This window comes from Homalodisca vitripennis, chromosome 8 (genome assembly GCF_021130785.1).
Source record: "Homalodisca vitripennis isolate AUS2020 chromosome 8, UT_GWSS_2.1, whole genome shotgun sequence".
NCBI lineage: Eukaryota > Metazoa > Arthropoda > Insecta > Hemiptera > Cicadellidae > Homalodisca > Homalodisca vitripennis.
In genome coordinates, this window is record NC_060214.1 from 95,197,450 (window position 1) to 95,324,625 (window position 127,176).

The 127,176-nt window shown below is 34.5% G+C and overlaps 2 protein-coding genes across 5 annotated transcripts; one reads left to right on the forward strand and one right to left on the reverse strand.

Annotated features, from left to right (window-relative positions):
- Nucleotides 1-1,319: 1,319 nt before the first annotated feature.
- On the forward strand, nt 1,320-45,471 carry LOC124367772 (exportin-6-A). Of its 2 annotated transcripts, none has more exons than XM_046824876.1 (16): nt 1,320-1,501; nt 11,463-11,666; nt 12,438-12,635; nt 14,746-14,905; nt 15,872-16,026; nt 17,014-17,174; nt 18,105-18,320; nt 19,406-19,496; nt 21,189-21,281; nt 25,789-26,045; nt 27,036-27,261; nt 28,282-28,664; nt 31,585-31,779; nt 37,463-37,658; nt 41,136-41,366; nt 43,281-45,471. In XM_046824876.1, the coding sequence occupies exons 1-16, from the start codon at nt 1,499-1,501 to the stop codon at nt 43,371-43,373; spliced, it is 2,862 nt and encodes a 953-aa protein (XP_046680832.1). In that variant the 5' UTR covers nt 1,320-1,498; the 3' UTR covers nt 43,374-45,471. The 2 variants fall into 2 exon arrangements, with proteins under 2 accessions (XP_046680832.1, XP_046680831.1); XM_046824875.1 differs by lacking the exon at nt 1,320-1,501 and adding an exon at nt 1,593-1,852.
- A 6,062-nt stretch (nt 45,472-51,533) lies between these two features.
- On the reverse strand, nt 51,534-81,674 carry LOC124367773 (target of rapamycin complex subunit lst8). Of its 3 annotated transcripts, none has more exons than XM_046824879.1 (8): nt 81,652-81,674; nt 75,510-75,633; nt 71,810-71,861; nt 66,732-66,894; nt 66,425-66,575; nt 56,074-56,276; nt 52,125-52,270; nt 51,534-51,747 (listed from the first exon to the last, which is right to left on the reverse strand). In XM_046824879.1, exons 2-8 carry the CDS (start codon nt 75,630-75,632, stop codon nt 51,614-51,616), a joined length of 972 nt encoding a protein of 323 aa, XP_046680835.1. In that variant the 5' UTR covers nt 75,633; nt 81,652-81,674; the 3' UTR covers nt 51,534-51,613. The 3 variants fall into 3 exon arrangements, with proteins under 3 accessions (XP_046680835.1, XP_046680834.1, XP_046680833.1); XM_046824878.1 differs by lacking the exon at nt 81,652-81,674 and adding an exon at nt 81,251-81,382; XM_046824877.1 differs by lacking the exon at nt 81,652-81,674 and adding an exon at nt 81,210-81,368.
- Nucleotides 81,675-127,176: the final 45,502 nt, after the last annotated feature.

Sequence of the window (127,176 nt, forward strand, 5' to 3'; positions counted from 1 at the left end):
TCTTATAAAACAGAATAAGAGGAAGAGCTCCCCAAAATAATAGGGGGAGTATGAGGGTGTATGTGTGTTTTTGTCTACTATATGTTCACAAGACAGTATATTTGTGTGTTTCACAGTTATTTTTAAACATAGAAACAAATTCAAACAATAAAAATTATATGGATCTTAAAACATTTTGTACTAAATTCGAAATTTTCATCGTTTTATTAAATGGTTGGAATGCAAAAGTGAATTTTGTGTAAATTGTTCATAGTGCTACTTCAAAAGTAAGATTTTTCTCGTCTTTTTACTTTCCAGCAGTATCGTCATTTTCAATAATAATTAACCCAAAGAGTACCTCTATACAGGTAATTACTTTATCTGGCTAGCATTAATCAACTGACAAATAACATCAAGATACTACAAAAACTTCATGACTGGATAGCTCGACACGCTTTTAGAGTGTAGGTACAGTACAGTGAACAAGACAAAACGTAAATAATTGTAATACAATGTAGAATAGTACATGGCAATTTATAATCCAAATATTTTTAGTAAATGCAACATTCCCTTTTTAATTTTAAGTACCTGGTTTCCCCTTACTTTTCTTTGTAGACATTACTAATAATTAGGAATAAACGAAAGTAGAATCTTACTAAGCTATTTGCAGCAAAGTCTACATGATAAGATAAAATGTAGTGAATATAAAGAAGAAAAAATCCGACACAATCAGCACAAGAAGAAGAGCTTCTGAATATTTTATGTAGTATTGATTCTTTTATTTATTATAAATCCATCTTTAGCGTTTCCAATGGGCTTATTATACGTTTACGGTTGAAATAAAAAGTTAAAGAAATAAATACAGGGAAACAAATCCTATATTTGTAAACATAAGTCTATTTAACACGGTTTAAACTGTGGAAATAAATCAGACATAATGAAGATCAATTTGTGTAAATTGAATTTGTCTGTGAAATGGATATTACTTAAAAGCGTATGAATTGCTTAGAAATGTATTAACTAATGCAATGCATTTTTATTTATCGTCGAAGTATCTATACACGATAACAATGAAATACACACTTATTACAGTATATAACTCTTTCTAGACAATTTTAATCATACTCTTGAATTTAAAACCAAAAAAATAATAAAACAAGAAATATCTATTTTATTTAAGGATGTTTTCATTAAGAACAAATTTTGGCAGATGTAATATAAATATATATACATAAATATACGTAAAAGTAAAACATTTCGTATGCTAAAAATCGGTTTTTATTTTTATTTGATGTTGGTAGCAGTGGCTTATTGTTGATCAGCTATCAGCTTACAGCACAGCTCCTCCATATGTGAAGATTGTTCGAATGTTTTGGTAGTTCTTTTCTAACACTATTTCCCGTAATATTTACCTTTATTTCGTATATTTTATCGCAATCTGTAGCTAATTTAACGGAGAATTGAATTATTTAAGGGTTTCAAGTTAAAATATTAGTTTAGAAGAGGATGCGTTATTAATATGGTTAGTATAATCCAGTGGATATTGAGGTTATAAAAATCTTTTTCTGTGTTTTTCTTCTTGCCTTAAACAATGTTTTTATACGCATTTGAATGGGAAATAAACACAACAATTAACACTATTGTTTATATAAATTAAATACTTGTCTTTAGGCCTTATTTTTTGTATAATTAGAGGCAAATACTAATTATCATTGGAAATAAATTTGTGGTGGGCATCATGGATCAATATGAAGACAGTAGGAGGGTTAATCCTTGACAGTAGTATACTGCTATTGCTTTCACTTCATTTTCAAGTTACTTATGATTATCTGAAGTCATGATAACACTTTGGAGTGAAGTTTTCCCATCTAAGGTATTCTTTTTATAGTTTATAATAATTATTATGGTCTGGAATATTACTGATAAATCTCAAGAATCCTTGATGTACTAATCATTTGTTTGTCTTACACAGCCTAATAGTTACTAATAGATTGCTGAATTTAGATCCTAAAAGTTGGTTCAAAGGTATATTTAATTAAATTTATTCAATTATTGGTTATCAATAAAAATATACTATAAAGGCTTTAAGTGTTTGTGTGTTTTTAGAAATGAGCTTATGTTTAAAAACAATGTAACGCATTGAATTATTTTTTTAGACAGTGGACTGTAAGTCACATTTAAATCTTTTCTATATAACGTTGTTCTATATCTTTGTGTTTACAGTCTACTTATTTAAAAATGTAGAGATGCAGTATAATAAGCGGCCTTCACCACAATTGAATTATTGATAGTCATGCTTATCTAAACTACCAAAATAATAGTATTGAACGAATTATGTTATGGGTAGACTATTTCAAATTACAGTATAGTTCAGCTGTTTTTATATCCAAAAAAAGTAATAATTTAATGATTAATAAAAAACTATCCAGGCTACCTAGATGTGTATTTATAAAATGTGACAGAAAAAACAGTGTAACATTATAGTGACTTACTATTTGTAAGAATAAACAAGTCTGACAGCTTGTGACACAAATAAAAAGTTTGCATCACTATTGTATTTGCTGTCATTACTCAAATACCATACAAATGATTTTTACTTTGTTTGAATTAATTTGGAACAATAATGCCATTCAATACATTAAATAAAGCAGTCAATGAATTGCTGGTAACTAATTATAATTAAAATGTTTTTGTATTCAATAGTTTAGGTATCAAATTTGGTTGAACAATCAAATCATAGTACCAAATTGTCAGTTACAACTTATCGATAATTTTGTACCCTAATTTAATGGTGGTGGAGACCACTTACTATACCGCAGCCGATCATATCCACAGAATATTATGTTATTCAGAAAATGAAAGGTGTCTTAAACATTAGCCTACTGTAAGTATTTTTCTGTTTTCCAAATATTTACTGTCCAAAAACTAACTAAAAAGTATTTTAATAATTGTACTAAACAAATTCTCTTACTTTTTGAAGCTTAAAACTCCACATGTTAACCATACTTTATGTCCTGTTTCCATTTATTGTGTAAACTTTCCAAAATAAAAAGACAAAAATAATCAGCCTTTAAAAATAACGTGGCAAAATTAAAGTAAATGCTATTATGTAATGACTGACCTTTGCAAATTAATGTCAATAAAGCATAAGTAATCTACTTCACTGTGCTACTTTTAAATATGACTTGAATACTAAACTCATAGTAAGAGTAACTTTTTGGTAGCCCATTTATGTTATAATAAATTTACTCAAATTTCAATGCTATATCAAATCTAATAAAAAAGCTTTAGATGCACGAGTATTCGCTATCTCCTTGCCAAAAAGTAGTCTTGTAAACGTTTTAAGTAAGTTAGGCCAAAAATAAATTGTTTGGAAATAACTAACTTATATATATTGGCTTAGAAGGACCTCCCACTTATTTTCAAAATTAAATTTAAATTACCAAAATAATATATGATTTTTAGGTATACCTGTCATGTACAATTCTTTGATACTTTAATGTTTATTTCATCACTTTAATTTTTTTTTATCTCAAGCGAAGGCTCATCTGCTGTTTGGTTGAATCTTCTGTTTTTAAGTGGGAATTTCTCCATGTTCATTCACACATTAATAGTCTAATGGATTGCAATACAGCATTAAAATTTTACAGATTTTCTTCGCACAAGGAGCACCCCAATCAATTTAGTAAGTAGTATGTATTAGTTCGAAGGAAATGATACTTGTTAAAGGAAAAAGGGTTCCATGACAAGATTGGTTGGTTATATTTTATAGTATTACAAGATTAGTAACCCACCTCTTTTCTTATGTTTTTTAACATTAGAGTTAGAACATTGAAAACTTTGTACAACATTAAACAAAACAAAAAGTTTGCCATTTAATGAAAGATTACCTGTAACACACTGTTGTAATAAAATATCAGATAGGTTTAATTGACAGAGGGCAGTATATTACTTCAAACAATATTCAGTTTTATATTTTTATTATTGATCGACACAAGGGCTATCCAGAAAGTAGATTATGTTTTGATATAAACAAAACACAAAGTACAAGTAAATATTGTATTATATACATTTGAAATTGATATTAAATGCTATTTTTCAACAGAGCCACCATAAAAATTTAGGCAATTATCATAGCGGTGAACTAGTTTTTATATTCCAGCGTTATAAAATTCTGCCATCTGAGACTTCAACCAGGTAGTCACACCCTCCTGCAGTTCCATATTGTCATCAAAGCGCTGTGTTGCAGGCCAGGTCTTCATTATTGGAAACAGTGGTTGTCATGGGTGCAAGGTCTGGACTGTGCGGATGTGGAAACACTTCCTTCTTAAAACCATCCTGGACTTCTCGAGTCTGATTTGCCGTGTGTGGTCGGTACCCATCTTGCACCAAATGTTTGGTAACCTAACTTTGTGTTTAACAATTTCGGGTAACAAACTCCTTGAAATTTGAGAAAAACTAAGTGAGAGTTCTGTTATTGTAAATTGACGGTCTTCTTCAATCTTTTCATCGACTTTAGAGAGAATTTCATCAGTCACAATGCGTGGCAGTCTACTTCGTTCATCATCATGCACATTAGTTCGGCCATTTTAAAATCTAATGCACCACTGACGCACTCCACGTTCAGTAATCACATCGTTCCCATAAACTTGACAGAGTTGGCGATAAATCTCAATTGGTTTATTGTGCTTATCTAACAAAAAATGTTATTACTGACCGCAATTCACAACTAGTGGGATATATAGTTACGTCACACATTTTAAACTGCTATTGTAAAACAACAAGGAGCGACAGTAACCTCAGCACGGCTGGGTAGCCACTGAATGGAAAAACACCCTGACATAAAAATTCTGTGATAGTCCCGTCCTTAGCGGCTACAGAGCGAAACGTAATCTACTTTCTGGATAGCCCTCGTAAAATTTAAAAGTCCAAACCCAATTTTGTTAATCAACACAGAGGCCCATAAACCCTTCAGATGTGGCCAAAATTACTATTTACTGAGGAAACTTAAAAAAAAACTATTTGCTGATTATAGGTATATAATAAAATTATTTATATTAGAAAGCTAAAATCAATAATTTAAATTTAACACAATATGTGCAAAATTATATGATTTATACTCTTATATTTACAAAATGAGACTTATTTGAAATCACTCAATCTCATACTCACATAACTCTTCACTTACAGAGTCATTCTTTCAATATCCCACGGCTTCCTTTACCTCAGGTTATTTTAATAGGTCCATTACTTCAGTTGGGATGCCTTACTACAAGTTTTCAGTCCAGTGATGACATGATATGAAGATACAAGAAGAACATGAAGATGTTCTTCAATAGTTTTAATTCCAAACGTCTTCCTCATATGGGAGCTCTTGTTCATTTTCAAGTCTTTATTACGGCATTCCTGAGCCTCTTCAGAGAGATAGTCAATTAGTAAAAGAGCATGCGTGGTTAATGATATCTGCCCTGTGGATAAGCAACTTGTGTACGGTCACTGGTTGAAGAATATTTGTGAACATATATCAAGAAAAAATTCACAAAGTGTTGATATGACAAAATATTTCATGACGGTATTGCACTAATACTATGTCATTGAAAGACATTAAAATGTCGCTCTCTAGACACTTGCATTTATATTTTGATGTTTTATCATGGCTTAAGAAAAGCTGACTTCGCTTTTTTTTTGCATGTATGACCTGAAAAAAAAACAAGATATTTGTGGAATTTTTTTTTAGTGCAGTATATTTAAAATTTAAACATATATTATAGCCATTCAATTGAACCAAGTTAATAGTGATACTGGAAAGAAGCTTTACTCCAATGTCTACCAAAATTCATTTTATCATTACTAAATTTCTGATAAAATAAATTTTGTATTAAGGCTTTTTGAAATATAAGCTTTTGGGTCATTTTAGTTTTTTAAATTAATAATTAAGCACCTAGCAGCCACTGGCTAGAATTTTAATTAATTTATATAATAAAGCTGTGAACATTCCATTATCTGAAATGTAGGTGTACTGTAAAACATACACATATACAGTGTAAACAAACACAAAGATACGGAACTGATGATGCATGTGGTAGTTCTTAACTTTACTTGTATGGTCCATTATACTATTGGTAAAAAAATATACAAAACTCCAATAAAAATGTAAAAGAAAAGGCATGGCAAATGGACACATACTGTCTCCACCTTTGACAGAACTGGAATGATCAACTTTATATGTCTATAGATAATAGATAAAAATACAATTAGTAGTTTATCTCATTACTAATTTTTATCTAATGTTTGCCGTACAATTGGCTCTCTCATCGTATCTTAAAGATAGAGAACAATGCATACGGATTGCAAATGCTCTGTCTAACAGGGTCAATATGCCCTATGGTGTCCCTCAGGGATTAATATTAGGGCCAGTTATCTTCCTTATTTATGTCAACAAGTTGAATACATCAATCCAGAATGGAAAGGTGATTAAATATGCCGATGACATGACTCTGTATTAAATCGAAATCTAAAAATGATCTTGAAGTGAAATCATGTATCGATTTAAATTCATGCACCAAATACAATTCAATTTGAAAACAAACAGCTCAAAATCAAACTCAATAAATTTTTGCCTTCGGCATGGACAAGAACTGTATGTATGTATCGTCACGCAGTAATGATGAACGATGTTCTCTTGGAAGAGGTCGAATCCGTTAAGTTCCTTGGAATGTACCTTGATCGAGGGCTGACATTGACAGCATCTGTTCCAAGGTTGCTTCTGGCATTTATGTTTTGTGTAACCTTGCAAAATTCTGTTCTATTTATGTATTAAAAATGGCCTACTTTGGCCTGATACATCCATATTTGTCTTACAGTTCGAGACTGTGGGGCAGCTGTTCAAAATACAAACTCGAAAGAGTATTTAGAGGTCAAAAGAAAGCTGTCAGAATTCTTTACAAATTGAACTTCAGAGAGTCGTATAAAGATGTCTTAAGGGATATTGGATTGTTAACTTTACCCTGTCTCTATATTCTCGACATCGTTCTATACTGCGACTCAAATGCGAGTTGGTCCAAGGCAGTGACGTCCACCAATATGAGACAAGATGCAGGGACAACTTTCGGATTGTACATCATGAACAACAGCATTTGAGCACTTGCCGTCCCAAGTTGGTGTGAAACTGATAAACAAGCTGCCTGAAGGAATTAAACATCTCAGTGATTCTAAACTATTCAAATCTCGATTAAAACACCTCCTGGTGTTAAAGGCGTTTTACTCCGTTGAAGAGTTCATGTTGAATTGCTCGGATGAAAATTATTTAAAAAATATTGAAAAACAAGATTAAAATAAAAACCTCAGTTCTGTTATACAATTGAATTACTATAACTGCAATAGAATCAATGCAAATGTATATAATGATGAATGTACCTGACGCATGCATGCAATCTTGTAATTGTTGTCGCAATAAAGATTATTATTATCTTCTCAGTATTCTTTAAACCTTTGCCTATCACATTCTACATGCATCTCAGGCCTTATTTATGCCAGACAATGGTACTTTAATACTCTCCCGAGGCCACTTTTTTGGAAGAGTTTTTCCTATCGTGGACATAAAAAACCTACGTAGTCAGAAAGGAATGAACTGTATTTGACTTACTGTGAAAATGTAATGACATTATGACGATTGTTTTTTCTTGTTTTCTACTTCCCAAAAGGAAGCAATGTTGGTGAGAAAGGCGAGAAGGACAGGTCACTCTGTCCTTATCTACTATTTATTGTTAGGCTATAATAAATAGGTACATATGTACTTATTATAAATATAAAAAGTTAAAGTTAACATATACGAGCCCTTGTGATCTGAGCTTGAATATAGGTACTATTAAACTTTCCGACATTAGATCACATTGGGGCAATCTGGCACGTGATCTGAGGTTGGAAAAGTACCGATCGGATATTTTCCTGGACATAAGTGTGGGCTTCAGTGGCACCACCTCGCTCTTGTGGCGGAAAAAGAAAACACTCCTCGAGGTAGTACACAAATTCAACAAGTACAGATCACTTGAGCACTCGTAAAGGTTTTCTTTAACTTTTGTAACATGTTTATGATAACGCAATCCAAACCTACTTATATCATCACGTAATAACAAATATGTACAGATTGGCCATACTGGTATACTTCCAGCTTTTGCAATCTTTTTTCCATATAAAATATTTCTAGTGCCGTAGTGTAGTTTGCCTTATTGTCCCGATGATCAATACACATGTAAGACTGAGAAGCCTACTACGATAAAAAAACATCTACTACTGATATAAGGTGGAAATACATACTAAGTTTATGTAGCGTTTCAAAATAATCGTATATAAGTGGGTGTGATTTGGAGAACCCCGACCGCCGCCACTCCGCGCTTCTGTCAGGTATAAAGTAACTGGGTAGGGAGTATCACACAAAATTATGTAATTGTGAATAAAATTAATTCAAACCCAATTACAAACTTGTATTTAGCAATTTTATAGTCATGAAAAGTAATCACTGGATCCTCTAGGCAGTGCTTTAGCGAGTAAAATGATATTAAAATCGTACACACTGATTAAAAAAGGTCAGAACGACTGTTTGAAATTAACATTGCATGGGACTAAACTCTTGACCGTCAGGAGGTACTGCACTCTCTTAAGGGCAGTATAGATAGATATTTCAATGCCATCAAGTGTCCTTCCATTTAGAAGCAGATCGACATAGAGCAAGGGTGTGCAATATTCATCTAGATACTGATATCGTTGGTGAATAAGATGAAAAGAACTGGCCCCATTACAGATCCCTGTGGCACTCTTCTGTCTGAAGGTAAAGAGTCATATCTGGCTTCTGACGTAACATCCTGACTTGTATGTCTAATTTCCTCTACTTGTCTTCTTCCTTGCATATAACTCTCAAACCATTATTTGCAGTGGTGTTTACACCCAGACTTTCCAGTTGTTCTATAATAAGACTGTGACTTAGGCAGCCAAAAGCTTTTCTGAAGTCCAGAAGTATTGGTGTTTGAAGCTCGCCTTCCTCAAGATTATCAATAACAGTCTCTATCGGCTTGATTATTGCAGTAGTTGTTGATTTCCCAGTTTGAAAACCATGTTAGCTGTTTGTTGTTAGCAAGTTGTACTAGAAACAGAGATTTAGAAACCTTTTGAGGACAATCTTTTCATTTTTTTTTTTTAAAGTTGAGAGAAGTGAAATTGGCCTGTAGTTAGTAAGTATTGTTTATCACCACCTTTATATTTTGGATAGACTTTTGACACATTCATTCCGGATGGAAACTTTCTTTCTCAAATGATTTGTTAAAAATTAAAACTAAGGGAGGTGTTAGTTCATTCATAAACAGTTTTAAAATTTTAGAGGACATTTCATCAATTCCAGCAAAATTTTTGTTCTTTAATTTTGATATCACAGATATTACTCCTCTTTTAGTTGTTTTTGAAACAAAGGAACAATGTTGCTTGATATTTATTGGAAATGGCAAAATGGTAATTGAAGCAGTTTGCCACTTTTCATGGATTGTTTATTAGTTCCTCCCCCCACCTTTAATGTAAACACAGGGTAACCTTTCTTTTTATTCCATACAGAATTTATAATTTGCTATACAGTTTGCAACTTGTTTTCGGTCCTTTCAATGGAATCGGAAGATGTCTTCTTTCTTAAAGCCTTCAGCCTCTGGTCATAGTTTTTCTTAAATTGAACTGTGTTTTCTTTATTCCTGAGGTTTCCTGTTTGCCCGTATTTGTTCTGTGTAGTTATAGAGGAATTTTTTAATGTACAAGCTTCTTGGTCTGCAATGTTCATTGGTTTTTGTTTATTTTTAAACTTTTGAGCTTTTAAGGGACATGTTGAATTGCTAGCTTGGGTAACAATATTAACGAAGGAGCATTATTGTAGGTTTGGCAGTATTGTTGTAGTCCTCTTCTGCAGATGAAGCACAAGTAACATTTTCCCATTCTTCTCCTGAAAGAAGCATTTTAAGATCCTTGAGGTTTTGTGGTTGAAGGTCACGGTGCAGTGTTTGGTCTTTGAGTTAAGCTTCCTAGGTTAAAAGTCCATATCTGAGCCGTGGGGTCCGTAAATTTTGCAGTTAAAACATAAGTATTTACTTCATTTGTAGAGATGTTTGTGCAGATGGAGTCTATGGAGGATTCAGATTCCTGTGTTATTTGTGTGGGTGGTAGGTTGATGCGCTGGATTGCATGAGATGCCAGAGTTTCGTTAAGTTTAGTTTTTTTATCTGGTTTTAGTATGTCTAAATTTATATCTTATACATAAGTCTTTTGCCAAAATAGAAACTCGCCAAACTATGTTGTAAAATAAAAATCCGTATCTTGAATAAAGCAGCAGCAGTCATGAACAGATGACTAGATTGTAGCTGAAGAGATGTGGAAGACAGTGGTACTGACATCAAACTTAATAAAAATATTCAACTTCAATAATGGAGCCAGAAAATTACGTATTATATGAAATGTTCATCATTTGTGCTGCTATGATAAATGATTTTGGATTTTTTAACCATAGGTTTATACTTTATTATAAAGCTGTCCATTGTGTATCTCAAGTATCTTATATCAAATACTCGATATGGTACTGAATTCAAAGAATATTTATTGCATCATAATCTATATTTGGATGGGAATAAAAAAATCTTTCAAAAGATTCCCCATGAGTCTTTTACCAATGGGGAACATATACAAAGGACTTGCCACCAGTCTTTAGCGTTAAGTCCGTAGGCGGAAAGTTCAAGTATAATAGAATTTTTACCCATGCCTATGCCTTGTTAACACATTGTGGCAGCCACCTTATGGTGCAGAGGCTTAGTTCTACGTTCATTGTTACTCAGTACAGACTAGTAATGAAGGTGTTATACAGATATGATACAGACATGTATTATAGCTAGATATGTATTTTACAGTAATTTAATACGTTCTCTGCAGCAGGCACCTTACAGCCCAGAGACGTAGTACTATGTTTGGTGTCACTCAGTATAGATTAGCAGTGAAGGTGTTAAGACATTAATATGCAGAAACTAATATTGGAATAGCCGCACAATAAAGAAATACGTATTATCAAATTCTAAAACCATGAAACGGTGTCTGGTAGAGACGTGTACTTGGGGTTTTTAAAAACTGTAAATGAATTGTTTTAGCCTAAAAATTTGTATATGAGAAAGAAACCTCATAAGAATTGTCATTATTATATATGAATAAATTGAAAAAAAATTTAATTTGGTAAGAAGTGGTCTACCTACAAAGTAAGAATGAGAATATAAGAATAGGAATACATTTATTTTTCTGAGTTTTCAACTAACTTTAAAGTAAATATTAAAAAATGTTTTTAATTTATTGGCCATTGTCATAATCTGCTAGGCTGGCTTAAAGACATTATACCACAAAAAGTAGCCTACTTTCATATCTCTTCTCCAATAATGCGAGCAATGTTTCCAACATTTGTTATCTGTTTCTAGGACGATTGTAGAAGCTCGTTGGAGGCACTAGAGAAGCTGTTGAACGAGTTTTTCAGTCCTGGGACATCTAACGACAGGCAGCGAGAGCTAGAAAATGTCCTAAGTACATTCTCTGGCCGACCTGAGTCATGGCGGCTGTGTCTCCAGTTTCTCACGCTGACAAGCAACCAGTATGTGGCTATGTACTGTCTCGCCACCATTGAGGTACAGTCAAGTTTTAGTGTATGGAGTGTTCATACATATGTACTAACTGTAAATACATTGATCACTGGTATTCCATGTGTCGCTTTGTAGGTATAAGTACTGTTGTACTGCTTGAAAACTGGCTCAAAATTTACAGCCCTCAAGGAAATGGCTTATTCAAATTTGGTTGTTATTATTTGCTCAAAATTATTTCATATTGAGTAGTGTACTGTTTAATAGCATAATTATGCCACTGTGAAACATTTATAATACTTTTAAAACATTACAGATGTTAAAGAATACTATTTCTTAACTATTTGTACCTTAGTGAGCATTTGGTGAAAATTTGACTAAAATAATTTAAACCCTATTTGAACTAGCTGCACAAAAGTATTATCAAACTGTACTCTTTTAAAAGTTTTTTTTAATTGAATATTTTTTTTATTTTTAAATATAAAGTTCTACCTTAATAAGGTAGTAAAGTATAAGATGTTAATAAATATTGATTACAATCTTAAAACACATTTTTAATAAATGTTGTTATGCTTAAAAGCATAAAAAATGCAATAATAATGCTACCATAGTATAATATTTCTCAAAGACATGTTTAGCTTACAAATCACAAAATGACTACGTAATCTCGCAGTATTCTCGCTAGTCATTTTGAGAAAGACGGAGAGAAATCAACAAACGAAACTGTCCAGATAGTTATAGTAGTAGTCCAATAAAATTATAATGTAGTTTTTGACCTTTGGAAATATCACAATTTGGTGTATTAACTATTGCCCACAGTCTGTGATCACCAAGCGATGGCTGGTGCTGATGACGGAGGAAAAATCCGAGCTGACAACGTTGTTGTACAAACACCTCTTGGCACGGCACGCAGAGTTCCCGCACTTCATACGCAACAAACTACTGAAGCTGATTGTTGACATTGCGCGGTACGACTGGCCTCACTTCTACCCGGACTTCTTCATGAATATTTGCAAAGTGAGTGGAATTATACTTGGACATTTTCATGTCAGTCAGTCTTTGTTTATCAAAATTATATATATATATATATATATATGTGTGTGTGTGTGTGTGTGTGTGTGTGCGCGTGCGCACGCGTACGTGCGTGTGTGTATTTACCTAACTGTGGTAATCAAAATGTGTTCCTTGAATATATTTTAATTTTTGTGAGTTAAAGGAAACATATAGAAAATCTGAGTATGCATATATGTATATGTTACTGAATACATTAGAAATAACTCTAAATAAATCCAATCTACAGTTAATAAGTGAAAATTTAAACATTATAACATAATTTATTACGTTTTAACAGTCAACAAGACAATCGCTATTCTGTATTAAAAATGTAATCAAATGTTACAGATTCAAATAAATAGTAAAACTATGAAGCAATAAAACATTTCTTATTAATAAATTGTATTTAATTACTGATTTCAATCTGGTCTGGATTTTTGTTGTGTTATTATTGTGACAAGATGGTCACCAGTTTTTTGTATGAAAAATGCCATTGTGGGCAGTCTTTTCCCACCATCTATTCTAACACTGAAAGCATCTATCAGAAATTCTAAAAAGTGCATTGACTTTTTTAGGTCTTACAGGGTGGCTTAGTAAATTATATAAAATGTCTTATATGTAGTATAGTACACTCTCAGAAATTCGGATCGCACTAATCCGAAATTCATAAAGTTCAATAAATTATCATTATCGGTCCGATTATCAAATAAAAAATTCTTTTTGAAATATGAAAGAGATCAGAGTAGGCCTAGGCCTGACCCTAACATTAGCAATGTGAAGATTCATCTGATATTGTTTAGGGTACTGCACACCAGTCAAGTCCACAACTTCTAGTCAGGCCTATTGGGTCACAATGGCTTGAAGTTTACCCACAAGGATATCCAATTAGCCTAGCTGATAGTAGTCTAAATGTCCCAATAATTGCAGCTTTAGTTATAACACACAGATTAATTTTTAAAAAATACAGAAAAAGTTTAAAATATTTATAAATAATTAAAAAGAAACATCTTTAAACTATGGAACTGCAACAATAATAATATATTTCAGAAATCAACAATACATTAGCAACAATAATTTAAATAAATACACAAAACAATCCAAATAAATACATAAAATAATATGTTGCAGTTGTATAAAAAACTCAGCTCCACCTAGAATTAGAAAACTCATCAAATGAATATAAAGAAAGAAATTAAGTATGACTTCAATTTTTTCTTCAATATTTCATTATTTTTCTTTTGCAGTTAATTGTATTTTCATTAAAATACATTTTTCATGTAATTAGTGTTTTTCTCATAAAACTGTAGTCTATATTTGTCCAGTGCAGTGCAATACCACATCCTGTACGGTACTTATGGCTCACTCTTAACATGGAAGGGCTGTTATTGCTTTTTACATATTTTATACTTTCATATATATACATATAATCAATATACTGTAAAAATCTGGAGCTCTTTAAAAACATTATCATTATGATTTCAAATTATTTTTGTTGTCTCCAAATTACAACTAAAAGACATTCTTTGTAAGGCATATAGTCCAGAGGAAACCCTTTTTTTTAATGTGCAAGATATGATCATCCCAGCTTAGATTTTTGTCAATAATAAGTCGCAGAAAACTTGTTTTCTCCATCTTTTGTATTTTTATATTGTTAATTTGTAAGTTATATTCCTCATTGGGTTTTACAATGCTTTGTGCAAAATGAGACGTAATTTGTTTTTGAGCCATTTAGAAGAAGGTTTTTTTGGAATAAAGAATCTGTTAAACGATAATAGATTTTCCTGTGCTGAGCTCTCTATATAGTCTTTATTTCCTCTGGTTACTATTAGGTTAGCATCATCAGCATAAAGATATTATGCCAGTGCTTTCAATATTTAGACCAGTGGTTACTTGTGGTAGTCATGTAATATAGCACAAAAAAGTAAAGGTCCTAAAATGTCAGCTGCTAACTGAAGATGGCTCTGTACCGTGAGACCAAATTTTCAAGAGCTGGAAAACTTAGATGTTGTTTAAATCTATTGTACCATTGCTAGGGTATTACTGAACAGAAACATTATGATTATACATGTTTCAGATAATACAAGATCCACAGACCACAATCCTGGGTCTCAGCTTCCTGCAGACAGCCTCCGAGGAGCTGATATGTCCACGGGAAGATCTCAGTGTCTGTAGGAAAGATGAGCTCAAACGTTTGTTCACTGCTCACATTCCTAATGTCTTTAAAATTATTTGTGGTAAGTTCATCATGATCATGATCTCAACATGCAGGAATACACCAAAGTGGTGACCATACAAATGTTCATAATCCATATTTGATTTATGCCAACAAAAAAGTCTTAATATTCTTTAAATTATTTAAACTTTAGTAAGAGATAAAAGTTTTTATGTGAATTTTTATTACTCCTCTTAAGAGATTTCTATAACTAATGAAAGAGTCAGCAAAAACCAATACCTTCAATAATGGAATATAGTTGTGACTGGGTCTCAAATAGCATTCACCACATAATTGTAGAAAATGGATTAAAAGTATTTCTAGCAGTTGTTTAGTCATTTAGACCCAACAGACTTAGAAATGGAATTTAAAATGTTAGAGTGATGTCCAAATTTAAAAATTAAAGCAGAGTCTTGGTGGAGAATGTACCAGATGGAATGAAGAAGCGTAGAGTTCTTTTACAGGTAATACATTATTCACAAACTGTCCCCATCATTGAGTGCATTGATGGGGAAACATATTATTCTGATGACATGAGTTAGATCTGAAAGTGAGATGGAGATTAATTGTGATGAAGTATTACTAACATTATTTATAGCATTGAAATTATACATGAATTTTGATCCTGCTATATTTATAAAATATAGACTATCCTAAAAAATAAAGATATCATCAACTATCACAAAACCCTGAGGAACACCAGAAAGAGAAGAACACCATGTAGCTATTATGACAATATTATATTGATATTAACTGCCTAAACATGGTACATCAGACTTCCTAAATTATATTTAATGCTGACAGATTAAATTTACAAAACAAAAGTAATTCATGAGAATATCATTTATCTAAAAAAGTCAGTTAATAATTATCAGACTGTTAATAGTGACTTGAGAAAGATAGAGAATGATGCTAGTAGACCTATAGTTTGCACAATCATCCTTAAACTGTTGTGTCTTGACCTCCTGCAATGTCTTGTATTGTGCAGATGTGCTAGAGGGAGTGAAAGATGGCCGCAGTAGTCAGGCGGTAGGTGCTGCAGCTCTACAAGCTGTCTGTCATCTGTTCTCCTGGGTACCATTGCAGTCGCAGGCTAGCCATTCAGCTCTGTTGGCGCTCGTCTTTCACTTCACGTGCACTCCAGTTAGTATCTATATGTGTATTACCACTTCTATTCAATTCCTGGAATTTTTGTTTCTCATAACAAGTGACTCTTATTCAACTCCTTGAAAATCAGCCAATAATTAATCGCCAGTGGTAAAAAATGTAAATATTATAAAGAAATTGAGAGTTAATAAATTGTTGATAAGTAATTATATGAAAAATTCCAGATGTCTATAAATCTCTGATAATAACGCATGACAAATAACGTGTACTGTGCGTTTTAGGTCATGGTTGTACTGTAAATCAATAACATTTATTAATTGTATTGTGGATTAAAAATACAGTGGAATTAATAAAAACTATTGATTATGTGTGCTATCTAGTTGACCTTGACTATAGTTAAAGTAGTGTTTCTTTATCGTGTTGGAGATATCTAACATTTTCTTTGTAGTTTGTTGAAGTTGACGTTTTTGTAATTTTTGTTTTCTGTGTGTTCACTGCTTTATAACCTTACCTTTCTTTTAGTTGTGCATGCAATGAGATAACTTCATAAGAGTTTCTGTAAATAATCATTTGATGGGGTTAAATAGTTATAATTTTTGTTTGTTATATCTGGTTAGGAGAATGTTGCTTGGACATATTGATGTATCCCTCTTTCACTACATAGAAGGCCTAATTGTAATATTAATAATTTACTATAGTCTCATGTAAATACTAGTTTTCTACTTGATTCAAACGATGAATCACATAGCCCAGTGGTCTAAGATGTAGACTTTAGATCTGAGTTCTAGATAACCCTGGTTCCAATACTGTCTGTGCACCTTTGCACTTTTTATCAGTAGCATCAACCTTGTACTGTATCAACTCTCCTCCTTATTCTGTTTGATAAGATCCTCACACAGGCCAGTGGGCCATGACAGAAGGCAGAATAATGTGTAAAAGGGGATCAGGATCTCCCTTTTTTTTTTTTTTTAAAAAAAAAAAAGTATAATAAGTGTCTACAAATGATGACCATTGTTGACACAGGACAATCTTGGTATCTGTGCGCTCGCTGTGCTCAATGAAGTGCTCTACAAGAACTGTGTGCCGCACTCACTGCTCCCCTCCGTGTTTGTCGTGTGCACCCAGAACCACCAACTGTTGCACCTGGTGCTGCAGCAAAGCGATCTCTCCAACATCGACGAGAAGTCAGTCTTATTTTCTCTGTTACCGTTTCGTACTTATGTATTCTTTTAGGTTGTTATACCTTTTCACACTTTACATAGAAAAACACTTTGATAATATTACCAAAATTGTTACAGAAGTGTTGATAATAAAAGATACACTAATCAAACAAGGTATGCAGAGTTATGAATGATGTTACATCAGTAATTTTTACAGGGTAGTTAATAGTGATAAGCAAATTTTGAATCTTGAATCCGATTACGAATCTTTAAAAAAAATCGGTTTCGGATCCTCCAATTTCAAATCCTAATTGTTTTTTCTTTAAAGTAAGTACAGTTTGGTAAAATCCAGCACCAATCCAATTTCTGCCAGTTTCAAATCTTTGGAGACTGTTTGTCAATAATATTATAAAGTATACCAAACTCTATTTTAAAGGCATTAGCAAAGGTTCAGAGAAATAGCAATATTTTAAGTATTAAGTCATATTCCAACGAAAACATGTTTTAGCGATTAGTAATTTGCATATTGCTTATCAGCGGTCGTCCGTGAAGAGACGTAGCTAATGCATGAACATAAATATAGAAAATACTAACTGCAAGCACAATATTATTTACAAAAGTACGATCAGTTGTTAATTAGGTTATCTATTTACGCCTTTTCAAACACAAATATGCTAAGAACACATTTTAGCGATCAGTAATTTGTTACTTGATCCCTCACCCCACAGAGGGCGGCAGTCTGAGCACTCAATTTTGTCTTGCCTCAATTTATAGTATCTTGTGTTACTTATACAATAAAAAATAGAAAACAACTAGAACTGCCCTCTTGTTCTCAGATCATTTCCATATCAGTGTATTTAAATTATTAAGGTTCCATCCTACTATCAACATTTTGTATTATAAGGATTTCACTGTATGAACATTGTGTTACATTTTTTTAATACTCTGTGGCAGCTACCTGAACAAACTGACGGAGATGTCTCATCTGTGCCTGTCCAAGCACTGGCACCGAATTGAACAGAACCATCTATTCCCTGTCAACGACTTTCTTTACGCACTGTATCAGTACACATTCCGCCAGCCGACTGTGGCTAGCTACTACGCCTGCCTGGATGTCTGGAACTCCCTCCTCGACTACTTGGCTGATAAGGACGCAGTTCACATCCAGAAGTAAGTTTGAGTTATAAGTAGAAGCTCGGTGTTGCAATTCAAAATCCCAGTTCATTTCTATAATCATAAGATAATTCAGAGATGGACTCCAACAAAATAAAGGAATTTTAGTAAACATTCTGAAAAACAGCATTTACCTGAAAAGTATCCCTTGTATATAATTATTTTTCCAGTACGTAGGATATCATTCAAAAGTCCGCCTCGAATATGTTATAATTGGTTTCAATCATGCACATGTTTTACTGAATACTATTGTGTGTAAAGTACATAATTTTAGTTTTATCTACTTAATTGTTAAGAACTTTAATTATAAAACAATATTAATCTGAGCCAAGGAAATTTTTGTCTGGGCTGGTGGAAATTTCCATGGTTTTTATCCTATTTCTGATACTCATTGTTGTGAGATCTTCCTATGGAAAATCGCTTTATTTTAGTAATCAACCGTTATCCGCGTAGTGAACATGTGCTTAGTGTTGTTTTTTGAATATTTTGAAATATAAACTTATCAACTTAATTGAAAAAGCATTGGAAATGTGAGAATAAGCCATCATTATTCTCTCCTTTGCTGTTGTTGGCATTCATGCCATGTCATCATCGACTGTTGAAGTCCAATTTTTTCATATTAATGTAACATAATTTGTTTAGTTGTTAGTAAATATTTGTGTATTATTGTATTTATTTTTTATTAGTTATTATATTGTGCAATTATTTAGTGTAGCAATTTCATTTTTAAATGTGCCAAAGCACTCATGAGTGCAGTTTGAACAATGGAAATACACTAAACATCTGTTTTATTCAGTTTTAATGTGCCTTATCACATTTTTATTTGTAACTTTGTAAAGTGGGTGGTGCCCAGGATTGTTGTGACGAAACAGTTTTACTTTTCAGGAAGTATTAAATAAATCAAAATATTTCAAAACTGACAACAATTCACTCTGAAATTCTTGAATTGGAAAATATTCCAGAAATGAAACGACAAAAATAAAATAGTTCCGGAATTGTAGTTTCAAGGCACTTTAAAAACATTCAGAAGCAAGTTTATATATGCCTGCTTATTTCCATCACTGAATCCAGTTTTATTTCAGGTATGAGGAGTTTTCAACAGCACTAATTGAAGCCATCATCAAAAAAATGAGGACAGAACAAAACTTGGATGACGAGAAAACGGATGACGATGTAAGTTATTGTAATTGGATTTTTGAACTTTCAGTCTATGTTTTAAACCTTTTTACATCTTAACCCTTTGAGTGCCACAGCGTCGCTAATTTTGAGGTACGAAAAGTGCATAAAGTGCCAGCGTCGCCAATTTTAACGTTTCGTATTTCGATAATATTTTATATAGTACAAGATTATTTTGGCCAAATAATCAGACGGCTGTATTCAATAGGATCCAAACTATCAATAAATACGAGTTTTATGTTGTTTCTCTACTATTTTATCTGTGAAAACGTATGTTGTTTGGGTACTTATCAAGAAGCCACTATTTTTGGACGAGTTTTCCTTATCGGGGACAAAATAAATTACAGTATTAAAAACAACTGACTTTATTTAACCTATTTTGGAATTTACAAGTTATTACGACAATCAATTAAATCAAAAACTATAAGAACAACGTTTTATTATTCGAAAATGTCAGGTCATTCGTGTGTCTATTTGGAGACGATTGGAGATAGGAAGTATGACTCATCGAGTATTTTTAGATTCATTATGGAAGAAGGAACGTATAATGAAGTTTATTTTGATCTCTGATAAGGAAAACTCGTCCAAAAATAGTGGGCTGTGATAAGTACCTGTACGATGATTCTGCCTTCTAGTCACGTGACGTAGCGGACGAGTAGCCTACCGTGTTGCATAACGGCATTTCTTGTTGTTTATGTACCGATAACCAAGCATTTGAGTAAATACAAAATAAAATAGTAACTTATACAATATTTTACTGTATTTCTTTACAAAAGTAATGTTTGATTTGAGTTGTGTTCAAGCGAAAAACGTGAATTTTCAGTGTAAATATTATTAGGGTTATTGTTTAGTAAATGTAAAACTTTTATGTAAATATGTTAGCAAGTATTCGTTTCTAAATTTACTAATCATATTTATTTGTGTTGTATTAATGTTTTATTAGATTTATTGGGAAAACTACATCATTACTAAGTAATTTCTAAACTCTGACAAATGAAGTACAGTTTATAAAATGTCGTTACCGGGCAGCATTTTGTTAATACATATAATGCCATGTTTTTTAAATTCTAGAATAAGATATTACACATGGGTTTTATTTATAATCATATGGCCTTTATCATGGTATAAAGAAAAAAAAAATCTTAATAATACCGTATACACACAAATTAGGTCGAAACTTAACTTTTTATACAAAAGTAAAAAACTTTTTTTATAAATACTGAAATTTTTATATTTTTATAAATCAAATTTTATTTGTAACGATATGTATCACATTCTGCATTTAATAAGAAAAAAAAACAACAACAAAATGATAGAAATCTGTTTGGTAGTTATTTTACAACAGCTTTTTTCCCAAAAGCTTACAAATATGCGAAAAACAGCGTGGCACTTTATGCATATGCCTTCGGAAAATACCCGTGGCACTCAAAGGGTTAACCAGGGCTTATCTTTATTTGTTATATTTTCATAAACAATGATAATGAATTTTGATAGAAAATCATATTATTTAATTGTCACTTATATTTAAATTTTGAAAACAATCACTATCTTTAAGTATTGATTATTTTGTAGTAATAGTAATGCTGTAATAGGTTTGAAAATAAATTAATGTTGGTAGCCAATGTTTGGTTACAGCAATACAGATTGTTTATGACTTATATGAAAATAAGGATTCTTACACTGTTTTAGGAGGAGACAGAACGTCAAGTCTTCATCAGGCACAATATAGAAGTTATCGGGAAGATTGGTGACATTGTTCCAATGACTACTTGTTCTAGAGTTGTGAGTAGATTTTGTCAGTTTAATAATATATTTGTTTGGTGTAAGTATTTAACAAATAGTTAAATTGGAGGACCAAAATGTTCAATAACTAGACGAATCCAACTCATTGAAAACTATTGTTTGACTATTAAAACTATTGTTAAAGAGTATTATGCAATAAAATCAGTATGACATAGAATTATAGTATGTTGACTGATAGACTAAACCATGAAACGTCCTGGTCTGAATAAAAGAAAACTAAACTAAATTGAAAACCATTTGTGAGTAGGAGGGGAGAAGGCATACATAGGATAGGTTTAACGATTTACGTATTACAGGGAAGGTGAATAAAAATTTTCCAACATTAATTTTATTATTGCAAGGCCTTTCGGAATCAATGATTCCATCATCAGCACTTCACAAATGATGATGCCTTGGTGAAGTGCCTAATCGTTGATTCCGAAAGGCCTTGCTATAATAAAATTAATGTTGGAAAATTTGTATTCATTTACCAGTGATACTAAAATAAATTTGTTGTTAAAAATTTTTTAATGTGGATGTTTACATTTCTAATTGCAATTTATTTACGTAATTTCAGAACACGCAAAAATTACCGAACGTTTGTCAAAATTCCCCGTTGAAGTTTACGTTCTACATGATCGTGAGTGTCATTATTGAAAAGGGTGTATTAATGGCTTTCAGAAACATCGTTACAATAGCCTATAAGCAAATAAATGTTTACATAATAGTTGTTTGAATAGGTTATATTTTGTAAAATCCCAAAATGCCTATTACGTCGAAAATAGCTTTATTAATTTTTTTTTTTAACTTTATTGTTGTATCCCATAGTATATTATGTACAAAACTAGACTATTATGGCATTAAGAATGTGGAGTTGAATTTGTTAGTTACCTAACCAATAGAAAGCAAGTTGTTACAGTCAATAATTCTCAATCTGACTATTAAAATATCATAGCTGGTGTCCCTCAAGGGTCTGTATTGAGACAATTTTTATTCTTAATTCTATGTAAATGACTTTAGTGTAAAAATATACCTTCTCTAACTGTACTGTACACAGATGACACACACTGGTTACTGCAGATTGGGATATTGCCAGTTTAATGTTACAGTTCAATACATCCCTAGGAATCAGCTAAAGCTTGGTATTCTGTAAATAGCTTTCTAACAGATTGGAAACAAAACTGAAAATATAATATTCACTCTTAAAACCATTGGATTAATGGTAGTTTATTCAAACCTGAAAAACTATGTGGTTTCTACATAAATGGAAAATTGTGCTGGAATGTACATATTGATAATCTCTGTAAAAGATTATCTAGGTTAATTTTCCTGCTGAGAAAACTGAAGTACTTTGTAACCTTAGAAACATTTATAATGATGTACAACAGCTTATTTCATAGCCATTTGTGTTATGGCATTCGACTATGGGGTAATTTAAATTCCAGTACAGCAAAAAACTTTTTTGTTTAGCAGAAAAAACTATTAGATTATTAGCTGGATTATCTTACCAAGAGTCTTGCAGACAACATTTTCTAGGCTTAAAATTATAACCTGGGTGTGTACATATATTTTCTATAACCTAATATATGTAAAAAGAAAATGAAGATCGATTTTTAACACAATGTACACTTCACGAGTATGATACCAGATCAAAATATAATCTAAGAACTCCTAATATAAGGCTAGATTATGAAGGCCATAAATTTAAATAAAGTAAGATTACTTCCATAAAATGTTAAATAAAGGTCACTTTTTTCTTAAACAGATTTGTGTAGAACATTTAATTCTGAAAAGATTCATGTGAATTACTTAGGAAAAAATTAATAATAGGTATTGAAATTTAGCTTTATTTAAAAATAAAGCAGACGCACAAAAATGCATATTCTTATCTGCATAAAATATTAACTAATGTTTAGGGTTGTGAGTAACAGCTGATCATTTATTCAACACTTTTTATCGTCATATTTTCTTTGCAAAGGTTGGCAATATCAGCTGAATCAACACATTAAGTTCATGAAGTAATATTTGAATAACCTTTATGGAGGTTTTTGTTATTGTGGCGGCTGTGAAGATTGTATTTTGTGAGATCCTGTGATTATTTGGAAATATTTTATCAAGTGTATATAAAATATTTTATTAAATATTTATTTTTTTAAATATTTTATTAAATATTTTTATAAAAGTGTATGTAATTATCTTAGTAAATAATGGCAGATAATGTAAATGGTATGTATTCGTTTGAAGAGTATACGGACATGATACTGATTTACGGCAAAGTTAACAAGAATGGTTTAGCTGCAGTTCAGGAATATCGTGATACTTTTCCACATCGAAGAACACCTGATCGCAAAACATTTGAAGCTGTGGAGAGACGACTTAGAGAAACTGGTAGCTTTTAAACCGAAGCGAATAGATACTGGTCGTCAACGTAGCGCAAGGAACTATAATAATGAACAAGCAATAATAAATGCTGTAGAATTATCACCAACCACAAGCACCAGACGATTATCACGTCAGTTAAATATTTGCCAGTCAAAGCGTATGGCGGACACTTCATGAAGCACAGTTGTACCCATTCCATATAACACGTGTTCAAGACTTATTACGCAAGATCTTAATGAACGGAAGATGTTCTGCCGCTGGTTAAGAAGAAATTGTTTAACGACATCAGTATTTTCTTCGGCGTATTCTCGTTACTGATGAATCCTGTTTTACTAGAAATGGGAATTGTAAATTTTTTCGTAATACCCATACTTGGGCGTACGACAACCCACATGAAACTGCGACGAGGCATTTTCAACATACATTTTCAGTCAATGTATGGCTTGGTGTTCTGGGTGATAATTTGATTGGTCCATTTTTTCCTCCCTAATCGACTTAATGGAGTAGCGTACTTAAATTTTTTAAGAACAAACCTGCCTACCCTATTGGAAGATATTCCTGTTCAAAACAGAATAAATGCATGGTTTATGCACGACGGAGCACCTCCACATTTTCTAATGATGTGAAAAACTATTTAAATGATACATACGGTAGACAATGGATTGGTCGAAATGGACCAGTAAAATGGCCACCACGTTCTCCTGACCTCACGCCAGCAGACTTTTTCTTATGGGGTTTGGATGAAGTCAATTGTTTATTCAAAACGGATTAACACCATAGAGGAGTTACGTAATCGCATTACAGAGGCGGCAGAAGAAAACTATCAAGAATGCTCCAAACGTTATGAAACGCGCTAGAAAAGAGTGGATTCGTCGTGCGAAAACGTGCATTGCTAACAACGGAGGACACTTTGAGCAACTATTATAGGTGATTACTACAGTTTTATAAAGGTAAATACATTTTATGTTAATGTTCAGTCTAGAATAAATGATCAGCTGTTACTCACAACCTAAACATTAGTTAATATTTTATGCAGATAAGAATATGCATTTTTGTGCGTCTGTTTTATTTTTAAATAAAGCTAAATTTCAATACCTATTATTAATTTTTTCCTAAGTAATTCACATGAATCTTTTCAGAATTAAATGTTCTACAAATCTGTTTAAGAAAAAAATGACCTTTATTTAACATTTATGGAAGTAATCTTACGTTAAACACAAAAATGTGTTATTTCTTTTGCACCAATTCTTGTGTTTTACGTAAGATATCTCTGAAAGTATTGTATTTACAGCTCTGGGACGAATTTTAATAAATTTTTTCAGATATAAAAACATAAAAAAACAATCGTATTTGTATCTTTGTAACTACCTTTACCATTTTTATACGGCCTGACTTCACCAAGGGTTCTGAAATCCGGGCGAAATCTTTCGCTAGGCGTAACTCGCTAACGAAGCGTTTCCGGGCATATGGTTATATGAACTTTTTTACTTGTTTTTAGCTATAGAATAAGCTCCCGAGAGATTGCCGTTTAGTTTTGAATCACCCTGTATATAAAAGAAAATGAAGATCGATTTTTAACACAATGTACACTTCACGAGTATGATACCAGATCAAAATATAATCTAAGAACTCCTAATATAAGGCTACGTTATGAAGGCCATAAATACTAGCAATTAAAACTATTTTAATAAGCTTCCCCTTCAGTAGGTCTTTATCTTGAAAACGATTTAAATAAAAATATGTCAGAGTGGATTAAGCTTAAGGAATTTTACAGTGCTGAAGAGTATATAGTATATAAAATCTGATATGTTGTAAATAATAAATTAAGGATAATCCATAATTTATTATATTTATTTAAAATTTTAGATTTTAATTCCGTGTCTCAGTGTATTCTTGATGTTTTATTTATTTGAGTAGATGTAAGTATTTATTATATTAGATATGAGTGGAAACTAATATATGTATATATACATAGTCACTTGAATCAAGTTAAACAACTATTATTTTGAAAAAGCCTACTGTAATCTTTGTACTACTTAATGGCCAATAAAACGTCTGATTTCTGATTGCTTGTAAAATCTAGAAAGACCTTAAGAATTATTGACATTAAACTGTATGTTACAAGGTGGATGCTTGGCAGAAGTCGTGCGCAGTGTACTCCAAGTTGTTGTTCGCTACTGAGGTGCCGCAGCCTAGCCCCGAGCTGCGCCAGGGGCTCCTCGAGTGTGCCGCCCTCACCCAGACAGTCGGACACCTCCACAGCCACCTGGTCGGCACCATGAACCTGTCCATGAGCCTCAGCAGTCTGGCGGTGGCGGCCAGTCGAGCCAGTCTCCACAACAAGGTCACAGACCCAGAGCTTGTCCGGCTGTTCATCGCTGTGTAAGTTACCAGTAGTGGCTACCCACTCCATACCTGTCATCGATTTAATCCCATAATGGGCTATGTTTAATTCATTAAACAATTTATATTACTACAAACATCTGTATTGAAAAATGTAAAATAATTTTAATACTTGTGCTACAATAAATGCATTTTAGTTATCCTTAAATCAACTCTCAATGTAGGTTTGAAGTAATGGCCTAAAAGCCAAAGAGTACTACTAATGGATAGGAAATTCAGCAGGCTTACCTTGAAAACTTCCCTTTAGGGTCCTCTGATTTTAAAGAAACACATACAATACACATTCTTTACACATATTTAGAAATTTGTGATTACACTGCAATCTTTCTCCGCCAGTAGAGAACACCAGAGTTGTTGTCTTTTCACTTTGGGTTGCAGAGTCATTGTGGGAAGCAGGATTGCCAATTGGCTGCTTCTACCACTGATTTTGCAACCCAAAGTGTACAGACAAATATAATTCTTTTTCTTGGTTGAGAAAGATTGCAGTGCAGAATAGAAAATTTCTAAATATGCGTATTTTATGTCTTTATGTGTTACTTTTAAATCATTTGACCCTAAAAAGTACTTTTCAAGGTAAGCCTGCAGATTTTTCTGTTAACTACCAATAATCGTCAACTGTCAAAATCAATTTTACTATAGCCTACTAAGTTTTATTTCTGTATTTTGTCTTTAAATCATTCGTATGTGGAGTTCACATTGTAATATATCACTTCCTTTGTTAGTCACTTTGTACTGGATTTTATTTACAATCGTGCAGGCTATGTAAAAATTGTCATTCTTTATTTTTCGGTGTATTTTCTTTGATTGTTGTGTTTGCTACTATGATCTACGCAATGGACACCTATAATTCTTGATACCAATATTTATATCAAAATTGTATTTTCAATGGTTGGGGAACTACCCATCTCAAACTTTCTCACAGTTTGTGAGAGCTTGCACACACGTGCTAACTAGACAGGACTTGTTTAGACACGCAGAGGTGATAGCCACTGTTCCCACCTGGCTGAGTCCAGAACACCTGAACAACGCAGTGGAGGCGAGTCTCTTGCTACTGCAAGGCTCACACCCGGCCAAGCTGCAGTACTCGGCAGCAGCCCACCTCCTCGCTGCCCTCGCTAACAAGAAGTTCTCCCCACACCCCCTACCCAGCCTGCTGCCACTGTTCCAGGCCAACCTGTCCCATCTCAGTGCTGAAGTATGCAATCACAGTGTGTTGATAGTATTTTTTGTAATTATGAAAAAAAAAATAGATTAACACTGATTGATGTGCAAAAATATACTTGTTGTGAATGTATTTTACCGGAAGTAATTCAATATATTGTTGCTGATGGTCCGGCTGAAAATCGATATACAACGATATATCATTCTTGTGTAATAAATTTCTACTACTGCATTTTTTTTGTTAAATAAGTCTTACTATATGTTAATAAATAAACAAATATATCTGCGTCAAAATAAAAAATAAAAATATGATGTTCAACAAATTTATTTACTCTCATTCATGTAATGAAATTTTTATTATATTACCTATAAGTTAGGCATTTATTATCTGATATGCTTTACATTTTCTGGATTTGTTGACAATAATATGTACTTTTTAGAATAAAGTACTGCCAATAAACAAAAAATATATATATTACTAGTTTATTTGTGACAAAATAAAAAAAATGTTTTTGGGAATATAAAAATAAACTAAAAAGATTTTTTTGTAAATCATTTTCTAGTCTGTTTTATGTTTTTCCCTAATAGGAAATTTTAAGATCTAAAAAATAAGACTAATTTTAAGTCTTCATGTTACTATTTAATAAAGATACAAATTTTTCAGTGGAATACTACAAAATGCTAATAAGGGCATATTCAGTTTAGAGATCACACATGTATAAAAGCATATCAATTTTGAAGATTAGAAAATTGTATATAGATCATATAAAGGTTAATAATACCTTTTATACAATTTTATGGAGATGAGAAGCTTCACTTATGAAGGCTGGTCATTTGGCAAGAGCTAGTAATATTAAGTAATGGAAGTTGGACCAGAATGAAGAAGCTTATATTTATGTACATTTTCTTTTCTGGAGAGTTACAAATTAATGTAATAATAAGTATTAGTAGCTCAAGTTAATGTGTTTAGTAAAGTCTTCTGGATAATTAAATTACAATTTTGATCTGCCTGCATGCTTTACCCACATTTTTTAGACATAAACACTCTGTGCAGACTCAGACGGTGGTGCAAAGCGCTCTCTGCAGTATTCTGATGACCTGCCCGCCCGACGTGCAGACTGATGATCAACGCCTGGAGCTCATGCAAGGTCTCGTCAAGTCCATGATGCCGTCAGGAATACAAGACCTTAAGCAAATCACTACACTGCTGCTACACTGTAAGCCGGAGAACAAGAACGCAAAGAAGATCCTCTACTCGGCCCTGCAACCTGTGCTGGAGAACGTGATTTCGGAGTTTCCGCGCAGAATGTCAACTGAGCCGCCACTGTGTGACTCCATGCTCGGCTTCTTCCTGGAGGCTTTCCGTGCACTGCAGGAACACATTGGAGCTGACATGACTCAGCGGGCTGTTGAAACATTCATCAACGCCTTCCGCAGGTATGAGACTTTTGGTGTACAGTTTTTCTAGTAGCCAGTTTTAACTATACGTTTTCATTCAAATGGGGTGAATTTTGAACTACTCCAATATTTTACTACAACAGATGGATTGTGTAGAACAGACTTCTCAGACATAACAATTTTAGGGTCTGGATCTTAAACAATATATGGACATTGTAGACAATTGCAGCCACACCATCTTTTGAAATAAACTTTCTGATTGTTCCATGTTTATTTCTAGAATATCTGAAATATGGTATGGTAACCACAGCTTGTAACGGATCAGCAACAAAGAAAAGAATTCAGGCACAAAATATTGGGAGTTTTCATGAACTAAATTACCGATTAATAGTGAAGATTTAGTGAACACGTGTTGCAACGTGTATGAACCTAACTAGATTCATATGTAAGTGTATAAATTAAAATTCAGTGGTGTGAAGTTTATCTTGGTTTAAAGAAAACTAAATTATAAATAAAGAATTGTTTTTTTTTTAGTGTATGAATAGAGGGAGTTATTTAGTGCTTCTGCTATTTTAATTTGAATTTTTAAATAAGGAAAAAGTATTGATTGAGAATAAAACAGGAATTCTTTAACCCTTCCCGCGCTACGGCAATTTGAGACGCACCATACCCAAACGCTACATATACCTCAAAATCTTTTTTTTCCATAAAGTCAACGCTAATGTTGTTTTTGAGTTTGTTACCATATAAAAAGAATTTTGGGGACGAAAAAAGTATAATTTTTTTTAATACGTTTATTTAACTTTATAAAACAATATAAATACACAAAATTTAACAATATGTTGAACGAAATTTTACTATCGTGTATAATATTATATTATAGTATATTATATGTATAGTATGTATATTATAGTTAAAATAAAACATTAATGGATATAGAAAGATCTAAAATTAGCCATCACGGTGTTCAAGATAACGTCAACGTGTGGTACGTCTTGAAACACGTATCCGGGTGCAGGTTCGGCCGGGCGGTGCATGTATCGCACACGTAAATGGTCTCCTTGCGTAAACCGTTGCGTGTACACACAAAACATCTTCCCAATATGTCAAAAACCAATTTGACAACGTACACAGCACAGTTCCACTCACAGTCCGCGAACGAACTATACCGGCGAGTTAGTTCGTCAGTAGCGCTAGTGTCTGGCAAAACAGGCAGTGGCATGAGTAGTGCGCCGCCATTTTGCAGCTTGGAGAACAACCGGGAGGCGGGGACAACACTATTACTGTGTTTTTCTATTGAGGGATTTATGTTCCAGCAGCTGCTGCACTCCACCGGCAAAACTGAGAACTACATACTCCCAATAATAAACTCAATATATTTGTCAACAGCGTTTTAAGCAAAGTAAAAATTGGCGGTTATATTTTTCAACAGCGCTTGAAGGGTTAACTTTATCATTTGACACTACCTTTTGGCACATACTTAACAAACCGGAACCTTTGCATTTAACATCCTCAACGTGAATTTCTTACATTTGGCACCATCAGCGTGGTGCACACATCCAGTAACACGAACATTTTGCAGGCTGTACTATTAATTATTTGTAACTAGTTGTTGCCTGTGGCTTCTCATGCAATTTTCAAAATTAGTCTGTAACCTAATTATTATTAAAAGCACTTATGATGTAATGAAGCTGTATGATATTTTTCAAACATAAGACATCATACGTCAGGTACATATTATTTCAGGTTTTGCAGTTGAAGCATTTCTGGTTTGAATGAATTGTATTTCTGACATCACAGCTGCACTTGCCTTGTTGGACCAATCAAGAAAATATGCATAGTGGTCTAGGAAACCTACTTTGGTCAAAAAATGTTAATGACCCTCTTAATCTATTTCTGGTCTAAAATATTTCCAGTTACATAGCCTTGTTGTCTTAATTATGAAAATATATATTCATATGTAGTACTGAGAAGCTTATTACTTTCAAAATCTACTTATTTACACATCTACTATAAGGGATAAATGCTTACCAAGTTCATGTAATACAGGATCACACAGGAGTGTGGTGTGGTCAGGTTACTGCAACTGTTGGTGCTCATTGTTCAGCAGACCTAACAGAAGTTGGCTTGTACATGTTTCAGTGTGGACCTGATCACACAGGAGTGTGGTGTGGACAAGTTACTGCAACTGTTGGTGCTCATTGTTCAGCAGACCTAACAGAAGTTGGATTGTACATGTTTCAGTGTGGACCTGATCACACAGGAGTGTGGTGTGGTCAGGTTACTGCAACTGTTGGTGCTCATTGTTCAGCAGACCTAACAGAAGTTGGGCTTGTACATGTTTCAGTGTGGACCTGATCACACAGGAATGTGGTGTGGACAAGTTACTGCAACTGTTGGTGCTCATTGTTCAGCAGACCTAACAAAAGTTGTCTTGTACATGTTTCAGTGTGAACCTGATCACACAGGAATGTGGTGTGGACAAGTTACTGCAACTGTTGGTGCTCATTGTTCAGCAGACCTAACAGAAGTTGGCTTGTACATGTTTCAGTGTGGAGCTGATCACACAGGAGTGTGGTGTGGACAAGTTACTGCAACTGTTGGTGCTCATTGTTCAGCAGACCTAACAGAAGTTGGCTTGTACATGTTTCAGTGTGAACCTGATCACACAGGAATGTGGTGTGGACAAGTTACTGCAACTGTTGGTGCTCATTGTTCAGCAGACCTAACAGAAGTTGTCTTGTACATGTTTCAGTGTGAACCTGATCACACAGGAATGTGGTGTGGACAAGTTACTGCAACTGTTGGTGCTCATTGTTCAGCAGACCTAACAGAAGTTGGCTTGTACATGTTTCAGTGTGGACCTGATCACACAGGAGTGTGGTGTGGACAAGTTACTGCAACTGTTGGTGCTCATTGTTCAGCAGACCTAACAGAAGTTGGCTTGTACATGTTTCAGTGTGGACCTGATCACACAGGAGTGTGGTGTGGACAAGTTACTGCAACTGTTGGTGCTCATTGTGCAGCAGGCCTCAGGGGTGTTCAAGCAGTTCATCCCCTCCTGTGTAACCCTCTGCCTGGACCACATCTACCCAGCAATATACAACAGCCCCAATTCCAACATCAAGCCATGCCTCTTCCACTTGCTCTCCAGGTAAATATTCTCCAATTTAAACTATTACGAGGGCTATTCAGAAAGTAAGGAATGTTTCCACCCGACAACGCCAGGCAAGTGCCAATCGCATTTATATTGGTGTGCTCGTTCTCGGCACCTGAGTTAGCGTCTAGCTTTGACAGCGGAAACAACTCCACGCTGCCTTTTTTTTTTTTCTTTTATATATATTCAAATTTGAAATTTGTGCTGCAATTGAAAATCCCACCAGTTTTGAAGTGCGGTCTGGTTTGCATCTTTTTTCTGTAAAGACTTGTTTAGTACATTTATTTTCTCGAATATATAAATGATTTTATTCCTTCCACAAACAACAAAGTTAATATTGAAAATTGTATATATATATATGACATGTACGCTAATCACAGAAAAAAATCTGAGTCAGTGAAAAACGTTGAGTTTAGGTGATTTTTTTCAAGCAAACGTGCAAGGACTAAATGTGTATGGTCCAATATTTTGGTCAAAGATTTCTCTCTCAATAATCAGCGAGCTTCAGTATGAAACAGTAAAGCTGTGTGTTTTGAGACCATATCTTCACAGAGAATCTTAAAAAATCGAGACTATAAAGGCTGCCCTTTAATGACATGGATTGTTTTAACGACCACGTGTAAAATTTCATCAAGTTCCGAGGTCTCATTATTAATTTTTTTTTACGATCTCCTTTTATGCCTTTTTTGCCCGTCCTCATGGGCCACTGGCCTGTGCGAGAATCTTATCAAACATAATAAGGGGGAGAGTCGATACAGTACAAGGTCGATGGTACTGATAAAAAGTGCAACGGTCACAGACAGGATTTGAACCTGCGCTATCTCTAACTCAGACCCAATGTCCAACGTCTTAGACCACTCGGCCATCGGCACTCCCAATATCTTTTGCATACCTTTTGCTGCTAAAGCCTCTCTGTGAATTATGCAGTGTGTCCATCTAGCTTCTGGAGGTACCTCTCTGATCAACCCTCGAAGTCCAGTGTACTTTCCTAAAACATCCCGAGCTCCAATTGTGCAAATTCCGGTGTATTTGATCCAAGATATTTCAATGTCCTGCCAAAATGTATCAATCATTCGGAAAATGGTTTCACCAGTGGTATCGGCTGAAAACGTCTCATAAAATAGCAACCCTTCCCGCATCACATCACCATGGACGAATCTTAACATATTAAATAAGCAACTCTATGAAGATCGGTAGCTTCATCGACTTGCATGGCAAAATGAGAATTTTTTCACCTTTTCTATCAATTGCAAGTGAATATTTTCCGAAATGTCAGCTACACGTCTTTATACCGTATCATTTGACATTGGTATGGCCTTCAACTGTTGACCTATGGATTCTCTAAACATAGTTGAAACCATATCAATTGCTGCTGGTAATATCATGTCATCTCTAACTGTGTACGGTTTGTTCTTTTGAGTGATTCTGTGAGAAATCTGATAAGATGCCAACAAAGCCTTTGAAGGTACACTTGTAATGTTGGGAAAAACGTTTTTTGTAGATTTAACACTGTTAAGTTTTTGTTAAAAAAACTATGTTTGTTTGCGATATTTCCATGTTTAGTGTCGAGATGTCTTTTTATTTTGTTAGGTTTCATGCTGTCAGAGGCCAGGACGGCTAAACAGATTACACTCTGGGATCTTTATTGGCCATTTATGATTGTTTTTGTTAAGCCCTAGTGATAAATAACTCTCGAAATACTCTGGCTACACTTGGCCAACTTGGACTTAGAGAACGAGTGACTACACTTGCTGTGTCGGCCGTGTTCTCATTTTGACCTTGACTGTTCCTGATGACTCTACTCTTACCTGAGTTCACAGATGCGTCTCCACTTCCACCACTTGTTACAGTTACAAAAAATCTTTTCATTTCGATGTAAATATATACACTTGTATTCAAAAAGCTTACGCAAAACCAAAGTATCTACGAAAATAACCGTAAAACATGGAGAGGTGCTACGTTCAAAACCTGGAACTGCACTAACAGCACAAGACGTTTTGCATTGGTGGTAGGGGTAGGAGTAATGAGAGTTCATGCGTTCTACTGAAAACATGTCGGTGTACACTCACAGTATTTTGCTGCCGATAAATTAAGATAAATAAAATATTCGGCACTATTACGACGATGACTAAAAGTTATGTGTAAACTTAATAATATGTAAACTTATACGTAAATTGAAAAATAAAGTTTGCTTTATTATTTTGTAAATTAAATTTATTCATTTTTCAAACAATCATGGGCCCCCTTGAATCTTCATTGCGCCCCCCTTGGGCGCACCCCACACTCTGCATTATATAATATACAAGGCATGTTTTAAAAGTAAGTATCATTTAGCCAAAATGATTCTCCTGATATTTGTAGTTCTTTTAACAATAGATTTGACTACACTTTGTTGCACCATTAAAATAACTGTTTAGTAAGCTTCTCCTGAATACTTTTACAATAGTAGTTGAAAAATTGTTTTTAGTCCAAATATTTTAATATTATAATTGGAAGATTCTCTTGATCTATATTGTATACTCCGTGTGTTTGTACAATCAGTTCAGTTTGATCACTTGAACATAGCTATGATACAATATACAAGCATCATGTAAAAATCTGAGGTAAAATCTTATATTAGAAAGAACGCATTTTGTCTGTAGACTAATGCTTCTTGAAATTTTATTAGAGATGTTAAAGTTCAGTTTAATAAGGCAAATCAATATATTACCATGCAGAGGCAGATTCATGATTATTATAGATTATTAATTCTGTAGAGACAGATCATACTACACACTGCATAATTAAATAAATTGGAATTTTAAATTTACCATCCAATTAAACTCTTTTCTTTATGTACTTTTGTTAATCGTTGTAAAGTCCCCAGTATTATGTGTACTAACGATATGCTGACAAGTTTGTTTCGTTTACAAGCTTTTGGTTGATAGCAATGCGTATCATGAAAAGTTAAGATGAATTTATCTTTGAATCAGTTATAACTGTCGTTTAATTACTGACTATAAAAATGTTATGTTTTGGTATACGTTGTGATAGTTATCAGATGAAGCTGTGAGAAATGTTTTGTTTTAATAAAGTTCTTCTTAGCAACTATTCGGATAGTTAACCATATCGTCAATGGTTGTTTTTTACAATCCTTCGAATTTGTTTAGAAGCTTTTCATTGGCTCAAGGCGTTGGACTTAGCTTTGTGAAGTGAAATCTTTTTTCTTATTACATTTGTATTGTATTGAAACTTTTTTATCTAGTATACATTAGTTTTTGATGTAGCTGACATTACATTATACAATATGCAAGATATGTTTTAAAACTAAGTATAATTTTAAATTTACGCCACCGCAGCACTGCAGTCACCATTTAATGTGTGCGTGCCATGTAGCTACGTCTGTTGGGAAGCCACACACACCATTACGGAACCATCCGATCAAGTCTTCATCTGTTTGTGTGATTTTAAAATGCCGCCACCGATTGAGAATCTCGCCAATTTGCAAAGTGTGTGCTGTAATACGTTTCTCAGTGCAAAAGACTTTAACACATTAACTGCCACCATAAAGAATTCTAGAGTTCCCTGTATTGCCAAAATTTTCTGTAGTTGTTTTCTATGTGATATTGTTTTTGTGGTGAATATAACGGTAAATGAAAACGATTTATGCAAATTATATGATATGGGGTGTGGGGCTTAACTTTGGACCGATCGGGTCGGCAGATTAATTTTTCATCCGAAATTGCCTGAAAAAATTTCTTGCCGACCCGATCGGGCCGACATAGAAATTTCAGTACACTTTGGGTTATTTAGTTTAAATGGCTGTGAAGACAGCGTTTGTTCCTTTTTTATTACTTTATGGTGCGTGCGCAATGAACGGATGACTGAACAAACATTCCCAATTGCTTCCCGCTCACAGCCGATACGTCGCGTAGTTCACACCAATTTATGTAACCTCACTTGCACTCGCTGCTTTCATTGTGGATATTCGTTAAATAGTTGTATGATTGTTTATGTTAGTTCAAGCTTTATTAAATATCAGAGATGAATGGAAACCTGGATGAAAGTGATATAGAGATGTTTTTGGACGAACCGATGAGTAGTGAACGCGATAGATATGGAGGTAATTATGGTGAATTGGAAAATTATAGTGGATCTGAGTTTTCTGATTTGGAAGACATTGTCGATGCGCTGGTACCACAAGATTGCAGAAGAACTGCTTCTTGGAACAGCTGTTATCAATGCATGGCTAGCGTACAAGAATGATGTAGAAGTTACTGCTCAACGTAGAAGAAGTCATGTGTATTCCATCAAAACGTTCAGAGAAACGTTAGTGTATTCACTCTTGGGTCTAGAAGGCGAAATTCTGTCTGCAGTGCCATCACTACATTTCTGAGTCAACAACTTTCGTTGGCGAGGGATAAAACAAACGGAGATCAAGGAAAAACTGCAAGATTTGCTACAACGAGGCTATGCGTGAGGGAGATTGTCAAACATAAAAAAATCTGAACAGTGAAAACTTTCTGTGAGTTGTGCCCAGGAAAGCCCTACCTCTGCAAAGACTGTTTTAAGAAAGTCCACAAGTAGACCTTAATCTGTATTACAGAAGTATTAATCCTCTTTTATGCATCCAATTAAAAATAAACTTTGTTTTTATAAGTATTGAAATATTAAATATTATTTTATATCCAATAATTCCAATATAAACGCTCCCAAAATTGTTTTTCTAATTTCATTCACAACGATAATGAGGTAAATGAAACAAGAATAACTAATAAAACAATATAATCACATAATAAAATCAATTAACGAGAGTAAAGAAGAAAAATATATCAACAATTGGTAAAAAATAAATGTGCCTACCCGATCAGGAGATAGAAGTTCATAATATTCCGCGTTGTTTTAGTGAACCTAAAAATAACGAAACAACTTCAACAAAAATAACTTCAAACAGCTTATTACATTTAAACAAAAAAACTAATATTTAATACTTTTATTTTTGTGAGGCCTTTCGATAGCAAGGCTATCTTCGTCAGATACATCACAGTTAACTGTAGCCAATATATAAGCTCCATCTTCAACAACTTCAAACAGCATTCTCTTTTCATTCTTGTATCTATTTAGAACATTTAGTCCACTGGTTTGCCACCAGAGCCAAACGCAATGCTCGTAGCTGCAATAAAGTAAAACTATGTTATCGTCATGTTGAGGCCCGATCGGGTCAGCAGTGCATAGTACCAACAAAATATTCGTCGACCCGATTGGATCAGCATAGCAGTTAACGTATTAAAGCAGCTGACATTCATCATCAAGTCAGTACCGATGACTTGATTCAAAAAGTGAAAGAGAACAGACGATTCAAGATTTCTTCCTTATCTGAAGAGTTTCCTGCTGTCTCAAGACGAGATCTTTATGAAATTGTGTCCGAATGTTTGAATTATCGGAAATTGTGTCACGCGGGGTGCAACCTTCTTTGACAATGGAATACAAAAGCTGGTCCTACGATACGATAGTGGTCCCTTAATATTAGTGGGAATTATGTAGAAAAGTCCAGTTAAGTATGGTTTTTTAAAGTGAATAAGTTATTTTAGAAAAATACTGACTTGTTTTTTTATTTCAAAAACATAATTGCTTTTTAAACTCGCCTCGTACATACCATACAACTGATCGTGGTAACTGACTTGTATGTTGTGTCCAACAGTATTCTACTCCACAAGTGGCAGTACTTCTACATGGGCACGGTGGCGGACGGGGAGCCCGAGCTGCAGAACGGACACCAGTTGGCTGCGATCCTGCAGGCATTCGGCGAGTCTCTCATGCAGAACGACATCACACTGTTCTCGCAGAACTTGCAGGCACTGGAAATACTGAACCTGCAATGGAAATTGTACCAGAGGGTATGTGTCAAGTGCTTTTTCAGTGGCAGTACACATGTTTGATGGAGGGGTTCGATATATATGCTCTTAATTTTCTTTCTTAACCCTGAAAACAACTGATCCATTTGGTGTTGATTTTATAACTTCCAAGTGTGATCGACACCAAAGCGACTGGTCAAAGCCCTTCAAATTGTATATGAATGAAAGAGCCTTTGAGTGTTTTTAATGTTTAGTGGCCTTTGATTTTCTTATGTTTCTAGTTGAATCATTATGTTTCTAGTTTGTAGAATCATGTTTCTAGTTGATAATCTGTGTGGTTTTTCCTATGTGTGATTTTATTTGCGTAGTGGAGATTGTTATTCATAAACAAATAAGTTTGTTTTTTGTTCGGAAGTTTTGTATTCAAATTGACAAAATTTTTATCATTACACAGTTGTGTGACCCTTGTAGATGAAGTATTATCTGTGACTATAAAATTTTGTGTTCACAACCAAATTTTCTACAATTTGGCTATTTTGTACTTTTGAAACATCTTATATTTACTTATAATATGTGTACTTTTATGTAATATATTTTTTATTTTTATTTGAAAATTATGTAGTTTTATTCTTTGATTCTTAACAAGAAAAATTATATATAACACTTTATACATGTATTATATATAAGATTTTTTAATGAAATTTATAAATGGACTCTGTAAAACCTAAAAAAATCTGCGCATACTGTACAATTTCTGATATAATTAATTTTCATGTATCTTTTAACAATTGGAGAGCTAAATAATTTGAACAAGTTGTGGATCATGACACACAACAAAGTTTTAAGTGTTGCCTCATTAAAAGATAGTGGTTTAAGGCTTCCTAATGAAAGAATGTGTTTTTAACTTTATTGAATTTTTAATTTGGCCCACAATTTGAATTCCTTCAAAAACAATTAATTATACATAACAGTGAAGTTATAGATCCTTGATTTGTTCCTGCCTTTTAATTCCAGTATGTCTCCTGCACATTACGACATATGTATGTTGATATATTTAGACAAATATATTATACAATAAGAAATTACTAGTTATTTGTAGATTAAAAAAAAGTTTATGACTTTTTTATTATTAGGTTTGAATTTTTAGGGCTGAAAGTCAAGGATTGTTACATGGTGATAGGAAGATCAGCAGGCTTACACCGAAAAGTACCTTTTAGGGTCAACTGATTTGAAAGAAACACATAAAGACATAAAATACACATATTTAGAAATTTCCGATTGCACTGCAGTAGAGAACATTCTAGTTGTTTATTCTCTTTTGGTTGCAAAATCAATGTGGGAAGCTTTGTTGCCAATTCAATTTTTATAGACACTGTTATCACTGTATAACTGTTGACACTGTATTCAGTACTATATTAAATATCTATGAAAACTGTTAGTCTGCTGAAGGGAGCGGAGGGAGGGACTTAACTCAGGTTTAGGTTTGGAGGATTTCTTGATTTCGTTACCCATTGGTATTCTAGTTCCCACCTTCTTAAACTTTGGGGGATTACAGTCTTTTGGTAATGATTTTAATACTGTGGATTTAAAGCAGTTATTGAAGTTTGTGATGTTGTGGCTTGCAGCATCTTGGGGGACTGGTTTGTCTTTATAGCCTACTTTGACATCTTGTCTGTGCCCATTTATTCTTGTTCTTACACTATTGGTTGTGAGGACTATATATTGAGCAGGAGAGTGTTGTATCGTTTTATCTTAAATACCTCCTTTGTTGATGAGCTTATGAAGGTAGGTATGGGTAGGTTGGTATAATGATGCATCTTTAGCACTTTTGATTTTGGGATCATGGGAATGAATCTTGGGTTGTGTTGGGGTCAAGGATTTTAGGATGGACAAGCAGATTTTCAAATTAGGTGGTTGTTGAAAGTGACAGTGGGAACAAATGTTAAGAAATCTTTTGTGTGATAAGAGGCTTGTAAAATGTTGAAGCCACCTTTTAATATGGAATTCAGTTGTAGGCTATGGTTGAATGTTGTGAGGGATAGGAACTTATCAGACTTGGTTTTAGTGGGAGTCTATTGTTAGATTGGGCAAGGCGGATTTGATTCCGGACCAAGTTTTGTGGATATCCCCGTTGTGCAAAAGCTTCCGTGATGGTGTTATTGAAAGTGTTTAATTCATGGAGCATATGCGCTGTCCTCTTATCGCTTGGCTAAATGGGATAGATCTTTTAGTGTTGTTGGGGTGGCAACTGTTGAAGTGAAGGTATTGTAGATTGTTTGTTGATTTAAAATGAACTCCAGTCTGTAGTAGGCCATTTTCAAGTTTATAGGTATGTTCAGAAACACTATGTATGTGTTGGAGTCGAAACGAAACAGAACCAACATGTTGGAAGGATGAGTTGTTTGTTTAGAAAGTCCTGTTCAAGCTTGCCCATATAAATATTGGTGTAAGATGATGCTAATCTAGTGCCCATTGTGGTTCCTCTCACCTGCAAGAAATTCTTTCCTTCAAACTGGAGATTGTTTTTCCAAAGTAAGAACCCTGCCAGGTTTACAAGGAAAGCTATTGATGGTTCTTTAGTGGGGCGTTTATCCAGAAAATATTCCAATGTTGTGATGCCATGGATGTGTGGGATATTAGTATAAAGAGAAGTGACATCTATGGTTACAAGAATTGTGTTTAGGGGTAATGGGAATGATATGATGCTGAGGTATTTCAGGAAAAGGTTAGTGTCCTTGATATACGAAGGCAGTTCAGTGACAATTGATTTTAATTTGGAATCTATATGCTGAAATTTTTCAGTGACAGAGTTACAACTTGCTGCAACTATAGGTCTTCCAGGAGGGGGGACTAGGTTCTTGTGAATTTTTGGTAAGATGGAAAACTGTGGTGCGGTTGGGTTTGGGTCATGAGTTTCAGGTTTTTTTCATATGTTCTGGTGGGGGGTCTACCGTTCAAGCCAAGTTTGAAGTTCTGTGTTGAATTTGTCAGTGGGGTTATGGTTCAATAACTTGTAAGTGGAGGTAAGCCCAAGTTGTCTACAGGCCTCATCTACGTAGTCAGTTGTGTTCATCACTAAAGTGGTAGATCCTTTGTTTGCAGGTAGAATTTTGATATGTGATTTTTATTATAACTGTGATTTTTCACTTCAATTAACAATTGAATTAGTTGCTTGTAAAATGTTAGACAACCATAAAACAGTGAATTTTGCAACACTTGTAAAGCTTGCCTTAGTTTACTGGTCAGTATCATAATGGCTTTTGAAAAATATTTAGTTTGTTGGAAAAGTTTTTATTCCTTAACATTTGACAGGTATCACTCGGAAAGTTCCTATAACAACAAATTTTTATTATTAAATCAGTGTGAGATCTGATTTAATGGTAAGAGAACAAGAGTGGGCTCCATATATTTGCTAATGCCTGAATCAAGTGAAGGTCAACAATTACACAGGTTGAGTCTGCCAACAACTCAGGTTTCCTAAGCTACCAAAATATTGACTATCAATGTAACAATTCCCAGGAGCTGTTCCGGACCCAGTTCCTGCCGGAATACTTGACTCTCCTCCTGAACACTCTTATCCTGAAGACGCATGCTCTCAGGGCTGACGAGATAGCCACAGCCATATTCAATATGGCCTCTGTGGACTTTGAAACCTTCTACTTGTTCTTCCTGCCCCACTTCCTGGACCATACCACAGGATTGGACAGCAACCAGCGGATGGTACTGCGGCGCAACATGAAAGCAGATCAGGTGGGTGGTGTGTTATTATACTTGTTCTTCTTTAATACTTTGGGTACCAGACCAAAATTTTTCTTTGTGTCTGTAAATCACCGGATATTTACCCAGGGATCACTGAAGCATACCAGACTCTTTTTATGTTGTACTGCACTATTTTACATTTTTTCCAGTAACTTCCTTGTTTTTTTAATAAAAATTAATGATTCTCTTTTTAAAGTGTACATAAATAGATTTTGCAGCAGGAAACATAGTTCAAAATTCAAATTCCTTTAGCCAAATACTGCCCGAGTCAGGTACTGATTGCGGCTTGATTTATCCCCATCTGACCTATGGAATGGTCCTTTGAGGAGCAAATACTCAGTTTCAAAGAGCATTCAGACTCCAAAAAAAAAACTATTTGAGTAATCGCCAAAATCAAATTGTACGAATAAATGTGCCTTAACACTTTGAGTGCTGGCCCTAAATGACATGTAACTCTGTAGAATGCTGGGCGTTTTTTGGTGGTTTTCAAAAATGAATTAAAAAAAAAGTATTTAAGGTATGAGAAAAATACTTACATACCTTAATTCAGCTTACTTTCGTCTTTCTTTTAACGTGAGATTTTTTGTGGTTTTTTAAAAACTACACATAAAAAATGTTTTTTAAAAACATATATTTTTGGAAAAAAAAATTATTTTTTGAGACAGTTTTTTTTATCTAACTTACTAAACTAAGCATACATACAATTATTTACAATGACCCATTTACAAATATAAACTGTCCTTTGAATAATACAAATCATGTTTTTATGTTTTGTAGTTTTTTGACAAAAAAACTATGCCGTCATATTGATGCGTCGGCATCACTTTCGCTGTCAGCACTGTTTTCAGCATCTGTAACATAATAATATACTATGTAAAATATGAATATATTTTTATTTTATTCATAAGAATAAAATATTAGTTGTATAAAGTTAATTTATTATAATACAAATTATAGTTTGATTCACGAAAACAATAACATAACCAAAACTTTTAGACTGATGTTTATATGATAAATAGACTTACTTATTCTTACCTGAAGTATGTGTCTAATCTTCTTCCATTAAATCAGGATCAATGTCAGAATCGTCAAAAATACTATCTACTCCAATAAAACTATCTTTATCTAATACATCACTGATCGCAACGTCGTTCAAGCTGCGAGAAGCCATGATTGCGACATCGACTGCAGGCTGCAACGAACGTCACGTTAGCGGCACGTAAACAACGCGACCGAAGTTGCTTTGTCATTAAGCTCATACAATACATCTGACGCTTTCTAGCGGTGAATTGTGTTACTAAAAACCCAAATAACATTGTAGAGTAGGCAAAACCCGTTTAAATACGGACAATATAATATAATACCAATTGAAATGACAACCACGTAAAACTACGGGATTAGCATTCTAAGTGTTAACCAAAGGCTGAGACATACACATGTATAGACACGTGATAGAGTAAACTACCGAACTGGGAGACACAGAACGGTGGTTTATGAATGCCTACTCTCGCAAGCAGATGGTGTGCATTTCCTCAACAGACTGCCCATTTCAATTAAAGATGCTCCAACGCCTAAGGCGTTAAAGACTCGCATCAAACACTTCTTGGTGTCTCAAGCATTCTATAATGCGGGTGAGATTTTGGCATTCGACTGGGAGACCACCCAATTAGAAGACTGACTCTGCTGTACTAAGTGGGTTGCATTGACGATGAATGAAATGAAAGATTGTAAAATTGTATGTATGAATGTTTATTGTTTGTATAACTGTCTGGAGTTTTAGAACACCCAGACCCAGGTTGTCAACCTTTAACCATTTTTGTTTTTATTGTTGAGCTAAATACATTTGTGTGTTTTATCAATACAATCCAGTTAAGACATGAACTAAAAGAGGATTTTGTGTTACAGGATTTACCAACGTTTATTCAGAATGTCCACCGCCTGGCCAACGACATCCGCTGCTATCGACTCTGCAATGGTACCAACCCGCAAGCATCGTGATCTTCTGTGATATCTCAGTAAATGTGCCATCTCAATGCGTTTTATTTTTTAAATATATTTTGTTTAGTTTAAGGTACTTAGATGTAATTTAAGTTTTTTAATGCTGTATTTTCTATAATTGTTTTCTGATATAGGTACTTTGTTCCGTACAATGTTATTTATATTTTATAAATTTATATTTATTATTGTTTTATGCTTTTGTGCATTTCCTGTTTGAACATTTTTATTTCCTGTTAAAATTTGTATCAGTTGTTTTCATTTTTTTAAATTAGACTTACAATTTATTGGTCTATTGTTTCAGAGCGTACTCAAAAGGTTATCTAGAATAAATATGAAAAATAAAAGTATTTATTGTAAGTAATAGTTAAATCAAGAGTGTAATCAAATCAAACATTTTTGTCTTGATTCAATATGTAAATTATTGCTTGTGGTTGTTTTGTATTTGTGTATTTTTAAATTATAAAATCAAGACAAAATATTATATTTACAGTGTAAAGTAAGACATTGTTTAAAAAATTTTATAAAAAGAAACAACCACATGTATTAGTTATTAAAGGTTCTTGAGCTAGCATTTAAAAATGTTTTAATTTCACCCTGATGGTGCAGTGTAGAATCTTGATAGTATTGAAATTATTGTTTACTTAATTATATTTATTACATAATTTTCTATCTTCTTATCGTACTAAATTAAGCGTCAACACAATGATGAATTCCAAAATTGCAACTTCACTGCCGTATGTTTATTTAATGTTGTAATTTCATGACTCAATTTTCCTTAGTTATGATAGAAGTATAATCTTGTAATTAATTGTTATTAGTTTAATTGCATTCAATAAAGTATTAGTCATTTAGGCACATGGATTGTTTTAGACTGATTAACACATTCATTGCTCAGCGAGTTAGTATGGCCGTTCCTTCAGAGCTGATGGTGTTCTTTGCACGGATATATCAGCGCACCTTGTGCATAAAGGATTGTACTACCTACAAAAATTTTAATTATTATTTTACACTTAGGATTTAAAAGTTACGTACAAATGTTCAGGTGGGATGAGTCAGGATAATCAAACATAATGCTACTGAGAAATCATGCAAAGAGTAAATATGCAGAAATGCATCAACAGCATCCTTGTCAACCAAAATGAAATAAAAAGATTACTTTGCGGTTTGGAGTATCAAATCAATCTAGACATCGAAAATAACTATTATTTAGAGTCTAAAACCTAATGTACATGCATTAAAATTTATCAACCTAGCATAAGAACACGGCTTAATGAAAGGGGCTACTTGAAAACTGGACAACGCACAAAGTTATACTGCATCCAATACTGTGTAATCACATCAAGTTCTCATCAGTGCTACGAGTAATAAAAAAGTTCATCAATGATGCTTAAAAAATTGAAATGCGACATTGGATCAGGAGTGTTGGGTATCTGACTCGTTGCAGTGAGTGTGTTAAGATAATATTGTGAAACACTATTTTGTTAGAGTTTTCGCAATAGTGAGTCAAAATTTTGTGTTTTATATTATGATTCCTAGGAGGATGCTTTAGTTACTGGACGTGAGATAAGTAAAGAAACTGATAGACAGATTCACCAGTCCATAATCAAGATTATAATGAAATTTCTGCTACACTCGGTTGTTACAGCAGATGTTAGTTTAGTCTATATAAGTTTTTCCAAGAACATTTCTTTCAATATCTCAAGCTATATGTATATTGTGAAAAAGTAATGTTAGAATTTTAACCGTTTAAAGTAACAATCAATGATAAAGTGAGTTTGCCAAAACAAACTACAGTTTGAGTGATGATAGGTTTAAAATTTTCATTTTAAACTTGTGGCTGGTATCTCTCTGAGAGATCGCTGCAAGAGGGGAATCTCCTTCCACAACCGATTACTTCCCCCTCATCCTCATATTCGGTTTCTTCACTTACCTCAAGTCCAGTACAAAAATATTGTATTTTTTATGTAAGTTAATTGAGTTAAAGTGTGAATAATTTTGGTATAATTATCTAACATGTATTATTAGAAGCTCTGATTTAATTATCTGAAATCAGTTTAAGCATTCACAACTAGCAAACTTGATTAAACAAAAGAATTAAATAATTGAGAATATTTCTTTTCCATTTTTTATAGTAACACTTGGATGTTGATCTGGGTGGTATTGAAAGTAGTTTAATCTTAAACTGTCCTAAACCTACAATTAATAAGAAAAGCACATTGTTTGTAATATTAAATTTTCAAGAGACTCAATAAAACTTGATTTAAATAATTTATTTGGTTTTCTTATGAATGAAATTGTTTGGTTTGCTACGTCAGAGTATAGCTATATAAATATAAGTGTAAATTAAAGTTGTTAATATAACTGCTATAAATGGCTGAGATGACTGTGTAACCAGAGGGTTTTGTACATGAAAGAATTATACCGGCCTCGCTGATAAAGGTACTTAACATTTATTCACTTGCCTACATCTTGATGTTATATTTTACTGTATCACTGCTTTCTGTTTTCCGCTTGCACGTTCAATTATAATATTGTAGACAAAATTATTTACCTCAGAGGTTCATTTTCTGGCTATAGTTTACAATATATGGAGCTCTTGCATGGGCGATTAATCCAACAGATCACTACATGATTTACAAGTATAGTAAAATTAATAATGAAAAATATTGCGGAGGGCAAGATTTGAAACTTAGCAGATGAAATCACTGAAGTGGTGAAGTGTTTTTCCTGTTTGTTGTCATATTCCTATTAAAAAGTTTCTACGAGCTAGTGAGCCACAATAAAATACAAATTGTATAAACAGTTTTACACACTATTATAAGATTTAAATACGTTGTATATCTTATTATTTCATATTAATATCACACAATAAAAAAAAAAATAAAATAAAATCTCCTTTAGATAATTGGTTGAATGTATTTTTATTGTTTAATAATTTTTTATATGTAACTGAAAACGAAATAATTCTATTCTGATAAATTTATTATTGTAAAATTTTCTAATGTAATTATCAAAATAGGGTTACAAAGGTTTACTAAATAATAGTATTTTAAATTGAAAAAAGCATAATTTTTTCATTTCAGAGAGAACTTAAAAATTTTTCTCAATTGGTGAGAATTTCTGTGTTTTAAAACAGAAATACATAAAATACTATCCTATAGGATAAGTTTAAACCTTTCTTAGAATTTGTGGATTCAAATGATTTATTTGAATCTGAGATTTTCAATATAATTTACTTCCTTAACATGTGTTATACTTCTTAGTAGTATGTAAGCGTATAATTTGCGAATATTTGTTATTGGTAGATTGTTTAGTAATTGGTACAGAATTTATACTCATAAAAAATAAACAATCTTTTATAAATAAACAATATATTCTACAGAATGATACTATGAAACACTAATGGTACAGTGTACTTGACAAGTACTTACCAGGTGTAAATTTCATCACGCAAGTTGTAAAGAAAAAGTTGGTGGTTGTATAACTCCTTCAGATGTTGTTGAAGCTGTTGGATTAAGCGTCCCGTAACCGAGTATTTTAAATGTTTCTCAACTGTGTGTAACATCTTGTACGCTTAGCTTTGCAGTCTTATCACTTTATTGTCAGTGTGCATGCAATGTGTTTTATCTACGCCAAGTAATCAATCCATAGAATCATTTTACCAGTCAAAATGAATAATCACAATCAGCCTTTACTAATTTTGTTGAAGAACATTCCCAGTCGTTTAGTCTGTTAAACAAATGCTGCATTATGAACTATTTTGCATTAATGTTTGTTTCATATTTAGGTATCAAAAGTGCGCACGAATTTCAACAAATGCTTTCTTTAAGTAGAAAATATAAATATTGAAAAACGAGTACTTAAGTATTTAGAGGTTATTTAAAAAAATTGTAAATAAGGTTAATGATTGTTGATGTATTAGATTTGAGAATGTAGCCTTTTAACAGTCGAGTGCGAAGTGTCCGTGGTATGGCAGAAACGACAATCAGTGCACTGTATACATAATTTTAGCAAATATAAATTAAACTTTTGTATTGCTTGAAAAAATTGCCATTGTGAAGGAAAAATTCCAAAACTAAAGTACTGATTTTAAAATTTACCTTTATAACTGAAAAAAAAATTATGGCACTATTTATTTAAGGAGAAGACTGTTAAAAGGCTGATAATTGTACTAATTAGTTTTGTATTGAAGCTTTTAATGTATTATATTATTACGAATAAGTTATAACATAGCATAAATTAATGTATAGTAAATGATTTTATTTTGAAACTCACTCCTGTTTAAATGATTTTGTGAAAGCATTTAATGCACTTTCTACATCTAAAGTGGTTATGTTATTATTTTGTATTACCATTGTTTAAAAGGTATTACCAAAATAAATTATAATCGAAAAGTTCTTAAACATTACTTGGTGTTTTATGCCTTGAACATTTTGTACTATTAATGTATGATTTAATATTTGTACAAATATATCAAAGTAAATGAAAGCAAGTATTTTTGTTTTAATTTATGCAAAACCTCATATCACATGCAACCAACCATTCATTTTAGGTAGGCTTTGAACAAAATTCTACCAATGCAGTCGGGACAATGACTTGGTGGACGAAACTCTACTATATACATTGAGAGATCCCTTAGTATTGAAGTCCTCTGTCTAAAGTTTTGTAAACCATGTGTCCCACTCAATCTTAACTTTTAAAATTTGAAAATTTTCAAACCTCCTTATTCAAAAATAACCTTCCTACAAAATGTAACAAATTGTAGCCCCCCCCCCATTTATACAAATAGTCATATACGAGGGGGTACCCAAAAAAAAACCGGAATTGTATTGCTGGCAGCCGGCAGCGTGTAGTACACATTCCTGCCGCTAGGCGTGTGTGTCGCGCAACCCATTGCGAGCTCAGTGACCCCAGTTCCGTTGTCCTAGTGCATTCGGTTCGTTCGTAATGACTGTTTTCGCTAACCCTGTTTTGTTCTTGTTTCGTTTTTTTGTCATGGCAAGTTTAAGTGAACAACGTGCAGCTGTGAAATTTTGTTTTTTACTTGGTAAAAATGCTGCAGAAACTATTTTAATGTTGAATACAGCTTACAAAGATGATGCTATGGGGAAAACTCAGGTCTACGAGTGGTTCGCTCGATTTAAAAATGGCGACATGTCGATTGAAGACAAACCTCGTTCTGGACGTCCATCAACCTCTCGAACGGACGAAAATGTTGAGAAAATGCGTGAACTTGTGCTCACCGACCGTCGACAGACAATTGAGGAACTATCAGAGAGTAGTGGGTTAACTTGGAGCTCGGTTCAGCGAATTTTAACAGGAAGATTTAGGACTGAAAATGTTTGCTGCCAAATTTGTTCCTCGACTTCTGACTGACCATCAAAAGGCACATCGAGTTGAAACTTGCCGCCTTCTGAAAGAACATCTCGAAAATGATCCCGATTTTCTGGAAAAGGTAATTACTGGTGATGAGTCATGGTGCTATGGTTATGACCCAGAAACGAAGCAACAGTCAAGCCAATGGAAGTCGCCATCTTCACCTCGTCCAAAAAAAATGTCGGCAAGTCAAATCAAACATCAAAACCATGTTGATTTGCTTTTTTGATGCTAAAGGCATTGTTCATTCTGAGTTTGTTCCTCCAGGTCAGACTGTCAACCAAACATTTTATTTGGAGATTTTAAGAAGATTGCGCAACAGTGTTCGCCAGAAAAGACCCGATTTGTGGCAGACTGGAGACTGGTTCTTCCACCACGACAACGCACCGGCACACACAGCCATCTCAGTTAGGCAGTTTTTAGCCAAAAACGGCATGGTTCCGCTGCCCCACGCACCTTACTCGCCTGACCTCGCTCCATGCGACTTTTTTTTATTTCCACACATGAAAAGAGGCTTGAAAGGTCAACGATTTGACAGCGTTGAAGAGGTTAAGAAAAAAACAAAGCTCGAGCTTGCAGCCATTTCTAAAGATGACTACAAAAAATGTTTTGATCAATGGAAATACCGTTGGGACAAGTGTATTAGTTGTAATGGAGATTATTTTGAAGGAGATAAGGTCGTATTTTAAAAAAATTTGATAATATATAATTTTTATAAAATAATTCCGGTTTTTTTTGGGTACCCCTCGTACTTTAAATTGAAAAACAATACAATACAAGACATGCCCTTGGTAATTTTTTATGAATGACGAGTCCATCTACAACCTGCATGGGTCGATGAATACAATACAGCTACTGTCCCTTCCGCATTTCCTGTGCTTTGAGTGAAAAATCCAACAGTAATGACAATGTACACCTACCGATCATCTTTTTGAAGGGCTAATTTGTGTTAACATATCTTACGTTGTTGTCGATAGTTGTATATTAATACCTATTTTTTAATAATGAATGCCAACAGTGGTAACAGTAACGAAAAAAATAAAGTATAATGCCATTAATTTGCTGATTGTACTACTTTAAAATCTTTCTTTTCTTAAAAGTGATTAAATATCACTCTTGTTATTACTATTACACTTCTTGGTATTGTCTCTACAAAAATGTTCTGTTATATAAAAATTTGATGTTTATCAAAATGTATTTTTATTGTTGACCAACCTATAAAAGTAAAATAATTAACTTACAACCCATTGTCAGCAAACTTCTGATAGATAGGAAGTTTTGCAGTAATCCATTTAGATAATTTAAAAAAATCAAATGTCAAAGATTCAGAATTGGATTCAAAAATTCTGGATTTGCCCATCACTAAATTGAATTCACCTGGCTCTGGGAGATCTTGGACACTGGAAATGAACTTCTAGATTCAGGAAACTTCTCACCTCAAAGGCTTTTTGGTGTCGTACAGATCTAGGAACTCTATGCTTAGAAATTTTCATGTTCTGGGAGTTAGCGACGTCTAAGAAATCCAAACCTCTAGAAACTCCCAACCTCTAAAAACTTCAAGTTTTTATGAACTTGTGGCTCCTGGTATTGTTCACTTATGGGAGCTCTGGAAGCCAGATGGACTGATGCTTCTAGGTTTCGAACAAGGCGACTCAAACCCATGTCTCATGTGAATTACTGTATTTTCACCTAAAAATGTTGTTAAATAAATGATTATGACAATGATATCTAGAAACTTCTCGACTTTAAGAGGTTACTTTACAGCCGCTAAAAATTCCAGACTCTGTAAAAATTTGGCAATTATGGAAACCTATAGTCTCAAGAAGCCTCAGCCTCTATCTAGAGTGTCCTAGCCTCTGGAAATCTCAGACAACTAGAAACTCCTGAAATCTTAAGCGACTCAGCTTCTAAGAGTATTCAGACTGGAATTTTCTGCTTTTTGCTTACTACCGGTCTAGAAGCTTTCAGTCTCTGGGAATTACCAGCTTCGTGTAATCTCTAGAATGTCTCTGGAAACTTTGGCCTCTTGGAGCTCCCTTCCTTTGGGATCTCCTTTTCTATGATAGATCCTGATGTATTGAAGCTCCAATTATCTTACAGCCTCTAAATATTCTGGTACTGTGAGCAATTTTGGCCAATGAAAGCTTCACATCTTCATCTTTCCATAGGTATGCAGTAGTTCTCAGATCTATAGAATACAATTTCCGGATTATAATTAAATCGCTCATAATATTAAATGCCCATTTTAATGGGGCATAGAACTGAATATAATTTTTAGTTGTGCAAAATAAATATAATTATTTAAAACTTTTACTTTAGTGCTACTTTTAATTACTTGGATTTATTTTAAATGTATTGAATTATAACAATTAATATAAATGGGCTAAACGTTTTAATTACATTTTCTTTAATTTTGAAATAGAATTATTATCAGCAGTAATATTTAAATAAGTTTTTATATCACACACTAACACAAAGTTCAAGAGTACATACATATATATATATATATATTATATATATATAGATTTATATATTTTTTCAAAGAATCTAATCTGTTCACATGAAAAAAAGAAAGTTGTTCCCAAAATGGCAGGCAAATAATACCATGTGAAAATGTGGTATCTTCTTTACCAACTAAATGGCAATAGTAAAAATTTTGTTTCCTCACATTTTGGGCAATAAATAGGTATGAGGAATTTTAAATTAATGTAGCCAAAACTTCAAATGTGATATAAAGGTAAATAAAATACTGTTATCCATTTATTACTGTAATAAATGAAACCATTTGATTAATAATTAACTCTTTAATTATTCTTATTTTGTACAAAACATGAGTTTAGGTGATACAGAGGTAGCATCTAAGCTCAAGATGAGGACTCAGTGGAGTTGACCTGGTCGGAGAACGCCAGCGCAGTGACGGCCTTCTGGTGACCTGTGTACTCTCTCTGGACCGTTCCCGTCTCCACACTCCATAGTCGAGCAATGTTGTCTGAAGATGCTGCCACATGAACACAGTGAGTTGTTAGTATTGACTGAAGTAACTATTGTCTGAATATGAAAATTATTCATTATTTCACATTTAATGAGATAAGCCGTACCATGGTTGGTTCATTTACTATTAGATCTGAAAAATAAATAATTTTTAAAGAATAAAAAAATAGATTGGGGAATTCATATTCCAAATAACGCTTTTTCGGGTTTACTGAAAAACTTTATTTAGTTTTTTAACACAATATTTTGGTTTTACAAATATCTGGTAGTTAGCCACAACTAGCTGCCAGATTGATAGCTGAATTTGGTCTATGGCTGAAAATCAGTTTATGGTGCTGGTTTTATACCTGTACAACTCTGCTGTTGATAGGTAGCCTGACTTACCTGTGATGATGTATTGTGAGTCTGCACTGAAAGCCACGTCCCACACCCATCTCTGGCCGTTATCCACCTTCAACTCCTGTACCAGGGAGAAGTCGGCAGTCTTCCACACACGGGCAGACTGGTCAGCTGACGTTGTGACCAATAACCTGAGTAAAGCGGAATGTATCATCACAAATTAGTCAACACGTCATACAACATTTGGGATCTTGTGAACTATGAAAAATAGAAATCATTTTGAGAAACGATCAGAACTTCATGTCTGCCGATGACGACCTTGTAATTGTAATCGTAAATCTTTCCAGTTTAGACTAATTGGTAACAATGAACATGTATTAACCATTGAGTGTTTATTGTTATGTTTTTTTTTTTTTAATTTTAATTTGCTTTGCATTTTTTTGTCTTTGTTTACTTCTAACAAGTTTACTTTTAAGAACTAAAAGAATGTTATTGTTGGGAAACAAAATTTTTCATTTTCTTACTTTATTTTGTATAAGAATACAAAATTAAGTAATTAATTAATTTCTGTTTTATTGTTCATTAGTTTTTTTTTCCTTCCTAAAGGAAAAGGACAGTTTGTCCCCGCGCTTATTCCTAAAAGGACCTTTGCGCCTCCCTTACTTTAATTTTGTGCCCTCAAAGTCCGAGGCTTTTGCAAAAACCAATCAGATTTAAGGAGAAACAAGAGTTGGAAGAGAACCAACCTGTTCTCTAATGTCCTTGTGGCTGAGAAGATATGCTCCCAGGTATCTTTTCCGAGTCTCTACGATGGCAGAACAATCTAACCAAATGTGCTCCGTGGACTACTCCACCTCTCCACAGAGTCTACATTCGTTACTCTGACTAAGGCCTACCTTCATAAGGTGCTTCCTTAGAGGGCCATGTGCTGTCAACATTCCTAATATCAGTCTTATATCCTCCTTATTCTGGTCTAGGAGAGCTGTCCATCCTTTAACGTAAGGAGAGATAAACAATTTGGAAAGTCTTAATCCTGAGGCTCTACTCCAATTATTGTGTCTTGTCCTCTTTTCCCAATCTTTAACCAGAGCTTTAATGTTGGAGAAGGCTATCCCACAACCTGGCTCAGACCCCACTATTGTGGATTCCGCTCCCTTTTTGGCGAGGATGTGTGCTTTTTCATTCCCATGAATATCTTCATGACCCGGTACCCTACCGAGTGTTACTCTGTTATTCTTTGCCAGCTCTGCTAAAGCATTCCTGCATTCCCAGACCGCTTTTGAATCAAACGAACAGGTATCCAGTGCCTTCAGTGCAGTCTGACTATCAGAAAGTATTAGGTATGATAATCCTTTTGTCCTCATTTGTATGAGTCTTCTGGAACATGAGTCTATTGCCATGACCTCCACCTGAAAAACTGTGGCATGTCTTCCTAGGGGCACAGCCATGTCAACTCCAGGTCCGTGTATTCCGTATCCTGCCCTAGAGTCAAGGTGTGAACCATCAGTGTAAAACTTCAGGACCCCTTTTGTAGGGTAGGCCTCCTTTTTAATCCATTTCTCCCTACTTCCGATGGAGACCATATATGGTTTGTCAAAGGAGTATTTCTTAACCATTGCATCTGACACTTTGGTTAGCATTTCAGCCTCAGGAAATTTTTACAATACTTTCATGTGGCCTTCTAAGGAGGTAGCATTTATTACCTTTGTTCCTAGAAGCTTCATTGCACTTATAGCGGCTGTTCTCATCACCTCCTGCCCCAGAGGAGTGTAACCCAGGACCGCTTCAATTGCTAGTGTTGAGCAGGAGCTCATCACTCCCGTGATGCTTAAGCAAGCTAGCCTTTGAGGACTCTGTAGCCTTTTAGCAGCTGTTGTTTGTTCTACTTTCGGCCACCACACTAAGGCAGCATATGTGACCATTGGTTTTATTATGGTTTCGTAAATCCAATATATCATTTTGGGTTTAAGTCACCATTTAAATCCAAAAAGTCTCTTACAGGCCCCAAGGGCCATTGTTGCTTTGGATATCCTGTTTCCAATATGGGAGTTCCAAGTGAGCTTTTCATCCAGGATTAAACCCAGGTATTTCACTTCTTTTGTTTGGTTGATGCTGATTCCCTCCAGAACAGGTTGTATTAGCTGGAATTTTCTTTTCCTGGTAAAGGTAATCATATTTGTTTTAGATGGGTTGATCGTTAGACCTTCCCCATGACACCAGTTGCTTATGAAGTTTAGTTCTGTTTGTATTAGGCGTTCCAGCATGCCTTTGTTTTTTCCTTTAATCATAAGCACTAGCTCGTCCGCATAACTAGTAGCCTCTTCTCTGCTTTTCTTAGGAGATCATCCACTACCATCGCCCACAGGAGAGGAGACAAAACTCCCCCCTGGGGGTAGCCTTTCTGGGCCGTGATTGCGGCAGATTCGTCTCCGTACTTTGCTTTTACTTGTCTGCTTTTTACGAGGGCTGCTATCCATTTGACTACATCTGGGGAAACTCCAAAACGTTCCATCGCAGTCTCCATGGATTGATATGCTACTCGGTCGAAAGCTCCTTCAATGTCCATAAAGACGCTGACTAGGGCTTCCTTTTTTTCGAAGGTGTTCTCCACCTCTCCCACTAAGCTGTGGAGAGCGGTGGTGGTTGATTTACCTTCTATCTAGGCGTGTTGTGTGGCACTAAGTGGGTGATCTGGTAATATTGCGTCCCTTATGTGTCTGTTTATTATTTTTTCCATAGTTTCCACCATGAAGGAGGTTAGGCTTATGGGTCTGTACGAGTTGGATTTTGTCGGATCCCTGTCGTTTTTCCGTACAAACACCACTAGTGCTGTCCTCCAGTTCTTTGGTATGTATCCTAAGGCGAAACTGCTTCTAAACAGAATGCTAAGAGTATTTAAAAGTATGTCCAGCCCCTCTTGAAGAAGGGCTGGAAAAATTCCATCTGCCCCAGGAGATTTAAATGGCTTAAACGATCTTATAGCCCATTTAATTCTTTCATGTGTAAATAGTCTGTTAGACTGCTGTCTGGCTTTAGCAACCTCCCGGCTGGATCCCCCCCCCCCCCCGATTAGAGAATAAGTATCCTCATTTCGAGTCAGGTGACCCCCCGGAAAGTGCGTCTCCAGAAGTAGTTCTAAGGTCTCCTTCCTGTTCACTGTTAGGTCACCATTGTCCTTTACTAGGGTCCCCAAAGGGTTAGTGTGCTCCTTTTGGAGAGTTTTTTTAAGCCTGGTTGCCTCAGGGAGGCTGTTAATGTTTTTACAAAAATTTCTCCAGGTTCTTCTTTTATTCATTCTAAGTTCTTTTTTATACTCATTTTGGGCATGTAGATAAGGGAGCCAATCGTCTGTCCTTTTTGCCCATTTTAATAGTTTCCTAGTTTTATTTCTTAATGTCTCCAACCTCCCAGTCCACCACGGCACGTCCTTCTTCAACCTGTTTTGCCTGGGAGGGCAGTTTTTCTCGTAGGCGTTAATTATAGCTTGCTCTACTATTTGTGCAGACCTTTCTAATTCAAATTCATTCTTCTGGAAGGGTTCTATTTCTTCCAACTCTTCTACTAGGGACACTCGGTATCCCTTCCAGTTGGTAGATTTAGGAACCCTGAATTGTTGTTGATTAGTTGGAAAATAAGGATAAAAACACAATTACACAACACAATCTCCTGTATGGCAACACAGGTGGAGTGACATGATGCGAAAAAGCGATGTAAAAAGATGTAGATGACTTACTAACAACATGACTGCGTAAAATATTTATAGAAAAATCAAAGTACACACGCTACCAAAAAAAAAAACCATGATTTTATGTTACATGACTCATAAACATAAAATGAAAAAGCCAGTTTGTCTTTTACGGCAAGACTAGCACAGACTATAGCCTGCATCGTCCCCTTGGCCTACATACTTTGCAAGCTATATTTATAGCCTGTTTGTCCTAAATCTTAAAAACTTTGTGAGCTTGTATAACATATCATGTCCGTTAATACTAACGTGGAGTCCGGACTGAACTTGCACTTGAGAGCGTATCGTTGATGAGCGTCAATCCTCTGCTTGGGGTTTAGTTTGGTGGGTTCATCGCCGACCCCGCCGGTCAGACCCCAGATGTAACAGTGACCCTTGTTGTTCACAGCGGCCATGTAGGAAGCCTCAGGGTCAATGGCAATCGATTGAATCGATGCATCCGCCTCTGGAATCTAAAACATAACATCGTCGAACATTGGTGTTGTCTTAATGAAGAGTTAGAGGCATCTGGACACGGAGTTCCAGCTTAAATATTGCTAAAAGTTATGGAACTGTACTAAAAGACATAAACTAATTTGACCTGAACCTTTGTAGATTTCCTTTATTGTTTTTATGGTTATACACCATAATTATAGTAAACAGCCCATAATTTTTAAATTTATAAATTTTGCAAGCTTTCAAATGTCCATTGTAATGATATTAATTCCAAATAAATCATGATATAAGTTGTATTTTCTGCAATTCTGAGTATTAAAGATTTTAGTACATTACTTTCTTGGTAATCCAACAGGTATTGGACCAGAGTACTGTCAGATTACTGAACATAATTTGGCTGAATTACTGGAATATCAATAATAATGATGCATTTAGGCACAAAATACATTCATTATTGTACAACATAAAATTTACAACATACAAAAATAAAGAGGGAAACACATGAAATAACTGCAATTATATTCTCTCTTAAAATATATCCAGAACTAGTTGGATGCCTACTTATTTTTTGTTAAAACAAAAAAAAACTATATTTAACTTGAGGTAACTCACTCACTTTCTATATTTATTGTGCAATTTTCATATTTTTGTTGTTTTCAAAGAAATATTTCGTCTTGCGAAGTTTCTCCCAGACTGTATTTTAGCACGACCAACTAATGTTTTGTGTTATTTAAAATCTTATTTTTATCCACAAGAGAAAAAATTTGTTTTCATTTACATTGTGCAGATATGTTTCCAAAACATAGCATTACACAAGAAAATTAGCTTGAATAAATTGCAGAAATTAAAGAACGAATACAAGTGTGTATACAGTCACTACACGAATACAGACATGAATGAACAGGCTGAATGAGAGCAGAGAGGGTGTACTGTACGTAAAAAACTGTTTTTGAACAATTAGTTCTATAACAATAATTATAACATAGGTAGCAGTTTAAATTGTATACAAATTTAAATTACATTTATTATAGTTTCACTTATTCAACTATGAGTTTATCAATGCTGACATTGTTACTAGTGCTGCAGGAAAGCAATAAAGTTATAAATATTTGAAGGGTCAATCATCATCATGAGTTTTGGTTAACATCTGTTGATTGATGTTGGCTCTACACATCAAGAACGAACTATTTCAAGAAGTTAATTTGTACAGGGTGCGGGAAAGACATTAGGCTTTAGCTGCTTGACAATAGCCCGTATCATATTAGTGGAAATGATAAGATCAAAATGCAATATTCATTTTACCGAGTGGTCAGATCTGCACAAAACAGCAGCTTGTTTACGGGTCGGCCATCTAGGATTGGCTTACACAGCCCCTCTTACTCATTCAATATTCTTTGGTGTCCAGACTGACCTTGAACATGCTGTCAACTTCTGTTTTAACGTTGAACCGGTAGATCTGAAATTACTCACCCAGAGCATAATGCTATTACGGTGGGGAACCCGGCCCCTTAGAGCCACTAAAACCTCTACGGAACTGCCACCGTACAGCAACGCAGGAATTGCCACTTTATAAAAAACGCCTCAACAACAAACCCATGGTGCTCGGCTCAGCCAACCACTGCTCCATGCCTATAAATAATGTCCATGTATGGGCTCTAGAACACGCCTACTTGCCACACAGAATGGCGAAAACAATCATATCATTTTGCCACTACCTGTATAAACATTGTTTCCAACAGAGTGAACCGGAATACTTTGATGTTAGTTAATACTGGCCTCATAAGAATCTTATTTATTGGCGAGATTTATATTGAAAACTAACTATTCTTTAAAAAGCAAGAGAAATTAGTTTATGAAGACAATTTTTCTTGCAACTACAGCAGACGAAAAATACTTTTTCAATTATATATATAAATATATTATATATATATATATATATATATATATATATATATATATATATATATATATATATATATATATGGATTATTTACATATTATTATTGTTTACTTAATTGAAAAAGTTTTAAATACACTAAACTATATATATATATATATATATATATATACAGGGTGCGCCAGTGAAACGGGCGATTTGTAGACGAGTCCGGCTGCGTGATGGGAGGGGGGAGAAGTGAAGGTCACCGCTATTCTTGTCCTCCCTACTGGGAAGTTTAGTCGCCATGCAGCGTTGGTCCGGTGAAGAGCGTGCGTTCGCTGTTAAAGCCTTTTACACTGGCGGTGAAAGTTACGTCGGTGCTCAACGTGCTTTTCGCTGTCATTTCCGCCTGCCTCCTCATGCTCCTGTGCCATCAGCCCACGCTATTAAAGGCTGGATTCAGAATTTTGAATCGTCAGGTTCAACAACCAAAAAAAAGGCGGATCAATGAAAACAGTGCGAACACCTGAGAATGTGAATGCAGTGCGCACAGCAGTGGAAAGAAGTCCACGTCGATCTGCCCGACGCCATAGCACAGCATTAGGGATTTCCTTCACTTCGGTAAGAAGAATTTTGCATAAAGATTTGAATTATCATCCCTACAAATTACAAATTGTGCAAGCTCTAAACGTACAAGATTATGGTGTTCGGTTGCATTTTTGTGAGCAAATGTTACAATTGATTGAGGATGAACCAGAGCTCATCCATAATCTTTGGATGAGTGATGAAGCGCACTTTAATCTGAGCGGGTTTGTAAATAAACAAAATTTTCGGTATTGGGCACCAGAAAATCCTCAGTCCATGCATGAAAGGCCTCTCCACTCAGCTAAGGTCACTGTGTGGTGTGCGATATCGTCAAGAGGAATAATTGGCCCATATTTCTTTGAGGACGATAATGGGAATGCAATTACAGTTAACTCACAGCGTTATCTTTATATGCTGCAACACTTTTTTGTTCCTACACTTCAAAACTTTCCAGTGAATGAACAAACGTTTTTACAACAAGATGGAGCTACCAGTCATACGGCAAGAGTGGTTATGAATGAACTGTCAGCTTTGTTCCCGAATCGTGTTATCAGCAGGAATGGGGACATTTCTTGGCCACCACGATCGCCAGATCTCTCCGCATGCGATTATTTCCTGTGGGGTTATTTAAAAGCAAAAGTTTTTTGAAACCCGACCAGCATCTGTAATGGATCTGAAGCAACGAATTCGTGATGAAGAGAATGCTATTCCTTTGAGAATGCTCCGAGACACTATGGATAACTTTCGTTCAAGACTGGATCAATGTCTAAATTCTAATGGGCATCACTTAAGTGACACAATTTTTAAAAAGTAAACTGTAAATCACGTTTGGGTGAGTTTAAACTAAATTTCCAGTTGTGTACTTTAGATTTTTAGTATTAAATGATTTTTTCCAATATGCAGGTCAAGTCATTAGACCTCATTAAAAATCGCCGGTTTCACTGGCTCACCCTGTATATATATATATAAATTAGGCTTTTGCCACTTATACAAATTTAATAAATGTAAAGAAAAGTCATTTGACAGGTACTTGGTCTTCCGATCATATGTTAGTTTGGTTAATTAAACGTATATGTGACAGGTGACAGATACGGCCAAATACAATATAATTGAATCGTAAAAAGTAAGGGCTCTGTGGTGTAATGGTAACACATTCACCCGACAAGTGAGAGATCTGGGTTCAAATCCCGGCGGAGCAAGTACTTTTTGTGATTCAATGTTTATTGAAATTAAATTTTATATATATATATATATATATATATATATATATATATTAATGTTCGTCTATATGTCCTTTATAGACTCAGAAACTAGTTGACCGATCATTATGAAAATTTTTATGTATATGTATTTTTTCATTTAGAAAGTTTATAAGCTATGCCCATTGATATAACTCATCACCAGGCGGTGCTGTAAAATATAAAAGTTATAAATAAAAGCACCTGCACATTATAAACTGCAATTATGAGACAGTTACTTATATTAAATAGCCAACACTATTTGAAGGTGCTAAGTTTTGATGTATATTTATCTTTAAAATAAATTTCTGGCTGAACTTAAAGCTTCAGTGTTAGACCACTTTATAATAAAAGTACATGTACAATGGCTATAAACATACATTTTTGACAGATTTTCTTGATTGTGGCAACAAGGTAAACTCTATATCGACGTTGGAAATATAATTCACTTGAACCAGAAGTGCTCATATACGGGCAAAGCTTACGAAAAGCGTGTGAAGCCATGGGAAACAGCTAGTCTCAAATAAAATACATGTGTATTCAAACTACTGTAAGTCTGTAATTTTCATGAATAAACATGTACATTGTGATCAAAAGAAATCAGACGACATCAGAAGTGATTATCTGTTCATATTGTTATCATGATTTTTAGTTCTCTCAATTTATTATTTTCAATAAAAATCACTAATATTTTTTATTGCAGGAAACAATTAACGATAATTGTATTGCAAGCGTCATATAAAAATGAAAGTCCTAATCTAATAACTAACACAAGTAAAAAAATAGTAGATAGATATAAAATTTAAATTACAATAATTTTATAATTAAAATATGAAATTAATGGGATCAGCACCCGTGAGGACTCACTGCCGGGACCGGTCTCGTCCATGGTCCTGTCTCCTGTGAGCGAGGTGGAGTTGGTCCGTATAGTGCGGGAGCTGAAGTCGAAAAAGTCTGGTGACATCAACGGGATGTCTGTGTGGTTACTTAAGCGCTGCTTTAAGCACATTTCAGTACCACTCACAAAATTGATTAACCTGTCGTTCACCCAAGGCGTCTTCCCATCCACTTTGAAGACAGCAAAGGTCATTCCAATTTTTATAAAGGACAAATCCTTATGTCGCAAGTAACTATTTGTCTTATTTCCATTCTTCTGGTTCTCAGCAAAATTTCCAAAAAAACCTTCCTTCGACGATTAGAAGATTTCTTCAATCGCTTTGAAGTTATTTGTCATGAACAATTTGGATTAAGAAAAAACAAATCGACCATTGATGCTGTCACGAGTCTCATTGATTCTGTTGTCGATGGTTTGGAGAGGCGGGAACATGCGCTTAGCATATTTCTCGACCTCTCAAAGGCCTTGTGTGCATCATGAAACACTGTTGCACCTCTGCCTCACAAATGGCTTTCGTCATACCTAAATGATAGAGAGCAGATCACGAATACCCCCTCAGGCAAAGTTAAAATGCCCTATGGAATCCCACAGGGATCGATTCTAGGGCCAGTCCTATTTCTTGTCAACGTCAACACACTGAGTTCATCAATCCATAATGGAAAGATGATTCAGTATGCTGACGATACAACTCTCTGCATTAGATCAAAAACTAAACCAGATCTTTAAATCAAAACTTTTGAAGAACTCATGCATTGAACATTTGTCAAAAATAAATTTGAAAACAAATTGTTCAAAAACAAGCGTGATCAATTTCTGTTTTTGTCAACATGAAAACGAAATCCGACCAATTGTGATGCTGGATGAAACCATAATAGAAGAAGCAGAATCCACCAAGTTTCTTGGGATGCACCTTGATCGAAGGCTGACATGGAACGATCACATTGATAGTGTCTGTTCAAAGGTCGCTTCAGGCATTTATATCTTACGCAATTTGGCAAAATTCTGTTCATTGGACATTCTGAAGATAGCTTACTTTGGCCTAATACATCCACATTTAGATTGTGGGGTGGCTGTTCTAAATACAAATTTAATAGAGTGTTTAGAATGCAAAAGAAAGCTGTCAGAATTATTTACAAACTAACCCAAAGAGAGTCGTGTAAAGTGGCCTTCAGGGAGCTTGGATTGCTGACTTTGCCTAGCCTCTATATTCTCGACGTCGTGCTATACTGCCGATTCAAGTGCGTCTCACTTCGGGGTAGTGACGTACACCAATACGGAACTAGAGGCCGGGCCAACTTTCGTATGGCACAGCACAGAACTGCTGTTTTTGAATGCTTGCCATCTCAGGTTGGTGTGTAAGGTTAATCGATAGGCTCCCTGAAGAGATCAAAAGCGTCAATAACCACAAACAATTTAAATCTCGATTAAAACACTTCTTAGTGTCTAGGGCATTTTACTCAGTTGACGAGTTTGCGATGGGCCGCTGGGATAGTCTTCAGTAACAATTAAAAAATAATTTTTCAAACTCCCCTTCTGATATACAAGAAAATTCGGCACAATCGAGGAACCGGCAATAGGTGTCACGTACCCAAAAACATAATTTTAATTTCATATCTATCTATTATTTTTTAATTGTGTTATTTATTAGATTAGGACTTTCATTTTTATGTGACGCTTGCAATACAATTATTGTTAATTGTTTCCTGCAATAAAGAATATTATTATTATTATTGTAAATATGTTGTATACCATGTGTAATAAAAAATGTTAATGGAGTAAAAATATTTTGTTCTTAAAAGTAAAACTCAGCACACATACATGTGACCTACCATAAAACTAGGCTATTTTGCTGTAATTGCAGGCAACAACACCAAGGCCCATTACTTCTCAAGGTGATCTATCAGGATTTGTTTGATAAATTTAAACTAAACCATACATCAAGTTGCATATCATTTTTCAGGTCTGAAACAAGAATAATTAAACAATAAAAACAACATTTCAATAAACCTGTTGTTATTGTCACTTGTTCATTTATGAAAAATATTGACTGTCATTTGTTATTCATAAGATGTTATTACCGGTTCACTCATGAGATTTATTATTGATAATGGTTTTTGAGATAGTTATTTCTGTTGTTATCTTAGTAACCATTTAATTTTAGTTAAGGATATAACGTCATAGGTTCACTTATTGCAGATAATCTATTCTTTAATTAGTGCATTAACATATTTAACATTTTGCTATTGAAAAAAGTCTTAAGAGTATTCTAAAAATTGTTAATGAATAAATTTAAATTTTTGGTAATACAATAAAAATATGTGATTGTAAGTTAATTTTCCATGGTAAATACAAGAGCATGCAAATTTAACAAATTGAGTTGAATACACGTGAATTTCAGTTAACAAAATGAAAACTATAACATGATCATGTATAAAAAATACATTTAAATAAAATATAAATTAATTTTTAGCTATTTTTACCCATAAAGATGAACTTGAAAAATAATTTTTAGTTACAATCTAGGATCTAGGAATATTTGTTTATCATCTGCAACTGTTCACATCTTCAGAAAAAGATACCATGGAAGTATTTAATGGAAAATATTTAATATGAATGTATTTGATAAGTTGCATACCCATTTTAAAGACTTAAATTTAGACCTAACCGTACTAATATCGGCAATTTAAAATTATATAAAATTGAATACTAAATAGGTCATATAATATAATTATTTACATAAATTTTGTGTTAAAATACAGAAGTTAACAATGAATCCAGAAAAAATAATGTCACAAGTGGGATTTTATAACCCTTTGAGGCCACTTGGAATGCTTTACTTCCCTATAATGCTTGTGTGTGGACAAAATGTCTCTACTTTTTTATAACCTAAACATGTGATTTATAATAAAAAGCACAAAAACAACTGCAAAAATACAACCTGGGGACCATCATAAACATTCTTTTGACCATCTTTGAAAGCTCTTACTTATTTTCATACTATTCAATCATTTATAATGTTCTCTCCACACTTCAAAAATCTGACGGTGAATTTCAATTGCTTTCTCACCCACTACTTCAAATTTGACAGGATTGGAGACATTTTAAATATGCCTCACAAAAAATATGTTAACACAATCAATTGCCTTAATGGTGTCTGAGGCTTGACAACAGGTAAGTCACAGTGCACATGCATGGACACAACCGCAGTGCTGCAGCTGCAGAATTACAAAACAAACTTACTTAAAGAAACATGTTATGTGTACAAAAAAACTTTTTAAACTCTTCTAACTAGGATGTATAATTTTTGTACATTAGACTTTTAAAAAAGTGTTAAGAAATTAAGGTAAGACAAAAGACCCAAAATGTAATACCCTAAGACCATAAAAATATTTGTAAAATTTTTGAGGATTTTATACAAAATGTGAGGATAACAACATGTTAGTCCATTAGATCCTATTAAAAAAACATGTTTATGTTTCAGTTATTTTCCTGATTTTTATGAATGACATGTTTAGGTTATAAAAAAGTAGAGACATTTTGTCTGCACACAAGCATTACAGGGAAGTAATGCATTTTATACTAATGTATTCAGGCAGTTCTAAACTACACACACACACACACACGCACGCACGCACGCACGCACACACACACACACACATTATTTATATATATATATAGGTTTCATATATATATATATATTAGGTTTTCATCTGTAATGTAACGAGTTTGGTACATTATAAATATAATTTCTAAAGCTCACGCCAGCAGTCTGAGGAAAATACTAAATACGTCATTTCTAACCAACTAATCATAGGACTGATACGACGTGACTGACACACCATTGCCAAATGTCACCAAATGCAGAAATTAATTATCTTTTCAGCACTGTGACTGCCTTTTCACTTCCCCTTTTCAAACCTTTACATCGGGCCTGGTAAATTGCATAAAAAATACTTTGTCAGGAAAATATAATAAACTCCTTTACAATTTAATGGATCTAAATTTAAAACATAATATCTTTCTGAAGATCAAGATCTAATGCATTGAAAGAATTGTCAAGAAGGTATTTTGTGCTACAGGGTTGGCAACAGTTTCAAAATGAAGTTGGAGACAATTTCTCTCTCTCAAAACAGGTGTCCCCATCAGTTTGCTGTTTTTATGATCCTGGTATTATTTTTTCAAAGAGAAATAATGAATAGCATATAGGCCAGTAAAAACATATTATATGTAATTATTTTAATTAGCTATAAACAGCTTTTTATCTTTCAAAAAAGCTATGTTTAGGTTTAATATTAGACCTATATATTTTTTTATTTATTTTTAGCCATATAACAAATAATTTATATGTATTTACTAACTGAAATGTGTTCTAATAAAATATGCTATAGAAAAAATAATACATTTTTTTATATGAAATTTTATAAAATTTTCTTAGCCAAAATATATCACAGAGTATCCAATTACATATGTTATATTTAGTTTATTACTGATAGTTATTTTGATTGTATACTTATTTTCCATTACTTAATTAATTTCCCATGTAGAATACATCCTCGATTAAAATATAAAAATTCAGTTTAGCCCCTATTTGTAGTTTGTTTTTGGGGTTTTCACTAGAAATTTTCGTTTCCATGGTATTTTAAAATTCTTTTTTCTATAAAAAATTCTAACTATAGGTACTGTAGTAATTTTACACAAAAAATAGCCTGCTGTTTACAATTTTTACAACTTATGCATTTGTTTACCAAACATAGTGCAGAAATTTCAATGTTATTTATACTACAACACTAAGCACATTTTCTTTTTCTGCAAAGTATTCTACAAAATTTTGCTGCTTTGAATTTTCTTACAAGCTTTTTTTACTGCTAAAATGTGGTTAAGTTAAAATTTTGGTACAAACATTTTTCCAGATTCTCATTCTTCTCATAACAAGTAGTAAAACATAAAATTTATAAATTATAGTAAATGTTTCTAAAACTAAATTGCATGAGAAAAACAATGATGTGCTACAATGTAAATATTTAACAGATTTTGGAATTTTTACGGATTATTTACAAAAGGCTTGCTACACGCACAAAACCGGAGTCATCTAAGAAATTTAGCAAGGGTGCAGTACTAGTATTAACACTAAGGGTGTCACACACATTCCAACAATGATCCTCATAGTAAATTAGAATTGTAGTTTGAGTAGTCATCTCTTTACTCCAATCATGGAAATTTGTTGAAAGAGAATTGGGATTGGGTTGCCAAGATGTGGCGCCCAGTGTAGGTTTACTAGCAGGTGTAAACCAGCTAGATGTGTCTTTCTGGGGAATTTTTATAAATTATACCATTAAAAATTACTATGTTGTTTCAATAAAACGTTTCTGTAGAGAAGTCTTTTCCTTAAAATTGATTCTCTAGAAAAGAATTTCAGTGTATAAAAGGCTCCTTCCTCTGTTGTGTGGTTGTTAAAGTGAACCACTGGAAAAACTATTGTGGATCTCTGCCGAGATCATGCACAACTTGCAGTTTGAAAATGATTTCACCGACCCTGAAACAGTTGAGGTACAGGACTGTTAGGCCTACCAGCTGTTCGTTATGATCAGTCTTGAGGTCCCAGAGGTGGATCACACCGGTCTGATCTCCCACCACCAACTCTGACTGGTTGGGATGGAGGCATACGCAGTTCACAGGGGCAGTCACCTGGAATATTCTTTGACACTGCAAGTTCCGAGACCTGTCGGACAAGACAACAGTGGTAACAACTACACTTGCATCTCAGTTACTTTTAATTATTTCTGCATATTAAACTACTAACTTAAGAGTTTCGACATGAATAAATCTTTATCCAAACACGGATGTCCTTTTTCTCCAGAGCCAAGAGAAACCTAACCTGAGGTCCCAGATACGCGCACTGTTGTCTTCTCCAGCCGTGTACATCCACTTGCCCTCCTCCTGGAATCCGACCCCGGTCACATTTTTGTTGACTCCATCGTAGTTAATTACTGGGTTGGGGTTGGCCGAGTTCAGATCATACATGCGAATGTGCTGGTGACCTTAGAACACAGAATAATGTCACTGGCAAAGAGTTCTTACCGGTTTTGGAAAATTGTCACAATTATATGTAAAAATATTTTTTTCAGATTCTATAGATTTAAACAAACCTCAAAGCACAATGATACATTAAATTGAACAGGGTGCCTTGTAAACTGCCTTGAAGAAATTTCCTGACTTTTCCATAACAAAAAGAATTTTAATATCCTAATACTGATAATTTTTTAAAAGTTAGTTTTATTTACAAATACTGTAAGGTCACAAATATTGATCAAAATATAATAGTAAGTGTAACAAATTTTTATAAAAGTAGATCAGTTAGTTAAAATAACAATAGGTCTGTATTGCAGTATATGGGTGTTTATGAAATTTAAAACTCAACCCCAGAAGTTCCAGTACCCACGTTTTGTCCACAAAAAAACTTGTCTTGCATCTTCTGGATACTGTAATGTAAAGTTTTTACGTTTACAAGACCATCAACATTGGAACTGTAGACAAACATTGTCTACTGATATGGGTTGATTTTTGGTGACTTTGAAGTCCAAAATCAGTGACCTTATTAGACAACCATTGCGAAAGTAATATACAAAAAGCGTGTAATAATAAATAGTGTTGTTGTTAATGTACTTTTAACTGTACATTTTTAGCAAATATTAAGAAATAGATGTAAAAGCCAAAGTTACTATCAATAAAGTTACTGTAATATTTTACTATAAATTTAAAGACTGTTATAAAACTCATCTTAGCTGTCTTGCTAGAAGTGGGCTTCTCTGATCTGTGATATACATTTTCTTGATTGGAAAACAAGGTAAAGCCAACTATGGGGAAAAAATACTAGGGACAAAGTAAATTAAAATGGCCATAAATATACACTTTGTGACGTATTTTTTTGATTATGGCAAGCAACTAGGCTAACTCAACATTGGCATCGGAAATATACAACCAGCATCACTCAAACCAGATGGTCATACACCTGCAGCAACACCTGCAAATTGCGTGCAAAGCAGTGAGTAACTGCTAGCAGTGCAGATATAAAGACAAAGTAGTCCAACTTATACTATACATTTAAAGAATGTTATGAAACCTATCTTGGTTGTCTTTTGGCAGAGTAGGCTTCTCAGAGCTGTGTATGTATATATTTCTCTATCGGGAAAAGGGCAAAGTCAACTATGGAACAAAAAATACTAAGACCAGATATATACATAAATCTGTAAATATAAATATACACTGTTTAACATATTTCCTTGATAGTGGCAGAAAGCAAACTCAACATTGGCATCAGAAATATAAATCACTCGAACCAGAAGTGCTCATAAAGGTCAAAAACTATGAAATTGCGTGTGAAGCAACAAGTAACTGCTAGTAATGCTATAAAACTGATATTTTAAACAGAAAATTTAAGTGAAATAGTCATAATACGTGAGTTTTTGGTGATTTCCATGAACCTTCATTAAAATTTATGACTTTTCTGGGACTTCTGTGACAGCTGCATTAAGAGGAAGGTGAACTGGAGCTAAACTAAACATTAACATTGAATCACCTCTTCCCACCATAACTATGTTATGTGATTCATGTTAGTTTAGTAATGATCGTAAGACAATTTTCCAATATCCCCTATCAATAATTGCAACATCACAATGTTGGATTTAAGAAAGGGTTATTTCACCCAACTTATCCCTTGGTCAAATAGTAAATTGTACTTTATGGCCAAATAAAGAAACAAAATTTTGTATCACTCTTCATTTTAATATTTGTAATTATCCTCTTAAGTGTTAGGATCACATAATTTTTAATTGTAATAATCATACTAGACACAATTATGAGTGAGTAGTACTGGATGGATAGTTGGTTTGGATATATGACTTCTCTCAACAATGTATAGCCAAAACAAGAGTATTTTAACAATTTATTTAATCTATTCACTTACTTTAATGGGGGCTTTTCCGCTGATTGTACGTAATTCTTATTTAGATTATTATGAATTTTCCTCAAAATATACAACAAAATATGCATGATTATTAAAAGAACATTTCTGCAGTTTATTTCATTGATGTTGCGTACAAATGTTTAGTCCACAATAACTAAGGCAATGTTCATGAATGCTAATGACGATACATTTGTTAATGTGAAGTCATCTTGGTTATACATTAATTTATTATATTGTGATGTACTATTTTACGGTTTTGCTATCAGTGTTTTAACTGTGATAACTTATTGAAAAAGTAAATGCTGAATTTTGGTTAGCTTTAAACTAGTGCTTGATTTCTTTAGACCTAAAGGGGACTGGACGTCTACAAGACCTGCCTTTGTAGGGGTCTCGTAGACATGGAATATCTCTTTAGGCATTGATATTCATCAAGTATAATGCTACAGGTTGGAGTGTTAAACTATAATATAACATTCCTCACAGATCTGGCTAAAACTGGTATGACCCCTGCTTTCAAACTAAAACTTTATTCTTTTTTTTTAGGGATGTCCTGAGCGAGAGTGCAAAATACGAGGGCTGTTCAGGAAAGGTAACCTACGGTCGTTTGAAAAAAATTACACCAAGTTAAGTAAAAAAATTATTTTAATTTATTACATCTTACAACTACTTCTTTGCATCTATTTTTTCGACATAGTCTCCATCACGATTGAGGCAATTATCGTTATCTCTTCACAAGCTGTTGAAATTCCTTCTGCATAAAAATCACCCGCCTGTGCCTTGAGCCGCTGTGACCGCTATCTTTGAGGCTCTTCGTCGTCATCAAAACCGCTGGGGACCCGGAAGCCATTTCTTCATATAGCATGAAGAGGTGATAGTCGCTTGGCGCCAGAATCTGGGGCTTGTAATGGTGGATGGTTGAAAATCGTTCCCCACTTGAAGGACTTAAGATAGGGCCCTGTTGTTCTGCAAGGGCAAGAGTGAGGGGACGGGGCTGTTAATCGCTGCAAAATAAACACGATACCGGAAGTCAGCATTTAACCACGGCGTTTGTTCTGTATAGGCCCGTTCGTATTGTTTTTAGTGGTTTCACAGTAAACGTCTTGATTAATGGGTCCTCCCACGGTTCCATGAATTCAACCATCAACAACTCCCTCTTTGGCATCCCAAAAACATCCGTTTGCCATCAGTTTTTCTTGGCAGAAAAATCTTTTGCCGGGCTTTTTTTGGTTTGGTTAAGGCGAATCTGAATGTGCCCACATCTTTGATTGTTCTTTTGTCTTCAGGGGTTTACGTACTTAATCCAGGTTTCGTCACCGGTCTCGATGCTGTTTTAACAATTGGTTCTCCTTCGTCCGCCATTACGGTGACAGAAAGTCTAATGCTAGAGGCCATTCTTTGAGTTTTGTGGTGGTCGTGTATAGAATTTTGGGCACACATCGTTGCACATAAACTTAACTCGGTAACCCAATCTTGCTGTCCACTATTTCGTACAAAAGAGTCTTTAGAAATCTGTGGAAAATCAGTAGACAACTTCCGCCATTTGGTGAAAACGTCGATTTTCACCGAGAACTTTTGCATCAAACTGGCTGAACGAAGGTTCGTCAGTCACCAAGGCATGGTCTAACCACTCCTCTCTTCTATCATGAAACGTTTTTTCTCGTCCACTTTTAAAATATTAAACGTGACCATTCACGGACAACTCCTTCACTCATAACTTGTGGTCCGTTACACGGCACAAAGCTCACGATGAATTGTGCTGCAGAGTATCCTTTGGCTGTAAAAAACCGTTATTTTTATAACTAGCACGCACTTTCACATATTTGGCGGTTATTTTTCTATTGCAGCACACATTTCAAAACTGCTCCACAATAACTAAACTTAGCGCAGGTTACGATGTTCACTCGACTTACAGCTTAGATGCCGATGCTGACCGTGCTTAGTGCGTGGAAATGCACAGGGATGGCGCGCTACTCCCCTCCACTACCCGCAACTGTGGACCTACCGGAGGTAGAGGTTAACTTTATGAACAGCCTCGTATGTTTAGCTTGAAACTACTTCAAAACACCTTGTATATATATTATATATATGTATATATTTATATATATTTATTTATATATAATTAACAAACGTTATATATATTCATGAGGGTTTATAATAAAACTAAAAAAAAATCGGTATTTATTGTGTTATAAAATTTATGACATAATTTGCTAATTAAAAAAAAGTCAGTGAACAAACACATTGGTTTAGTAGAGTTAAAACACCGCCTACCGCATCACGGAATACGACGATCCAGGTCAGAAATATGGGGACAGCGCCCATAATGTTTGTTGTGTCACAATGTGTACCTAAAACTAATCCCGCCATTTCTGATTGGATAAACCTTTTGGGATGCGGTTTGCGGAAATTCAACTTACTTAAGTGAGCTCTTTCATCGAGGTATCACTCGACCCATGCTTCAATTTAAGGATGTTTCCATGTGTCCTCTGTGGGCACGTCCCCCTCCCATGGTTGGGCATGTAATGGTGAATATTTCAAGGGAGAATAGTTTACATTAGCCATACGACACTGTGCTAAAAGTTTATAGATATTATCTCCTATGGTTTTTAAAATATTAAGCCGTACCCCATACTTTTCAAACACCCTGTATTGTTGATATACTAATTTTTTATGGTTTTGCTATCAGTGTTTTAACTGTGATAAATATTGAAAAAGTAAATGCTGATATTTTGGTTAGCTTTAACTGGTGCTTGATATCTACCTAGAGGGACTGGAGTCTATAAGACCTGCCTTTGGTGGTCTCGTAGGCATAGAATATCTCTTTTAAGAGAGGATGATTTCCTACAAATTCTAAAAATATGAAATCTCCAGCCTGTATTGTTATACATTTTTTAGGTCCAGGGAAAAGTTTTGATTTTCCAGAGAGAGGTAATGAAACGTAATTTTGGCAAATTAAGCACTGGCTTTAACTTTTCTATTCAGATACTTACCGGCAGCTGCTACCATCTGTTTGTCGGGAGTTATCGCCAGAGCATTCACTTGCTGTTCTGTGTCAAGGAATATATTTGTCCCCATTTAGAGCATGTAAACATATCTAACTTATACCTAATAACTTCACAACTTTATTATCAATGATAGTTTTATTACAATTAAAGAAAAAAAACATATATTTATCTTCAACACTTTAAGTTAGTTACTGGTGTGGGGAGTTACTAACATAGCCACCCTGTTTTTAATATTGGCTGAATTTTTTATTTATGTATACATAACGTATTATTTTGTTCATATCTGCAATAAAAGTATGGTAATTAAAATGATAATTGGTTATGGTAATTAGGTATAAATAAAATATAATTGATTTATTTTCTGGCTTTTATTTATATACATATTAATGCAAAATGGTATTAACCAGTTATTTCCAGTGATATTTTTGGTTGCATCTTCTTTGTTTCAAGGTTTGTACAACTTGAGAACATATTGAGTTGGCAGGAGTAGCCTTTGTTCTCATTGTGTAAAAACTTTCCCATTCTTTGCCTAAGCATATATGTGCATTCATAAGATTAAAAGTTTTCTAATCAGTTAGACGCCCCAGGAGGGTAGGACATACCTTCCAGTTGAACCTACAGAAAAAACCGGCCACAAAAATCTGGACATCCTTATAGAGGTATATCACTAACTGCAAATGTCAAGATTCTGGAGTGCAATGGTAGATTGATAGGCCTAGTTTATAATGGGAGTAGGTGGGGGGGGGAGTGTTAAGTGCTGTTGATAGCCTAAACATAAGGGCATACCATCCCTTGCCTGCTTTGACTGGATACAAGACTGAGATTAATGTCCAAAAACCTTCCTCATAGATCTTGACAAGAGGCAGCCTCCACTCCCAACCTTATCTATCCAGAATATCCTGTCACTCCAGAAGCAGTGCAAAAGTCCTTTTAGGGCTGTGTGCAATTTCTAGGTTTCTTGTTCTAAGAGAACAATGTCGGTTCTCTTGTTGGTTAGACACATCACTTTTATGCAGTCTTTTTTAGTTTTTTGGGCATATAAACCCAAAATGGGCACCTTCCACAAAATGGAATTAGCATTTTGACAACTGTAACTGTGATCAACACACAATACTGATTTTTTTAATTATCAATGAACTTTGTAAAAAAGTTTTCTTTGATCTCTTGTTCTTGACTTATGAGCTATGAGCATCATATATCTTCTTTTTGTCAGTATTTATTGAAAAATGGGATTGGAATAAGCATCTGACAAAAGAGTGAATTAATATCCTCATTATTTGACTTTAACACCAATGCTAATAATAATTATTATATAAAATTTATTTTCCAAAATATCCGTGTCTCTGTATTTACTTTTATTTGTATTTACCTGTAAATTTTCTCTGATCAACCATATTTTGATATTAGTGTTTATCACCACAATGTTCAACATTTTACTATCAAATCAATGATCCCAAACATCCAATGTTTCTGGACTATTGGCTAATGCCCTTGCAGGTCCTCTTACACCTGACAGGCCACCTCTTAAAATGTTGTGGACCACTGTTCTTACATTTCTCAGAGATTCTTGGCTGGACATTTCAAACCAGGCTCAATACTTACATTATTCCTTTTTCTAGGTTTGCCATAATATATATAGTTGGTTCCTGTAAATTATGTTCCGCATCATTACTGAAATCACTTTGTTCGTTCAGCAATACTTTGCCTGGGTTGGCATCAGAATAATATATTTCACCTTCAGTATGCGACCCATCCACGGTAGATTCGTCATGAAACATCGTACGTACGTGGGACTCAAAACCATCAGATATCACATTCATGGATCTGCTAGTTGGAGGACATTTTACTAGTCAATTCAATAACAAGCTATCTGGTATATGGGACCTACAATGCGCCACTCCATAAATGAGCGATCCGTTACAGGAAACGGGTAGGTTTTAGATAAGAGGTGTGGAAATTGAGTAAGCTATTGCGCATTTTGGGAAGGAAGGTGGTAGAAGTTATTAAAACAGAGAATGACATTGACCAAATAGATGGAAATGACAAACAGAAATGAACTTTTTCTAGCATCTCGAGTGATAGGCTTTACTAATGCTCTGCCAAAATGTTGACCGTTTCTAGTAAATATATTAAAAAAAAGAACTTAATTATCACAGCTCATATAAAAAATATTTATTCATCTCATCTACTTTTAGTTCAGGAGTAAGACTAAAATGCTTTATTTATTAACTTTGTAAAATTCTCTCAGAGATGATCATATTCTTTCGGTCGATCAAATAATTACTATTTTTGATCAAAGAATTATTTTCTCGCTTCCCAAATCAGTCTGTTTATAATATTTCTAATATTTTTGAATTCATTTCAGTCAATTGTCTTCTATTCCAATGTTTATTTCTAGGCTTGTTCTTTTCTTTAGCGATTCTACAAATTTCATCACCTCTCCGCTGGTGCTTTCCGTTTACTCACTACTGTTTTACAAATAATTGAGGAATGCTCGTCAAAGATCTTTTGTGTGTTATTTTCATAAATATTTCAATGTTGTTAACACCCTCAATATTTTTACATACTTCCAGTCAACCATAATTCCTGCAATGGCTCTCTCTGAGTCAAATTTTTAAAAGTCACTATATCTTGTTTTGCCCTCTCACTTTCTTTCTTGTATATAATACTACAATAAACAAATTTATGGTTTTCATCCATGTTCCTTGCTGATTATTTTTACAGTAAAAGCATTAATAATGCTGATCCACTCAATTTCGGTGGATTTTCAACTATTATAAGGTGTATCAAAGTAGCGGAATCGTCTATCACTTTAGTCAGTTCTTTGGTCAAAGTTTGTGTCTCTGAGCATCTTCAATAGCTAGATCCACATAGAATGAAACCGAGTTGAAACACAGATATACTTCACCTTAAGTGGCTTGTACACAAAACGAACTCCCAGTCTAATTCCTTTCACCTTTAGTATCACACAAAGATACCCAATACCAGGGACCACACAAGTACTGCTCAAATACAATGCTGTCCCTGACACGAGCGGGTCACAAAAAAGCATTGTGTACTCTGGGTTTTGATATTCTAGAAGGTATATCTGGTGAAAGCCAGGTTTTGATAACACGAAACACGTCCAGATCAAAATCACGGACAAGTGGACAAATCTCATCAAAATCTATGCTCATAGATCTCATGTTCAAATGTGGATCATACCTTATACATGAAGAGGGTATAAGACATGTCTTTATCTGTGATTTTAAAGTTAACAGCACAACTTCTTCTGATTAAAAAAGTTAAGGTTATAATAAGAGACATATCGATGCAAGCCTGGGTTGTGGCAGTGTTGCCAGCCGTAGAGGAAGAATCACTAATGACTGGATAATCGATAGAATTCAACAATCGAGTGATCATTGCTGCTCATCTTTACTTCTCATCTATATTCCTGAATATTTTACTTTCACGATTTAAATTAATACGTGTTTACACTATGCCACAGAACGTGAGCAAAAATAATAATAAAATAAAAACATGTAGAACAATCGAACGCAAAACGTCGTCACATCGCCTAATACTGAGAATCAGCTGATATGACAATGTGGCAACGCCGCCAGGTGAATGAGCAAGTAGGGTGTAGTAACTGCCCTAACGCAATATATCTCTTACTATAATCGGAAATGTTACTCAAAAAGGATACAGAATCCGCATGTTGCAATGTCCTGGTACACATGCCGGTATGAGCCTGCCATAGTTTGATCGTGTGATCATAGCCTCCAGTTGCCAGAATCATGTGGTTACTTCTACTCCCGCCTTCTGACATACTGTAACAACATTTTTCAAAGTTAATCCAAGTATTAAATCAGCCTACAAAAAATATAATGTAGTAAAACTTGTAGTTTGAAATCTTTTAGTGACCACCAATGTTTCAGTTAGCTAAAACTGCCAATACATATTTCACCCAAAATACAAAGCTAAAATTATCCAATTTTGTGAATGTAAAACTGTAATATTTTATAGATAATTAAATAGGCTTTCTAACAAAACCAGCATATGAAGCAATTTAACACACTGGATTATATGCTTGGGTCCCCTTAAGCATGAGATTGTTTAGTTTCACAACCAGCGCTCAAAACGTTCCTCGAGCATTGGTTTTTCTCACCAATTTATCTATTTTCACCATTGACAGCCAAGTGGTGTCTGGCTCATAATATAACAGCATATGTTTGTTAGTATCAACACTGGGAGCTACAACACACTAGATGTTTTGGAGCCATTCTTGGTTGACTGTTGTCTGGTCACTTCCAGTAACACAGATGGAGTGTTTTTCTCGTGAAACATTACAAGAAAGTGAGATTATGACTGCTTTAGACTTTAATGTGGTTTTAGATTCTTATACAATTTTGAGTTCACAACTGATAACATGGGAGGTTATCAATTCATCTATAAGTTTTTCATTGAAGACATTGAACAAAACCTTGTATTGAACAGTTTAGTTTCCTAGATGTCACTTATCTATTTTATCAATAGTTTTTTGTAAAGATTTGCGTGAACTGTGTTGTAAATTTGTGTAAATATTTCAATACGCTAGTTAAATAATACAATAAGAGTATGAAGAAATCATGTTTTATTGATGATAAATTTTGTTTTATATGCATTGAATAAAGTGATTTATTTAAAGGGATACACATGAATTTTTTTTGCTTGAAAATAGGTAAGTTTAGAAAATTATTTACTTGTTAACAATATTATTAAAGAATTAAGTGATAGGCCTATATATAATTTAAAGAGGATAATGTAAGGTTTTCAGTAAATATGATACTTTTAAGGTAATATTTAATACTCATATTAAGAAAAATCCATACAATTTGTAAAATTGCATTCTAAAGTTTTATACTAGATTCCTAAATAGGTAAATAATTATGACCTTATATAAATTTGTTATTTAGAAATAAATTTGTAAGACGTGTAACAATTCTGAAGCTTACCTTAAAATTGAATATGAATAAGATATTTGGCTTATTTAACAAGCTGCAATATAGTACGTGGCTACCACCACAATCAAATCAGGATACCAAAATTACCTATTAGAAATACCTACACTATCAAATACAAAATAATTCTAATTATAGCTATTTACAATAAATTATTGCCAGCTCTCTTTAATGTATCGATCGAATAACAATATTGTTCCAAATTCACTCAGGATTAATTAGGCCTAAGCTAATTAGAAGTAAAATTTATTGTAAAAGTAGTCTTAAAAATATGACATGGTATTAGTAAAGGTAACGGCCAGAGCAGCTAATAAAAATATCAACGTTATTAATGTATTTTGCTCATCTTCCTGAACAAAAATATATATTGTATTAGGAAGTGCAAATCACAAATCACTATGTTTTTTAATAATTGAAATGTAAAGGTCAATTTGTGGTTATATTTGTGTGCTGTGCTTCTTGTTATCTATGATTTTCAGTGTTATCTGCTCCCGATTGCTGATCTGAATGTTGTGGTCAGAACAGCTTAGTACAGCATCAACAAGCGTCCCGTACCCCTGTTCGTTGTCTCACAGATAGCCATGGTAGTCATTACTCGCATTACTTTAATACCGTCAATTAGTTATTAAAATTATTTATATGTTTGTTTGTGGATTACGTGAACAGATACAATATTAGGAAAATTATTGATTCCTTTTTAAAATTGGTCATTATGTTTTTTCAGAATGAGAGTATGAGCTCATCATGTGTTATTTTTAAAAAGAGAAAAGCTTTTTTCATGTGATCGGAATTTACCATATGGTATATAAATATAAATGTTACATACATATTAAATAAGAAAGTTATGGTTACGTTAGTTTTGCTTATTTATTAAACCTGTGTTTGTTTTTTATACTATTTATTCGTTTGTAGAAAGTTTTGGTTCAATCTGTTCTCATTATTTTCAAATTTATTTTTATCCACACCGGTAACGTGATTCCATTATTAAACCTATTGCGATCGTCCTCCTAAACAAAACAACATAAGGTTTTATAGGATAAAAATGACAAATATGGAATTTTAGAGCGTTACAAGTGGAACTACCGTTTGGTACAAGATAATTGGTTATTGGTAGTTATGGTTATGGAAATTCACAGTATTATTATTTTGTTTTGTCAAGTTTCGTTTCCAAGCTAGCAGTAATGGCCGAAGATATTCATGATCAGACCATCTAGAATTTGATGATGAAAGATGATGCTGTAGCCAGAGGCACTTGTGTCAGGCTGATATGAACATGTATTCTTAGAAGGTCTAAATTAACATAAAACGTGTTTTATTATATTATTATGTGTTGTATTTATAATTTCCCTTATTTCAGCATTATTGTTAATTTACATTTCATGAAGGACCATGAAATTAAGTGTAATTGGCATACCAACCGACCTGCTGTAGGTAATCTCAGTCAGTATTTGTACAGAAGAGAGGTATAGTTTTTTGGAAAGGATGCTTTCAACCACTTCTTGAAAACAGTTAATCATTGCTACTCAGAAAAAAACATATAGTTTCACAACTTTCCTATTATTTTTGTTATCGTTATGGTTCCTTAATTTATTTATGATATTGTTACTGTGTGTATTAAACTAATTATTTTAGTATCAAACACGATTGTTATTATGTCTATAGATCTATAAATTACTATACGTTGATATCAATTGATAGTATTTGATATACATTATTGTGTATTGATGATTATACAAATTAATCAATATAAAAACTGGTTCCGCTTATCATACTCTGCCCCAATGAAATATTATGTAGTCTTGTGCCACTCCAGCCATTACGTTCACAATTATCCATTACATAATTATTATAAGGTCTTAGGTGGGCTACAGTATAATAAGCGGTCACCAACATAATTGGATGTTGATTATTGATTTTAAATATCGATACTATCGAATACAACATTTGACCTATTGATATCCATAATTTTATCAGTGCAAGCTTTCTTTATTTAGATTAGTGAGGTCATTACCAGCTGTTGTTATTTCGTTTATGTAGTAGGTTAGTGACGACAAGAACAATGGCGATGAATATGCAAATATTGGTTCAACATGTTTTTATAAACAAAGAAATCTTTAAAAACTGGTCTCAGAAGTATCTTGCAGAATATATGGATCGATGAGAAATTATGATTAATGGTGGCGATACATTCGAGCATTTTCTAAATGCTACCAGAAGACTCATACAAATGTGGACAAAAGGATTAAAATACTTAATACTTTCTGATAGTCAGGCTGCACTAAAGGCACTTGATACCTGTTTGTTGGACTCGAAAGCAGCCTGGGAATGTAAGAATGCTCTATCTGAGCTGGCAAAGAATAACAGAGTAACAATCGGTTGGGTGCCGGGTCATGAGGGCATTCATGGAAATGAAAAAGCAGACATCCTCACCAAAAAGGGAGCGGAGTCCATAATGGTGGGGCCTGAGCCAGGTTGCGGGATAGCCTTCTCCAACAGCAAAGCTCTGGTCAAAGATTGGAGAAAAGAGGATAAGAAACATTAACTGGAGTAGAGCCTCAGGATTAAGACTATCCAAAATGTTTATCTCTCCTTAAAGGATGGGCAGCTCTCTTGGATCAGAATAAGGAGGATATAAGACTGATATTAGGGATGTTGACAGGACATGGCCCCCTAAGCAAACATCTTATGAGGGTGGGCCTTAGCCAGACTGACGAATGTAGACTCTGTGAAGAGGAGGAATCAGCAGAGCATATTTGGTTAGATTGTCCTGCCATCTTAGAAACTCGGAAAAGATTCCTGGGAGCATATCTCCTCAGCCCCAAGGACATCAGAGAACAGGAGCCTTCAAATCTGATTGGTTTTTGCAAAAGTCTCGGACTTTCAGGACACAGAATGAAAGTAAGGGAGGCACAAAGGTCCTTTTAGGACTAAGCGTGGGGACAAACTGACCTTTTCCCTCAGGAAAACAAAATGCTATTAAACATGTCTACCCTGTGAAGTAATAATTAGTACTACGCAGCTCAAGAGTACTTTAAATAAAACTTAGTTATTTTATACAAATAAAAAAAAAAATTAATTTCTTTTACATATAAAAATATAGCTTCTCTATATTAACATTTTTAAAGCCTAAACCTTTATTGAATTTGACATCATTGTTCAAAATTTATTCAAAGTATAAACGTGTTTAGAAATAAATTCAAAACTAAAATCATATGTTTTAGTTATTGGCAGCAAGAACAGTGACGTACATGTCTTCTTTGTTTCACAAGCAGTTACGTTTATCCTAGAAAATAAATAAGGTAAGTAAATGTAATTTTTTTTTGTAATTATATATTATATTATAATATGTAAATTAAATTAATACTGAAAACTAGCCAAACCATATTGCTCTTTCAAATATCTATTAGCCTTCATTATTTGGTTCGACATTTTGCTTTCACCTTTAAATGGTCATGAATATCAATGATTCTATATAATTCGATAACCATCATCCGTTGTGTTGGTGGCCCCTTATTATACTGCAGCCCTAAAACGTATTAAAAGCTATACTACACAACTTCCCTCCAAGCATGCTTTCCTTGCTAATGATATATATGGTAATTTATTGTTTGGGTAATTGTCACATTAACGGCCGGAGCGGCAAAATACAAATTTCGCGTTATTAACTTATTGGAATCGTCCTACAGAACAAAACAATATAAGGTTTGACGGAGTGGAAATGAGAAATCAAAAATGGAAAAGTTCTAGAACATCAAAAATGGAACAACTTTTCAAGCGCGGAGCAATATTTCCATGTTCTACATCCACATCGGGCATCACGTGACCTTTTGTGACCATGATTCAACCTCGTGATGACGTTATCGGATGTGGCGCTATCTCTGCAAACGTAAATGAAAAACAATACTGAATGAGCAGAATTTTGATCCAAATGAACAATGTTTTTCATAAAATTTTGAGCTACAAATTAATTAGTTGTTATCGAGTTGAGACAAGTGCCTCCGGCCATCAGTGTGGGCTTCAGGAGCACCTTTCGTTTTATTGAAAAAAAAATATATTTTTTGTAATTATTTGTGAAGTGCCTGATAATGGAATCTTTGGTTCACAGAGACCTTGCACAAAATAAAAATTATATTGGAAAATGTTGTATTCGTTTATACTAGTGATAGTACAATAAACCTTTTTTCCAATGCTCCAAGATTCTACATACCATGTTATTGGTTTAAAAACTGGGTTATCAAGTTAACTTATCATGTGATTAATGCTGGACACCAGAGTTTGCTTGTGATACAGTGAATAAATTAGATAAAGAACTACTACACTTTAGAAACAAATAATAAACATGTATTTACACTTATCTAGAGGTTAATCTAAAATAATTTCATAGAAATCCAGCTTTATATACAAACCTGTAATTATAGTATAAAACAAACACAACCTATTTGTTTACCTTTTTCTAATGATCAACAGATAACCTTACTAACAAGTGACAATTAATTGTCAACTGACTTTTGATACTTGTTTCGGTATTTGTGCATTTGATTTCAGTTTACGTTATTATTTACATTGCAGCCAGTGTTGCCAATGCAAAAATCACAAAGAAAAGTTGAACACGTACAATTTTACTCTTTGTTGAGATATATCATTTTACCACTTTTAATTACAGTGTTTCTGAAAAATTAATATTACATAACGAGAAATTATACAGTAAATATTATATAAAGTTTGTGTCCGTTTTTAAACATGCAATGAAGTCCGAAATAGGAGTACGTGAGTTCTGCCTGCATTTTAGTGAAGAAAATAAAATAATTTCTTATATTTGTAACTGGTTGTGTACTTTTTAGAGAATACCTGTAATTTCAGCTGTTCGTCAGCTACATTATTAGACTGGCAAGAAATTCTGCAAGTTTTATGTCTGATTTAATGCAAGTCTGAACAGGGGCACAACCTCTTACGAGCGTTTGGGTCGGACGTAACTGGAGAGCAGTGTCGACAAAATTAAACTGTCAGGTCTATACAGATCCCTCTGCTCGCAAATGGTTTCACAACCAGTGTTAATTTGATAAGTGGAAAGCAAATGTTTGACAGTAAAACGTTCAAGTTTATAATCAGTACCGAGATTACTTAAAGTATGGACAGATTATGAAATGATTTTTTGTAGCAATTGGTGACAACAGCTGTCGTAGATACTTACAATACTGTATATAGTGACAGTTCTCGCGATTAAAATTACGTACGTTCATATTACGCGATAACACTTGCTCAAGTTCTCTCGTAACTTTTCCCGTCAGTTGAAACGAGGAAGAAATCATTTACTTTATACACACGATTTTTATTTGTTGACATACTATTTATAAGAATATTTTATTCTAAATGACTGAAGACACTTTCTTATAAGTAGTCTCCTGCGGCCATGACAAGGGTATCGTGTGACAGAAATTTTGTTCAGTTAGGATAATCTGTTCTGTAAAGCATACTGTGGTAGATATTTTTGTTCGAGTTGTAATCCGTTTTATAATAATTACCTCACTTTTATTTACAACTACAAAATATTGGGTGTTTGGTATTATTGTTATTTTATTTTATCATAGCACGTTTTATACTTTTCTGTGACGAATTTATAATCGCAGTTTACTATGTTTGCTACCAGATAGAGCGCAACCAAGTACGCATTGGATGCTATATCTTCTCATATACTGTTACATAACCAAAGGTCAGTACACTGCAAACCAAGTCGGATATACAACTCAAAATAATAATAATAATAAAACACGTAGTTTAAACAGCTGCTGTCTATGTAAGTGGTTTGTTGTTGAAGTCCTCGATGCTAAAATACCATGTATTTCGTGTTTACCAAAGTTCTTGTCTTCGTACATTTAAAGCTGTTAGTTTTATTACTAACTGCTCTGCCAGAGGAACTAGTTGGTTCGCAGATCACAGTGCCCAAGACTTTCGACCTAAGTCCACATCACGAACTTGATGGTGATTACGAATATTTCGAGAACTACACAAAAAACTCAGGCATACAATATGGAACCGTCGGTCTGAAAACCAATTTAAATCAGAATTGTGATTCTGTTTGGACCGAGTGTGGCCCTTGCGAGGTTTGCGTGTATGGCGTTTGTAAGCCCATTACACTTAATGGCGTGTTTGATCAAAATTGCTCATTAATAAACACATGTGAGGAAAACAATACTTGTGGGGACAATCAGTGCATTCCATCGTTTGGCAAGTACGTGTGCATGTGCCCTCCACAATGGTTTGGAGAAAATTGTCAATACTCAGTACAGAAAGAAGGTAAGAAGTATAGAAAGTCTATAATCTTTGTTTAGGTTTGTTTTTGGCGATGGAAGATTTGTGAAGGAAACAATGAACACTATCTTTCGAGATCTTTAATTGAGTGTTCTCAAGGGATAACTAATCCAACATGTGATCCTCAGGAGAGGTCACTTGTTGATTGCCGACTTATAGCTTCTATTGAACCTACACTGGGTGCAAAAAAAACGATTTGTCACTTTGATTTGGGCAATCCGACTGATGCACAGGGGCGTCACACTACTAACCGAAAATGTTGAGATATGGTGGTAAAAGGATGAATCGATGTCTAGCCTACTGTGGAGAATGACTGTCTCAGTGGGCGGGGCTATTGTGATGCTGAAGGCGGTTACTAGCCTAAACATGATGATGTACCTTCTCCTATCTGCATTGGCTAGAGGTGTTTTGGGACAGAATTAAACTCCCTCTTTGCCAAGATGAAGTCACAAATACAGTTCATGTGACTGATGAATAGAGCCCGCTATCTCCTCATGGGATCTCAAAAGGAGGTCATACTTTCGTGAATATCCTGTCACTCCGGATGTAAGCACGAACGGTCTTTTAGAACTAAGTAAAATTATGGGTGTTCTGAGCTTCTTGTCTTACGCGCCTAAGTGAACAAACACGCTAACAAATGTGTACGATCTAGAAATAATCAAATCGTAACAATTGTTAATCAACACAACAACAACAACAATTGTTGTGACAATTGTCAGTTTGTATGAAGTATATACAGTGACAATAGAGATAATATTCAACGCGATTTTTGTGATTCCTGGCGAGTCTCAGAGCTTTGATGTGATTTTTTTTAGCAGAAATAGCTTGTAGTTGTGTACGGTTATAGTATGCACCCGTTATAAAGCTAATTTAATTTACTAAGTTCTCATATTTCCAATGTTTTAAGATGCCAAAATCAAAACTTACTTTTTTTAATTATTTAGCGTAATCGCTTGGTATTTAAAGAATTTGTTTTTACGAAAGCATTGGGTCTTATAGCAGTTGCATCATAGGTCTCAGACATTATAAGGCATTTGTGCCTTTCTTCAACTTCAATGCAACGTGATATTCAAGCACCAAAATCATTAAAGGTACACTGGATTTTCTTTCTCAGAAATTAGGCGGTATCCTCCCCATCATGTCTTCTCTAATCGTTGGTCTTGCGAGATAAGAGATAAACAGTGCTATGCAGGGCGAATAAAAAGTCAGGACTCCCCTTATTTTGTTCTAAAGTTTATATAAGGAGATATCCTTTAGGTTGTGGTGCAATGTGGAAAGTTTCATTTGGTGATTTTGAAAAGGTTTTTGTCCCCCAAAAATACGGGATTCTGGTGACAAAAGTTTTAAATGTAAACCCCTCTCAAATGACTCCTCTTTTTGAAGAGCATAAACACTTAAAGAATGGTGAATACCAGAGATCGCTATCTCCTTCCCATTTTATAGAATAATAGGTCGTCGAAATTGTAATTGAGTCTTTTCACTTACATTTTTTGTTGTTGTAAAGTTACAGTCTGCGTGAAAACCGGTTTATTGGTCGTTTGCTTTCTAAATCAATTAGAAATGCAATAGACGAAGTATCCAATGAAGATTAGAGATTTTACTGATAAGAAGTTTATTTGCAAAGAGAGACCGGGCTTTCCCGGTTCGAAATACTGTTTAGTACAAACAAGTCCCTTCTTTGTTTCAATCTAGTCGGAACAAGTCACACTTTTAGAGTGGATATTATCCAGTGGATCAATATTATCCAGTTGTATTATTATTGTATGGTTACTGTTTTGAGAAATTGTTGTGTGTTTTATATAGTGTTATTGCATATTTTGAATCGCTTTGTCATTCCCACATTTAAAAATATTCTTAATTTATTAGTGCCTACGAGTAATAATGTCCCGTACTCACGACAATAAAGTAGAAATTATATTTGTTTTCGGGGCTTCGAATCAAAACACTATCATGAGGTAGAAAGGCGGTTTAATGTTGCATATCATGATATACCTGTGACAAGGAAATACTTTAGCAATAGGTTTTCGAGTAACTGGATCCATTTCAGATACTCCACGCTCAGGTCTACCTCCTTTAGGCGAAGACAAACATTTTGAAATTGTAGCTCCATTTATTGAAGATCCGCAGCAGTTCACCAGATCAGCAGCAAATCTTTGTGACATTTCTCAAGGGTCTGTGGTACGCTTGCTGAAAAAATAAAATAAGCTTGTACATAAGTTAAATGAAGACGATCCAAACCGTCGTCTACAATTTTGTGAGGAAATGGAAGCACTAATTTCTACTCGTCCATTGTTTATTTGAAACGTTATGTTCAGTGATGAATGTGGTTTTTTATGAGGCTGTAAACAAACACAACTGCAGGTACTGAGTTGTTTTCCGTGAATACTGCACCCAAATATCCAGAAAAAGTAAATGTGTGTGCTGGGATTTCGGAAATCACGTTTTAGGAGCATTTCTGGTAATGGGGATCTTAATGGAGAACTATTTGCTAATGTTACAAGAATCAATTTCCCCCGCAAACACTACTGCTATTAGGGAAATGACCAAGAATTTGGTGATGACATCGTTCACTTCCAGCAGGATAGTGGTGGCCCATGTACATTCTCACAGTGCTGTACGACATTTCCTGGGAACTCAACCAAGTGGTCAGTGGATTGGTAAGCGTGGTCTAATAGAATGGCTGCGCGGTCTTTAGAATTTACATCTATGGATTTTTTTTAAATGGAATCACATTAAATCAATAATTTACTAAATATCAGTAGAAAACGTCGGAGATTTAAGAAACAGGATTGTTGAGGCCTGCAACCAAATATCATTTCAGATTTTTCTAAACGTTTTCTACGCTTGTCCTAATGCCAAATAGTAGGAGGACTTCAGTTTGAGCTTTTGATTTGACTAGTCAACGTGCTGAGTTATTAAAAATATTGTCCTGTTAACTCTGGCTATTATTTTGCATGGGAAATAGATAGTGATCTCTAGTTATCACAATGTTTTGAGTTATTATGATTTTCAAAATGAAGGGTCACTTGAGAGGAGCTTTCATTAGACATTTCTTAATTGCCCCCAAAGTACCTCACTTTAGCGAGACACAACAAATTTTAAAAATCACCAAATAACACTTCCTTTCCACATTGCACCAATACCCAAAGTTTAAGGATATTTCCGTATTAAAACTTTAGAACAAAATAGAGTGGTAGGGGTTCTGAATTTTTATTCGCCCTCGTACACAACGTCCCAATTATTACACAACGGATTTTAAACTTATATCAACATTAAAACATGTGATTTTAACATTATTTAAACACAGAGGGGTCGTATTGAAAAATATTATAATTAGGAGACCTAAAAAATGAACGAAGTAGTTTCAATAAAATCAAATTGGCACACTCTATATATACGGCCAACTGTAGTTACACAGATTGGTGCTTAAATAATCGGTGCTTTAATTGATCGGTGCTTAAACTTTAACATGATCGGTCAAACTACCTATGTTTACATTTACGGTACTTTGGTATTATACCTACCGACCACATCCGTATTGGTGGAAAAGAGAGTGTTAAACGAGATATATACATAAACAAACGGCAGTTTGTCTACAATTATTACTGTGCCAACTTCAATTTCTGAGCTTTATGTATTGCATTACGTAATCTGAAATTGAATTTAAGTACCATCCCGAGGGATGTTTTACTCTATTTAACTTGCATTGTGGGGTGGTGCCTAGGACTCCACCGATGCCCGTACTGATGGGCAGGGTCATTACTGACCGGTAGGCTACTATCTCGAGCTAAGATAACTTATCATTAACAAACACTTGTACAGCACAGCAAAATGAAAGTACGCCATTATAACAGCGACGCACTTTCAAGACAACGTTAGAGTACTATATAATAATTAATTGACAGTTGGACCTTGTTCAAGCATTGGGTGAGAGAGGGTTTTGAGATGGGTTGATTCCTAATCTTTTTCGACAGTAGATTGTTCTACACTTCCCTGGTAAGCAGATCAACTGAAATCTCACAAGACGTTAACTGTCGGTGTGCGGTCGTTATAATACCAAAGTACGTACGTTTGGGCATTATCCAAAACCTCTTTGTTCCAAAAGTGTCGTTTTGGATCACGTGACAGAGACAGATTGTAAAATTATCTTTTCTGAGTTGTTGGGGGTTGACATTTGAGGTTAGGGTTGAAACAAAGGTTATAGATTCGTCTGAGCCAACAGGCGAGGTTGTCTGATAAACCAATTTTATATTACTCCCCAAACAGAGTTTTACGAATTTTCAAGTCTACCACGATTAATATGTCCGGATAATTACAAATCGGATTAAAGAGAACATGCTCTATTTGTAATATTTTGAAATAACTGTTTTGTGCCACCAATCAGTGTCCAAGACTCGACCGTCTTATCTCTGTTTTGTTCTAGGAGATAAGATTATATCCAGGGTAATGGTATTCTACAGTCCCCACACGTTGCCTCTCGAACCAGCAAAGGTGTTGGTGACGTGGCTCGATAGTAGTCCCGGATCTGGCGATACCCAGGTTGTCTATTCAGTAGCCTCGCCAGACTATATTTACAGAAACAAAATAATTTTTGGTCGATTTCGATTCAATCTTCGTACAAACCCGTTGACCACCTGTTTGTCACATTTTGAAGACAAATTCAAACAGTACTGCCATTTTCTACCTAACGGTAAGTTGGTTACTTAATATTTTATGCTTTACAAAAAATTATACTACGTGTATGAGTTTGCAAAAAGTATTATTGCCACAATTGAGGATACTTCTGGAGTACTGAGTATAAAAGAAAATAATGGTTATGAGCATTTTTTTTATTATATATAAATAAAAGTGTTTAGTGACCTTTTACAATTTCTTCAGCCGTCGAACAAAATGTGTGTAATGAAGCATTTTTAATTTGATATTCCAGTTAAACTAGCCACATATGAAGTGTTTCTTACTTCTCACTGGACCTGAAGATACATTTCTAATTAGAAATAATATGACGTGACCAAAACTACCATTCAGAAAATAAGCACATACCTGTACATCCACTAAACAGTGTTTATTCTTACTTCGCGTTAGCGAAGTATATCACTCAAGGGACTGAAAAAATTTATTCCTGCCATTTTATATATCCGCTCGATATCTCGAGAACAAACTGGCTATACATATGAAATGTTGCATGAATCTTAACTTACCGGTATATATAGCTTAAGTGAAGTGTATATATACACACAATAAAATTATATTTATATAGATTTATATATTTTATATATATATATACACTCACAATATAAAATTATATTTATATAGATTTATATTTTATTATATATATATATATATATATATATATATATATATATCAACAAAATCGAGTCCGATGATGGTTCAGGTCACTGTGTTAACGAACATTTGGAAATTGATCTTATGGGTAACCATGATGACAATGAAAAAAGTGTGTTAACAAAGTGATTACAATCATACGTCATTTTAATATGTGAATAGTAACAGTGTAGCCTAATGAAATGAGTCATAGACTTGAAATTTTGTGAAGAATTGTGGCGTACTCCTGCTTAGTTATCTACGTACCATCGATAAGAGTATATTGCTTTTGAGACATTGCGCATTGTTAGTTTAATATTTATAACAGTCAGCCATTGTGTTTGAAAGTCAGTAAACATGCATTTTACGATTTGCAGTAAACTATTCCCTACTGATATAAGTTAATATTCTAATAAAACCAAGATAGTAGTACGCTATATAGCGTGTCGCGTAACAGAATACGCTGAGGTGAGATGCAAAATTTCAACTCTGTAGCTCATTTCATTCTCAATATGTCCTGCGGAAAGATAGACAGGCAGACAGAAAAAGAAATGTGTGAGCCTATTTAGTGATAGCCACTAATGATGCTCAGCCAAATTTTATGGTGAGAAATAATATCTCAACTCATTCTTGTCTATATAGAAATCAAATATCATGCACAATTTAAACTCTACTGATAAAATCCTTTCGATGTATCTTACCACAGACAGACAGATAGACAAGCAGAAATGAAATTTTTTTAGCCCTCACGAGTAATAGGCTTCGCTAACGCTCAGCCAATAAACCTCCCGTGGGCTATATCTAGAGACAAGCCTCTGGATATATAGACTAATTAGACTTTGACGTTCACACTGTTGTCTGTCCTAGTATAAGTGGAGAAATAAGATAAAATCTATTATTACAAACGTAAACCTTATACTAAGGGATTACAGTAGTGATGTTGCTCTTTTACTGATGCCAAAAATCTTTCGATGTGGGTTTTAATGTCAAAGCTGATTTCAGACAATTCATTCACGGTACTTTTGTTCTCGACTGAGTTCCCCTTCTTGCCCGGTTACGGTGGGAGACGTATTTTTTTCGGCACACAGAACAGAAGTGGCTACACCCCCGTGTTCAACATCACGATATTCACCACCATAGGAGAAAAACTTCAAGAGGTCTACAACAGCTTTCACGAAACCTTCGTGTACTACAGGGATTATGCAGCATATAGTGACATTTGTTTTCCACGAGACATCAGCGTGAAAAATCCTTGGTAAGTGGGAAAAAATAGGCGTGTTTGATTGTCAAGCTCCCAACACATTCCACATTTCCTCAACACTACACTAGATGATGTCATGACTCACTCAATTAGCAAAACTCCCTTCACTCGCCTAACCACTCTTCTATACAGGTGCGTTTGTAATAAGGGATAGGGCCGTCCTTAAGATGAAACACTAGTCTATATTTATAATATAACCATAAAATATATTTCAAAGAAGGTGATGCACACCACTCAGGTGGATTGCTGGCCAGCAACGTGTACCAGAACAAAGTGTTTTCTTTTGTTCTTTTAGGACAAGAAGCTTTGAAATTGCACTAAGTACTAAAAGGGCCTTTTTATAATACCTTTAAAATGAGGTGTCACTTGCTAGGAGTTCCTATTTAAAAATGAAATACCCCATCTTGGGGGGGGGGGGGGTGTCAAATAATTCTTACGTCGAAAACTTCCTCAGTCGGTCGTATAAACACCATCTCCATCACTCCATCTCTATTCATAAAAAAGTTAATTAGGGGTACCCCTTCCCACCCCGGGTGGAACTTTTAAGACACCCGTTATAAATCCTAGTCTATATATATATATATATATATATATATATATATATATATGAATGTTTGTGTGTTTGTCCTTTATGGAATCGTAAACTATTTAACTGACCATTATGGAAATTTGTATGTATGTATATGTATTTTTTCCACAGAGAAAGGTTTATATACTATGCCCATTGATGTAATTCGCCACCAGGCAGTGCTGCAAAAGATACAAGTTTTCAAAGCGCCTGCACACTAAAAACTGCAATTACGAGACAGTTATGTATATTAAATAACCAAACACTATATTGAAGTTGTGATGCATACTTGTCTTGAAGATAAATTTCTGACTGAACTTAAAGTTTGAGTGTTAGACCACTTTATAATAAATTACATGATGGCTATAAACATACACAGATTTTCTTGATCGTGGCAACAAGACAAACTCGACATCGGCACTGGAAATATAATTCACTTGAACCAGAAGTGCACATACACGGGCAAAGCTTACGAAAAGCGTGCGAAGCCGCGGGATACAGCTGGTATTTTATACAAAGAAGTCAAGGGACCTGTGGATTAGCCCCTTTCCTCGAGCACGTAGTCTGTCGAGTTATATTCGGTGGTTGTGTTCGATTTAGTAGAAGAGTTTACTTATTCACCGTTGACTTTTAAATGCCAAATGACTATAAAGTTTTAACTCTTAAGAGTTAGGATGAAATTCAGGCTATTTTCGTGCGGGCTATTATAGTAGTTGCATTACGCAAGTAAACTATTTGGCACTTCAATCGGCTTCACACTAGTTGTACATTACAGTCAATCAATATATAATTATATATATATATATATATATATATATATATATATATATATATATACGTGTGTGTGTGTGTGTGTGTGTGTGTGTGTGTGTGTGTCTAATTGTCCTACTTGTCTTTCAGCATTATTAACCCAGGATATAAAGAGCCGAGTGATGTTCCTGTTGTTGATAGAGCAGTCAGGAAGGATTTGATTGATTTGTCTCCTTATGTGGATTTTAAAGAAGTACACTGTGCACTTACTACATCTGCCAAAATATGGAAAGGTATGCCTCGTGAATGTTTAACTAGTTAAATTACATTACACTTATGATGTGTAGTTATATTTGCGTTTATGACAACTACTTGAACTGTTTGACGAAGGTGTGTGTTAATATTAGTAATATAACAAAATTTAAGGATCTAATAAATAACTATATAAGTTAACTACATCCTACCTCTGAGATTGTTAATGTTAGATTAAATTTAAGGGTTAAAAATAGGTTATTAAGTTTGTCTCTATTTGGAATCTATCGAAACTGTAAATACACTTTTAATCAAAAAGTTTCTTTAAGTTAAAATTTTTGCAAACATTTTAGGCTAACAAAGCCCTGTTTTTAGAAAAATGTCATCTCAGGTTTCAAAATGGCGACTGGACAAAGTTTTCAATCTGTAATACCTCGGAAACTGGAGGTTGTATGAAACACGTTTAAGGATAGTAAAATTTGGTGGAATTTAAAACGTGTTAATACCAAGTTTATTTCGTTTATATAGATATTAACAGAATATTAAAGGATATATAGAGCGCCATTCCTCGCTTAAAATCCACTAAGTAGGGAGAAAGTGCAGTTGAGGAAGGAGCACATTTGGCGGCGTGACCTTGGCGCAGCTAAGGGCTTGTTCACATGAGCGCGACACGTCGCGCGACTAAAAGACAACATACGAGTATAACTATGGCAGCATACACATGGGGCCGCGCCGCTGAACCTGCCGCTAGTTGTGACGCGCGACTCGTAGTATACGCGTCAACCGCTCGACTTTAGCGCTGCTTCAGTTGCTTGTTTTGTATTGGAGCGTACACACGCCGAGTCCAGTAGTGATATTGGTGAGTGAATATGGAGATGGAGCAAGACCCATTTGACACCGAACGTTTTATTGATGAAATTGAAAAGAGAAGAGCATTGTGGGATCTTGAAAGTCCAGATTACAAGAACAGGGTTTTAAAGAGATCTGCTGAGTGGGAGGAAGTTGTAGATATATTTTCTAAAACTGAAAGCACAGTTGAAGAGAAAAAGCAGTTGGGTAAGTGCTAGTTTTATATTTAGAGCAATACAGTAATTTGGTAAATTTTTCATTATATAGCCTTTGGATTAACTATACCAAATACAATGTGTTTAGAAAAGCCAGAGGTATAGAAATGAAGAATATTAAAAACAAGTAACTTACAAAGCATCAGCAGGTAGCTTGAGGTGTAGGTATAGCAATATATCTATTCTTTCACTATTTCATAGCAAAAACAATATTTTTTTAACATTTTATTTTGAAAAAAAAATTGAGAAATAAAACTTCGTTTGTTGTGTTTGTATGTTTCAATAATCATTGCTATAGTTTTTGTTATAGTGAACCATTTTTAGGTAGGTCTATCCCTAGATCTGCGCAATCGACCCTCGCAAAAAAATTCATGTTTGAACATAGTCTTACATATAAAAAAACATGTAAGCTCAAACATGAAGTTTTGGCGGAGGTCGGTTGCGGAGATCTAGGGTGAGGGGGGGGGTGAGGGGTTTAAGAATAATTTGACTAAACCTCTAATGACGTTATGTGAGACAATAACTGCAACAGTTTAAATAAATTGTTTTATTCAAAAGATACATAATCAGATAACATAACATTGAAACAAGTATATGCTAAATGTCGATTGTACAAGACGAATAACAGTATTAAATAAATGTAGAAAGTCTTGTTTCACTTTGCAGGATTACAAATACATCAGAAAAGTGTCATTAACTTATTGAAGAAACTTCAAAAGCATGTACATAAAACTTATTTTTGCATTGTTATCTGAATATCTCTGTCAAGTTGATATTTTACAGAATAATGAGGGCTTAAATTATATGTACATTCAAATACTTAAAACTATGGTTTACTTCAGATATCGATTGTCTATTTTACTTATGCCATTCTGATTTCATACTTAATAATTGTTTTGAAAATAGATGTAAAATAATTTATTGTTATTAAGGATAACTATTATGATACCGCTGTGCATAGAAACTAGAAACAGACTCGTCACCACGCACAAGCCTCTATGGCCCATGTGAACTAATTTCATTTATATTATGTGTACTGTGCTTGTTTGCAAATTTTGAAATAAAATTGATTTTGATTTGATTTGATTTGACATTCTGTCCTGCCATGGCAGTTTACCCTCTTCGACAAAATACCGAGCAAATTTGTCTCTGACCTGTTTTCCATACATGTTAGACCTTGGTAAATTGGTATCATTCAATCTGATAAACGGTGCTTCATACAGAGTATCTTCAAATCTAATCCCGTCTCTTTGACGTACATAGTTGTGTAACATACAACATGCCAATATAATGCTTTCTGCAAGATCTAAATTTACATTTAAAGGTCTATGAAATATGCGCCATTTATTTGCTAAAATACGAAATGTACACTCTATGTACCTGCGCGCCCTGGAAAGACGGTAATTGAAAACTCTCTTCTGCCAAATCAGTGCATTTCCAACGTACGGGCGCAAGATGTTTTTGCTTAGTCCAAAGGCATCATCACCAAATAAAACGTGTGGTAATGGTATTTTATCAACATTTGTAATAGGTTTTGGTCCAGGAATGCTCAATTTATTTTCTATCAGGTTTTTGTAGAACTTTGAGTCTTGAAATATTGAAGAGTCATTGCTTTTGCCATATGCTCCAACGTCAACAAATAAGAAACGGTAGTTTGCATCACAAACTGCTAACAGTATGGTAGAAAAAAAGTGTTTATAATTATAATAAAGAGAACCTGAATCTTGTGGTTACACAATTCGAATATGCGTGCAGTCTATTGCACCGAGACAGTTGGGGAAGTTTGCACACTTCATAAAGTCGTCACTTACTGCTTTCCACATGTCTTCTGTCATTTCAGGTGTACACACAGTCTTCAGCTTAATCCAAATTGCAGCACAAACCTGTCGGACTACAAGAGATACAGTAGACTTCCCCAGTCTATAGTTGTAATGCAGTTCTGCAAATGAACATCCAGTAGCCAAGTACCTGTAACGAAATTAATTGTTTTACAAACTATAGTACAAATCTGTTAATTTTTGCTTTTATTTTTAGGAATTGTACTTCAAAAAAGGTGGAAAAATCTGAGAGATAGCTTTGCAAGAGAGTTGAGAAAAAAAAGGCTACGAAGTCTGGCTCAGGAGCAGTTAAGGGTACGCCTTATGTATATTTTCAACGGCTGATTTTTCTTGAAAACACTGTACGTAACAAAGAAACAACAAGTAACTTAGATTTAAGTAGTAATTCCCAGTTGCCCGAGGAAGAGGAAGCAGATACCGAGGACTTGGTTACGCCTGGACCAATTAATTCAGGAGAGTCGCAAAAAAAAGGTAAAACTAAATCCCGTTGATAAACACTTCTCGGATATATTGACCAAAAGCATTGCTGTTCGGGAGAAGCAACAACTTGAAAATACCAAGGATGACGAAGAAAAGCTGTTTTGCTTATCGTTGTACAAAGAGTTAAAAAATAGTACCCGAACAAGGACGTATACGCACCAAAATACAATTGTTAGAAGTGATTCAAAGATCTCAGGAGTTTTACCAGCCTACTCACCATAGTGCACCTCACATAGTCGCTCCGCCTCAACATATAACACATCTGTACCTCGCTATTACAACAACCCATACGGGCAAGGCGCTGCAACCCAAACCTGGAATCAAAACCCATCTGTACCTCACTTCAACAATCCATACGGGCAAGTCGCTGCAACCCAAACCTCGAGTCAAGGACCAGCTATTTCACCTGCAGAAGGTTGTTTGTCACCAAAGTCACAAAACAGTTCTGACTTCACTGAGCTTTACAACTAATTCACTTATTATTTCTTTTGATTGTTTGTGCTCATCATATTTTTTTACTAAGTTACTATTTATATTTCATTATCACATTTAATAGAAAACTTGGATCGATGGTGGACATTGAACTGTCGTTTTTAGTGTTTAGTCGTCGGTTTAGTCGAACTGGAATTGTCGTTTTTAATGTTTTTATTCGTTATTATTTAGTTAAATACGAGTTTCATTAATGTAACTAATAAAAATCTACTTATCTCAATGTGATGACTAGTTTTTTTCTTCTGGCGACACACTATCTCTCACTAAATTTGAACAGGGTTCAATGTCATGCTTGATTATTTGTAAAAGTTCGTCAAAAGATTTTATGCTCATTCTAAAGTAATTAAAAAACTTCATCCCGTACTTCCTTAAACTTGGATAAAGTGTAACGAATGCACCATGAGTAAGTCTGTCTTTTAAAATTGGATGCACCCACCACTGCCTTTGTCGTTGTTTGCGAATTTTGTACCGACGGTACAAAATATAGAGACATGTTGCCTCTTCCACTTCCATACTGGCAGTGCACTAGTTGTCGGCCGCCCGTTCTGCCGCTCATTCGGCCGCCGATTGTGTACGGAGCAATTTTTCTGTCGCGCGTAACGTCGCGCTCATGTGAACAAGCCCTAACGAGAACTGAGGCTGTGGTTTCCTAGACGCGTAGTAGATGCGCTGCAGCTTAGATGCGCTGCGGCTTGTACCTCGGTCAAAAACGCAGCCGCCGTCCAGTGGTTTCCTAAACTGCGTAGAATACATACGGTTGTGCGTAACATGACTTCACGTAAAAAGAAATAGCTGGCGGCTGCACTATTGCTATACAGTGATTTAGATCATGACATGGATATTGTGGCATTATAAGCTTCGAAAAAACGTAAACAGTGCAGTGAGATGTTCAAAAGAAGAGACAGTGATGGTGCTTACAATTTATTAGTGACTAAACATTTAATAGTAAATGAAATTAAGTTTATTCAAATCAATTGGAATAAAAATGCCCAAGAGTTCTGAGATCGTTGGCAGTTTCCAAACTGAGTAGCAGGTATCGATGGGAAACATGTCCGAATTTTATCTCCTGACAAGTCTGGAAGTCTTTTTCATAATTTTAAAGGATTTTTCTCAATCGTTATATTTACTATGGTTGATGCTAACTGCAAATTTCTCCTCATTGATGTTGGATCCTATGGAAAGGAAGGAGATGCAGGAATCTTCCAAAAGTCAGTAATGGGATCTAAGGTGTAAAACGGGGAATATTTCCCTCCACCTAAAAATTTGCCAGCATCAGACATCAAGCTTCCTCATGTTATTGTCGGTGATGAAGCATTTAAACTGGATTAAAATGTGATGAAAACCTTTCATCCAGAAACAAGCTGTGGCAGACTCCTCTAAGAGGAACTACAATTACGCCCTGTGAGAGCCCGAAAGTAACGGCAAGTGCATTTGGAATCATGTGTGTTGTGTTTAGAATCTTCTTTGCCCAATTAATTTTAAACCTGAGACAGTAGATTTGGTGATATTTGTGTGTTGTTGCCTCCAAAACATGTTAAGGAACGAGTTCATTGCTAACAACCCCCAAACTCCTACACATGTCGTTGTGGATGAGGTCCCAACAAAGAACATGATACAATTGGCTGGAACCAGCGGATTTGCCAAATCTGAAGGTTTTAAAGTGATGAGTATGTTGATGGATTACAACAGTATGTATTACAAAAAAACATTTCTCGGCGACATTTCCCTCCTATTCTAATTTTGATATTGCACAAGACATGTCTGTTACGCAGCGTATCTCAGAGTTGACTGCTCTGAAAGCAGTAAGCCAAATACGCATCCATTGATGCGCGCGTACTTGATACGTTGCCTGGGAAACCGCTTATACGAAATCCCATAAGACAAGTGTGCTGCGTCTTAGATACGCATACGCAGCGCATCTATTACGCGTCTAGGAAACCACAGCCGCGACGTTGTCAAACTTGTTTCTCGCTGTAACCGCAGCATGCCGTGACGGGTGGCAGGTGACGTGTTGTATGGCAACGTCGCACTGGCCTCTCCATATTATTGGTTACCGCAAAGTGCACACTTTCGTGGCCCCTATTGTAGAGCAACCCACACCAGTATAGTGGTGGTTTCAATCCCCCCCTCTACATCCCTCGCCCAAAACTTTTGCTAGTTTGAAGTGTACGAACGTCTCAAAACAGCTAGTGTTCAGAAGCTGTATCACAATACCGCCCCAAATGTATTGGGTTTCACTATTCACACTGGTAAATGTATAAGTTATGACTAAAACATAAATTTCAATGTAACATAATATGATACACATTATATAGGAATGGTGACATTGGCAAACAAACGTATGTTCAATTCTCATTATAATAAATCTTTACAGACGATGAGAGCGTTGACGAGAGTAAGACACCTATGATTTCTCTTGGATCGAACCAGGAATTAAAAATTCCACCTTACACTCTTAACCCCGGCAAGTACAAAGTGAAGATTACGGTGAATACAATAAATATGAAATTTAGGGCTGGTCAACTTGGGAAAAAAGCAACCAACTTTATTTTGGTAAGTAAAATTCACATGTCGATTGTTCCGAAAACTATGTCTAGTATTTTAAATCACATTAAAGACTTTTTATATAGACTTTTATCACAGCACCCAAAGTTTCAAGTTGCAAAATCTCTTGATTTGTCATAAGCCTAACAAACTATTCACATTTTCTAAAGCTAAGACGGCCTCAGTAATCTCAAGGAGGTGCGTTTTAGTAGATTTTAAAATTAGTAAATAATTTAAAATGTGTTGTTTCTTTCAGCAAATTTCGTAAACTAAATCTGACTTTTCTATTTGCTTACTTAAAGCTTTCCTGCTCAAAACTAAAAATCACCTCCAAATATAAATTTGCCTTTTTAATTTAATTTTTAACTCTAACATAAAACATTTCGTGATAATTTGGTACCACTTTGGATGGTTTGACAAAAAGTATGTTTTTATTCTAACTATGGGGACCTGCAAGTTCCAGAGGGTGAATTTCTAGATATATCTTCGTATAAGAACGGAGTATACTCTATAATGTGACTAGTCAATAATCAATACTCTACAGTTTGTATGTAAATTATTTGCCGGTGGTTTCCCACATAACCATCTGGTAGCGTTAAGTACGCTGACAATATTTCTGTCGTCTTTTCCAGCGTCACTGCTGAAGAATTGGGGATTATCTGTCATGTTTTTAACGCAGATAGATCAGTTTTTAAATTGTCAACATTTTACGTATTATTACGAGAATGTAGGAGAATGGTCTAGATAAACAGGCCAACCAGCGATACAAGGGAATGTGTACGAAACATCGAGATCCCTGACAATAACAAAAGGGGTAATAGATGAATATCGTTGTTGGAGATAGAGCGCCCCGTGGGTTGGGGCAGTTTCTTTATCTGACACGTCACCCCTCCTTACATGCGCGGTGGGTGGGCACTGTGACCCTTCTCCACTTTTCTAGTATGTTCTAAAACTTGAATGTTCTGGAGCGTTAGTGACGCCGCGAGTGAGTTGAGCTCCAGAAGTGAACTTGTTAAGTAACAAAAGTAGTGGTAATACTCATGACAGCTGGAACTGTGTTAATAATTATTACCTGTGTCGTTGTTAAATAGACTCATGTGTAAATAGATGGAACATATAGTTATTAATGGTATTGTGACTGTATAAATAAGTGAAAGTTTTATGAACAGTTCATTTATTTAAAGCCAGCCTAGTTATAAGTTTGTGGATGTTATATTATTTAGATTTATTTATAAGATAAATAAATATGTAGTAGATTCAATATTCGCCGAGTGTTTCATTTAGGCAAACCCGTAACATTATTGAATCTAAAATTCTGTTTGTATGGAATTTTGTAAGTGTGCCAATCTGTCTCTTCATCTATATTCCTGATGTGCCAATTTACCAAGTATTGCAATAAGTTTCATTTTCAATTTATTTTTGAAACTTATTCTTAAACTGCTCTCTTATTGAGTCACGTCTAAGATGCGGTGTAGTGACCTGGGGTGTGATTAAAACCTAATACAGATTAATATTTTTTTTTAACAAAAACGAAACAACCGTGTTCTTGCGGGCCTTGGTAAACGGGACTTAAGAAAAAAAGCATGTAAGAAATTAGATTTTTTCACACTATCATAATTCCATCCCTATACATTTTTGAAACGGTTATGTTTGCAAAATTTAATAGTGTATCAGTCATTGGTGGAGCCACGGTCCACAGGCAAAACAGCCGATCAGTATGAACCTCCGACAGACACTGCACAAGTCGGCTTTGACTGCAGGTATGTCTCATTTTAGCGACAGGTGTTTTTGGAGGCTTTCTGAATACCTAAGGCGTTTCCTCAAGAAATCGGAATTAAAACTAAACTTTTTACTCAGCGGGAGAGTATGTAGCACAAATTTTTTCAGCATAAACGTATTACATATATCCTTTAATCTGATTGTCTTAATAGGATTCCTCTGTTTAGGCTGGTTTCTTCCATCATACACTAAATTTAAAACTATTGTTGGTTTTAACTTCAAATTATGTTATAATATAATATAATATCATACGACAACACATTTGAAGGAAACAGGATTTTCCGGACATTTGCCATCGTTTAGTGACAAAACAATCAGCAACACTACGTTTCTAGATCCACAATCTCTTCCTCAGGTGTGTAACTAAGCTAAATAAATAATTACAAACTAGTTTAAAATGAACAAATTATACCAGAGCGTTGTGAAATGCATAATTCAGGTATCATTAATTGCTAATTAATAAAAACAAAGCATAAAATCTTATAGTTTACAGATACGACTTAGAGTTACATTGTTGTTGTCGTATTCTGATATAGATCATAAGCTAAAATCTAGTCTTGTTTCACAGTGCTGGATATACATGATAAAACTGCCTCTGATAGCCAATATAAAAGGGGGGGCTTTACGCACAGTCTACGTCGAAAAGGACCTGGTGTTAGATGCTTCGAGCTCGATGGACCCCAACTACCCGGCGTCGAGGCAGCAACATCTCTTTTACCGGTTTCAATGCAACGAAACCGACAGCTTTTGCAAAACTTACAACTCTAAAAGTAAGTATGAGAGTTTGGAGAGAATCAGTGGGAGTGGGAGCTTTACAATGTGTTAACTAGTAACTCGTAGTACGCTTATTTCCCTTTCAATTCCATTTCTGATTTTGCAGCATAAATCTATTTTGTCCAAAAAAAAAACGTGTATAACGTGGATCGTAAACGCTGATCAAGAAACAATCGAGCATAAATGCTGAATAAAATAAAAAATTATTAGTGGTCTACAACATTGTAGAAGAAGAAGTAAATAATGGATTTTATTAAAAAAGTCTGTCAAATGATGTTAAACGCAAACAAGCTCTGAGATATTTATTTCTTTATCTGATACCGCCGCTCCTCCTAACATGTGCGGTGGATGGGCACTGTGACCCTTCTCCACTTTTCTAGTACCTATGTTCTGTTGTTTAGTATGTCCTTTACTAGTATGTTCTAAAATAGATTTTTTATGAAATTCATGAAATTTGTATTTTGTTTTCAGTCGCTAAATACGTAATCAAAGCTCCAATTAGAACTGGAGTGACGTTCGATTTTAAACTGACCGTCTACGCCTTCAACAGCATCCCATCCTCCTATGAGCAGATGATAATAACGACAAATATTTCATACGCTAGTTTCTCGATCATGTAAGTAGCGTAGTAAATTTACCTTTTGAAAACTATCATTAACAATACTTATTGTTCTCGTAATGAGTAAAACATCTAATGTCTGCAGGTGGTTACATTCTGTCTATAATACTTTTACTAAAATTACTACTATTGTTGAAAATACAATGGACCTTTCGTGTCCCTCGCAGTTTTGCTACGGCACGATAAATCTATCAGCAGTGTTATTTTATTACACTGCTGATAGATTTGTAAGTCCTATTTGTAAATAACAATGTAATAATTAGAGCGTCACGCGCCAAAGTAGTCCGATGGTGGTTGTTGCGTTTAATCCACCCCTCTACATCAAGCACACAACACTGTTGCCAGTTTTACAAGAATGAATATTTACTGATCCCCCTCAACATTAGGGAACAACTGGTGGCCAGCTTCGATATGGCAACACAGCCTCCAAACGTCATCGGACTATTTTGGTCCGGGCTGCTCTAGTTAAAGAGTAGAGTTTACCTTCTACTCCTAAATCACACACGAAGTTTTTCGTAGCTGTTATATTACGACGTATTTTTCCTTTTTCATTGTATAATTTTTAATTTCCCAGCCACAGATCTTTAAGATCTCTGAAAAAATTAATAGAACTAAAGTTTGTGATCCCACGAGGAATTATATGAATTTCAAATGACTGAAATCTTATATAAATAGATGCAAAAATATTTTCTTAGACATTGAATTTAAATTCTTCTAATTGATATTCAAATCACAACTGCTGTACAGCAAATTATTAATGAATAGATCTAGATAAAATCCAAAATCAAGCTGAAGTAAAGAAAAACACTAATTCTAAATTAAATTATTTTTAAGAGAAATAATTAACATCGCGATTCGAATTTAACTTGGAAAGTGAGTGTATCTACAATAATATCTTAAATGACTTCATTAGCCAGTCTCAACCAATAAAATCGTTTCAATATGACGACCATTCGTATTTGAGTTTGAACTCAACTATTTCTCAACACGGAATCAAATTTTCTTGAATATTATTTAATTTTAACAACTTTTATTTTCTTATACTTCATTTATCTGGGTCTCAAGATGGCCCCCATTCATAGTTTGGAATAGGAACATTGCTATATTTAATTTATTATGCACAATGAGGGTAAAACGAATTGTGGAATGCTCAGGCTGTATTTCTATTGAAATAGTTTATTATATCTTGAAATATTTTAAGGTAACAGTCCCTCAATGTTTTTGAGAGGTAAGTAAACATGTTTATAAACATGATTTATAATGATGCCTCCGTAACAGAGTTCACGTTTAGGGACAAATCTAGACTTATTTGCTAGTTATCTTGATAACAGGTTCTGCAATACAAGAATTGACAACAAAATTTCAAATTTAGAAAAAATTTCATGTGGTGTACCTCAAGGAAGTTGTTTAGGTCCTCTTTTGTTTTTAATATTTATTAACAGCATCACTGATTTAGATTTAAATGGTAAATTAGTACTATTTGCATACGATACAGCTTTAATAGTGAAAGGGAATGAATTATATAAAAAAAAACAAACGAGAACCTGACAAAAATAAAAAATTGGCTAGAACAAAATAAATTAACCTTAAACATGCAAAAACCCGAATATATAGACTTCTCCAAATCAGTACTTGATACGGACACCTCCTTATGTTATAGCATTTTCAATTTATGTTTTGTAAGATGATGGAGTTTCTAAATTTGTGAAAGTGCTATGATAGTGTTAATATGTCAATATTAAGAGTTATCATTCCATCAGTACTGTACAAATGTATCAAAAATCGGTTTGATATTTCGAGATGACAGCCACAGTAAAACTTGCTTTTCTCCGACTCAGTCGGGGGGGGGGGGGGGGTATTAAGTATTACAGTATGCACGTGTGTTGTGACACAAGGAATTGTGAATTTTTGGAGTATATTGTAATTACAACAGATATATTCTAAAATGAAATGTTTAAGTTTATTAATAACATATTGTTTACGGAAATTACATTTTTGTGTTTGTAGCCGTTAGTTGTTTCTCCAGGGGTCTGATTTTAAAATGACTCAAACGACTACTGTATTTTAAATGCCTAGTGGAATAAAAATTTTTTAATTTTTCCTTGCTTTATGAAAGGTACAGTATTTTAAAACAGGGTCCTGACTTGAAAATTTGAAAAAAAATTGTTCGTGCCGAAAACATTTCAACAACTTAAAACATGATTTGCTTTCAATATGCCTTGATTTTTTTTAAGTAAACAGATTTTTTAATGAGCTTCTATTAATTTTTGCAGGTGCTTAAAGAACTGCGGTGGTGAAAATGGAATTATAAACCCGGACAAACCACTTTATCTTCTGGCAACTGCAAAGAGAGCTGAAGAGCACGATTTTACTTGGTCCTATTCCTTTACTGGGTACGAAAAAAATGGTTCAAAATCAGCAGACCATATTTCAGACAGTGAAACTTATCCGTATGTTAAAATTATCAGGCCGCACGCGCTTGTGGATGGCAGGAGTTACACATTCACTGTCGCCAGTAAGAACCACTATTTCTTCAGTAACAAATTTACACTCTCTTAGATAAACTATTAGTTACACATTCATTGTCGCCAATAAGAACCACTATTTCTTCAGTAACAAATTTACACTCTCTTAGATAAACTATTAGTTACACATTCACTGTCGCCAGTAAGAACCACTATTTCTTCAGTAACAAATTTACACTCTCTTAGATAAACTATTAGTTACACATTCACTGTCGCCAGTAAGAACCACTATTTCTTCAGTAACAAATTTACACTCTCTTAGATAAACTATTAGTTACACATTCACTGTCGCCAGTAAGAACCACTATTTCTTCAGTAACAAATGTACACTCTATTATATGACCTATTAGATGTATAACACAACGTTTCGACGATTGAAATCTTACCTCTTCGTCACGTGAGAAGATAATTAATACATAAAATTTTGAGTGTTTACTAATGTAGTGCCATTAAAAAAGAAAATAAAAATAAAATAATCAATATGTTTATGTTTATCCTTTATTTATCTCTCACTTTTACTCTTTTCTTTCTTTTTTATTAGCAGTCGATCGCTGCTCTTTATAACCTTTATGTACTATTTGTATTCTCACCTGATGATGCGGATGGATAATCTTTGAAACGCTGTTTTTCATACATTTGAAGTACATACTTCCGCAGTATCCTATTTTACTACACCTTCTAGAACCATTATATATGCTTCATAACAGAAATAAATAAAGTGTAAAAGGTATGGTAACGTTATCATGTTTCGAGGAGCAGATCCCGACGGGGAAGCCAGTATATATCGATGTTTGTAGAGAAGCGACCCACGCTAGGTTGTTCTGTGTTTCCACGTACGTGAATCGTGCGTGAGCTTGACGAACACGCGCAGTAATGTGCATCCCTTTGTACTACACCTTCTAGAACCATAATACCTGCTTCATAACAGAAATAATAAAGTGTGAAAGGTATGGTAACGTTATCACGTTATTGTGTTTCCAGGAGCAGATCCCGGCGGGGAAGCCAGCATATCGATGTTTGTAGGGAAGCGACCCTCGCTAGGTTGTACTGTGTTTCCACGTGCAGGAAGAGCGCTAGAAACCATATTTCGCGTATCGTGTGTTCACACCAGTTCGGAACCAGTAATTTACACGTTCTACTGCAGGGACACATTAAAGAACACCTTGCGTAAGTTTACTTTTGTTCAGTACTGTTTTGTGCACAGGGTGTTTCGCAAGAGGTTGGTATGACCTCAGGAAATAACAGTATATACAAAAACTGACACACCAACAAAATGAATTCATATGAACATTTTATATATCTCGTTTATAGTATGCATATCTATATGTCTTAAGAAAATCACATCTCAAATGCTTTAAATATAGTATTTACGATCCTTTTGAGCAATTAAAGATACATTGTTAATTTTATTCCTCCGCCCTGTTTTATTTCAGCCATATATCTTGGGAGCAGTGATCGAGGGAAACTTTCGAACATAGTACTTTTCTATGGTAATGTTTTCGTTACAACGATGACTGTCAGTGGATGCACTGCTTTTTTTGAGATACATGTTAAGGTATAGTACCAAGTACGCCATTTACTGAACTGTTAATCTATAGCTTTTAGCCTCGAAGTTGCGTTGTATAAGTATAAGCACACTGCCAGGTTATTCTTGAATTCGATAGAGAAGTTTCCGCCAACACAGAAATCGATTCTCAGCCACGCTAGTTCTGAGTGGAGGCCGAAACGTGTTGGTGTTAAAAATATGTAAAACGATAATCTTTGTCTGAGATAAAACTTGACAAACTTCATGTTTATTTTTTATTACATTAAGTAATATTTGTAATTAATTAAGCACATTAAGTTTAATCTAAGAGCGAGCGAGAGAGATCATCTGTTCTCCCTCAAATATGAATCCTAAATTTATCACGGTCGAACCACTATGCTCGCGCTTGGCCGGCAGTGGGGTTCCAGCCTTTTCCTCGGCATGGTGTATCTCTCCTCTTCATTATTCCTTTATGTCTCTCCTCTGCACATATTCACTTCTCTGATCATAACTTCACCGCACCCTCTCTAGCTTAACATTCTCCTTTATTGTTTTACCTATTTTGTTATCCCTTGTTCACGCTTTATGTGCCCCGTTGTGCTTGCAAAAGTGCATGTTTAAAACCATAAATTTTGAAGAAAATGACATATCGCCTTCATCCTTCCAGCACTTCTATATCATTATTTTATCAAACCCTTGCTTGAAAAGATGTACACTTTGTACAGATTTGGGTATGAATTGTCAAAGGTGGCTTTACACAAATGAAAACTTTTGAACAAGATTATCTACCCACCATAAATTTTGATGGAAACACAATGGATTATTTATTGATGAATTTGTGTTTTTGTTCACGATAATCGATCCGAAACTTCATGGGTTCTTCGATGAAAAATCTGGATTATACTGGAGTAAAAGCTGAATATTTTAAAAGACAAATAGAGTAGTTGCGTGTTCCAATGGACGTGTGCTTATTACTTTTATAATTTCAGCCATAAATACGTTTTTATTGTCTTTTCCAAACTACTTAAGAAGGTTTGTATTTTTCCTGTTTGTTAAAGTCTCCATACTTTTTTCTTCACGTCAACTCTGTTATAGTGGCCTTGAAGATTAATCAATCCGTAGAATCTTGTCATCGTTTCTACAAGCTTTATTTGTCACCAGGATATAATGATGTGTTTAGCATCAATATAAAACGTACAGCAACGTCATTCTACGTCTTTTTCGCAACAGACTTTTCTTGCTGCTTTACAAATCTTTGATAAAAAAAAACTCCCAACCGAGAGTGCTCAAGCCATTTGTGGAAGAAGAGAGGCCTTATCATACATATATCCACATTATTCCAGAATGTTTCATGATAACCAAACATTTTTAGAATAACTATATCAAATTCGCTAAAAGTTTCAAATTAAAATCTTTTAAAATATAAAAGAATTCTAATACGTAATAAAAATATAGGTTTCTTTAAGATTCCGATGTAATTGGTAAATTTATTAGAAAAGCAAAATAAATCAACATTGTCCACTGATATAATGTCAGTTTCTTCTCTCAGTAAAATTATTGTTATTTGTCAATGGTCAAAGGATGAAGATCAGGGAGGAGTATTTAGAGAATATTTTAGCTCCGGGATTCTATCATAATACAATTATTCATTTTCAATCTTGTACTTTTTGATCGTGTGTCTCTATCAGATCCAGTTAATAGTGACTATATACAAGATACTTACAAGCTGCATGGCCCACAAGGTTCTATCTCTCAAGGAATCTCAGCACTTGGGTGACCAGGAAGAGGTTACTTAAAGGAGCACCTGTCACGATTGGGAGTTACACTTTTCCCAGGGTGACACGGGGATAAGGAAGGGAACCTCAGTTCTTGAGTGAGGGACTGATATACTGGGAAAATGTTATGTGTTGTTTTTAACTTATTTATTGAAGTTTTACTGTAGATCTCTAATAAGTTATTTAATAAGCCATAAGTTGTTTTATAACGGTGTAACTGAGAAACACTTTTAATAATGCCATTTTGATTTATTTATTTATTTATAAAGCTTAATATGAATTTACTATCTATTTAGTGAATACTATCTATCTAATAAGTGAACAGGTACATCAGATCGTCTTCCTTCTGAGATTTCTCCGTGTGTTTTCATCAATAAAACATTGTAAACTTAAGAAACAAGATATCGATTAATGTATATTTAAGTTCTAGTCATTGACTTGTGTGCTCTAGAGCTTTGTGCAAACTTGTTCTTAAGAGAACTATGTGTACACATGTTTTTGTGCTCCAGTTGAGGTTGCCTGAATGGTTATCGGATCAGTCCAGAGCTATTGAGAAGATCGCTTTACACGATGAGGAAATCGATTTCTGGAAAGAAAAGGGCGAAGGTGAGAGAAAGATTTGTTTAACCTCACAAATAATAATTAGTTTAACCACATAACACTAATAATGTAGTTTAATTACACAGGAAATAAACCAAAAACTCTTAATTTTTATAAGTAAGGTAATTTTTAAACATGTGTGATGTCTTGAAAGGAGGATCAAGAACCCCCGTCTAAAGTATTACTTCCTAATTTAACACACATTGCATTGTGTAGATCTTCTTATTTATGAGCTACAACATTCACATTTTGGCGAATCGTGTATATAAAGAAATTAATGTTGCAGGTAATTTAGAGTTGTTGAAATTTAATTTAAACATAGAATAATCATTTTTGTATCTATGATTATTTACTAAGAGAACGAAGAATCATTTGAGTGGTTTTTGGTGGGGTTAATCTTTTTAATTTCAAAGTCAGCCCTTTAAATGACTTCTTCAACATGTTGGATGCATCAGACGCCTTACCGTGCAGAATCAGATTCAAGTCAGCTCAGTAGTGAGGTGTCAAAGACAGGAAAAATATAAATATACTATATTGACACTTAGTGTAGGAAATTTTAGTTATTATGTAATGACTTTGAAGGAAATGTATTTTAAATTATAAATATAATGTATAAAAAATACACGTATTTAATAAATTAGTATTCACATTCAAATAAATCACATTTTTAATGTAATTTCCATCAGCTATCTTTCCTATAAAAACAGTAGATATTCCATATTATAATTTTAGCCGTTTTTGTGGGCTTCGTTAAACACATGCGTGAATGTCATTTGAAATTGCTCTGAATGTAAAGTGTTTTTAAACAATTTAAAATTATCACCTTGAAGACATTTTTAAATGGGTTCTGTACACGTAGTTTTTACCCCACTGATGATTAAGACCACACTCTGTAAAATTGTGGGTAGTTAAGATTCTATCAGGAAAGCCATAAGAGGGTGAAATTTTTGAATTATTAGAGAAACTTGTGTGAGTTTGAGAAAAACAGTAACAGCGATGCTAATTGTATGAACATTTAGAGACAGTGAAAATAGTTTTAGAGCTACTACAGTGACAAGAGACAGTCTGTTAGAGACGAGGGACTGGGATTAAGAGAGTTACGAAAGAGTGGAAGGTAAGATGTAGTTATGAAAGTTTCCGTTTCGTTACTGAATTTGCTTTTTTCCTGTAATTGTTGAGGAATTTTTTACTTTGGTGTCAAATCAGGGTTTTTATTTGTTCTAATATCTCATCTATTACGTTTCTAACCCTGTTAATGTTACTACATGGTTTTTTTTGTTCTCTTAGGACAAGAAGCTTATAAATTGCACTTAGTCCTGAAAGAACCTTTGCGCTGTTTCCGGAGTGGTAGGATATTCAGGATGGGTAAGGTTAGGGAGTAGGGGCCGCCTTCTATCGAGATCCATGAGGAAGAATTAGGGCACTACATCTCAAAAGTTATCCCGGAAGAGGGGAGGCCAGCTCTGAACCAGCCTCTCCAGTCAAAGTAGGCAGGGGGTGGCACACCCTCGTTGAGGTTAGCAAGAACCTCTGAGGTAAGGGAACAAACCCCACCAACTCCAACAATCTTCCACAGTAGACTAGACCTATCGAATTGCCCATGAACCCCAGAATCCCAACATTTGCGGTTAGTGATGTGCCGCTACTGGACATCCATAATGTTGCCCAGATTGAAGTGGCACATCGGTTTTTGCTGTCCCCAGTGGTGGGTTCAACTGGGAGGTATAAACCAACCAGAAGTGATCCCTGCTGGGTATACTACATGGGTTACTCTTTACTAATGGATCATTAGACGTGTTTTAAACCGTTGGATAAACTGATTGAACCGGCAGAGAGACTTCTTAGCCCTATCTTCTCCTGGTGAAATAAAACATGCTTTATCTTTTTACCCTTACTTTTAGTATGATTCGTATTGGAATGTAAACTATATTGTTATGTATCTAAAAACCCAAACTCTTCATCTGAATGCTATTCTTACCCTCCATAATTTTCGTTATTGTACTTAACGGGACCTATGCTTCCAAATTTACCTCAGACCTTTTCGTTCGGATGTTTACTTGTATAGCTGTTGTAGCTTTGCCCACCTTTGAATTTCTAACCTCTCCAATCTTTCAATCTCCGGTCCACCTGGTTCATACTTTTAGGATTCCTGCAAGGATTGCCCCCCCCCCCCCCATGGTATACCATCGATAAGCAAACATAGAAACGCACAGAAGAAAACTTGAAAGCAATTTGGCAATCATGGAGAACTGTTCTTTTGTTTGAATCTGTTTTAAGACATTTAGTTCTGATTCGAATGTAAACATTTGTGTTTAGAAAAATTACTTTTCTTCTTCTAAAGAAAATGACAAGAATTATATTTTTACAACACCACGAGAAATTCGTTTTAGAGATGTGCAGCTCACTTTTTCCAGTTTTAAGTTAATTGGAATGAGTCAAAGGGGTGCGAGTGCAGCAAGGGGTGTTACAAGCTAATTACCGGTACACAACCTTGATACGTAGCGTCTTTTTTGCTGGCCACATTGCAATAGGTTTAACATTTTTCATCCTAAAATCTATGAGGTCAAGTTACACCCAACAACAGTGAGATATAAATATAAAAACATTTTATTTGGAAATTTGAAAAGAATTACAACTCATAGCAGCATAGATGTTTTTAAATAAATACTGCATTACGATGAATAGCGTGGAAGAAAATGTCTATTACACGATTGCTTTGTGCAGGGCCTATCAACAATATCAATTATTTGATTCTATACTTCGGAAACCAGTCATTATTGGGATGGAATTATCTCATGGGAGTGATTGAGGTAAGTTATATTTCATTGAAACAAATTTAATAATGAAAAACGTATTGTACAACTAATTGTAGCCTGATATTTATATTACCATGTTTAATACTGTATGAGCATGTCTAAGATTTTCCTACCTAATACTACGCAACGGTAAAAGCATATTTTCGTCTTTTTTGTAAACCATTGAAATTCGATGTAAATGGCTGGGTTGAATTTTATTAAAAAAAAACACACATACATGATTCACGTGGCCTTAAAAATCTCAAAACACTCAAGAAAACTAGTTTTGTGTGGGTACCAACCAGATTTCTGCGCTAACAGTAATAAGCCTAACAATATACGGGGTGTGAGCGACTTGCTTCTAATGCTCCAGAAATTGTATGTTCAGGCGCCGAGAGCCGATTTGCATAGTTGACTGAGTGTGAGCGTAATCTATCTCTCGAGGGGCTGGACAAATTTCATTTCCGAATGTCCATCTGACTTTCCGCTCGATATCTCGACAACGAACTGATTTATAGACTTAAGATTTTGCATGAAACATCATTTCTACGTAGACAATCTGAGTTCGATCATGATGTATTTGGCTGAGCGTTAGCAAACATTTTTACATTGAATCCCCCTAAACCAACTTCTTCTCAAGGCATTTCTTATATTAATATTACTTGTATAGCTGTTGTAGCTTTGCCCACCTCTGAATTTCTAACCTCTCCAGTATTAATAAATACAATAATATGAAGGAGTATTAAACTCGAATAGTAGGTGTCATGAGGACATAATGAAAGAACTTTAAACATTGCTTTAGCTGCCAATATGAAATGAACTCCTAAACTAACTTGTTCAAAAGGGTAGAGGATATTCCTATATAAAGGGTAGTGGATAAATACCAATATGGAATTAACTCCTAACCCAACTTCTTCTCAAGGGTAATGGACATTTCTTATATTAATAAATACAATAATATGAAGGAGTATTGAAGGCAAATTGTAGGTATCAGGAGAACATAATAGAAGAACTTTAAACACTGCTTTAGCTGCCAATATGAAATACATTTCAATACCAACTTTTTCTCAAGGGTAGTGGACATTTCTTTTATTGATAAATACAATAACATTAAGAAATATTGAAGTCGAACTGTAGGTATCAGGAGTACATAATAAAGCGACTTTAAATATTGCTTTAGCTGCCAATATGGAATAAACTCGTAAACCAACTTCTTCTTAAAGGCAGTGGACATTTCATTTATTTATAAATACAATAGTATGAAGAAGTAATGAAGTCGAATTGTAGGTATCAAGGAGGACATAATGAAAGGACTTTAAATATTGCTTTAGCTCCCAATATGGAATAAACTCGTAAACCAACTTCTTCTTAAAGGCAGTGGACATTTCTTGTATTAATAATAAATTAATATAAAGAAGTGTTGAAGTCGAATTGTAGGTATCAAGGAGGACATTATGAAAGGACTTTAAATATTGCTTTAGCTCCCAATATGGAATAAACTCGTAAACCAACTCTTCTTAAAGGCAGTGGACATTTCTTGTATTAATAAATAAATTAATATGAAGAAGTATTGAAGTCGAATTGTAGGTATCAGGAGGACATAATAAAGCGACTTTAAATATTGCTTTAGCTGTCAATATGGAATAAACACCTAAACCAACTTCTTCTCAGGGTTAGTGGTCATTTCATTTATTTATAAATACAATAGTATGAAGAAGTAATGAAGTCGAATTGTAGGTATCAAGGAGGACATAATGAAAGGACTTTAAATATTGCTTTAGCTCCCAATATGGAATAAACTCGTAAACCAACTTCTTCTTAAAGGCAGTGGACATTTCTTGTATTAATAAATAAATTAATATGAAGAAGTATTGAAGTCGAATTGTAGGTATCAAGAAGGACATTATGAAAGGACTTTAAATATTGCTTTAGCTCCCAATATGGAATAAACTCGTAAACCAACTCTTCTTAAAGGCAGTGGACATTTCTTGTATTAATAAATAAATTAATATGAAGAAGTATTGAAGTCGAATTGTAGGTATCAGGAGGACATAATAAAGCGACTTTAAATATTGCTTTAGCTGCCAATATGGAATAAACACCTAAACCAACTTCTTCTCAGGGTTAGTGGACATTTCATTTATTTATAAATACAATAGTATGAAGAAGTAATGAAGTCTAATTGTAGGTATCAGGAGGACATAATGAAGGTACTTTGAATATTGCTTTAGCTGCTAATATGAAAACAATTCCTATACCACCTTCTTCTCAAGGGTGGTGGACATTTCTTATATTGATAAATACTATAATATGAAGAAGTATTGACAAGACATTTGACTGTTTCAGGAAAATTACAAATCGAAAACCCCAACAAGTCCGTACGACTATTTGCGTTTACTGAGCCTCCTCACCAAGACCATACTGTCGGAGAACGTGCCGCCAATCTACGGGGAACTTGGTTCTCGCACAGTCAGCGTCGCCAAAATCATAAACGATCTGATTATCAACTTCAGTGACTATGACAATTTCTTCCAGAAAGACGTCATGGTGACCGAAACAGATCTTGCAGAGATTGCTACGTAAGATTCGGTTGAGTGTTTTCCATCCTATGATTATCAATAAATAGGTAAAATATAATCTTCAATGCGATTGCTACCACAGGAATAAAGTGCAACGGTTCACAGTGAATATATCCATAGTGAGATTCAATTCAACTACGTATAGCGAACCTTTTTCTGAATTTTGGGTGCGAGCGATTGTTTCAACGATCTATTTCATTGATATTGAGTTGAAATCTTTATTGACACAGTTGAGTTTTCTGTGCAAGTCAATACATATCAGTCGATAATAAGTTAGCAATTAATAATAACAAACTTAAGGTATCTTAAAACACCTAAACACTAATGCATAAGTACATAATACCTAAAAACTAAAATAACATGATCATATATATATATCGTATAACACAAAAGGTTTAGAAAAATCAACAAAATATAACAATAAATAATAAGCAACATAAAAATTGCGACTGTACCTGCTGCATCACATCGGGATCCATCCAAGGGCCTCCAGTATACTATAGAAAGCAGTACGGCCAAGGGGCTCTTTAAAGGAACTTTATATTATTTTCAAATATTTTAATTTCTAATATACCAAGGAATAGAATGAAATAGTTTTGGACCGAAGTAAAAAAAGAGAATATTTTAATAGGGAATGGTCTGGATTTATTAAACAAGGTTAAGCTTATGTCTTGTATTTTAAAAGTGATCTAAAACATCAAAATTACTTCTGTTTTCAAACATGTATAAGGAGTTTTAAATTAAAAGGTTTACGAATGTTAGAGTACCACTTGATCGGAAGGACCTCCCTACAATTTTCCTGTTAGTTCAATCCCCAAACTATTCTCAGAGTCCTCTTTTGGAGACATAAGACTCTATTAAACGAATTGGTGTTACAAACACTCCAAAAACATTATGTCTAATCACTAATAATTACCATCTTTAGCGCTTTAAATGAGCTAGGCAGTGTACATAACCCGAGAGTAGGTTAGTTACACTCTCGTCTGAAGAGATCCAATAAATACATCTGCCAATGAGAGTACAACCGTTTCACCTATATTACACTATATCTTGTAGTCTAGGTATCCTTGATGTTTAAAATTATGTAAAGAGCTAATTTTGAGTTTCTTTGTCGCCGATCTGCATTGGATCTCTTTCAGACGAACATAGGAGTCGTCTGTGACAGCGTCAGATTCCAGACGGAAGGTGAGCTGGAGCTAAACTCAACATTCACTCTGAATGAACCATTCCAGCCATAGTTACTGTATACAATTGTGGGCTCGAATTATCTTTAGAGGTTTAGTTTGTACTTATGTGTTCATGTTTTTAAATCTTTTTACTTGTGTAATATGTTAGTGTTTAGCGTGCGTGTGGTTTTCTTTCAGAAAAATAAATGTGGTATTATTTTGTGGTTAAATTTTAAACTTTTGTAACAATGGCCCTAAAAAGGCCATTTTTCCTTCATAAAGGCACTTTATATAGCTGGGGAAATACTATAGTGATAGGCCAGCTACGAAACATCACTAAAATTATCTATATTTTTAAGGACTATTTTACAACGCGAACAAAGTATGGTATGCATAGACGTATTTATAACTTTTGTTTATAGGGACTAAGTTATATGGGCAATAAGTAATAGATAAACCATTTTATATAAAAACATACCATTTAGTTGATTGTGGTACTAGTAAATAGTATTTTATCTGTATGTGCGTTTTAAATATCTATAATTTAAAATTTATACTTACTACACAATATTGCAGTAGCATTTTTGTAATAACTACAAAATAAAATTGTTAATTTATTATCTTTCATATTTTATGCATTTTTAAAACATCATAAAATTGTGATTGAAATTATTTTATTTCAATCACAATTTTATGATATTTTATACAATATAAATCTCTTGGCTGTTTTCCTTTACAAGAGTTTTTTTCTGGCTGCGTACATTAGCTGCAAAGTAATTCCTGTGATTACTTCGTTTATTGGGTTCAATTTGAACTTTATACCGATACATAAATAATCTTCCACAGATTGATCAATAGAGTTAGAGATATTTGTATTGTTATTTTTTGGGGGTTTTTATGTACTTTATTGCTATTTGAAACTGAGAAAGCGAATTTCAGCGCATTTTATTGATTGTTCCAGTTCACTGTTTTTCTGCCAAAGAGGTTTTCTTGAGAGCTTGGTGTATTCCCTAGATGAAATAAAGAAGTTTAATGTCGAACCAATGCAAGAGAGTTATATATTCGGTCGCACTGGTGTAATGAAAAACGATAAGAAGAAACCGTGGACTTTGGGAAAAGCCATGGTGGAGGCTACCGCAGAGAGCAGCTTGTATGGCAGAGTGAGTGATACCAACTGTACAACTAGACTACAACCGATATAAATGTATATATGCAATACTTGGCAAACATACAAGGCATCCAGTTTAATGGGACGTTTTCCTAGGATTTACTCTCCAACTAACTACGTCATCCATTTTATGGAGGATAGAAGATAAGGGGGCGCTCCATCCAACGAAGATTTCGTTGCTGACCGATGCGCTCCATAGTTTGACGAATATTGGAACTACGATAAAGACAGTATATTGTATCAGAACCGGATACGGAAGGTCTTCGAAATCATGTGCACCTGCCAATGTCTCGTTGTTTCAAATGCGACTAGGGTACAATAAACCAACACTTCCTCGATCCAGCGGTGAGCCTGGCCAGACTCAAGGATGTCAAAAAAACGACACTCCAGAAATCCAAGATCGTTTTCCTAACAGTATAATGTCTTGGAATCACCACTATGTACTATGCAATTACACTAATTTATTAAGACATTTTTATACACATTCTTGTATAAACTTAAAAGTATTTTAACTGACACATATATGAGGAACTTCGAATATAAAAAGTTAAATAAATGTATATACATTCGTCGATTAGAATTAAATACCTTTAGTCTAATGTATCATGTTGTATATAAGTAAATATACAATAGGCTAGATAACGGTGTAAAAAAGCTGTTCGATAGGTTTTTTTTTGTTCTCTTAGGACAAGAAGCTTATAAATTGCACTTAGTCCTGTAAGAACCTTAGCGCTGCTTCCGGAGTGACAGGATATTCCGGATAGGAGATGGGTAAGGTTAGAGGGTGGGGGCCACCTCCTATCGAGATCCATGAGGAAGAATTAGGGCATAACATCTCAAAGTCATATCTCCCCGGAAGAAAGGGATGCCAGCTCTGAACCAGCCTCTCCAGTCAAAGTAGGCAGGGGGTGGCACACCCTTGTTGAGGTTAGCAAGAACCTCTGAGGTAAGGGAACAAACCCCACCAACTCCAACAGTCATCTCCCACAATAGACTAGACCTATCGAATTGCCCTTAAACCCCAGAATCTCGACATTTGCGGTTAGTGATGTGTCGCTCCTGGACATCCATAAGGTTGCTCAGATTTAAGTGATACATCGGCTTTTGCTGTGCCCAGTTGATAGGTTTACTCTACTGCGGAGAATTGTTGTTGGAATGGGAGGAGAAGACGTTTTAAGCCTAAACATGACTCCTCGTCTTTGTATTAACTCCCCGATCTTCGGCGGGAACTGAGCTAGGATCCCGTTCATCCAAGGTGACATGACTGGGCTAATCCCCGTTGTCATTCCTGATGGGATCTCTACAGAAGGTGGCCCATAACCCCCTCCCCTGTGTATCCATTCAGGAAGCAAAGCATAGGTCCTTTTAGAAGAATTGGGGTGTTTCCCTATCTCGTTATCCTAAGTAAAAAAAAAAACTCTTGATTAGTTTTTTATTTTATTTCAGATGAAGAATCTGACCAAATTAATGACGCTCTCCGCAATGACGTACTTACAAGCTCTTTCAGTACGTATGCTACCGATGGAGGCACCTTTTTACATACTGAACGACAAGTACAGCATCTTCGTGGCTGTGAGTATTAGTCCGAATGTCATTTAATTCTTGTTATCTTACAAGTCAAAGCATTTATTTTTATACTTGACTGTATTTTATATGATTTTATGTAAAGCACTCGAGTTTGCCACAGTAACAATATTGTCTTTCATCAGTTGAATGACATTTAAAAGTTAAAAGCATTCTTTACAATGGTCTGATTTTATTATTCACTGGTACCTATACAATTTTCTGAAATTTTGAATCCATTAATTCTGCCTGATTCACCCATATCTGTGGGGGTATTCATTGTGGAATAACTTTTCTTCGCACAGAACTGTTGTGTAGTATTGTCGGCATTTTAAAATTATAATTTACAAATAATTGATCGTCAAATACAGCAAATACATTGTTGATTTTAAATGTCTCAATAATAATACTAGTAATAGAATTAACATAAGATTAATGTTTTATATCCAAGATTTCGGGTCCAGATCATGTTGAAAACATTGCTTAAAAATAAAGTACATAAATTCTTCGGCCTCGCTTTGTAGAGCTTTACGTCGAATGATGCTGGCGGCGGTTTCGGCCAGTCTACAGCGAGGTAAAAATATTTCAAATATTTAATTTTGTAAACGTTGTGAACCGAAAAACTTAGATGTACGTTAAGAATAAGAATAAGCATAAAAACTAAGCATGCTTTAAATTGGTTGAATTATGTAATCTGCCCCCAAACTCTTGCGCATCTAGGAGACCACATGGAATCTCGTAATGGCTTTGATCATCAATGCCGGTCGCCGGAGATGCTGCTCAACATTAATGGTGACGAAAGAAAAACATATTTCGAGATTTATTGATGTATGTACACACGAACGGTTGACGCCATGTTACTTCATAGAACAATTATTGAGCTTTGGGCCCAGATTTTAGTAGTCTAACCAATAAAGGGTTGCTGTTGTGAATGTGAAGAAGCGGCAGCGCATTTCATAAATAATACAGGATTTACAGAAAATTAAATCTTTAATTTATAAAGAAGTTAACATTATTTATTGAATAATTTTAATTTATATACGTTTGTTTAACAGTATGGAATTCTGTTTTAGGTGGATTTACCAGAATATCTCGTATTCTACAACAAAATTCCCCCGGAAAGTTCCATGTCGTTTGTTACATTCGATAAAGCACTCGCTGTCGAGATTCAAGTGGAGCACAAATACGTTAATCTAGAGGTACGTACAACTTCCTGTCCTGCGACACAGCAAGTACCTCCGTAAAGTACCATAGTTTGTTAAGTTGGATGAAGAACTCGAGATTCAGGGTTATATAGAACATATGTCCTGCAACACAGCAAGTACCTCCGTAAAGTACCATAGTTTGTTAAGTTGGATGAAGAACTCGAGATTCAGGGTTATATAGAACATATGTCCTGCGACATAGCAAGTACCTCCGTAAATTACCATAGTTTGTTAAGTTGGATGAAGAACTCGAGATTCAGGGTTATATAGAACATATGTCCTGCGACATAGCAAGTACCTCCGTAAAGTACCATAGTTTGTTAAGTTGGATGAAGAACTCGAGATTCAGGGTTATATAGAACATATGTCCTGCGACATAGCAAGTACCTCCGTAAATTACCATAGTTTGTTAAGTTGGATGAAGAACTCGAGATTCAGGGTTATATAGAACATATGTCCTGCGACACAGCAAGTACCTCCGTAAATTACCATAGTTTGTTAAGTTGGATGAAGAACTCGAGATTCAGGGTTATATAGAACATATATAGATTACAGTATATATGCAAACACGGTATATATACCAGCTGAAAGTTCTGTTAATGATTAATCAGCTCTTTTTTTAAACCCATGGGCATATATATAAGATAAGGCTCAAAGGGCTGAAATCCCACCCCGGAATTTTTAAAAATAAACACTAAAATTACACTCAGTAGTTTTAAACTAGAACACATTTATGAAGTTCTTAAAGCTTAACAATGTCCAGTGAGAATATGTTCAAGGCCCTGTTTTAGAGGGTATTTATAACTTCTAATCCACCCAGAGTGTCAGCCCCCTCCCCCCGAAATACATTTCTATACACGTCACTGGTTAAACCTACTTCAGAAAGTACGAAAACAGGTTTTAACGGTTGCGGCTATCATTAAGATTTAGTATTAAAATAACCATTTATAAATGTCAGAAGGTTCCAAAAACAATTGGGATAGTAAAAAAACAAAGTGAACATAAGCAATTAATTTAACACGCCTTGAAAGTGTTACCAATTACAGGGTTTCCTTTAATGTGAATTAAACGTAAAATCCGTTCCAAATACCATTCAAGGATAAAAAATGCCTGGAGTGGACGATATTTTAACCTAGTAGTGAATTTCCCTTACTTCAGAACACGTGTTATTACATCTCCCTGAAACCACCTACTCCACCAACAGCTGACGCGATTACTTCCTTCACAAGTCATGTTATGGACGACTTAGTAAGGCTGCAGGACCCTTAGTTACTGCTGAGTTTGGCGGCCATTAAATGGCTGCTATTGTGAGGAGCATGGCATAATAAGTTAATTTTTTCTGTTTTTATTTACCACTATCACTCATTAATATTTTTTAATCTTGTTATTCATTTATAGTTTAGTTTTCATTGTTATTAATAATTTTATAGTTTACTTGCACTGTTATTATTTATCGTTTTTGTTTCTCCATATGATGTCACATCCTATACAGTAGTGTATTTTAAGTTAAATACTTTTCCCATTTATTATATTCGTATAATATCACTAATTTCTATTATAATTTATACATTTCTTATTTATTGTTAACTAGCTGTTTCCCGCGGCTTCGCACGCTTCTGGTTCAAGTGAATTATATTTCCAACGGCGATGTAGAGTTTGACCTTGTTGCCACGATCAAGAAAATCTGTCAGAAGTGTATGTCTATAGCCATTGTACACGCACAACTCACATGTACTTTATTAAAAAGTGGTCTAACACTCAAGCTTTAAGTTCAGCCAGAAATTTATTTTTAAGATAAATATACATAATAAATTAGCGCCTTCAAATAGTGTTTGGCAATTTAATATACATAATTGTCTTGTAGTTGCAGTTTACAATGTGCAGGCGCTTTGAAAACCTTTATATTTTGCAGCGCTGCCTTGTGGTAAGTTACATCAATGGGCATAGCATATAAACTTTCCCCGTGTGAAAATACATAAACATACAGATTTTCATAACGTATGGTCAAATAGTTTCTGAGTCTATAAAGGACATACACACAAACATTCATTTATATATATTACTAGCGGGCCCGGCGCGCTTTGCTGCGCATTTCAATAATTTTTTGCAAAAGTTGCCCGCGGCTTCGCACGCAATTTCCCGTTGAAAACAGTACACTATATTCACTTATTCTTTTTCTATCACATTCTAAACATTGCTGAGATAATTGATAGTCGTTCCATCGTGAGCCTCTTGGGCGTATTATGAAGGTATGTACCATATTCCTGCCTCTATCTAGCTGTTACCCACGGCTTCGCACGCAAATCTTAAGAACCGAAGTCCTTATATTAATTAATTAATTTTTTTTTTACTATAATAAATTTTAGATTAAATTAGTTATATCTCCGATGCCACGATTGAGCTTGCTTTGTTGTCTCGATCGAGAGAATATGTACACACGGAGTTTTGAGAACCATACTTCTGTCAAAAAAAACAACTAAGGTTGATTTTAGAACATTCTTTATATTTGTAGCCAACGTAAGATAGTAATTATGATATCTGCATTACTCTTCTGATCAAGCATGAGCATGGTTTATATTAAATAAATATTGCAGTTAAAGGTGAATTTTTACGTCAAATTTGAATTGTATTATCTGGATAGTAAAGTCTATGTTTAACAGTGATTGCAAAAACAGTTTAAACAAAATTTGTCGTTTCTCTTAAGCTTACTCTATGCTTTAAAACTATAAGTGTAATATATGTTTACAAAGAACAGCTGATTAAAAATTTGAAAAGACGTTAACATATGTTTGCTGCAATGCATTTCTTATGGGTATTTCTGTAACCAGTGGGGCGGAATCCTGAATCGGGAAAGGGATGGGCATAGCTTATAAACCTTCTCCGTGGAAAAATACATATACGTACAAATTTTCATCATGATCGTATTGATGAAAATACTATTGAACAAAAATAGTTCACGATTCCATAAAGGACAAACATACAAACATTCATTTTTATATATATAGATGCCTAGATTTGATTTAGAGTCCAGTTGCATGTTTGGTTTGGCCCTTTTCTCTAAGTATTATTTTATTATTATTTAATCATCTATCGTAAGTTTATAAGTGTAAATTGGTTTTTGACCGTTGAAAGGAAATAAATAAATAATATTTTATACAAACTCGAGTATTATTGGGTGGCTCAACCAACTCAAATGGTTCTTTATTAACACCTATAAGATTCCAAAAATATTTAAAGGCGTGTAGCATACTTAAGAGAATGCCATTTTTTAAGAATTGATAGTCGTGCGTAATGATTTTAAATGGGACTACAGCACAAAAAAGTCACTCATTCTTAACCAAATTTCGGATCAGTAGAAAGTTCTATGAGTTTATTTCCCAAAGGTCCTAATTTTGGTTATAAAAACTACTAACCCCAACATAAAAACTACAATTTTATGTCATAAAATTATTATTATTGTGATTCTTTGTACACAGGATTTTTCCGGACATTTGCCATCGTTCAACAATACATAATCAGTAACACTACGTTTCGAGATCTACAATCTAATTTTTTCTTCAGGTGAAAAACTAACCTAAAACATAGTTACTAAGTAGGTTGAATTAAACAAATCATACTCTAGTAACAAATCAACTTTCTAGCGTTGTGACATGCGTAAGTCAGGAATCACAACCACCATGTTTGTCAACTTCATTAACTCTAAAATATGCTCTTAATAATAAACTAAACACAACACTAATCATTAAAACTGAACTACAGAATACAGGTCACAATAAGTTTGAAGAAGAGATCAGATTGCAGATCTCGATACGTGGTGTTACTGATTTTTTTTGTACCACTGAACAATTTCAAATGTCCAGAAAAATCGTGTTTCCTTCAGTTATCCGTATGTTAAAAGCTTTACCTAACCCAGTAAATAATCTACAGAGTGTGGTTCAGGGAAGAATTTCCCTCCCTGGTTTGGTTTTACACCATACTGTTGGTTGTTTAATTTAACATCATAGTGATGAGTTTTGTTGGTCAGTACTTGAAATTCTATCTCTTCAATTTCCTGTTTGGTTTGATCTGGAAGCAATTTTATTGTTTTACGCCGTAAATATTATCTGCTTCTGATCATTTCTTTCCGAATTCTCAATTTGTGTCCAACTATTTTAGTCACTAGTATCATAACCACTTTAAAAAAGTGTATTTAACAAACATCAGTTGTAAAATCGCAAATTGTAAAGCCGTGATGATGCAGTACTAAGCGAAAGAGCACATTGCTTCATTAAATAATGGCATCTGAAGCGATGCAATGTATTCAATAAGCAAAGTATTCATCGAAGACAGGGACTTCTCTGAACCCCTAGCCTTTGTGCAGGTGTTCGTGTCCGATCGTAATCCTTTCTGGTGGGACCTGGGTGAGACGATGTCGATCGACAGTCAGCTGTTGCTCGTCAGGCTGGGGAAAGTGAGGAACTTGAGGATCACCAAAGGCTATGTTAACACGTTCATTAACCCTCTGGACGTGTACTTGAAAGTGAAGAGTTGGAATAGGCTAAATGTGACAGGAGAGAGCTTTCTGCCGCAGGACGACAGCCATCCTCGCGACAAGGACCTGTGCGTCACTGTCTACCAGATCACACCCCAGTTTCCCGGAAACGGGAAACTGTTCGTCAACTTCACCGAGATCCTTCCAACACCGTCCTTAAGGGTAAGTTGCCACTTTTCTTTACCATTTCACCTCCCTCTTAGTGCATCGTCTGGAATACGACGCTGTCACAGACTTTACTCCTGATGTAATGCGGAGTAATGATCGTCGTTTACTACATACAGTTAAGGGCAATTACCGAGTCTAAATTCGATCACCGTAGGTTTACCACATCAATTAAAAAAGTTTATTACTCTAGGTTTACCATTGAAATAAGCAGTATGAGTACATATTACTTTTAAATCCGGTGTTAATAAGGAAACCAAGAAACATCCTTCTTAGTAAACTGTGTAAAAATTAGGTGAAGTTTTCTTTTTAATTCTTTTATTCTAAAAAGGATGCTAGGATTTCTGACATTTGCCCTCGTTACATGTTCCAAAAAAGTATAATGCTACGTTTTGAGGATTGAACTCTACCCTCTTCTTCAAGTGAAGAAGTCAGTTTTCTTCACCCTCTTCAGTTCGAACGTGAGTGTAATTGACTCTTGTGCGGTGAGATCGCTTGGGTTCATTTTCTCCAGTCTGGACTCAATGCAATTTATCAGGAATCACTTAAATATTGTAACTTTGAGTAACAGTCCAATGTCATATTTTTTAGTTTTCAAACACCTGAGGGTCTTTTTCCACCTGAAGAAGAAGGTAAATTTTAATCCTCGAAACGTAGTGTTATGCTTTTTTGGAACATGTAACGATAGCAAATATACGAAATCCTACAACCCTTTTAATCCTTCCATCGCCAATAACAATCTTTATTTTATTATTAGGGACGTTAATTTTCAGGTAATTTTGTCTCACGAAATCAGACCTGATTATAAGTTCATGATGGAAAGAGCTCGCGTCGTCTCGCACCCTGAGGCCGGCATAACTCTCTCGTACAGGGTGGACGACAAGAACGTGTTTTTGTACATAGGCATCCTGCCAGGCCCTAAGGTGAGTGTCACTGTGATCATGTATATATTTATGTGTATATACAAACCTTAGCAGTTACAATGATTATTACATTTTTTTATTACAGTCCAAATCAAGTTTCTCAAAGATATTTAATTTAGATTTTGTGCTATATTTTCAAGTGAATATTTTTGATAAAACATAGAGTTTTTTTTACAAATATAGTCTTTAAATTTCATTAAAAATTAAATAAATTAGGAATTATTTGTGAATTTCACCCCTTTTGTTTAAACTTACCACGTGTTTGAGTATTAAATATAGTTTTTTTAATAAAAATATTATAATTTTGAGTTCTTGAAAGTAAACATCGAACCAAAAATACTTGTTTGTTATATTATATTTTTAAAGTTGAAAAACACTTGATTACATAACTTTTTACGTAAAAAACATAAATGCTTAGGATATCAGTTTTATGAACTGGGAATTGAGTATGTTTGGAAACTAAATGAATATCTGTTAACAAAATATTTAAATTTATAGTTCTTAAAAATAAATTTTGATTCAAATGTTATTAAATTCCAATATTTCTAGACTTGTATTTTAAATTTAAATTTTGATTTCTTTATATTAATAATTACTTACAGGAGTTGTATACTTTTTTGTAAGTATTGTAATTTAAAATTTAATGCGATTGTAAATACATACTTTTTATGTTCTATATTAGAAAATCGATCACTATAAAACGAGATGTTTTATATAAGCACAAAATACTACTTGAAGGAACAGTGGTGACGGACGAGATAGCTCAATCTTAATAACTGCAACGCCATTATAAGCTAAATTCATAATATGCAATTTATAAGAAACTGTGACTGTTACTTTTAAAATAATAATCTTACTTTTGATCCATCGTGTATTTAAGCGTAAAAGTCAATTCCGCTTAAGTGTTCCTGCGATCAACTAACAAATACCTATACACGTGCGTCCGGTCTGGTCCGATAAATCGTAACTGGAATGTCAATACAAAATACGAATTATTCAATTCAAGTGAGAATAAAAATAAAATTAAAAAAGCACGTCTTTTAAATTTTTTTCTGACAGTCATTAATATCTAAAGGTAGTTTCAGTCGGGCAACTAATAGACTAGGTAACTAACATTTTTGGAGTTCACTAAATGAATGAAAAACAATACTTAAAATGGTCCGATTAATAAGATTTTTTACCGTACTTATTTTTAGTAACATATTTTGAATCATGCAATCGTTAAAAAAATAATGAGATGTCAATGTGACGAGGGGGGGAGTGAGGATGGAGCGGTGTGACGGGGCCCGGTCGAATATTTTTTTCCGGGGTCTGCCAAAGCTGAGTACGGCCCTGTATACAACATATAAGTGTATACATATACAACACTGTATATGTATATATTATATCACACCATTCATCCATTCATTGGAGTGAGCCGATTGCCGAGTGATTTAAGGACTCGGACTTTGGATCTGACGTAGAGATAGAGCAGGTTCAATTCCTCATGTGACCGTTATAGTACTGTCAGTACTATCGGCCTTGTACTATACCGACTCTATTCGATAAAATCCTCGCAGACTAGTGGGCCATGAAAACGGGCTAAGTAGAGGCTAAGAAGAGAATCGGCCTCTTATTTTCTATGTATAAAAATCAGAAAAAAATGATAATTAACAGACATAACGTATTGCACCATGAATTATATTTCTATTTGAAAATAATGATTTATTTCTCCCTTTTTATGCAAGCAAGGTAAATGTAATAATTTCTAAGAAATTAAAACTGCCACGTTATCAACTTATGTGGCAGCTATTTAGAAAAAAATCGAATAAAAAATGCACAAAAACAAAATAGACAAATAGTCAATAGACTTGTTGACAAACTTAGAGTCCAGTGACACAATACCCAAAGTATTTAGCTCAGTGGCGTCAGCTACAATTTTAACATGCACTAGCATTAAGAAGGATAAATGATAAATACAATAATACAGATAGTAAATAGAGAGTAGTGTTAGGACAATGTTTTAAACCATGTTTATAATAATAACCAGAGAAAGATTACAAAAGATGATCAAAACTGATTGGTTAAATATTTGCACTATTGCAACAGTTCCTTAAGAAATTCCAAGCTTAGCCAGGTCTTCTTGCAAAACTTTGCCAAGTTATGAATAAAGTTTAAGGTGCTAGGGCAAATTATTAAAACACTTGGGTCCAGCATACTGGAAGCAATGTCTAAAAATGAATTCATTAACCTTGTGTAATCTAAAACTCCGTTGTCGAGAACTTCTAATGTCATGAGGAATATTTATGTTATCCCTATTGCGACTCCTTAAATAAAAAAACAGCAGTACATTGTACACGTACAAATGTTGTGTGGGCAAAATATTCAAGGAGCAAAAAAAAGGGGAAATGAACTGTCCAGCATTCTTTTACGTAAAATTATTAATGTAAAAGTGTGTATTATATTTGTGTTTTAAATGTGGTGATCATAACGTTTTTGTGTGTAATTTGGTTTATACAACAAGTAATTTATGATTTTTTCAGTATTCTGCTGGGGAAACTGTCAAATTTTCCTTCACAACGTCCATTGTTCGCTGTCTTGTGAGAAGCCGCCATTCCGTGTGGATACCAAGCCGATGTATCGTAAGTGTTCTAGCTTCAAATAAATCACAAGAAATATTCAGATACCTTGTGAGTTTTCTTGCAATCATCAACTGTTAAAAAAATATGAAGAAGAGAAGTAATTTTGGTAAAAAATATTCACACTTTTTTGAATATTTTTTACATTCCATTTGACAAACATTCTCCAGGTAGGTAGAGTCTTAAACATGTATATTAAGATCATTGTTAGTAGCAAATTCCGAAATGTTGTGATCCGGTTGTTTACCAATGTTTAACGGCCAATCGTTTTAGACCAAAATCACTGTATAAGAAACTTAAAAGCATTAGTTCACGTATTGTTCGACTGTTCAAGTACTAGACTAAAATCACTATAAAAATAGCCATGCTAAAAGTTTCTGAAAATGCTAGCGATAAAACTCATAACATAATTTTGTTTAACCGAATTTAGTGAAGCATATCACCCTAGTTCTAGGGGCTAGTACATTTTGTCTTGTATCTGACTCTCTGTGTCTCTATCCACCTTTCTGTTTGTTTATGTAAAAAGTAAGTTTCATACTAAATTGTAAGTGATTAGCTCAACTTTGTCTCAAGATATCCTCCTGGATAGGCTTCGATAACGCTTAGCCAAATCCCATGGTTGGCTGAGCGTAAGCAAAGCTTATCACTGAAGGGTTGGAAATTTCTCTTCTGTCTATTTATTTGCCGGCCTGTCTATCTGCCCGCATAATATATGTAGAAGGAATTGAAATATGGACATGAAATTTAGCATGAACCTCAATTTCTACATGGCCAAGATCTGGTTCGATTACAGTTCACATCCTTCCATTGGATGTCTCTCATCCTGTCCTTAACAAAATATCTGGCGTTATAAAATGGTACGCCATAATATTAATCACTGGTTTTATACCAATTGCTCCACAAGGTATCCTACCTTTGCTCTTTTTGGGTAGTTCATAATGAAGCAAGATATCTTGGTTCTAATGTATTTAAAATTATCCAAACCAACTCAAAATAAGTAGGTAGAGGCAGGTGAACTCAACCATTCAATGGGTTGATTCACTGGGTCATAGGCAATTCACATGAAAGCTCTTGACAAAAACGAAGTTCTTAAAGCATGCAAACAATCGTGATGTCCGTAGGTGTTCCAAACCTCACCGAGAATTCCAAACTGTGAAACTACATATACTGCCGTAGCTTGCAC

Bases quoted from the DNA above. Each gene is read 5' to 3' on its own strand.
- LOC124367773 (XM_046824879.1), bottom strand. From the start codon at position 75,632: ATGTCAGAAGGCGGGAGTAGAAGTAACCACATGATTCTGGCAACTGGA. The intron at 66,895-71,809 runs GTAAGTATCTGA...CTGTGTTCTAAG, and splicing joins ACAGATGGTAGCAGCTGCCG to GTCACCAGCACATTCGCATG. The intron at 52,271-56,073 runs GTTAGTATTAAC...CGCTTTACTCAG, and splicing joins AAGTTCAGTCCGGACTCCAC to GTTATTGGTCACAACGTCAG.
- LOC124367772 (XM_046824875.1), top strand. From the start codon at position 1,817: ATGATAACACTTTGGAGTGAAGTTTTCCCATCTAAG. The intron at 11,667-12,437 runs GTACAGTCAAGT...TATTGCCCACAG, and splicing joins ACTGTCTCGCCACCATTGAG to TCTGTGATCACCAAGCGATG. The intron at 26,046-27,035 runs GTAAGTTACCAG...GGACTTGTTTAG, and splicing joins GTCCGGCTGTTCATCGCTGT to ACACGCAGAGGTGATAGCCA.